Below are 109,543 nucleotides of genomic sequence, written 5' to 3' on the forward strand. Positions count from 1 at the left end.
GAAACCTAGGGTTAAAACCCGAAAATTATTTCCAACTCTGAAGAAAAAGACAAACTATGTGGTGCATTATCAAAATTTACAACTTTATACAGAACTTGGAATGAAAATAACTAAAATACATAGAGTATTAGGATTTCAACAAAATGCATGGCTTAAAACCTACATAGAATTCAACACCAACATGAAAAAACAGGCAAACAACGACTTTGAGAAGGCATAGTGAATGGATGATGAAGTAAAACTTTCTGCGGCGGCGGCGGCGGCGGCGGCGGCGGCGGCGGCGGCGGCGGCGGCGGCGGTGGTGGTAGTGGTGGTGGTGGTGGAGGTGGTGGTGGTGGTGGTGGTGGTGGTGGTGGTGGAGGTGATGGTGGAGGTGATGGTGGTGGGTGGTGGTGGTGGTGGTGGTGGTGGTGGTGGTGGTGGTGGTGGAGGTGGTAGTGGTGGCGGCGGCGGTGGATATGCATCATTGCTCAGCGGATATGGGTGACTAATTTTCCTAACACCTTTTTGCTAAAGGTGATATCAAGCTGATGTTCGGGGCTATATTACATCAAACAAGTGTTTATCCTTCGTCATATGTTGATATATATCATCAGTGTTGATGTTGTAGCATAGTGAGTCTGCGTCCGTAGATAAGAGTGTTGCTCTAGACCCATATTTATTCTTCAGGTAATAATGATGGAAATCGTACACAAGCGTCTTTGACAGATCGAGTATAGTGAATCCCACGTAGATCGGTCTGTTTAAGTATAATCGTTGTTTTTACATGTGAACAGCCACCAAGTCGTCGTTAAATATTTTGAAGGCATGTAATGTAGGTTTGCTGATTAATTTTCGGGCCTAAATGATTGATCATTCTTGAAATAAAAGCATTTATTAATAAATAAGTTTATCAAAAATGAATATAACTTAAGTACAGCCAAATAAAATAAAAGGTTGAAATAATCATTATTTGATAAGAACTACTTGACATGTTTACATTAATGGTCATTCACCCATGTACTTAATCACACCAGGTTATTGGGGTCAACAGAAACTGTTGAAGTGTCTTGTTTATCAGTCTGGCATTTTATAGTAAAAGGATTTCAGATGAAAAATGAATATGATCGAGGAAACAATAAAATTAGTTTTCAATGTATACTATATATCAAAATATATGATTATAACGGAGGGATGGTAGTTGGATATTAAACAATAGACGTATTTATATAACAGTATGTATCATAAACACATTAAAATTAACTACTGGATAAATGTCATCTTTGTACGAATAATACTATTCAATTCAATTAATATTATAATTTACTTATTTCAAAAGACTGCATAACGCGACAATGTTTATAATATTTTCAACATTGCGACTACATTTAAATCGGATTATTGACAAGTCTAAACTTGATTATGACACAGACAAGTTAACGAACACTTTCAGTGATTTAGCAAGTATATTATAAATTCCAATACTTAAAAAAAAGAAAATCACACCATTAATATAAGATATAATATTCTAATAAGTGTCAATAATATAACTATTTAATGATTTTAAAAGACAGACGCGATTTTTCAAAATGGCGGATTTATTGACAAGTATCAACATGTTAAAGGTCACTACGTACAATAATAGACAAGTTTAATCACGCATTCAATATTGATTTAATAATCAGAGATAAATAGCCGTAGGTGATTAAATAATACCAGAGACATTTAATACAATAATGATCTGTTAATAATAAGGTGGGGTTTTCCTGTGTATCTATTTATAGACTGGGAATTTTCATCAAATATAAAGAAAATATATATTTATACTTATTCAATAACGCCAATTAATTAGCCGTAATTAGTAACACTTTATAATGACCTTATCTTCCAAAGTAATTAATTTAATTAATTAGTGTCATAAAACTTAAATTGACGTCATAAAAATTAGCCTCACATCGGGAGGCTACCTCTCAGGAGGCTACCTTTTTCCCATAGGGTTAACATTAGTAAAAGGTCGCCAGAATGCCCACTTCCCCCACTACTATTAATGGCAATATTCGTTAACTCACGTATGCATCACAATCAATTTACTTTTATTACAACAATAGTTGCTAATATATATTCTAAATTAGATTGTCATCTATCTTGACATAGAAATTGTAAAGATGTGACGTAACTATTTACATCAAGAGGGAAAAAATCGGCAGCAACAAAACCGGTAATGGTTATACATGTTGAACTAGATTTTACAATTTTGGTAAAATGACGTTATTATATATTATCGTATTATCATTTTGTAAACACAAACGTGTCTAAGAAAAAGTTGTTCTTTCATAATATTTTGTAAGTTCACATCGACACAAAAAGCAATACCAAATAAAATCAAAGAGCTGAAAACTCTGAGGAAAAATGACGCCACTGTCTCTATATATATTTTTGAGAGAGGTAACCAAGCAGCTGCGCAAAATTTGCTCTGCCGAAAATTACGGAAATTAGTATTAAAACTACTAAACGAAGATTCAGAAAAGAGGCAGAGGCAGAAGGAATTTAAAGTAAGCATTTATCAATTGGATAGTTTTTTGTGACATTTTCCCCTATTTCTATCGGGTTAAATTAAAAGTAGTTTTTAAGCCGACAACGTCTCCATCGAACGCCGCCATTTTCTTATTGTTCAATCAAGTTTTCTTAGCAACACAAGACAATCTGCTTTAATTTTGCAAAAATCCCGCAATATTTAGTGTTATAACGTCAAAACAAAATGATGGAGTCAAGTGCTAGTAATCAGAATATGGAAGAATATATTGTTGAACTACTTACTAGAATTGATCACCGATTAAGTGTTATTGAAGGGAGGACGGATAAAATAGAAAGCATTGATAAAAAAACTTGGCGAGCTTACGAGTAAAGTAACAAGGATTGAAAAAGAAGTTGACGATTTAAAAAAGCGAACAAATACATTGGAGAAAGATGCAGGGGAATTTAAAAAAGAACTTACTGAAGCTACAAGAGATACTAATGAAATGAAAGATGCCTGTAACGCGGCTAACTAAGTAAATGTGTCAGATCTGCGGGAGAAAATTTTAGGTCAATGCAAAATAACCTTGTTTTTAGCGGAATTGAGGAGAAACCCGAGGAAGATACCAAAATCGTAATTCAGAACTTCATTTCGAATGAACTTTCAATTAAAAAAGATATACATTTTGGAAATATCCATAGGTTTGGAAGGGGTGACAAAAATAAGGGCAAACCAAAGTTTATTGTAGTGAAGTAATTTTCATATACCTTAATTAGTTTAACAATGCAACATGTCTCGTAAGCATATAATTGATATTCGTATATGTGTGCATGTGAAGTGAAGGTGACAACTGGCTGTTTTTAAAGACAAATGAATAGGTCAAGACTACCTGAATTTTACAAATAAATACCGTAGAAAGGCTTGTATATTTCTCACTGGTACATAGTCTGAATCCGGGTCCTTTCGCGCCCATTCACGTTTGCGCCCACTCATGTTCGCCCCTTTCACGTTCACACCCTACATGTTCGCACCCAATCTTTATTGGTTTTGTGTTTAATAAATCTGTAAGCAAGTGTTTTCTTATAAGTATAATTGTTGTCATTGTCTCAAAATAAAGTGAAACAGCATTTTTTTTTGTGTTGAATAAATCTTAATCATGTTTTGGATAGCCTATTGTTAAAAATAATAATAATCCTTTCTAAATAAAGTGGTATTTTGTCAACGTTTTATTTTGTGTTGAATAACTCTTAATCATGTTTTGGTTAGTGTATTGCTATAACTTTGTTGCATTGACTTGTTTCAAAATGAAGTGAGATTCTGACAGTCACTATGTTTTTTTCTGTGTGTTGAAAAAATCTTATCATGTTTTGGTTATAATAGTGAATTGCTATATTTTGGTTCCTATATTTTATTGTTTCGTTGTTTCAGATCGAAGGGACCAAGCTGTTAAAAACAATTATCTTTTCTGTTTTTCCTTTAAAATCTTCAATGTTTTACTCATACCAAGTTATAAATACATTCAGTATTTACACCAAAGCAATTTAAAACAACAATCATGATTTTGCAATTATTCAACTTGAATTTGAATTAAAATTGGGCGCGAATGAGTAGAGTGCGAACGGACCTTGGGTGCGAACGTGCGAGGTGCGAACGTGTAGGGTGCGAAAGTGTATTGGCCGCGAACAGACCTGATACCACATAGTCTGAACCCCCTTCTCCCACAAAATATTAAGTAAATAATCTTTTTGTTACTGTTATCAAAGGTCTAATGAAACTCAGGTAATTGCAAACAGTTGTCAAAGAATTCTAGTCAAACGGGCACCTGGTTAAATTGGCACCTGGACAAATCAGCACCTGGTTAAATCGACACCTGATATAGTCAATTCGTCACCCATGTTAAAATATATTTTAACAGTATTTTAAGCAAAAAGAGTAAAAATAAGAAAGGGGTTGCCAGAATTTTTTTCAGTTTTAAGCAAAAAGAGTTAAATACTAACTTTCACATTTTTGGGTGTTCATGTCGTTTTGTATATATTTATTTTTCTCAACTAAATGACTTTTTGGTGTATTTTTAATGATATATATATGAGTAGTCCAAATAATTATTACGTCTGGCAAGGCTTTTTTAATTTTATTCTGGGACACCTTCATATGACCGCAAGGCTATGTTATTTTTTTTCTGGGACGCCTTCCTACAAACGTCATAGGAAGGCGTCCCAGAAAGAAAAAAAATATCCTTGCCAGACGTCATAATTATTTGGACTAATACATGAGATATTGGATATTTTTAAGCATTATTATAACCAGTTGAGCATTTTACAGGATTGTTGGTTTAATGCTGTTTAAACCTTACTGAAAAAAACACCTTAAATTTGCTAATTATTTGGCATGAAAGTTTGATTTATTGAAAGGGACTCATAGTTTTCCATTTTATTTTAATAATATGCTAATTGTTAAAACAACAGTTGAGTAAGGGCTTCGTTGTTTGCCTTTATTCACAACAACATATTCACTTTGGTTTCGTTGTTTGCCTTTATTCACAACAACATATTCACTATGTACTTGGTAACAGTTATTAATTAATTGAATAGAAAATATTATAACAAATATTATTGGATGCCGAATTGACGTCAAATAGGTGCCGATTTGACTAGATGCCAATTTAACCAGGTGCCGACTTGACTTGTACGTTTCAATTCCTCTGCGACCGTTTGAGGTATTTTCTTGAGAAAACTTATTTTTCATCATCAAAGAGAAGAAGAAACTGCTTGAAAATGATTCTGGAACGCTTCATGGTTGTTAAATAAGATTAAATCACTCAAAAAACAATTTTGGAACTTGCGATGTTTAAACAGAAAGTTTCAAAAGCACGCGTAAAAGAAGAAATTAACCGGTGAGAGTGGAAATCCGTACATGACAGATATCACTAGAGTACGACTTTGAAAGTAAAACAGTTCCATCCTTTTGTAAAACAGTCTTTAATATATCTATCACAGTAATGTTTGAAGGGTCTTAAGCTTATTCAAACCATATAAGTCGGTATGAAACACCAAAACGGAATGAACAATAACCGATTACGTTTTGTAGTTTACAAATTCTAAACTGGTTCCCGTCAAACTACAACACTTTATTCGAGTGTAGTGGAATACAAGCAGAAACCAGTTAGTTTGTAAAATAGTAAATATAAAACCGAGTGTAAACTGGTTCCTGGCTGATTTCTACAAAATGATCATGCATAATGATAACACAAGCAGATTCCAGTTTGTATGGAAAATAGTAAATACGAAACCAAGCGCGGTAGGCAGAGAATTGTAATAAAGTTCAGGTCGCCAGTATTGGAACAATGACTGCGTCATTTTCCAAAAACCAATCGATACAAAGTAATGTTAAGACGATGAAGGCCTATCCAATGCTTGCCGGCAAAGATCGAAGGGTATATAATACATGAACATGTTAATAAACTTTTGAACTCCCACTAACATTTGAACGATTGTAATTTTTATAGTTTGTAGATAGAATTTCTATCAATCTAATTTTACATGGGCACAATCGTTAAAAAAATTTACTAAACTCTGAGGAAAATTCAAAAAGGAAAATCAAAAATCAAAAGGCAAAATCAAAAGTCCAAACACATCAAACGAATGGATAACAACTGTCATATTCCTGACTTGGTACAGACATTTTCTAATGTAGAAAATGGTGGATTGAACCTGGTTTTATAGCTAGCTTAACCTCTCACTTTTATGACAGTCGCATCAAATTCCATTACATTGTCAACGATGAATGAACAAAACAAACATACTCAAAGAGTAAAAATGTCAAAAATGAGGGCACAGCAGTCAATAATGTGTTATCATCTTTAAAATATCACTGTAAAAACAACAAATGTAACGAAGAAGTCGTTGAAAGTATGACGGCATGCATACATGTAGAGTCACGTAAAGTAGTTATAACAAAAACAGATTTAACAGTAAAAGTAATAATAATAAATGAAATAATTGTGGGGTTCAAAGTATGACGGGATACATAAGTATAGTTTCACGTCAAATGCATATCATAAAAAACAGACTTAACAGAAAAAGTAGTATAATGGAATAAAATAGTTTTGTCATTCATAGTATGTCAAGAACCATACGTAAAAGTAATTTTAGTAAATGAAATAATTTTGTCGTTCAAAGTATGATGTTTTAGATAACCACAGTCACTTCAAAAGAATATCTGAAAAAACTGACTTAACAGTACAAGTAATATTAATACAGACAAATAAAAGAATACTATAACACGTTATTAAGATGATAACCAACGTCAGTACGCAAAATCTATACTTCAAGACCATCTTGTATTATTTGTGAAGTTGATACGGAATATTTATCAACAAGTTCTGGGTATCTTCCGATGATTTTTTTTTTAGAAAAAGGATGAGACGTTCTTTGACATACCCCTGGTTCAACAACTTTCTGATCAGACACTGGTGACGTTTTACAAAGTCTGAATAGGAGCTGCAAACTCTTGAATACCTAATAAGTTGGGAAATGTATATTCCATATGCAGGTGAAGTTGGTATATTACTACTAAGATGGGGAAAATTGATAATTTCAAAGTTGAAATCGTCTCGTTTGTCATAGATTCTCAGTTGTTCCTCTGTGTAGTATGTTTTACCCTTTTGTTCCTTATTAACAAAATATGCCTTATGGTATCCCAAAGTGATAAATTTATAGCGTATGCTTCCATTTTTATAATGAAAAGCATTGTGGATTATTTCTTTTACACGGTTTTTCAATTTCACATGGGGAATGGTTGTATACAAGGTTGAAAAATCAAAAGTTTCAATAGAACTAATTTCAGAAAAGGACCGAGATTTAAAATTATCCAGAAGTTCTTTAGAGTTTTTCAGAATCCATATATGGTTAATACCACTACGTGAGTAAACAGTTTCACAGTACATCTGAAGACCCTCTTTAACTGCGGACAGAATTTTAGTCAATCTAAAAGAAAATTCTTTAGTAGAACAAGCAGATGAGCCAGAAATGTACCGTTGTTTGTACGGAATTTTGTGAAGTTTAGGTATCCAATACAAAGAAGGTAGGTCCTCCGATTTGTTGTTCAATGCGATGTTCATAGAAGCCATGAAGGACCTATGATTCACCAAAATCTCATCCTTGTCAAATGATATGTTTTTGTATGTGGGATTACCTGAGTGCTCATTTATTCCTAATTCTTTTATAAGACACTCGTAGTAATCCGATTTACAAACAAAGACAATATTATTTGAATCTTTGTCCGCAGGAACAACAACATACTTATCTTGAAGAGATGATAGACATTTCACAGCCTCTTTGTCACTGAAAATGGTCGATCATTCACACAGTTTTTCAACTTATAAATGCGACATTTTATCAGACCTGATTGTTTTGACCCATTCTGACAAAGTGTCCAGTTGAACTTCTTCTCGCTTAGCCCATGCTCTGGCGTAGTTCTCAATGGAATCCATAATTATTTTTGAAGTTATGGTTCCAATTGATGTGTTGGGGTTCTCTACACTTAGGACCACGAGAAATCACTTTTCAGAGATTTTCCTGTAATGCTTGTTTATAGTTAAATATTTTGGGTGCAATGGTTTTGGTGTAACTGTAGGATACAATAGGAACAGACTGATTTTGAAAATAAATAGGAATTTTAGATGTTACTTCCTTGTGATGTAGAACGTTGCTGATGTTGATTGCATCAATTCCTCTATTGGTAAAGTGAACAGGAAGGAATTTCCTCTTTTCCTCATGTAAAGGTTCCGATCTTACTGGTTTAAAGAGACGGAAAGGAGCTACATCACAAATTATACTGACAAGTCTGTATATTGGAGAAAATGTATTGGTGCCTCCTTTGTCAAGTGCATAATCTCTCAAACATTTTAGAAAATTAACCGGCAGTGAAAAAAGAATAGCTCTAATGTAATGTAACCCTAACGGATGATGTAGACGAGAAAGAAGGTCATCAAAGCTTCCAGAGGCCGATCTCGATTTGGAAGACTTTTTTACATTAGGCCGATGGTAACGTTTTTGTACATGACTACGTTGGTTTTGTAAGGTAGTATTAAATAAACTCATTACATTACCATCACTGCAGGCTGGACTTGACAAATTTCCTACTCCTTTGACATTATCATTGCAACCATATGGCATTGCAGTACCTAATTCTCTATCCAGAAATTTTCTCTATCTTTTCGGAAAGGAATACTAAGTACTGGACTATTTGTGTGGTGATAAATATTCCCGAAAAAAAATTGTGCAGTTTTTGATTATTATTTTGAAAATTATAATACATAGTAAATTATTCAGACAATTTTGATCATATTGACCTTTTTGTAGAGCTAACTTTTCTTAACAATTTTGCTGTTTACAGTTTATCTCGATCTATTGTAATAGTCAAGATAATGATCAAATATTGCAAAATAACCAATTACCAATTCAGGGGTAGCAACCTAACAACAGGTTGTCTAATGCGTGTTAAAATTAAAGGGGGAAAGATCTTGAACGGATAAAAATTTTGATCCCATGTAAGATTTGCTCTTATTGCTTTAGTTCAAGTGATACACGCCAAAAAAATACATTTTACCCCCATGTTCTATCTTAGCCATGGCCGCCATCTTGATTGATGGGCGGGATAATTGAATACATTTTTTAACTAGATAACCTAATGATGATTTAAGCATTTTGATTTAATATGTCCCATTAGTTTTAGAGTAGAAAATTTTTGTAAATTGAACGACGACGACAACGTCAAGTGATGAGATATGCTCACTTGGCCCTTGTAGGCTAGGTGAGCTAAAAGGAGATTCAATGCTCTTAATGCCAATGTTTCAGAGAGTTAAATTCTTGCTTAAGAGCTCATTTAGTTATTTTGTAGTCAATGAATATGCAAAATTGCTTCTACTGTTATTTCATAGTGTGAGTAAAACCCATTTTATTTCATTCATCACGTTACATTGATAACCAAATTATTATCTGTCAATATATCAATTTTAGAAACGGTAATGCCTTACGTAATTACTATTCAAATTTAATCGTATTAATGACTCGGACCATACGAGTATATACGCATATGATCATGACAATATGCGTATGGTCGGACCATATGCGTGTATATATGCATATGGTCCAAATACTCATATGGCAAGGAACAGCTACATTACTTATTGATTATCTTTTAATTATTCTGTTGTTAAACAATTATTGCCAACAGTTTGTTTGGTGATAAATACCAGTTTAAAAGTTCATACACGATTTTATTATAGAAGATATTTTTCAGTACAAATTTAAGACTAAATCTCTTTATATCTTTATATGAAAAGGTAATATGGTTGTCAATCATTGCTTGTACAATTTACACATTGAACAAAATTTGCAACAATTAAATTGTTTGGAATTCATATTTTTCCAATTGTGTCTTTTTGTTTTGTTCACATTATTCAAATTCATAAGTCGAAGACAGTCTAACAAAACCATGGCAAAAAACAATATAACCGAGACTTTCTACATGTATCCCTTTATTAAAATATACAACAAATTGGTATTAAAACTTAACGTTATAACATAATAACAATTAGTCTGAAAGACACTGACACTTTTTTAATCATTTTTTTTAACATCATGTCTTACAAGTTTGGACATAAAATGATATATCCATATAGTTACCATAAAATGATATATCCATATAGTTACGATAAAATAAATACAGACAAATCAATTTGAACATTTATGTCAATAAAACAAATTATCATAGGTTTGTAAATCTTCAAATGCAGCAACTGAAAAAAGTGTCTATATATATATATTATGACTATCGTACATTCCATGCAGGTGATCCACACTTGCACTTTAACAGCTTGACAGGTATGACAGTAGAGACATTGAAATAAGTTCCCAAGTCTTTATAATCATCACCATATAAGGCCATATAAAGTTAGGAATGAAAAAAAAACCATCTGAACACATCTTCAAAATTTCAATTACTTTGTTCCATATCAGAAATTGATTCTTAAACAGAATGGCAACAATAGTTAGGACATTCAGAAAAGTAATATGTTTATGATGTTATTCTTTAATTTTGCATGATGTTAGTGAATGTGATTCTAATCACATCATTTGAATGTGATCTGGGTATGCCTTAAATCCCGTATTGTAATCTCTTTTAATTTGTCTCTATATTAACAATTGTGATAAAATAGCAAATCTTGTCTCTCAATTAGAAGTTTCTACATCTACATGAGCAGCCTTTATATATGGAACTATAAATTAAGTCATAAAAATGTAAAACATACATGTATAGTTTAAATTTAAAGCCTTTTTTTGGCAAATAGTTTTCAAATTGTATACTAGAATATACAAATTTTGAATAGTTTTTTTGCACCTGAAAACCAGATGCTCCGCAGGGCGTAGCTTTATACGACCGCAGAGGTTGAACCCTGAACGGTTGGGGTAAGTATGGACACAACATTCAAGCTGGATTCAGCTCTAAATTTGGATTGTGATTAAATAGTTGACACAGCATAGGTTTCTGACACAGAATGAATGTGTTCTAATGAACTTAAAATTTTTGTTTTCTCTTAGAGCAATTCACTATGTTGTTGAATATTATTCCTCTCAAAAAAATGTTTGAAGAAATTTTCTTTTTATTTATGAAATTTCAAATGAGAATAATTGAACCCAATTTTTTTAATCACATCCCCCTTTCCCTTATTCCAAAACTAATCTCAATTAAAATTTCTAATGGAATTTACAACAATAACTACTCATTTAAATACATCATAAAATATTAAGATGTAAAAAAAACTGCTTGTTATCACTGGATGGTAAAGATTATTTTAATGTATCAGTTGGTAGTAAAAAGTGAACATACATTGTATATTGTATATAACAAAGATTTAAGTTGATTCTGGACAAAGAAAGATAACTCCAATTAAAAAAAAATCTTGCTATTGCACAATATTTTGCAATTAGATATTTCTTGCTTACTATTCTGGACAAAGAAAGATAACTCTAATTAAAAAAAGAATTTGCTATTTCACAATATTGTGCAATTAGATATTTCATCCCATTGTGCAATACTTTGCAATTGAAAAGACTTGCTATTGCACAATACTTAATATAATAATTTTAGATCCTGATTTGGACCAACTTGAAAACTGGGCCCATAATCAAAAATCTAAGTACATGTTTAGCATGTTTAGATTCAGCATATCAAAGAGGCCCAAGTATTCAATTTTTGTTAAAATCAAACTCAGTTTAATATTGGACCCTTTGGACTTTAATGTAGACCAATTTGAAAACAGGACCGAAAATGAAGAATCTACATACACAGTTAGATATGGCATATCAAAGAACCCCATTTATTCAATTTTTGATGAAATCAAACAAAGTTTAATTTTGGACCCCAATTTGGACCAACTTGAAAACTGGGCCAATAATCAAGAATCTAAGTACATTTTTAGATTCAGCATATCAAAGAACCCAACCAATTCATTTTTTGTCAAAATCAAACTAAGTTTAATTTTGGACCCTTTGGACCTTAATAAAGAACAATAAGAAAAGGGGACCAAAAGTTAAGAATCTACATACACAGTTAGATTCCGCATATCAAAGAACCCCAATTATTCAATTTTGATGAAATCAAACGAAGTTTAATTTTGGACCCTTTGGGCCCCTTATTCCTAAACTGTTGGGACCAAAACTCCCCAAATCAATACCAACCTTCCTTTTATTGTCATAAACCTTGTGTTTAAATTTCATAGATTTCTATTTACTAATACTAACGTTATGGTGCGAAAACCAAGTAAAATGCTTATTTGGGTCCCTTTTTGGCCCCTAATTCCTTAAAAGTTGGGACATAAACTCCCAAAATCAATACCAACCTTCCTTTTGTGGTCATAAACATTGTGTTTAAATTTCATTGATTTCTATTTACTTAAACTAAAGTTATTGTGCGAAAACCAAGAATAATGCTTATTTGGGCCCTTTTTTGGCCCGTAATTCCTAAACTGTTGAAACCAAAACTCCCAAAATCAATCCCAACCTTTCTTTTGTGGTCATAAACCTTGTGTCAAAATTTCATAGAATTCTATTTACATAAACTAAAGTTATAGTGCGAAAACCAAGAAAATGCTTATTTCGGCCCTTTTTGGCCCCTAATTCCTAAAATGTTGGGACCAAAACTCCCAAAATCAATACCAACCTTCCTTTTGTGGTCATAAACCTTGTGTTTAAATTTCATTGATTTCTATTTACTTAAACTAAAGTTAGAGTGCGAAAACTAAAAGTATTCGGACGACGACGACGACGACAAAGACGACCACGACGACCCAGACGATGACGCCAACGTGATAGCAATATACGACGAAAAAACCATATGGATGAATAAAATGTTATAATAATACCTTAGAAAGTATTTGTGACGGGATCATGTTACAAAATTATTCATCATGCAAACTGTGTTCTTCAAACTACTACTGGAAAACACTGACTTCAAACTATTATTTTCTGATTGTCTAATCATAATACATAAAATATCATGTTTTGGCACTGGGTGTTTATTTGACTAATTAATACATTTATCAAAAATTTTCTTATCTAGAGTCTTTTCTACAATCATGTATCATGTACTGCGAATTCATTCCACGAAAAATTGTATTCCACGAAAAATAAAGGAATCCACAGTATACATGTTAATGTGCAAACTTAAATGGATTTCATGACCAATATAGGCATTTGCTGAAATTCTTAAAAAATAAAATTTAAATTTAAACTTTCATTCACTAAAGAATCTTTTCTTTAATTAAAAATATTTTAGCATCTTTAAATCCTTGATTATAATATTGCACTAATACTTTATTTGATGGTGGAATCATAGCATGACTGAAGCGTATGAGATTGTTCTTGTTCACTTGGAATCCCTGATTGTTAACACTGACGTACCATTCTTTACCAAGTTTATCATTCGGTGATATGTCTTGTCGACCACAAAAAGGGGACACTTGAATTGTTCTTTCATTTTCAAACACCACCATATTGTCTGTCATACCTCCATCCATGTATTTCTGTCCGTCTATTTTGACTGGAAGTCTACTGGCATAGACAGGTATATGGCTACTGGCAAGTAAGCACTGAAATAAACAAACAAATAAATATAATCATGCCTTCAAAAGTATGTTCGGTTTTTATTTCACTGTTCAAGCTAATGGTCAACTTGTTTGCAGCTGCACTTTACAGGTTAATCAGTGTATTTGAACTTTTTTTTAAGTAACTTGGCAAATACAACCAGAGATTGTGACAAAATAGTATATAGATATAAGAAGATGTGGTATGAGTGCCAATGAGACAACTCTTCATCCAAGTAGCAATTGGATGAAACTAAAAGCTGTTTCTGTTAACAGAATCATAATGAGGTCAATTTGAACAAAATGCACATGTCATGATTATGTCACTACTTAAAATACAAAATACACAAATTTAACCAATAACAAATGGTTGTTAAATAAAACAGATAAACAAAACTGTTTAAATTTATATCTTATTATGTTGATCAAAAGGCCATTCAAAAATAGAAATTTAAAAAATTAAGACATTCTTAAGTCGTATGAAACAAGTGACTGGTGAAAAATAATGTTTATCCAATTTTTGAACCAATGTATGTTTATACCATAAACTTAGTCTCCTGTGCACGATTTTACCATTTCTTACGCTGAAATATCTTATAATCGTCAATGTTTTTTCTCTCTGTCTGTTATGAAGTGAAAATATGGCAGCTTCTTAATTGTTGTGATTTAAAGCTGTAGTTTATCGATTGTCATCTTATGGTAAACAATCAACAAAGAAGCATTGTGTATAATGTGTACAATCAGATAATAGTTTAATTCAATGACATATCATTGTGTATTGTGATCACCAGATTTTTACGAGAAAATAATTCAGGGAATTGCTTCTTGGAAGCAAGCAATTAACAAGAGGCTGTCACAATGACAGCAAACCGGATTAATTAGCATTTATTTGTGTCATGGCAATATCACAAGAACCATAACTGATGATTGTTGAAAGTGAAAATAGTCAATATCAAATCAGTATCAACATATTAAAATTTGAAAAGCTTAGATTGAATGGTTTGTGAGTAAATGCCACAAAGTGAATGGAAACACCATTTTATGATCTTTCAAGAACCATAACTCCTGAACGGTAAAGGTCAAAATCGTCATTATTGAACTTGACCTCCATTAAGTCATCAGTAACAATATATCAAAATTTGTGAAGCTTTGGTAGAACAGTTCATGCGTAAATGCACGGACATGACTGGAAACGCCATTTTACAATCTTTCAAGAACCATAACTCCTGAACGGTAAAAGTCCAAATCATCATTATTGAACTTGACCTCTATTTTGTCATCGGTAACAACATATTAAAATTTGGGAAGCTTTGGTAGAACGGTTCATGCGTAAATGCACGGACACTACTGGAAACACCATTTTTTAATCTTTCAAGAACCATAACTCCTGCACGGTAAAAGTCAAAATCGCCATTATTGAACTTGACCTTCATTTAGTTGTAAGTAACAACATATTAAAATTTTAAAAGCTTTGGTTGAACGGTTCATGAGTTAATGCACGGACAACATTTGATTGCCGCCCGCCAAGCAGCCCCAAATCAATAACCGACATTTTTGTCACAAAAATCCGGTTAAAATGGCCCACCCACCCGCCCGCCGAGCATCCCCAAATCAATAACCGACATTTTTGTCACAAAAATCCGGTTAAAAATGGTTCTTGTATTGGTTAGTGATATGTATAAATTCCCCAGAGCTTTATGTATAACTTACCTTTATAAGATGTTCCCTTGATGGATACTGATGGATAAGAACATTTTTCCTGGTTCTTGTATTGGTTAGTGATATGTATAAATTCCCCAGAGCTCTATGTATAACTTACCTTTATAAGATGTTCCCTTGAAGGATACTGATGGATAAGAACATTTTTCCTGGTTCTTGTATTGGTTAATGATATGTATAACTTACCTTTATAAGATATTCCCTTGATGGATACTGATGGATGAGAACATTTTTCCTGGTTCTTGTATTGGTTAATGATATGTATAACTTCCCTGAAGCTTTTTGATGTGCATCTTCAGGTAACATTGTATTTAAAAACGTTTTAATAGAGTCCAATAAATTATAACCAGGTGTCAAAGCTCCTAGTGGTTTTGACTTTACTTCCTTTGCTAATCCATAGGTAAAGGTTTTACATTCCTGCAATTAGTCAAATAAACATTTCAAAAAATACCTCTGAAATATGAATGAAAAATCAAAATGAAATTCATATTTGATTCAATCATTGGTTAAAATAATTCGCTTGGAATGAGTATAAATGTAGTAGTGATTCAGTTAGCGTTTATAGTATATGGATTTAAGCAAATATGTATGCACACCCATGAAACAGAAACACAATGAAATATATATATTAACAACAATATCAAAGTCATGGAGCACATTTTCATGATAACATACTTTGAACTGAAAAGTTGGTTATGTGAAAATAGTCTATTCAAAGAAATATAAAAATATTTGAACTAATACATTTTTTGCATTTATTACAATAGCTCCTTAGAATTCAAGTGCCTCTTATTTTTTATTTTTTTTAGAAAGTACAAGATTTGACCCTTAATTGCATTCATAAAATAATTTCCTCACAAATTAATGGCAACTAACAGCAAAATAATTTTAGTATAAATAGCTATATATTTAAGAAATAATTCATGGAAGCCATAGATTTGTTGGAAATTTACACATGGCCTGGGCCGTGATATTCGAATTTTATCCTGAGCGTTAGCAAGGGATAAAATTAACAAATATCACGGCCCAGGCCATGTGTAAATTTACAACAAATCTATGGCTTCCATGAATTATTTCGATTCTAATAGGACAAATAAGTTAATTTAAATACTGAAGCGAGGGTTGGTATGCCGTGTGTGGAGCTGTTCTTTATTACTCCTTGTTAGATAAAGCTCAAATATTCTCATACATCTTTAACTTGCATTAATTATTTCGTAAATAAACGCTAGAAAAAATATGTTTAATTCTCAAACCCTATATTTTCGATTTTTAATTTACATGTTTTCTCGTAAGCTACCGTCAAATCCAAAATTGACATTTCGTAAAGAAGGAGCTGCCATGTTGACTCGCTGAATCAAAGGCAATAGAATAGAAAACCTCAGGATTCCATTTTAATACAATATTATACGAACTTCGTTGGTTACAAAAAAGTTTTTATTTTCGTGATATTGACTAAATATTGTTTTTATACTGCAACTTAAATTAGTATATTGATATTTTTTTAAATCGTAACATAAATATCAAGCTTATTTGCATCCCTTAATGAACCCCTCATTGTAGAGAAAGTGTTCCATGATGAAATTGACATTGCACAAAATATACAGTGTTACTATATTTAGGAAATAAACAAAACTAGTTGCAATACATTAATTCTTTTTAGTATGCATCTGAATAAGAATAAAAGTTCTGTAATGTTTTTTGTTTAATTAAAATTAGTAATACAATAAATTTGGCAAAGCGTTTGCAATGTACCGTAGGTTCAAATACATGTGGATTTACGTGGGAGGTATATTGTAACATCCATTATTATGTATATCTCTGAGTCTGCGCTAAGTATAGATATATCGAGAGTTTTCACACAGTGTTGTTTACAAAGCGAAAGAAGCATGTCATATTAGAATTAAATATAACTTAACAAATTATTAAAAAATTAATGATTTACTACTATTACAGCCTGAAGAAACTCCGTCTTAAAATGTACTGGCATCTAACATACATGTACCTCTATTTTACTATCATCAATAACCAGGACAGAAGCAACTAATGCCCCAGCACTAGCACCTGCCACCTTCTGTATGCTTGATAGAAATGATGCACCATGCTGCTTCAGACATGCAGCTACTCCCAAGTGATAAATACCCAGGAATCCACATCCACATAAAGATAGATTCATCTCGTCTTCATAGTTACTGTTAAACATAGAAAACATACATGCATGAATAATCAATGATAATGGAGATACAATGTATTACCAATGTTATTTCATCATACATTTTAATTTGCATAAGGACAGTCTATTCAAAGATGTGTGTGATGGAAGTACACCACTAATTCATGGTCCCATTATATATAATTACTTTCTATGTTAAATTCCTCCATTTCAACCAGGCACACCTCTTTCATTTTAAGTTCAAATAAAGTGGCAATCATTGCATGTCAAAGTAACACTTTATGGTGTCTTCTACTGAAAAAATCAACATACCTTACATGGCATATAAGAAAGAACTGATTCCCGGAACTTCGGATGTACCAAAACAGGTACATTACTTCAGATCTGACAAACAGACCAAATGAACCCTCTTTTTAAAATTTGCTGCAGTTTTTTAAATATTTCAAATTAAAAGTCCAAAAGTGTTCTACAATGATCATCAGTCCTTCAGCTTTCATTTGATGCCAAAAATACCTAAATACCTTACATATTTTGAAAGTTACACTCATGCATAGGAACTATTTTGCGTTAACTATGTACTACTTTCTGGTATGTGCTTTCTGGCCGGGCCCAAATTATAATATTGTTCCCCCTTTTTTCTTCAAATTGGAAAAGAGCACTTTTTTTGGATAAACCATACTTATGTGGTTAAACATAGATTATTAAGAGCAATTTATATATCCCTCAGCTAGATAACTTGCTAAACTGGTTCATAGTTGCATGTACAGTAAGATTTTGGAATTCTTATATGAGTATATATACCATTTGCCTAGATTGTAAAAGGCTACCATAAGAAAAACAATAAAACTTAAAAAATCATAGGATTATTTGATCAAGAGCCTTTTTGTAACATACACAAGTCATAATATACATGTTTTATTGATTTCAATCACAAATAATGTTAAAATATGAACTTGGAGTCAAGTCTTAACTGCATGCATGTTGTATGACCATAAAAGGCTAAACTACCTTAGTATGCCAATTTAAGAGCTGAAATTTCCCTGAAACAAAATTGTTAACCAAAAAAAGATGACTGAGCATGATTACTAACATCAAATTTGACTTGTTTTCATTGGAATAGGTACAGCTTCTAAACATTGGATTTCTGATGATTCTCTGTAATAGGACGTACACCACTAATTCATGGTCCCATTATATATAATTACTTTCTATGTTAAATTCCTCCATTTCACCCAGGCACACCTCTTTTATTTTAAGTTCAAATAAAGTGGCAATTATTGCATGTCAAAGTAACACTTTATGGTGTCTTCTACTGAAAAAATCAACATACCTTACATGGCATATAAGAAAGAACTGGTTCCCGGAACTTCGGATGTACCAAAACAGGTACTTCAGATCTGACAAACAGACCAAATGTACCCTCTTTTTAAAATTTGCTGCAGTTTTTTAAATATTTCAAATTAAAAGTCCAAAAGTGTTCTACAATGATCACCAGACCTTCAGCTTTCATTTGATGCCAAAAATACCTAAATACCTTACATAATTTGAAAGTTACACTCATGCGTAGGAACTATTTTGCGTTAAATATGTACTACTTTCTGGTTTGTGCTTTCTGGCAGGGCCCGAATTAGTGGTGTTACACCTGATAAGGCTGATAACCCTTATAATTACTAGTGATTTTTAATCACCTATCAGTGTCATCAAAAGACCTACATATGTATTCATAGATGGACTTGTTTATGATGAGCAAATGAGTTAAACTTGCTCAGTCAAGTGAAATAAATCAAATAATACACAAAAGTGATAAATACCCAGGAATTCACAGCCACACAAAGAATACATTCATTTGTTTTAATAGTTACTGTTTAACATAGAAAATGTAAACATGTTTAATTGAGCTACACATGAGTGATAAATACCAAGGAATTTATATCACATAACCATGATAACATGCATAAGGATTAGAGTTACGGATCCCCTTGAAAATTATAATTTATAATTATAATTTGTCAGAATAATCAAGTAGCATGCTACGATTTATTTATTTTTATCATAAATCTGCATTTGAGTTATATGCAAATAAAGAAAGAGTTAGAAAGCACACTTCAACTTATGTCATGTACATGTATATAGATACATGTTGTAAAACTTTGGTCTATATCATGCAAAACAATCTAGTAGAATGCCATGGTGTACCCAATCATACATGTGCAGATTAATATTTAAATGCAAAAATATTTAACAACAAAAATGTGTGTACATTCATTACAGTTGACTTTCTGATATTGTTTTATATCTCACCTCCCCCTTCCCCAATTTAAATCTATTTTGTATTTACATTGTGTCCTAGATAACATTTATTTGTTCATGTATGTTTACTCTTACATTTAATTCTTAACATGTCCTTTGATTTAGTTGTCATTTCAATTGATTTTTATAGTGTATCTTTCTATGTTGTGGCGTGACATTATTTTTTCAGGTCGTTTGTTAATGTGGTTCATAAGTTATTTTCATTTCTTGTTTTTTATATAGATTAGTAATAAACTGTCTCTATCTGTTCCAGAGAATCTACCTTGCTTGAAAAATTGATGTCACACAACAATAACTTTTCCATTGTGACATCAAGATATTTTGTATTATGACGTCAACATTTTACGAGAACCTGTGTGATGGCCAGTACAAGTAATGTCAGACAAATAGGGATAAGGTGTATTGTTGAACCTTTGTACATATTACTTAATTTGACCTCATGATTTGTGACTTATTGACTCACTTTCATATATATACAGCTGGGACTATTATACTAATAGTAATTGTAAAATAGCGTACGGTAACATTAATTTTGTCATTAATACACCTAATAAGTTATAACTATTCATGCTATTTGTCTGCCATTACTGGACAACACACAGGTTCCCATAAAATATTGATGTTACAGTACAAAATATTTGACACGATACATGTGGAACGGAAAAGCGATTGTTGTGTGACGTCAATAGTTTGAGAGCTTGAGGTACATAATTTCTCAGGTCAGCCGTGAATAGACCTAAGGATCTGTCTCTTGTGTGGGAACATTCATCATTTCAGATTTCCTTTTCATCATTTGGCTATTTATTTATTTTATTTTTTTGTCCACACGGACACAAGAGACAGATTTTCGGTCTAAGCCGGGAATAGCGATAAGCTGTACATGTAAATTTGCACACTAGGGTAAAAATGTGTTACTGATTCTCCTCTTAGTGCTTTAAATTATATCTTATGAAACTGAAGAAACAGATTATTTGTACAAATGCCATGATTGTCTAATTGAGGAGGGGGTGGATCGCATCCCGTTGCTAGCGAAGATCAAGATCAGGTAAAAATAAATTTAAGCTTCATAGAGTCGGCGTAAACGTTAATGAGCTTTTAACCGATATTTGTAAGGTACGCTATAGAAGCGAAGCTCCTGCTAGAGGAGGAAGATAAAGACTAGGTAACAGGTAACAGGTAACAGGTAACAGGTAGGTATGAACACACATAATTTACCTTTTATTCTTTAGTTACACTAACATTGTGTGTGTTTTATGGATAGGGCTACAGAAAAACAGATGTTTACCTTTTGGAAAATAATATTTGTTGTGTTTCGGGAAATTTGAGTTATTTCCCCTGGATGTCGGATGCGGAGAAGTTATGTGATTTGTTCCGGATTTTTTTATGATGTGGGTGGGTGTGTTACCTTTCAAAAAATTTATCATCTGTTTCTTCCATTGTGTGATTTAAAATCTAAATTCATTGTCCCATTCAAAAATTGTCCTTTCTATGTCTTTGGTTTCGATCTGCTATTGTCTTTTGAGATGTTTTTAAAATGTTGTTAATGTTATGTGTTGGTATTTTTTAAGTGCTTGGTGATACAATCACGTGACTGGCTAATCCCGAAGACTTGTAGGCTGTAAGATTAGTATTAATTTATACTGAACATTACACCTGAGTTTAGCAGTTTCAGATGAAACAAACAATTAGATTTTTCTTGTTGTGCGATAGTTAAGCCCTAAATTCTAACAAATTTATTATTAAATAAATAGTTAAGAAAAAAACAAAAAACAAACAAGGATTTATCATAGCATCACCAGAGCATATAATCATGACAATTATATAATTATATCATAGAACTTTATAGTTCTCTGGTCTCACTATACAGATCTACACAGACATTGACAAAATATTTTGCTTTGTCCACAGATGTAATACCCAGATAGAAGCAATATAACATAAAGGGTACTAACTTGAAGAACTGTCATCAGATATTGCGACAATATTAACTTACAGACTGTTAGATATGAGATATGAAAAGTCACTGTAAGTCTGATATTTAAAGAGGGAAAAAAGTACAAGCCTTGAAGACCGGCAGGAAACAAAATAGGCTAAAATACATGCTGTTCAAATTAAATACAACACGATCTAATCGATATACGGATCGGCACCACAATATCGGACCCCAAACAATAGCCAGACCAGAGGTATTAAAAACCCAATTCTACCAAGAAAGGGCCACAACAGACGCTTTCGGACAATCCTTCTTTCCAAGGACCACCAGGGACTGGAATCAACTGCCAACATCAGCGACAGCAGCAGACACAGTCGAAGGATTCAGAGCCGCCCTGAAGGCATGCTCTGCTAAAGCCTAGACGAAACATCCTGTACATAATCACTCTTTAGAACATGTTACAACAGAAAAATTTCTAGGGTTACCATTAGCTCAAACCTTAAATAGGGAATACACACTAGCAGCATATGTAAGAAAGCTTATAGCACCATAGGCTTTCTAAAGAGGAACTTGAATATAAACTCAACAGCTATTAAAGAGCAAGCATATAAGTTCATATTAAGATCACCAATAGAATAGGCTTGCTCTTATTGTGATCCATACTTCCAAGAAGACATACAAAGCATGAAAAATATGAAAGGTGGGCTGCGCGTTTTGTTACCATCAAATACAGAAACACATAAAGCGTTGGTAACATGTTACAGCATCTTGAATGGCACAGCCTCTCTGACAGAAGAAAAGATTCAAGATCGTTAAAGCTTTACAAAATAGAACACAAAAAGGTTGCAATACCTAAAAAAAAAATAACTCACAAAAAAGAAAAACAAGACATTTAAATTCAAACAGCTTCCAAGTTCCATCCTGCAAAACACTGCACAGAAAAGATTCCATTTTTACCAATAACTATTATAACTGACTGGACCAAACTACCTGATAAGTGAACATTATAAATTGCACATCAGTACTTCTCTTTCAGAACTTCAATTTCAAAGCCTCAACATTAAGTTATTAACTCAACTATTACCTCAAACTTATTATACATAACATTTTTCATTTGTCCTCTATTTTTAATTTGTATATATAATACATCAGTTTATGCCATGTTGTAAGTTTTCTCCTTTGACATAATTTTCAATTTGTTGAAGGTGGTCACTATATGGTAGACGTAAAAGAAGAAGACCTCGATGCAGCACACAAACTTTGTCCTATAAAAGAGGGACGAAAGATAGCAGAGGGACAGTCAAACTCATAGATTGAAAAAAAAAACCGGACAACGCCATGGATAAAAATAAACTTTGAAGACAAACAGACAAATAATAGTATAGAAGACACAACATAGAAAACTAAAGACTAAGCAACACGAGCCCCACCAAAAACTGGGGGTCATCTCAGGTGCTATAATTTGGACGAGCTTACTGTTGGATATACTATTTGTGTAATGTATCACACAAACTTTGTCCTGTAAGGTTCTATAATTTGGACGAGCTTACTGTTGGATATACTATTTATGTATGATATCGGTTATTGGATAACCTAGTCACATTCTACCGTGTGACAGATTAACTTTAGTAATTCAATCAATTGAACATCAATATAATTCTTTATTATGTAAATTTTAATGTATCAATATTTATTCTATGTAATTTAAATGTCTAACTTAAAGTTTACCTTGTGACCTTAAAATCTATTTCCCCTGACAACCAGGTGTAACAAAATGGCGGATATCATTGATTTAATTTAACTGTTTGATATGTGCAGTTGGAATATTTAAATTAAATTTCTGAAAATCATTTTTGGAGGGATGTATGATAAGTTATGACAAACAAGAGCCCTCGATCGCAAAATGGAAAAAGACCTCGTTTAAAATTGTTAGACCTGAATTTTTCAGACAATGTGAATGAGGTTCTTTCTAATGGCAGACGACCTCATGGAGGTCTAAGAGGTAAGGATATTTTTAAGTGCAAGAACATATCTACGTTTGTGTCAAGTATTGATTGAGTAAAACAGAATCACGGTATCATTGTAAATAATTGTAAAAATACAAATAAAATACAAGTTAAATATTTTTATGCAACTGCAGAGTTGTATAAATAATTGAACATATGATAATAGGGGTGTTGTTATTATAGATTTTGCTTATCTCTGTGTGATAGTTTACTAAGATATATCACGTTTGTCGGGACACAAATTTATTCTAAAAAAATCATTTTGTGGTATTTTGAATTTTATTATACTTGTTTGATCGTATTGACTAATTATAGACAGATAGTTGCTTGCATAAATTTCATTTGACTTCTGGTTGATACAGTTGTCTCATTTGCAATCATACCACATCTCCTAATATATATACCATTACTTATATAACCATAAAAAGGAATACTGCTATTAGCATTTTACTTTATTACTGAACAATAACAGAAACATGAATTTGAAATAAAATCTAAAATCGTGTTAAGTATTGTTACATATATTTGCATACGTTTATGCACATTCACATTTCTTCAATCTGTATTTTAGCATTGCACATGGTCATGTTTTTTCTCTGACTGTTAAATTCGGCTTTACATTAAATCTAATGGATGTTGGATGTGTAATGATTGACACTTTAGTCTTATCGATACGCTATTTTTTATTGGTTGTTATTAGCTTTGATTCCTAATTATTAACTATTCGAGAATATACTACAGCGAGTTCAAGAAATTGGGATATATATTCTTGTTCATACTCTTAATTTTGGGTTTAACCTTTTTTTAATTTAATGTGAATGTTTTATACCTTTCCATAGAAAAATTATGTTGTTTTACTCATGGCAAGTACAAACTCGATAATAATTCGCCTTTGTGGATGTCACAATCGAAGAAGCGTGGATGCGAATGTGGCTACGATAATGTTAACATATCAGAGGTCATCCGTAACATAGATATTCCACAACAGTATAAAAAAGCGAATATATGACTTCTACTTTACCACTATGATCGCTTTGTTTAATAGCTTCGTTGTAATAATACTTTTAGTAAGGAACCCTATATCAATAAAAACTCCGTAATTGAGTCGAATTCAGGAAGTAGGCATCATAAAGTAAGGCAATTTCACTTCACTTGTAATTAATTAACAATTGTTGGCTGGAAAGTTCAAAATAGTTAAAGTACAAGGATATAAAGATCTACAAATTTTTCTGAGGGAAGTTGGCGGAAAATGAATAGTATTATCTTTCACTTTTTTTAATGTGGATAGAGGGCGTCATTTTCCAACAAGTAAACTAACTTCGTATAAATACATAACTCTAACGCTAATTCGTGCACTTCACAGTCAAACAGATATTTCTTTCAGCTGGATAGCCATTTATTTTATACTCAAGCTATCCATATGATGATTTGAAAACCTTCAGTTTAGGAACTACTACAATCAATTCTAAATATATCCGCTTTTTGTTTGTGTGCCAGAAATTCTAGAGATAAATCGTGTTGAGTCTTTATTCAGTGGCTTTTGAAATTAATAATAATATTAACGATTGTCCTTCAATATTCCAGTTTAATTTACACCGTCAGATTTCCAGATACGTAAGAATTTAATATTGTAATTTACATACAACACTATTTCACAGCTTACTGATCCTTATTAAGATGATGTCAGTCCCCTGGATTAATGAGAGATTAACGTTTAATGACAGATTAGAAGCCAGACAAAATCAAGATTATAGATCTAATATAATAACTTCATTTACACGGGTTTACAATGCAAGACTTGTTCCTGTATTTGACTAGAACCGATAACAAATTTCTGTAATTTAAATTAATATTTTCAAACCACCTCTGATAACATAGTGATTAATATTTTTTGAGTGTTATAACACTGATAATAAATTGCAAATATTGCTTATTTGTTATTGTTATAATAGCGTTGACCATGTCCACTTCCTATCATATTAAAATGGGCGGAAAGCTTCAAACATCAAGGGCCTCGGTCAAAGCTTTAAAGCCCCCCTCCCCCAGACACACACACAAAAATAAGAAATAAACAATCAAAACGATGCATTCAATTTTTAAGTAAAACGGAAATTACACCTTTAATTCTTGTAGTAAAGCAGAACTTATGCTCCTTGTTTTTATTAATTATTTTGAAGGTCATATTGCAGATTAACCTCCTTGTATATATTTAAGTATTATATACTCATTGGACTAAAATAAAAATATGCATTTTTATTACACATGATTTGAAATATTGCTCTTCAACATGATATAAACTAGGACAAATATAATAATGTTAGTGTAATAGTCCGGGCACACCCAGATATAAAATATATGTGTTTTTGATAAATTTTCAAATACTGAAAAACTTCGTTTGATTAACAAATTATTTTTAAGTTTTTTGTTTGCCCTCGTAACGAATTGTTGTGTTAGATACTCAACATCGTTTTGTATTAAGGTGTTACCCAAGAACAAAGAACAGACTTGAAAAAACTACACGATTGTAAAGCTTATACACTCCATCCTATTCATTCGGTCAAAATATATCTACGTATTATGTAATAATAAATAATTTGCATTTTAAATAGAATATGCGATCGAACATAATGACAGTGCTTGTCAAAATTCGATTTATAATGACATTGCTTGTCAAAATTCGATGGAAATCACTTACTATGTTGATATATGGTAATCTTTTAGTCGTTGTAAAAAAGCAAATTGAAAATCTATTCCACAAGAATACGTTTCTTCGTGACATTTGAGTGAAATTAAAATGCCTACGTATCTAGCGTTAACCGATTGTAGTATACCTTAGAAATGAAAGCGTACTCTTTTCTAATGATCTTCAAACATTAAAACTGCATTAATAATAAGTAGATATCAAGGTATTTGCGTTGGTTGTATAATTAATTTATATAATACTAATACAGTAACAAAATCACGTAGTGACACTGCTTTGTCTTTAGCAGAAATTATACGGTGGAAGGACTATTTTTTATTTTATCTACAAACATATTAAATATTTTTTCTAGGCAGCAAAAAACACCCACTCAGTCCCTACTCATTTAATAAAGACGACCAACATCATCAGCAGATCAAAGATTCTGTCGAGCGACAGACAGACGAAGATTTTATTGAGAGATATGGTTCTCCAGGATGGGTAGCTGAGGCAAACAGAGAAGTCAGCCACGGTGGTGAAAATCCTTTGTATATAAACAGACTACTTAGTCCTTGTAAGGTAAGTTCAATGTATTGGTTCAACGTTTGGTTGAAATGAGAGTATGAATATGTTAAGAGCAATTCTCTGTAATGACCAACCATTTTATAAAGGGGACACGGAACGCATGGTCACTGATTTTCCTGAAACTTACATAAACCATGTACTACTCTTAATTTTCATGACCACAAGGCCTGTGCGAGTTTGAAAAATATTAATATCGCTGAATCAATTTCGTGCGTCAAAAGCGAATTTTGGAATTTACATTAATCAGAAACCCTCAAAACAAAAACAGTTGAAAGCCAATGGTGTATAAATACATAGCAGCAAGAGTAGCTATCTGTCGCTTTATACACGACAACAGTTATATTTGACACTTCTTATTTGTTTACATTCTCGTAAAACATTTAGATCACAGCTGGTAAGAATACTTTACCCACTATATACATACTTGGAACCTATTGTGACTTTGATTTAAAAATATGATTGACATTGTTTTAAACATCTCTTATAACCTATAGATACTAATATTGAACTGACTATCGTCAATACAACTACAAAAGATTTAAACTAAGGCAAATAACTTCATAACGTACTCGACACTTGCTTTTGATAAATCATTCAACATACATCAATATAAAACAAATAAAACAAGTCAATATATCAGACTTCATATATTTACAATTTAACTTTATGACCCACAACAGCCTTTCGATTGCCCTTTGTCCAAGCATTCCGACATTGAACGTTGTCCGTTATATAGGTAAAAGTAGGCGAAAGTTTCAGAACAGCATGTGTAAAGTTATTAAGTTTGTTCGAACTTATGCATCGATTTTCATTCTGACAATCATGGATTATGTTAAATAAATGTCTGTTCTTGTTACGAGTCAAACTTTGATAAATTAATTATTACCTAAGTTTATGTTTCTGAATACCGATACTGTTTGCAAGCAGTGAAATTACTTCATTTTTAATTATTTGATTGCTTTATGCCGCTTTACCCTTTTTAACATACGTCTTTTGTAAAGGAAATCACATTTGATTGCGTTTCCAACTGAACATGGTGTGCTATCTTTATAAAATTGGTATGGTCTCTCTCGTATTCGAAATAGATTCAGACATTCAGTCAAGATCCAAAGAGGGTTACATAAAGGGCAAAACAAGTCAACTTGCTTTATCTTATTACTCAGCAGTAAATATTTCAATGGAAAATAACCTCTTTTTCATCATCTTTATATTTCACTTGTAGCATGACAATGAATCTAATTATACGGGATCAAGAGCAGTTACTCCAACGCCATCTGGTAGAATTCCCAATACACCAAAACGAGGCGGATCCCTTTACTATAGACAAACTACACCACATCAGTATTTATCAGCAACAGATCTTCCGATTCTTTCCTCTACCGAACCTATGCCGATACTCGGGAGACCAACAAGAACAACGTGAGTCAAATATACGTTTTAAATGATTCCTTGGATTTGTGTTTGCGATAAAAAAAAAAAAAAAAAAAAAAAAACAACGTCTAAGATAATGGTTCAGGATCTAGTGGTATTGTATTGCTGTCGATAACCCTCCTTTTGGTTCGCATTTATGTGTGTATGGTCCAATTAATATGATTAAAACTATAGCAAGTAATGTATTAGGTTAAGTTCTTTAACAGTAGGTACATATTTACAGTGAGCGATTTACTTTGGATAAGGATTAAGACGCAGATTCTTCTACATTTGAAAATACCTGTACCAAGTCAGGAAATATGACAGTTGTTTTCCATTCGTTTGATGTTCTTTTATCATTTGATTTAACCATTTGATTAGGGACTTTCCGATTTGAATTTTCTTCGGAGATCAGTAATTTTGTGAGTTTATTTGTCCTGACTTTGATTGGCAATGGTTAGCACGTCGAAAGTTTAACGGTGATTTGGCTTGACTTAGATTGGCAATGTTATCACGTCGAAAGTGTCACGGTGATTTGTCTTGACTTAGATTGGCAATGGTTATCACGTCGAAAGTTTAACGGTGATTTGTCTTGACTTAGATTGGCAATGGTTATCACGTCAAAAGTTTAACGGTGATTTGTCTTGACTTAGATTGGCAATGGTTAACACATCGAAAGTTTCCAGTTGAAAGTTAAACAATGGTTTGTCCCGACTTAGATTGGCAATGGTTATCACGTCGAAAGTTTAACGGTGATTTGTCTTGACTTAGATTGGCAATGGTTAACACATCGAAAGTTAAACGGTGATTTGTCTTGACTTAGATTGGCAATGGTTAACACATCGAAAGTTTAACGGTGATTTTTCTTGACTTAGATTGGCAATGGTTAACAACACATCGAAAGTTTCCAGTTGAAAGTTAAACAATGGTTTGTCCCGACTTAGATTGGCAATGGTTATCACGTCGAAAGTTTAACGGTGATTTGTCTTGACTTAGATTGGCAATGGTTAACACATCGAAAGTTAAACGGTGGTTTGTCTTGACTTAGATTGGCAATGGTTAACACATCGGAAGTTTAACGGTGATTTTTCTTGACTTAGATTGGCAATGGTTAACACATCGAAAGTTTCCAGTTGAAAGTTAAACAATGGTTTGTCCCGACTTAGATTGGCAATGGTTATCACGTCTAAAGTTCAACAGTGCTTTGACGTAGACGATTTTCTTTTAGAAATTAGCTTTTACATATCATGATTAACTATCAAATATCACGCATATATAGTTTGACAACTAAGTTGATGGGTTGTAAATACAAACTATTGCATTTAATATAATCTATATGATTTTCAGATAACTTGTAAGTAAAATAATTCATTGTACAAGGAGTATAGAGCGCACATAATGCACATGCAAATGTAAAGGTATAGCTTTAGCGGTGGCGTCACAGAATACATTTGACGTTACAAAACGACGTTGAGCATGCTAAGGATTTCTGTCAGACAGACAATATTTTGGTGTAAGCTTATTGCACGAATTATGCATGATAACGTATTATTTATTGGCCCTGTATAAATGAAGCATGGTTATTTTATGCATACATATATATATATTATTCACATTTATATTAAATGTCAAATGGATAATGGATGCATGATTTTTAAATTTCTTTAGTTATTTTGTAAAAAATATATATAAACTATCCCAAAACACATAGAACAAAACTTACAAAAAACTACACACTTCTTCCTAAAAGACTTCTGTAGGTCATCGATGTGTTAATTATAGAAAAATATTTGAAAGGGAAACTCCTTCATAATTGAAAATGTGTTAAGTTCTATTGAAAACAGAAAAAAAACTATTTCACCAAAGTGACCATATTTTAATCCATACCTATATAGCCTATTGTAGTTGAGATCAACCAGCGGAAATTTTTGTGGCAGATCTTTGTTTGTTTCTGTTTAGTTAATAACTTTTTATGCCCTGAATGCTTTTTAAGATTACACATATAACTACTCTTTTATACATTTTGGTACAATTTTGATGATATCAATAGTACCATATTTTATAACAATCAGGATGTAATCTACTGTAAGCATTTATTTCAAGATAGATAGATATATGTTATATTGTTGTTTGCCTCCAATCTATAGCTTCCAATACTCGTGCTTGTATTGATATTTGATGTCAAATTATTTGTCTATATTTATAATTGTAGTGTTATTTATTGTTAAGATACTTCTCTAAAGTCACACGATGTTTGATTTAGAAAATTTAATGATAGATTATTTGTCATTTCACGAATACCTACTTAGGTCTTTAAACATAGGGTGGAGGTTAGGTGTTGATGATTTATTCTTCAGTATTATATCACTCGCACTTGTTATTAGGGCTTTTCTAGTCAACATTTGAATTGCGTTTTCCATTGTACTTGTTTCTTTTATCCGTTTCAAAACTGTTTACAAAGATACACAAAGTTTTGGCAGACTAAATCACTATCAAAATTTTCACACAAGAATACTTATTTCAAGGCAAAACTTGTTTTGAAATCAATCTAAATTTTTTTTCAGCCGTAATGCATCCATGTCTAGATCAAATCAGGCCATCAGTCATGTCTTCATTTTTAAAACTTTTGTGGACAGTTTAACCCCATAAAAAAAATTGACAACATACATGTGTATATAACCATTCTGTATTCTGTATCAGTGCGGATTACTTTATGTAATTTTATGAAACTTGGTATGAAGATTTTTACACTTTGACACGACACCAATCAGTTGTAGTCTCGACAAGGATTCTATGGAACCCTACACGAATTGTTTTCTTTATTTCAGTCAAAGTTATATTTTCATCTCTTACTCCTATTAAACAAGTGATTTTATTCTCCCTAAGTTTATAACACATTGAGGATTGTAATTTATTGGTTATTGTGATTTATTAAAGTCATTTGTCTTCTTGTCTGCCTAACTATATACTGATAGTCTCGTTTAAATACTTCTGAAAAGTCATTGTTATATTCGACCTTGACAGTTAACGATTTTAGACTCTATGGTGATTTCTTTTCCTCGTAGCATTAATTAGAGGCTGAAGTATTTTTTCCAGAATTTATGTAAATGTTAAGTAACATGAAATATTTAAATATTTGGTGCAAGTTTCAGCGAATTAGTTTTTTTTGGAGGGTGTTATTTAATTTCATCTATTGTGATAGAAAACAAAAACGGAATATTTTACAACGAACGTAATCATAAGATAGAAATAAATGATAAAACAACCATCTTACAAAACATTAGCAACAGCAAACAGACAAACAGACAAACTCGTGATCCATCAGGTAACAGCAGTGCATTTTAAAACATTTTTACAGATTATTAAGGGCTCGACAAAGATGTAATTCAGCACCTATAAATGCCTACCAGAAAAGACGAGATGTTCCGATCAAACGTAAGTTGTTTAGAGGTAATGGCAGGAAACTGATGAAGTCTCAAGCTGATAAATATTCTTACAGTGATCGATTTAGTCACATGTGTGATAAGATGTTAACCAAAGGAACTTATACATAACTTCATAGCAGATTTGCATTCAATAAATAGCAGAAACATTTATACAAATTGAGTCATGGTATGAGCAACTTGCTTACATACTAGTACTTCTATCGATGTAGTCTACACTACAACATGTGCCAAGCATGTAATCTCTGTATAGAATTTTTTTAGAAAATCTTAAACATTGCTTGTTATTACTACAACATTAATTCTAGTGCCGTTGCAATTTCACGAGGAATATACTTATGTAGCTTATGATTGTTTTGTGTGTAAGGCTACAATTAAACATTTTTTTTACAGTACCATGTGGAAACCATGGAAACCATGGAAATCAGCCTTTGAGCAGAGAGTAAGTATCACGTGATATTATACATTTGACAAAAAACATGGAAGCCAAACTTTTAGTTGTGAGTAAATATTACGCGATATCATTTTGTTATCTGTTTAAAACCACGGAAGCCAGACTTTTAATAGAAAGTAAGAATCGCGTGCTATTTTTATGTACTGATTGAAATAGAAATTACTCATTCAAAAATAATTTGAATATCATATTTTTTATTTAACTGTGATTTAGTTATTTGAACTTATTCAATTATAGAAATGCATATATTTGTTTTCCATTTTTAGACCATCTACTATAAGTTTATCTGTTGAAGGAGAATCTAACCATGCCTTCTTGACCGGTGCAAGATATAACAGGTATTATGATGACACATTAATAAATATTCTAGATATTGTATGATCAATATTTAAAATAAACATATTGTAAAGCTGGTCGATAGTAACGTTCAGATAAAAAAATAGCACGACATAAATTTAAATATAACCAAGTTAATGACAAACTCTCTAGAAGAGCAATGACAGGATAACTGTGCGTCAATGATAGTCAAGCGTAACCTATCTTTAGTTGGGCGTATGACATTTGCGCCGATTTTGAACATTTTCATTCTTTCATTTGCGCCGATTTTATATTTGCTTCTTATTAGATTTACAGGTAAGTTAAAACTTATACATGTACTGTGCATTGGTCAAATCTGGTTATAATTGTTTTTCATCCATGTTTAAGTTAATTTTGATTCATATTGTTCTGAAACTTCGTTGTAACTTGATGGACATATTGCACACTGAAACGGACCGAAGAGTCAATTCTTTAATTATTGAGTGCCATACATATCGGAAGGTCAGTGTTCTGAAACATAACTTCATATCTTACTTACGTACCATAAAATCGTGTAAAGCCAGATTTACCACGGATTCTATTGTCAAAACACAGATCGAGCATAACCATGTGGCAAATGTCCGAAAGACAGATGCTAAAGAACTACGGATACGGTCAACAATGAAAAAAGTCTGGAGATGTATCTTGTAGGCCTTCTTCCACCTTCCAGTGGTGAGTAGGGGACAACAGTTATATACAAGTTGTGATTGACAATTCATTACATTTGTACAAGTGGTAAATGGAAGAGGTATATTATGATAAATGAAAAATAACATGGCTTGGATGGAGAGTTTTCTCATTGGCACTCATATCATATCTTCTCATATCTATTCACCTGTAATTTACCTGTAATAAAATCGGCGCAAATGAAAACAAAAATCGGCGCAAATGAAAGAAAAAATCAGCGCAAATGCAAAACGCCGCTTTAGTTATATGCTATAGGTTGCACTTCTGTAAATATAAACAATGCAAATCCCATAGTTACTCCTTTACAGCTACAACTGTGCCAGTTTGACTGTGAAGTTTCGTAAAAAAGAATTGTGTTTAAAGTCGTATGAAATGAGTGATTGGTGAAAAATATTTTTTATCCATTTCTTGAACCAATGATGGTTATATCATAGACTTAGTCTTCTGTGCACGATTTTATCCAATACTGTTCATTAATTGTCCTGTTTTAAAGCCGTAGTTTACCGATTGTCGCCTTATAGTAAACAATCAACAAAGAAGCATGCGTATTGAGCTCGTGTATAACATGTACAATCAGATAATAGTTTATTTAAATGACAGACCCATGCGTATTGCGATTACCAAATTTTACGAGTAGGATCACGCTAAGGTCACGTTGGATACGGAAAATATGGCAGCGAAGCAAAAAAAAAATCTTCAGATAAAAGTATATGCACATAAGTTTAATAATGACAACTATACATTGCGTTATAAAAAGCATATGCATATTTTTTTTTTATAATTTGCGGTTTCATATAACTTTAATTAATGGATGTGAAGAGTTTCAATATTTGTATTATAACAATTACTTTATCGGGCCCGTTTAATTGATTTAAAGAGTTTCAATATTTGAATTATAACACTGAATTTACCGGGCCCGTTTAATTGATTTGAAGAGTTTCAATATTTGAATTATAACAATTACTTTACAGGGCCCGTTTAATGGACGTGAAGAGTTTCAATGTGTATGGTGTGTACATGCCTCGTAGTAATCCACTTGACTGTTTTATGAGTGGCCCAGCAATGTCAAGATTACGAGAACGTAACGAAGAATCACCCGGTGCTCCACCTGGTAAGTATACACTTTCTGTGATATATCGTGACGGACGTCCGATTCTGGTTGACTCTAACACATAGAGTTTTTCGAAGTCCAGCCACACTCAGTTTAAACATATTTTATTGTCCAAAAACATTGACAATAGGATTAGACACAAGTTTTGCAACTTAGAACGTCTTCTCCATTACATACAAATAATAAATAACCGAACAAAAATGAAATACATAATAATAACATCATAAACAATATTAATATGAAGACATGAAATTAACGAGGATTCAAACGACATGGCTCATCTATTTCTAAAAGTCGAGTTGACCGTAAATTTTTTTGATAGACCTACCTGGTAGGTTGTATTAATCTTGGAATAAATATTCCCTCAAAAGGTAAGTTTTTACTGTCTTTTAAACAAATAAGTTAAATTGTTGTTGTCATCTGATGAATTATATACTAAAATCAAATTGATGATCCATGTCTTAGGAAAAAATGAACAATTTCATTCGAAGTCAACAAAAAGTAATAACATTGTTATTGGTATATATTTAGCCACACTCATACAACCAAATTGTGCCACACAAACTCATTTCGAACGCATGTTTCTGATTTATCACATGCCTTTAAAACTATAATCGTTAACAATTGCAGAAGACTTTTATTTAATTATTTTCTATCATTTTATTGAACAGAAAAACCGATTTATATTGTTTCAAAGCAATTGTAAATCAAATTTACGAACCATGATGGATTTTGAAGCCGACAGACGACTGACAGATCAGCTTCTACATTGACATCTTCCCCAAGTTCCTGTGATTCCGTACCACTATTTTTAAGTGGTTTATACATATCTCTGTATGTGTATTTCAGCGTGTTTATTTTTATACTGAATTAGTTTGTTTACATACATGTATGGTTGATCATGGTTGAACTGAAATAATATCTTCCTGTTTTTGTTTATGGACTTGGTATCGACTTTCTATACTTTTGTTGTAGTTTGAAGTGATTTCCTGGTGAATTGTTATTTCTGAAGGAGTGACACGAATGATGTCAGTGTGTTTAATTAATTTGTATATTTATATCCCACGCTATCAAGTAGCGGGATCCGTTTGTTCGTCATTCAGTCGGCCAGCCTCACTCTGTCATTTCACCAGTCAATTCAATTCAGGATGCTTACTCAAATAACGCATATCAGATTGCATCAGTTTCATATATTTTCACATATAAAGTGAGGTAGACCCCGATTGATCTGGATGTCCCCTTATTAAAGGTCACGGTCGAAGTTGAGTGCAATAAAGTGGTTTCGGATGTACAATCAAAAACTTTAAAACATTGGATTGCAACCTTAACTAGATAAATAGTCAAATATTATTAGCGAAAAATTACTAATGATTTTTAGGCTAATACATTAAAGGTCCAGGTCGTAGAAACGAAAAAAAAAGACCGCTGTTACTTTACAAAAGTGATTTCCCGATGTTAAATCAAATACTACATACGAACATAGATATAGTCATATATAAGGACAGGAAAACGCCTGTTTATTTTGAGATTTCTATGCGTTTTCATCCCTACAGATAAAAGACCGCTGTTACTTTACAAAAGTGATTTCCCGATGTTAAATCAAATACTACATACGAACATAGATATAGTCATATATAAGGACAGGAAAACGCCTGTTTATTTTGAGATTTCTATGCGTTTTCATCCCTACAGAATCGTTTTGAAAACAAATCTGGTTAACAATAAAGATATTTCACGTGAAAAGACAAAATAGCAATGGTGTGATACTCTTGGTTTGATAGAGCTTCATAGATTTAGTTTTGTTAATATACATTGAATTTACACGGGAAATGCATTTTTCGATTTAATAGTTATGGAATGCATTATTCGATTTAATAGTTATGGAATGCATTATTCGATTTAATAATTATGATTATTTGTATGCCCCATTTATGGGCATTATATTTTCTGGTCTGCGTGCGTTCGATTGTCCGTCCCTCTGTCACACTTCAATTAAATTTATTTGTTGAGATAGTTTTTGATGAAGTTGAAGTTGAATCAACTTGAAACGTAGTACACATGTTCCTTATGATATGTTTTTCTAATTCAATGCCAAATTAGAGTTTTTACCCCAATTTTACGCTCCATTGAACATAAAAAATGATAGTGCGGATGGGGCATCCGTGTACTTTGGACACATACTTGTTGTTATTTTAAATATCTTGCTTATAATGTAAATTTGAATGAAGAATATTATAATTTATAAATTTGAAATGTATTACTGATATAGGCATAGCATTATATGTGTGCATATTAAGTATAGCAAAACTAATATGTTGTAGTAAATTACAAAAGAATATATTTATTTTAGATACACCTCGATCTGATGATGACGACACAACAGACGAGAAAGAAACAAAACAAAAAAGACCAGCAACCGCGCCTTCTAAAAGGTTACTATCTTCCTCAACGCCATCTGGCGGTCGTCCCCGAAGTGCACGAGTTGATTCCATTGGTCCTTCCATAAATATAATGCAAGATGAAAGTGAGAACAAAGAAAATATTGCTGTTAACAACAATTTGGTTGAAAAACTAATATTTTTGCAAAATGGGTTGTTTATAACAGGTATCATTGTGAAAGTGCCGGTAGTATAGCTAGCTGCCTAATGCCTCGTGTATATATTAGTTAGAATGTCTTATAATGGTTGTTCATATTTCCTTGCTTTTACTGCGCTTGATTTATATATTTACTGATTGTTCTGTGTGCTGCTAACTTACAAATTATATCTTAATATATCACTTCCTATTTATTCTGATTGTGTGAAAATCCGACATGTATTATATAATTGCCTTCATGCATATGTTTGTTGTCGTTTTCAAGGTCATTTCAAACACGTCACGTATATATACCAACCTTAATGTATCAAACCAGTCAAACAATCGTTCTATGCAAACCCAGTATTGCTTTATTCAAACCTGACCATTCAAAAGCAGTCAAATGATAATGTTATTCAGACCTCAATTTTTCAAATCAGGCAAATAATTGCTTTGTTGCTTCAACGTTTCAAACCATTCAAATGATGGCTTTTTTCAAACCTCAATATTTCAAACCAGTTTTATATTTGCTTTATACAAAACTCTACATTCCAAAACAGTCAAATGATAGTTTTATTCAAACTTCTATGTTTCACATCGTTTCATTCGACACACGATATTTCAAACCCGTCAAATAATTGCTTTGTTCAAAAATCTATATCCGAAACCAGTTGAATGATCGCTTTATTCAAAACGTTATGTTGCAAACCAGCATTAAACCCCAATGTTTCAAACAAGTCAAATGATCGCTTTATATTCCTACGGAATAGATAACATTAGCTGTATTTGGCAAAACTTTTAGGAATTCTTGTCCTCAATGCTTTTTAACTTCGTACTTTATTTGGCCTTTTTAACATTTTTTTTTATTCGAGTGTCACTGATGAGTCTTTTGTAAACGAAACTCGCGTCTGGCGTAAATATGAAATTTCAAATTTTGGTATCTATGATGAGTTTTTTTATTCAAACCCCAATGTTTCAAACCAGTCAAATGATTGTTTTAATCAAATTTCTATGTTCCAAACATTTCAATGAAAGTTTTATTCATTTCAAATCTGAATGTTTCAAACCAGTCAAATTGTTGGGTTATTCAACAAACAACCAATCAAATAATTGCTTTATTCAAACCTTTAGTTTCAAACCAGTCAAAAGCTCGCTTTATTCGTATCTCAATGTTCAAACGAGTCAAATAATAGTTTAATTCAACTCGCAACGTTTTAAACCAGTCCAATAATTGCTTTATTTAAAACTCTATATTCCAAACCAGTCAAATGATCGTTTAATCAAACTTCTATTAAAACCAGTCAAATAATTGCTTTATTTAAAACTCTATATTCCAAACCAGTCAAATGATCGTTAAATCAAACTTCTATTAAAACCAGTCAAATAATTGCTTTATTTTAAACTCTATGTTCCAAACCAGTCAAATGGTCGTTTAATCAAACTTCTATTAAAACCAGTCAAATAATTGCTTTATTTAAAACTCTATATTCCAAACCAGTCAAATGATCGTTAAATCAAACTTCTATTAAAACCAGTCAAATAATTGCTTTATTTAAAACTCTATATTCCAAACCAGTCAAATGATCGTTAAATCAAACTTCTATTTAAACCAGTCAAATAATTGCTTTATTTTAAACTCTATGTTCCAAACCAGTCAAATGATCGTTAAATCAAACTTCTATTCAAACCAGTCAAATAATTGCTTTATTTAAAACTCTATATTCCAAACCAGTCAAATAATAGCTTTATTCAAATGTTTATGTTTCAAACCATTTTCCATTGCCCCTATTTTTTTACCAACCTGGGTGTTTCAAGTCATGCACATTGTACCTTTTTTACCAACCTGGTTGTTTCAAGTCATGCACATTGTACCTTTTTTACCAACCTGGGTGTTTCAAGTCATGCACATTGTACATGACAGAATGATTCAAACATCAATGGTTCAAACCTATTACATAAATAAACTGTTTAGTTGTGCTCTATTTTCCAAAATAATTAGATTTGAAAAAATATCTCGTTGATTCTGATTTATTTACGATAAATTGAAATTCTACAATTTTGATATATGATTTTAATTGCTAACTTGCAGACAGTTGTGTGAAAGAGGAAATCAAGAAAGTAGTGGTTATAAAAAACAATTTAAAATGTGTGTTTGCATTGCTTAACAGAAACTGTGTTTCATTATAACTCACAGCCACTAATTACTATAGACTGTTTTATATTTAATATGGTCTTTTGTTTCTGAAATAACTTTTTCAGTTTGAAATATTTTTTTCTGTGAAAAGTTATTTACTTCATCATGAAATTTGATTCTGATAGTTAATAAGTTTTTCTTGTTTTTCTTTATATTTTCTAAGACAAATCTTTTTGAAGGTGATTAATATGAAATGTTTGTTAATTTAAAGGTGTAAAGTGACTATTGATAATGCCAGTAAATAGTAAATATATAATTTTCGTACCTTAATATAATTGAAAAAAGTATAAGTACCAGTTAAACTTTATGAATGTAAAATTTGGGATACAATATTAACCTTTGATACTTGTTTACTTTGTAGGGAAAGGCGTCATCGTTACGCTAAAAGGATTTAAATCTCCTCCTCCACAGAAAAAAGAATCAATTCTTCCAAGTGTGACTGGCGTGTCTGTACCAACAATGAAATACAAGAAATCTCGTAATATCCCCGACGATTCTTCCATCATAAATCAACCTCCTCCAACGCCAGTAGGACAGTTATCAGTAAAAGATGAAACAGAACATCTTCAATCTCCTATACAGGAAGAGATTACTGCTCCTGCGCAAGATGTGACAAAAACATGTAACAAGGATACTGACCAATCAGATACTCAAACTAAAAACTTGGAAATGTCCGTTAAAATTATTCAACTTACAAGTGATCCAAATGAAACTGCAGTTGTCTATGATAAGGTAGAGAATGGCGATACAAACACATCAGCAACACTTCATCAAACATTTTCACAGGAGGAAAATAACGAAAGCAGTCTTGAAGGACAGAAAGTGGCTGATGAAGCTAAACCGAAAATAACGGAAGTACGTCAGGACGTAAAAGGCATTTCCGGAAATGGCATCACAATCGCAGAGACAAATGACACCAATACTAGTAATAATATAGAAAATCAAGTGAAAAGCACAACATTCATGACAGAAAAAGAGGATACTACTGAAGTTAAACATGTTTTAACCATTCCTAATGCTAAATTAGAACCAGAATAGTATATTTATTTCACATTTTTACCTCGATGATATGAAATGAACTTAATTCTTATCATTTCATTCTTGTTTATAGGAAAATAAGAGTTTGTATCATATATTCTGAAGGATTTCACCTTTTTCATATAATGAAGGGAAAATGTATACATGGTCAATCTGCGTGTACATAAAAAAATCCAGAAGAAACTAATCATTTAGCACCTCCAAAAACATTTCCTTTTTTTGAAAATTGGAAAAATAACTAAAACAATATAAGTCAATTTCTTAACATATAAAAGACTGAACAATGAATTTTAAACAAATTGTAGGAAATTTTGATATTTGTAATTTATTCATACAGAACACACTTCTGCACACCACTGTTGAATCAAGTGTTTATGTCAGATCTTTTCAATAAGTGTGACTTAAATTGGATATGCAGAGAGGGTCATCTTTGTATTTCGACCCTTTTCATGGTCGAGAACAAATAATGGTACAGAAAAAAATGTATTAAGAATGTCTTGATATTGTCGTATACCTACAGAATCGTTTTATCATACCTACTAAATATGCGTTAATGGCTTGTTTTGCTATAAATTCAGCAGCAGCTGCATTGCCAATACATCGTCCTTGACCTTATATTTTACATATGGGGTTGTGAAAACAAAACAGTAAGTTTATGATTCTTCTCTAACATGTATATTTTATATGTTTGTTGGTTACCTGCTTAGAAAGGTTTATACGACACATACATCAACCAAACACGCCAAAACTCAGTTTCTAGCAGTATTTATTTTTTTGTGCTTATATTGGAATGACTGAATGTTGTTCATTTGCTCAAAATCCCTATAGTTCATTCTGTGATAATTGATTTAACAATGTTGATTTAACTAATAAATTTGTTGAAAACTTGTATAGTTTATAACAACTACTTCACGCTTGAAGGTGGATTGCACATTATTAATTTACATATTAGGTTAAGTATACAGTCGACTGTAACAACGTATTACAGAATAAAAATAAGAATAAGAATATTTATTATTCCAAACAAGGGCCCTTGATGGGCAGCAAAACATGTACACATAAAGCAATACATCATGATTTGTAACAGAAAAACATTTTTTTTATATGCTAAAATGAAACATTAGAAAAAGTTCAGACAGATGTTATTATCTTCATTCTATAAAAAATCAAAAAAATCACATACATTTAATTCCTGGCAGGATCAGCACCATAAAATCATTACAATTATCATTGTTATTACATACATTAATTAACATTTTGTCTAAAATCTAAACATGTAATAAAATAGCTACCTAAATATTTAAGAACAGACAAATTTTCATTATTACATGATGACAAGGAAAGCACACGTAGGGCTCTTAACCGCACTGGTACAAGAACCGCGACGGTGGCATTGTAAGACATTTTATTGATAGCTACGCATTAGTGCATATATTTAAATTTTAATGTAGTTTTCTAATCATTTGTTCATGTTTTGTTTCTACCATTGTTCAATTTTAATGGAAACAAGTGATGACTTCTTGTATGCATTTGATAAACTATGTCAAAAAAGGGATTGATTTGGTAAAAATATATGGTCCAAGTAACCCTTTCAACTGAGCATGCCCCGACTTCTTCCGTCGAGTAATTTAGAACAGGTGTTTTTGTTCTTCTTGTAAAATGAAGATATATACTAGTTATCTCTCTTCGACTTTATTTTATTATGATTTTGAAAAGATCTGTTCAGACATTTCTACCGTCGTACTACATTGTTTCTATGATTTTGTAATAAAAAATTTATTATAAGACGGCGGATATTCACGTACAAGAACGCCAACCGACAATTAAAATGTTATGACTTTAGTATAACATTCACCTTTATATTGATACTTTGTATCAATACCATATTTCAAATCTGTTGTCCTTTGTTGTTTTAAAATAAGACAAGAATCCTTCATACTTTGTATAACGATGCCTTATGTTATGAAGTTATGTCAATTGTACTTGGCCTCATTTTCATTGTTCAGTGGATACTTGAAGAAAAAGGTAACATTATTTAGTATTTCTTTCTTATTATGAGTAATCGGATAACTATATTTGGTATGTGCTCACCTTGTAATGTCCCATGCCCGTCAGGCAGTTTTTATTTGACCTCTACCCTATTTCATGAATTATAGACGCGATTAAGTTAAGTAAGATAAATATTCACAAACCGTAGACATAGATAACCCAACATATCAATAATTCAAATATATTCACAGAGGCAGGACAAGGACTTGAGATAAAGAAAAGTAACAGTCGTATTGGATTTTATTGTGCTCTGATTGCGACTGTTACTTATTTTGATATTCGATTCGATTGTATTTCCCTCGTTTATCTCAGAAGTAGATCAAGGTTTGTCAGCAGCAGATAACGCTATAATACGATTTACACGGAGGCGACAATGATTATTCAAAACATAACTGTCAAATCAATATCTCTCTCACAAACTGGAAATGCAATGTCTGTTTCAAATTAATGGTTTGCAAATAAAAACATTGGAATAGTTGGGATTTCCATGTATGTTAATATCCGTTCTGTACAATCGATCACAATAACATAGTTGTATAGGACATGCTTTTATAAACTAAATAAAGTGTTTAAGATCTTTAGCGATGACGTTTCTTTAAGAGACGTTATTTATTACTTCCTGTATTGTAAAGGTTTAGCTAGTTATTAAACCAGGTTTTATCCACCATTTTCTACTTAGGGAAATGCATGTCCTAATGCAGGAATATGACAAGCTGTTTACCAACTGATTGATGTATTTGAGCTTTTGATTTAGGCATTTGTCAATAGACTTCCGTTTTGAATTTTCCTTGATGTTTGGTATTTTTGTCATTTTTGTCTATGCCTTATAAAGTATTTATCCTGTAAATAACTGTCTTGCTATTATACTAGTGTACAAGTAGTCTTATGCTACATTCCTGTAGATGACACATATCGCCTCCTATATGAATCAACGATAATATTACAATTAAAGTAATCATTTTCCATGCCTCGTTTGAACAATGCAGATGTATTTATAGTTCAAAAAGTAAAATCACAAAAATTCTGAACTCCGAGGAATTTTCTAAAAAGTATAGAAAACAAGTGAGGATTCTAACATTTCTGACCATTGCATAAAAAAGCCAATACGATAAATTTTTCGAGCCTAGCTTTTTTTCTGTTTCTGACGTTCGTTGATGTTGTTTGCACATTTATACTATAGATGTTGCTTTGTTTTGTACGAACGACTTAACTTGAAGGTAACACTAAATCAGAACAATTCAGGATTACTCGTGCACATATTCTTTCAAAGTCATAATTTTACAATTTCTTTGTCGAAACTGTTTAAAATTCTATTTGATTTTAGTGCCTTCAACACATCATTCAAATCAACAGTCAACGATACATGTTTGCGGGGATATACGCATATACTTATACCTATTGTACATATGGTTTCAGACAAGGACTAACTTAGGTAATGTATTCACCGTAGACCAAGACATATACTCCCAAACCTCTTCATAACACATATATCAAATACAGAAAACGACGTAAAAATATCTGCAAATCTGAGGTCATTAATGCAAAGTAGGCATAACATTTAAAGCTACGTGGTATATATATGTTGTAAAACGAGGTACTAAAATTCTGACAATTTTGTGTTTTTGAAAATGAAAATTTTTACGATTTTTTGGTTCGTTCTCATGTTGGTCTGTTTGCTCTGGTTTTGTTGGAGAGGGTATATATTCAGTCAGCGGATATACTTTATTAAACTGAGTTTTACAAATAATATAGATCTTCTGCATTCTTCAATAGAAATAATATTGACGTCTTTTAGATTAAGGCAATAGTAGTTTACCGATGTTCACATCACCTAAATCAAATAAGAAGAGATAAATCTAGGTCACCCACAAATACAGATGCAATATCACGAACTCCAAAAGAAGTGAGATCGGGTGATTCAATAGAATATCCATCTCCGTCTATGCATGTATCACAGCAATGGGAGTCTGTTAAATTGTCCCAATCGGGAATACGTCACAAAATCACAGATTAGACGATGTTTTTTTTGTATCTACAAATCTTATACTGTGAAGAAGTGTTGCTAGTTAATAAAGAGTCGCTTTATAAATTTGCAATAGTTACCGTAAAACTTATGTATTATTGATGTCAGTCGTTCTATCTCATTACGCTTCTAGGCCAATTTGTGTAAAAGGATCACATCCTCATAATTATTTAATATAATGTAACAATTCAATTAAGATGTGTCAAAGCCTACGAGCGGACGGAGGGTATATTACTGTTGATAATTCGGATATGGACCTTTGAGATTTGCACTAGCTCATCACAATTGGCTCAGATCTACTTTGAAGACATCCATTTGTACCAATATCGAGGATAATGTCAAGATATGAAACAGACAAGTTGGCCAGTTCATTAAAAAACCCAACTGGAACACAACGTGCACTAATCTTTGAAATATCTATTCAGCACTTTAAGGGGCGATAAAATATGGCAACCTGAACTTTCCTGCGAAAGATTTATCAAGAAACGCACTTAAAACATCAATCCAAACCGGCTATCGTCGTTCTTTATAAAGGTGTTTGTGAGGTTAATGTAAAGACAGAAGATTTATTTAAAAGAAGAGGACGAATTTTAGATTTTCTTTACCTCCTCTTTTGTAAAGGATGTAGTGTTATATATAAACAAAAGTCTCAGTTTTGCTGTCGATTTACAGGTTCTTTAGTCACTTCTATATATCCAATAACATTTAAGGCGTCGTACATTTTGAATGTGCATCTGAATGTATGAACGAAATGAATCGATTAATTCAAATCATTGTTTTAGTTTAAGTTTATTTTGCTCGCATTTTATCTGTTTTCTTCATTGGTCGTTATCTCAATACACCAGCAACCTTGACTACATAATTGGTCATCACCTCAATCCACCAACAAACTTGAGTTCTTCAAAGGTCATCATCACAATCCACTTACAACCATGCGTTCTTCACAGGTCGTTATCTCAATCCACCATCAACCTTGCGTTCTTCCTTGTTCGTCATCTCAATCCACCAGCAACCTTGTGTTTTTCATTGGTCATCATCTCAATCCACCAACAACCTTGAGTTCTTCATTGGTCGTTATCTCAATCCACCAGCAATCTAGCATTCTTCATTGGTCATCTTCTCAATCCACCAACCACTTTGCATTCTTCATTATTCATCATCTCAATCCACAAGCAACCTTGCGTTCTTCATTGGTCTTCATCTCAATCCACTAGCAACCTTGCGATTGCATAGGGCATCATCTCAATGCAGCGGCAACCTTTCGTTCTTCATTGGTCATCATCTCAATCCACCAGCAACCTTGTGTTCCTGCTAGGTCATTATCTCAATCCACCAGCACTCTTGCGTTCTTCATTGGTCATGATCTCAATCCACCAGCAACCTTGCGTTCTGCATTGGCCATTATCTCAATCCATCGGCAACTTTGCGTTCTTCATTGGTCGTCATCTCAATCCAACAGTAACTCTTCTTGTTCTTCATTATTCATCATTTCAATCCACCAACAAGCTTGCGTTCTTCATTGGTCATCTTTTCAATCCACCAGCAGCCATGAATTATCAATAGGTCTTTATCTCAATCCACCAGCAAATTTGTGTTCTTCACAGGTCATTATCTCAATCCACCAGCATTCTTGCGTTCTTCATTGGTCATCATCTCAATCGTCAAGCAACCTTGAGTACTTCATATGTCATTACCTCAATCCACCAGCAACCTTGCGTTCTTCTTTATTCATCATCTCAATCCACCAGCAACCTTGCGTTCTTCACTAGTCATCATCTCAATCCAACAGCAACCCTTCTCGTTCTTCATTATTCATCATTTTAATCCACCAACAAGCTTGCGTTCTTCATAAATCATCATCGTAATCCTCCAACAACCTTGAGTTCTTCATTGGTCATCTTCTCAATCCACCAGCAGCCATGAGTCCCTAATAGGTCATTATCTCAATCCACCAGCAATATTGCGTTCTTCATTGGTCCTCATCTCAACCCACCAGCAACCTTGCGTTCTTCATTGTCATTATATCGATCAACCAGCAACCTTGTGCTTTTCATAAATCATCATCTCGATCCTACAGCATCCTTCAGTTCTGCATTGGTAATCATCACAATCCACCAACAACCTTGAGTTTTTCATTTGTCTTCTTCTCAATTCACCAGCAACTTTGATTCTTCATTGGTTATCGTCTCAATACACTAGTTACATTGAGTTCTTCATTGGTCATCTTCTGAATCCACCAGCAACCTTGTGTTTTTCATAAATCATTATCTCAATCAACCAGAATTCTTGCGTTCTTCAATGGTCATCATCACAATCCAACAGCAACCCATCTTGTTCTTCATTGTTCATGATTTCAATCAACCAACAAGCTTGCGTTCTTCATAAATCATCATCTCGATCCTACAGCATCCTTCAGTTCTGCATTGGTAATCATCTTAATCCACCAACAACCTTGAGTTCTTCATTGGTCACCTTCTAAATCCACAAGCAACCTTGTGTTCTTCATATATCATTATCTCAATCAACCATAATTCTTGCGTTCTTCAATGGTCATCATCTCAATCCAACAGCAACCCTTTTCGTTCTTCATTGTCCATCATTTCAATCCACCAACAAGCTTGCGTTCTTCATAAATCAGCATCGCAATCCTCCAGCAACCTTGAGTTCTTCATTGGTCATCATCTCAATCCACCTGCAGCCTTGCGTTCTTCATTGGTCATCATCTCAATCCACCAGCAATCTTGAGTTCGTCAGTGGTCATCATCTCAATCCACTAGTATTCTTGCGTTCTTCATTCGGTTAACTTCGGCCTTATGACTAACACATCCTCCGAGTTTTGTTTTGTTTAGGAGCATCGGTCACTATTATGACATCGGGGCTTTATTTTTATCACACAAAATACCAATATTTATTGGTTTTGATTTTGAATTAGTGAGGATGAATTAATGTAACATCCTCATGAGGTTGAGTTAAGAAACTTGTATGCAACAGATTGCTGTAGTGTTCTCTGCCCATATTTTTAGTGGAAAATATTGCTTCTAAAGCTTATCTGGTGGAGTAAAACTGTTACATTAATATTATTTGGAAACTTTCTTACATTTACATAGAAAACTACGTTTTCCCTCATTTTTGGGTGTAGTATCACGGGTTCAAATATTAATGGCCCGTGGTAAGCAATAACAATTACAACCAACCTGTGCTTACTGAATTTTTATTCAGAAACGGCATTGGTTTTGAGCTCTTTAGAGGTATAAACAAATAAAATTAAACTCCCATTTAAGTTCTATAAAAAACTGACAAAACAAACATTGAACTTTATCAACCAACATAACTAATGGAAAACAACTGGCATATTCCCAAAAGAGTAAATTGCGATTCGATAATAGACACAGTTTCCACTGTAGGTGCTGTATATATTTGTTTTTGACTGTGGGTCCTATTGCGTCAAACCATCGGCATTAATATTGTCGTTACATCAATAGGCAATCACTAGTGCAAATTCTCAAATACGGAAATATGCAAATAAGAGATATTCTGTACTCAATATGGGGTGATTTGTTGTATTATTTGGTTATCTGGCTCTGAAGAATAGAATGGTAAAATTTTGTTTATAGAGAAATTTATTGTCATCAGGATGATTAGTATTAGCTCAGTCATCAATCATTCTTTTTGATAAGTTCTTACAGAGTACTATCGAGTCCGTACACAATATCAGAACCAATACAATTGCGATCTTCATGGATATGTATTGTAGCATTTGGTTATGAAGTTTCTCTGAAAAAAAGTAACAATAATCAGTTAACCACAGGCTAAATAGTTTTTATTATAACATTTAGACTAGAAACAATAAAACAAGTTGACATATAATACTTATTATGTCTGATTATTCTACACTGAGTCAATTTAATTTCGACTTACGAGTCAAAATATCCCTGTGGTATCTATTGCCTTTCTTTTAAGACGATTCTATGGAGACCTGGAGTTGTTTATTCCAAGACAACATCCGATTGACACTTTTTCATGAGCTAGCGTGTGTGCAAGTATTTTTTTTTATGAAATCTAAGGTTCGTCAGATGGAGGTCCAGCGAAGATTATACTTCCCTTCGCCAATGGCAATTGCAGGTTAAACAAATAATGTTTAAAAAAAAACCCTCTATTATGCTAAAACAATGGTACGAAATTATTCTATACTGGAGAACATGATGTATATTAATTTATGACGGAAGTTGTGATTAAAACTGAAAGAAGAAAAACAGTCAGTTTTTCACAGAACATAAGTATTTTCTAGTTGCATGTTTACGAAGCATTAATCAGTACTATTCTCATACTTTCCACGCCTTTGACCTGTTAATTGCATAGAGACTACAAATGAACATTAGACAAATAACTACGTTTGTTTAATTGTTTCTATGTTTGTCATTTTTAAATTAATAAGTTATTCTTAACTATACATATAATTAATATTCTGGTCTGATCATACTCTTAATAAACAAACGTCTCTATATATCGGGCAATGTCGTTTGAAAATCACGTTTGTTTATTAAGAGTATGATATAGTAATTTTTAATTACGAAGCATTAATCAGTACTATTCTCATACTTTCCACGCCTTTGACCTGTTAATTGCATAGAGACTACAAATGAACATTAGACAAATAACTACGTTTGTTTAATTGTTTCTATGTTTGTCATTTTTAAATTAATAAGTTATTCTTAACTATACATATAATTAATATTCTGGTCTGATCATACTCTTAATAAACAAACGTGATTTTCAAACGACATTGCCCGATATATATAGATGTTCTAGATTTTAAATGACAATGACTAGACAAGTTGTTGACTTGAGTTGTTATTCTATAAGCATATTTAAAGTGAACTGAACATATCAGAAACTACTAGTACCCTAGGTATTAAATAATAGTAAATAACCTTATTTCAAAAATCGACTGCAGGAACCGTTTTGCACAAAAAGTTGCATGTTAATTTGACTGGATGAATCATGTTTCTGACAACCACTGGGCTAATAAATATTCTGGTCTGATCATTCAAAAAATAAACAAACGTGAATTTCAACCGACATTGTCCAATATAGATGTTCTAGATTTTAAATGATAATGACTAGACAAAGTATGTCTATCAAAAGACTCAAAAGAGCTTAAATACTTCACCTGTATAAAATTGACGTATTGATATTCAGGGAACCGTTTTTTTCATTTTATTCAATCCCCCACGTTCTACAAATGGAAATGCCTGTACCAAGTTGGGAATATAACAGTTGTTTTCTATTCGTTAAATGTGTTTAAGCTTTTGATTTTACAATTTTATAAAGGACTTTTTGTTTTAAATTTCCATTTAGGTTCGTTTTGTTATTATTATTTAATTATGACATCTATTTCAAACTGGATTTGTAATATTTGTATTACGATCTGATGAAGTCACGCAGTGAATATGACGGATATTGTTCGCTGCCAACTTTATGTCTGAACCCGTCCTTTGTTTTACTGCTTTGCTGAATATGATGGATATTGTTCGCTGCAAACTTTATGTCTGAACCCGTCCTTTGTTTTGTAGCCTTGCTGAATATGATGGATATTTCTCGCTGCCAACTTTATGTCTGAACCCGTCCTTTGTTTTACCGCCTTTCAATTGGTTTGTAACTTTCTGATTTTAAATTTACCAGCTTGACAAGTGTCAATGTTGAGTAGAAATGGCTCTTCTTATTGTGTCTGTAGTTTTTTTGGGTGCATATTTGTCGAGTTTTTCAGTCAGTGATTGTAATGCTCATTATCTTCCGAATTATTTTCCTTACTAACTAACTCAAAATAAATAATCCTTAGGGGGATTTTATCTAGAAGACAGAAAAGAGTAACACATGAAAAGGTCTTCTCATTCTAGATTAAATGTATTCAGTAATAAATTCAGATAATTATTTTGGGAGAGTTGGAACAGGATAACAAATAACACAAATATTTTCAAGATCTTTATAAAGAGTTGTTGATCTTATTTTGTTAAAGGAGTCCGAAAGGAAGCTTGACATAATTAATAATCTTAAACAGGCATATATTTTCTATAGGCCACCATGTTTAAATCACCAGACGATAATGTCAATATCATGAGTGTGTTCCATTTTTCCTTGACGGTAATAAGCAAAACCATTACATCTATACTAAAAGAAACCTTTGACCCAAATCTGGTTAAAATTGGTCCAGTTTGGTGTTTGCCTACGGGCGTGGTCCAATGGTCGTAACACCATTCATGTTCTCTCTTCGTCGATTGCTGTATTACTTCGTTTGTTATTCCGGAGCATATAAAATCACACTCGATTTTCTGTTACAACGTATAAGGTTTGATTGTCCATTGAAACATTCCGCTTCTTTTTTTTTACTCCGAGGCTAAGTTATTTTTATTACTACCACTGGGTCGATGCCTCTGCTGGTGGACTATTAGTCCCCGAGGGTATCACCAGCCCAGTAGCCAGACTGAGTACTTCGGTACTGGCATGAAAATACAGATTTTTTGTGTTATTAAAATTTGCTGTTACAAAATATTACAAATTATTATAAATTAGGAATGTATCTACCTCATGCAAAGCTCTGATTCCGTTCACGGATTTGACTATACTTTTTGGACCTTTTGAATTATAGCTCTTCATCTTTTATATAAGTTTGGATTTCAAATATTTTGGCCACAAGCATCACTGAAGAGAAATGTATTGTCGAAATGCGCATCTGGTGCAAGAAAACTGGTACCATTCATTTTATTGACGATTTTCGTCTAAGAATGACAATCGAGTATATTATGTTAATAAAAAAGCATTTGATTTGGTGTTTAAAGTCATAAATCCATTATTAAGAAATTACAAATCAAGGTTAACACAAAACCCGAGTGTATTACATACCAAGCAAGCAAGCAAGCATGGATATGCCGACAGGTTTAACCGTATTTGGCACAACTTTTTGGAATCTTGGATCATCAATGCTCTTCAACTTTGTACTTGTTTGGCTTTATAAATATTTTGATATGAGCGTCACTGATGAGTCTTATGTAGACGGAACGCGCGTCTGGCGTACTAAATCATAATCCTGGTACCTTTGATAACTATTTACACCACTGGGTCGATGGCACTGCTGGTGGACGTTTCGTCCCCGAGGGTATCAACAGCCCAGTAGTCAACACTTCGGTGCTGACATGAATATCAACAATGTGGTCATTTTTATAAATTTCCTGTTTACAAAACTTTGAATTTTTCGAAAAAATAAGGATTTTCTTATTCCAGGCATAGATTACCTTAGCCGTATTCGGCACAACTTTTTGGAATTTTGGATCCTTATTGCTCTTCAACTTTGTACTTGTTTGGCTTTATAAATATTTTGATATGAGCGTCACTGACGAGTCTTATGTAGACGAAACGCGCGTCTGGCGTACTTAATTATAATCCTGGTACCTTTGATAACTATTTACACCACTGGGTCGATGCCACTGCTGGTGGACTTTCGTCCCCGAGGGTATCACCGGCCCAGTAGTAAACACTTCGGTGCTGACATGAATATTAACAATATGGTCATTTTTATAAATTTCCTGTTTACAAAACTTTGAATTGTTCGAAAAACTAAGGATTTTCTTATCCCAGGCATAGATTACCTTAGCCGTATTTGGCACAACTTTTTGGAATTTTGGATCCTCAATGCTCTTCAACTTTGTACTTGTTTGGCTTTATAAATATTTTGATATGACCGTCACTGATGAGTCTTTTGTAGACGAAACGCGCGTCTGGCGTACTAAATTATAATCCTGGTACCTTTGATAACTATTAACATCTGTTTGAAATTGAAAATAAGTTGATATGATTATTAATAATTTAACTATCCAGTAGTCCAAAGAACCATTATAGGTCGCTCGGTCGGCAACAGTCAGAAAAATTCATACAGTATGATAAACAGTCACTTTTCGCCTGGCAAATGTAGTCAGTTTAAAAGTAACAATAAGGAATAGAACACAATCGAACATTCTGATAAAGCACGATTATTTACCCGCGAACTATTAATCCTCTTCTAGGATAAGGCGACTGACAGGAAAGTATGAATGTTGCATTCTTGTTGACATTGAAGGCTTCTGATACGTCAAACACAATAAAGGCACGTTACATTCGTTAAGTATATGGATGGTCTAAATAAAATAATGACATGTTTACTGATAAAGTTTGAGCAATGCATTAAAGCATTTATCCTTTTGTCATGTTTGTGGGTCTAAGAGATATTTCTAAGATGTCTAAAATGTTTACACATATAAATAAAGTCATCATAGATACCAGGACTAAATTAAGTATATACGCAAGACGCGCGTTTCGTCTACAAAAGACTCAATGTTAGCATATCTATTTTGATTAACATTATGTTTGTATCAGGGGGTTCAATAAAACTCTTATAAATTCATATCGCTTTATTGTTAGTGAGCAACAACCAAAACGAAGTTGTCACAACGAAAACCAAAGTTTCTAAATACCCAATGTCAATCGTAGTTCTATGAAATTCCATCTTATAATCAGGTTTAATCCACCATGTTCTACTTTAGAAAATGTCTGCACAAAGTCATAAATATGACCGTTTGATATGTTTGAGGTTTTGATTTTGCCATTAGATTAGAGATTTTTATCAAAAGAAAAAAGAATGCGTCTGAGGACTGAATTCCCCTAATTAAAATTTGCAATTTTCCTAGTTAAAAGAGAGTGTAATTCTAAAACGATCAATGAAGCTGAACACAAATTCGAACACAGTATGCGTTTTTGACGTGTTTTGTTATTTGATTTTGCCATGTGATTATGGACTTTCCGAATTGATTTTCCTTTGAGTTCAGTATTTTCGTGATTTTACTTTTTGCTGTTTATAGCATTTTTTAACGGGTTCCATCGAAGAAACCTTTTTCAAAGTGTGGAAATTAATTGGGACAGAAGGACTGAAGTAAAGAAAGATGGAAGGATGACCACGGCACATGGGTATCACTTGAGATTGGCTGGGGTATATAAAAAGTGAGAAAAAAACATCCACTAATAAGGCAAAATTAAAAATAATAAACTTAATTACAGAAACAAATTTATTTCATATGAACAATAAGTAACAAACAAATGCACCATCTGAAAACATCACAATACTGATGAAGCTATCTATCATATGTCATTATCAACACTTTCCTCACAGAGGACTTTATACTCTAACCAAGTATTCTCTTGAAATAAATTTTACTGTATATCGATAAGACAAATCTCACAGTGTTTTAAAATCTTTTTTCCATCTTTGTGTAACGAACACAATATCTCTTACAAACGTAGTTTGCTTTCTATTTTTAGTGTGACATGTCACATGGATATTTAAAACTTAATGAGATGATTTATAATAATAAAAACACATCTAGGAATTGATTTATTTAACCCGTCCATGTAAATATGGATTTTCATTTTACATAAATTTGTAAATATATACAACTGTTGAGTAATGTTATGAAATTTGATAATTTTAATGACTGTTTTTGTCGTTTATTATAGTGCAGAACCTTTCCTAATTTACGCAGATCTATTTAACATCAATCAAGAGTGTTAGGTAGTAAAATGATACGAACCGACACATTTACATTTGTGACAATGTATCATTTCCCAAGCATTTAATACTGAATATAATTATGGTTTTTTTTTCAAATTTCCAAATCGAAAAAAAATAATTTACAGCTATATAATATCTTTTTGAAAAAAAAAATTTTGACAGCTATATAATATCTCTGTGAAATATATATTCCACAGCAAATTGTTATATTTATAATAACCTGTATCTAATCTATGAATATCTTTGATACTAAACTTTGATACTTGGTTAATATAAATACACATCAGACATGAGTCATTCCTAACAAACACTTAACACTTATTTTATGACTTACGGCCATCAAAAGTGCAGAAATCAACAAAGAAGAAAGCAATTGAAGGGGTTACAGAAAATACTGAAAATGTAGTATTAATCAATACATATTAAATCTGTATTAAAGCATAAAGGAATAATTCTCTGAACAGAAAGGGGAACCGATTCCAGACATGAAAGTCTAGAGACTATAACGATTTAGTTAACAAAGTTTTTTCTTAATAGGATACAGGAAGTATACCTTTTTTTGGCCATCAACATGAAATCTGTTTTTAAACTTTTGAAATAAGACACAAAATAAGATTTTATAGGCTAAAATATAGCTGATAAACAAAACATATGTTATGTATGTTTATTTTGCAGGAAACTAATCAATATATTCTATTTGGGATTATTTCAGATGTTTGACATCGTTTATTCAGACAACAGGATAGAATGCATAAGCTTATATTGCCTATATGTCATATCTACTGTATATATAGAGCAGACCATAACACATATTTCTATCATACTTTCTAAACAAATCTTTAACAACCTTTTCACATCAACTATCATACATGCTCCTACATTCATGTACTAACGTATAATAAAAATTATATAACATAAACAAACAACACATCATTTTGGCAAACTTACTATTTAACATGTTTGGAACAACTATAAATTGACTATATTCTATGTGATTTTACAAAATAAAAAACTATAACAACAATTTTCTCGTCCAGCGAGTATTAATAACAAATTTGTTTGCTACTTCTGTTAAAAACTTTGTATTCTAATGTACTTATATCTATACAACATATTGTAATCTATTACAGCTAAAGCTCATTGTTCCATTACTGATGGATAAGTCTTTTTGTTTAATTGTGAGATTTTTTAAATCTTTACGTTTTCCGCATGTTTCTATAAACGTTAATATGGCTTTGTTATATAATATGAATACGATTGATTTGTTAATCTATATGAATTATAATTCATCACATTTCAATACTTATATTGGACAACAACCTCATCCGGTCTCAGAACTGTTCTATTACCGATCATCATACACAAAGAATCTAACTTACAAAGTTACAATACTAATTAACACAGTCTTTCCACATCAGACTATAATGATATAAACCCCTAAGTAAACACCTTCGTGATAGTTCGTCTTCACTTAAGTTTGACGTTACGGCTCAGCCTCATTACAGCATTGATAAATGACTTCATGGATCAATATTCTAAACACGTTTAGAAAGGTTATTACATCAATACATTTTTAAATGCTACGAATGATAAATTATATGGCATCAATACTGACATTTAATGTCATATGTAATGTTTATGTTAAAATGCAGACGTCACTTCTTCTTTAATGGCTTCCCTGAGAAAAACTGTCTTTTGGCATTACGCCAACCCGTGCAGAACAATTGTTATTAATGAGAATGTGTTTACTTGATATTCCTGACTATCATAAAAACAATATTTGTTCTTTAATACTGGATAATGATTTTTCTAAAGGATACATTTAATAATAACGGTCATTTTCTTTTCAAGAAAACTTAAAAATCGTAATGATAGGAACGTGACGGTTTATGTTTAGGACTCTTTAACATTGAGCTTGATTCACCCCCAAAATCATATATTTTCTCTAGTTTTCTTTTATCTTTCTCTGTTACTTTTTTCTTCTCTTTTTTGTCTTCAGCTGTATTACTCTGAACGATTGCCATCTTTCCTTTATCATGTTTTTCTGAAATCTTTTTCTTTTCAGATCTTGAGAACACCAGGTTAAGGTCATTTATTTGCAGCAGACGACAATTACCTTCACACACAGAATGAAGTCGTTCATAACAATATGTCAATTCTGATACGGACTGTATTGCTTCTTTAGCATCTTCAATTATCACAGATTTAATTGTTTTGTCTTTCATTAAATCACCAGTTTTCATATGCAGTAACTCTGTAACGTCCTTCAGAAGAACAACGTTTTGTCTGAAGATAAAAAGGACAAAAATAAAATACACTAATAAGTACATAAAAGCCAACCAATTATAGGTTTTAGTATGTTTAAAAAGTGTCGAATTGTCAAAATTTTTATATTTCAAACAATTATTTATATAAGCAAATTGGGAAAAATCAGTTAACGCAATGTCTACATAAAGGCAAACCATTTTAGTGTCTATTGTTGAACATTTTTCTTGCATTTTGTTTTTAGAATAAACAAGCAAGTAAAATTTGGACAATAAAACAATTTACAAATATATATTAACGTTTAGATAGTTGTATTTCTTCATCAGATTATTGTGTCTTTTACTTCTCCAAATCACGTTACAAAAATTATTAAATGAGATTTACAGACCTAGTTCCCGCTAGTATCGATCGAATTGAAGAACGTAAATAAAATACCACAGACATTGTGTAATTAAATGTTTGGCAGAATGCCAAGATATTTGTACTTTTATCAGATACACGACGTGCAAAAACGTAAATCTAATATCAATCTAAATATGCTAATTGGATCATACATAATACGTTCATTTTCATCGGCGGAATGACAACTGATTTGATTTAGAAAAACATTAACATACTGTTTATTTAAGTTCAAATTATGAACGTTGGAGCTTTCTTTTCTTATTTAGATGGTGTTACACTAACTATCATTTAGTTTTGCGCAATCGTATAAAGAAATATAGAGATAACATTTTCCGTCAAAAATTCTAGTTTATCTTCTTCTCCAGATTAGGAAATATAAAGTAATGCAACAGTACTTTACCGATGTTTGAATATCGTTAATCGTTTAAATCAAAGTAAAAAACTGAAATTGCATCAACTCAAAAAGGAGCAAGATACAAGGATGTATCGATATGTCAAGCGTATAAAAGCGTAGATCCTCAGTCAAGTGAATTTAGTCAAAAATGTCACACCCGGGAGTGGTTCCACACGAAAACGTAACGCAATGATGGACAGCGCTGAAATTTCTCTCTACATGCTTTTTAAAAATACCACAATATACAATTAAAACTATATACACGATGGTAGCTGAATTAATTTGAAAGAAAATGCTCCCTATGCCCTTTTTATTTCAGATGGCAATCACGGGAATGCACACGATAAATAGAAAAGTCAATAACAAAAGTGTACATAATATCAACACTATATAAAATAAAGAATTGCCTATGTAGATTTATGAAATTTGTCACAGCTTACAGTTTAGTGCATTTCTGCCCAAAGTTAATAAATACCATTTATATTATTAACACTTTAACATGTTATCACCTCATTAGAAAATAAAACTGATGTATATTACAGGTATCAGTTTCATCTCGTCCATCGATTTCCTTGTCAAGGTTTGTTTACTTTAATAAAACATTAAAATAAGGACTATCTATCTGTCACTACAGCATTGACGTTGTCGAATATTTTTGTTGGGATCTCGTAACCGGAAAGTACTTCCAAAACTATTAAAAAATGTCCTTGAACTTCCTTTGAAAGTCCTACATCAATTATAAACCTATCAGCTGTTGTTCTAATATCCCGGTATGATACAAAAATCAATGGACGGATTAACTTATTTTTCTTTTAACTCTATACTACGACATGAGTTGTATTCTAAACTCATGCTAATTTCCAAGTGCTATTAGGTTGGGTTTTTCAACGACAATTATCTTTGCCGCACTCAATGCTTTTAAAATAAAATTAAGATTTCGTGTTAAATTGAAATGGTATTAGAAGTTAACCAAAGGTGCTTCCGAATAAAATTTATATATAACAAAGGTATAGCGTTTTATCATGTGATGACAAGTATTCATTTATATAAACACGTAAACGTGATTTGCATGTCTGCTTAACATTAACCGTGCAGTCAACAAATAAAGTTAATACAATTTATTATATTGTGTTTCTTGAATAACGTTTAAAAGGAAGGGATAATAAACGCTTCTGTATAAATGCATATCCTTTGCTGGAGGTTTAGCTAGCCATTGGACCAGTATCAACCCACAATTTGCTCTAAAAATGTCCGGTACCAAGTCAGAAATATGGCATTTGTTATCCAATAGTTCGTTTCTATGTTTGTTGTCGTTTGTTTTTGCTGCACTTCAGTGTTCCTGTTGTTCTTTTGTTTTCAACTTAAAGCTGATGTGTTTCCCTCGGTATTAGTTTGTAGCCCAGATTTGTCTTAATCTATTTATGACTGTTCGAACACCGGTAAACTACTGTTGCCTTTATTTAAGGTTACACGAGGAACTTGACATACCCTATATATTATTTTGATACCCGTAATTGTGTTGAACGTTGTGTGGTGTGTTATAGATTAAACTGAAACGTGTGTGTACCTTTACCTTACCCCGTGTTATCAGGGACTTAAATGGAAAAAGTATATGAGTTCATGAGAGTATTTTACACTCACCTTTCATTTGAGATCGGATGAATAATTGAAATTTCTTGGAATAAAGGAGTATCGCTCTCCATAAAGATAGCTTCATCGCATTCTGGATCGGAGGGGATATCGTTAAAAATACCATCTTCTATCATCGCTGAAATAAGTACAAAGACATGAAAACACGATATACTAGACTTAGTGTAGAATAGACAGGAAGACTGACAACCGTAGAAGAATAGATTGTACTACTTAAAGCACCCATATGTTCTAATTTCTAATTTTAATTCTCTAGAGTGTATGTACACAAGTGTAATAATACTGAACTAATCTATTGGTCATCACTTTATAATGGCCTAAGTTGGAATATGTTAATTCTCTAGAGTGTATGTACACAAATGTAATAATACTGAACTAATCTATTGGTCATCACTTTATAATGGCCTCTCTAGAGTGTATGTACACAAATGTAATAATACTGAACTAATCTATTGGTCATCACTTTATAATGGCCTTAGTTGGAATATGTTGATATGAAAACTTGTTAGTCCAAATTTAATTTAAAAGACAAGGACAAATAAAAAGCATTTCTTTTCACATTGAATCATTTGTGATATGACTTTTAAAAAAGTTGATATTAAACTATATCTTGCAAATAATCAAAATGCACATCCCCATATACAAAATAATGAATACATGTAGTTTCCTCCTGAATATGGCTTGTCATTTAGTACCGAATGGTATGGCATGCACGTATCATGCAATCACTCTTGTTTGTTTTGGAGTTTTGTGTTGCAACAATCTTCAGTTTTCTAAATATGTTTTCCAGAATATTGTTTGTTTTTTTGTGTCTTTTGAAAATATCTTACCATTATCTTGAAAGGCGCCAAACTCCCACACAGACAAATCAGATTCGTCATTAAAACCATTGATATCGCCTAAATAACCTAATGAAGTAAAGAAATAAAGACTATAACGCCAAATCTGGATGTTTTTCTTTCAAAAAGATGTGTATAAAGTTTTGTCTCAATTATTTTAATATTTCTTATCTTTTTTTTTTTTAAATTAATTAAGTTTCAAACAGTCGACATTGATTTCCGTTTGATAAATCAATTAAACTACAAAAGACACTTAAAATCTGGATTATGTAAAGTTATAACGCCTGTTGAACTAATATTTATATGTACAATGTAATACTAGTAATTGGTTCTCATATTTGTCTTTGTAAAACGTTTAAATCGACTATAATTGTTATCTTAAATATCTTCCAAATTTGATGAAAGTTCCATTTTCCATTTCGTTTAAAGTAATTTTAGCCTGACATGCATAATACATAATACGAACCTTGAATGAGAGATTTCATTTTCTTGGAATGTGATATTTTGAGGGGAGTTTTACCACCATACGTTGATAAAGTTGGATCTGCACCAAATGACAGAAGAAGTCTAACCAATGGAACAAAGTCATTATCAACAGCATCATGAATTGGCCTGAAATTGTTAAAACAATTAATTATCAAGCAAAAATAACACTTAATCTGGTTGATAACAATTGATGCATTCATTCAAACCAACATGGACCAAGATTTCCTGATCGATTAAAAGTTTCTGATAAAGAAATAATCATAAAACCCAACCATAACGGGGAGTACATCGAATCATCGCAGTTGTATTTCCATGATTTCTATACTCTAAAGCAGGAGAAAAAAAAGTCCTAAAATAAGCATAATCATGGACTAAGGGAATATATAATAAAATTATCTCAAATTTGCTCATTCTTGAAAACGAAATGTTGAAGTTTTAAACATCCTCTAAAACGTTAAGAATGAGGCGGGGTCAAGCATGGTGTGAGCGCTTGACCATCGAATAACACGGACCGCGTATTACAGCACATCATGAAAAGAACAATATGTAAGAGTCTACTGAATATGGCTCGATGTCCGATTGGCACGAAGCACAAAAACATCAAGCAACAAGACAAACAAGATACAACTCCGAACTTCGAGTATTCGCTGCTACTGGAATCTGATTCAACGCCAACTACAACTTGTAAATAAATAATGTTCTCCGAGACTAAAATATCAACTAGAAAACATCAATCGGATGTTGTGTATAGACGTGAAAACATGCTGAGAGAAAAATGACCTTGTGTAATGCCAAAATACAGAACATCATATTGTTATCAAATACATTTTAGTTTGTGTTTCAATAATTTAAAAAAAATCTTTTGTTTTACCGACAAAAACAATATTCAAAGAGCTAGAAGGAAAACTTTCAAGATTACGTCTATTTAAATGATTCATGGGTTGATGTAAATCAAATAAAATATTAAAACTCAAGTTCAAACATTGAACTTCTATCAATTACCTACATAATTAATAAGATTGAGAGGCTAAATGTGTCATGTATCATCATTATTATCTTTTATCTTTGTATTTTGCATTTTAACTGTATCGGTAATGATTCTTGGTTTGTATTTACGGTAATTTCTATTTAGAACAAAGGTGGTCAATATTCACCAGCGCATGACATGACAACATTAGAAATGAAATCCAGCACATCAAATAATGACTATAAATAGGTATAATATCGTGTGAAAACATTTCCTGATATCTTAATAGTCGATTCGAATTCCTCTGGATCCAAACAACTGATGAACGACTTTGGCCCTATAGCTGATATCGACTAATACACTCACTTCGTACATAAGTGTACGTTTAAACGTGAATATATGATACGATTAAATACACTGAATGACCTAATTGAAGTGGATATCTTGGGCTGCCGGGAGACGTGTCAGACAGTACAAATAGCTAATAGTAGTAACGATTATTAATTATACAATATTTGTGTATTCAAATGCACGACTATTCAGGAAATGACTATCGACACTGTCGCCCATACCTTGGTTCTAATATTATTTGTTTCAAAGCTATTGTATTTGCACATATCATTAAATGGAAATAACACGCCGGAAGCATTTTTATGTATAATTTAGAATGATACTTAATTTTGGAAAACATTCTATTTCTACTTCACATTGACAAATCCTCGTTTAGGAAGAGCTTTATTAAAACAATATATCTTTAATATCATTAGATTCAATATTGACGAATCAGAACGGTTTAGAACAATTAACCAGACCAATTACGAAGTTCAAGTGCATCACGTACACTTGTAATGATAGCATACCATTTTAAAAAGCATATATATCATTAGCGTGTTTACAAACCTTATTCCATCTTGAGAAGCACAATTAACAATGGCACCATATGAGAGTAACATACGGGCAATCACCATGTTCCCGCTCACACAGCTTTCATGGAGAGGGGTATAACCCGCATTATCTCGGACATTCACGTCGACAATACCAGTCTGCAGATAGGACAATGCCACATCCTGAAATACAACATTAATAATTCTGCAGAAACTATATAAAGTTATTACCCGGAAACCAAATATCGTCAGACAACGAAGTTGACACTGACGACAACGACGACATGATAGCAATATACGACCCCAATCTTTTCAATGCTCGTATTAAAAGTAGACTGGCGTTACACATGTTCCTAATACGGTATAGTCAAAATGGCGAGGAAAAATGACAACCAAATATATATTATAACGTCACATGAACGCGATTTATCTTAATTCAAACAATTGCTCATGAGATCTGTATATGGAAAGTTGCAGAAATGTCTCTAGCATTACTAAGGAGGGGCTAAAAATTGATGAATGACTGATTTTAATAGCCACTGTATACCTAAAATTCATGAACTGTTGGACCTAAAAATATCATTCAACAACATTCGCAAAATAAACCTCATCGCAGCAACTGAAAAATGAAAGTAATTAAAGCTGATGCATATACTGTTAGAAAGTGTTTGTGACAAAGACGCATGAAACATCAGCCTCAAAACTTTTTTTTCAATAAAAAGTACTTCCCTTAAAATCAACTAGTCTTGATATTATTTGAACAATGTACACTTTCCTAAGTCACTTGATTACGAGTGGGAGCCGTTTGGTTTGCTTAAAACTTAAATACATGGATTACTAAATATCAATAATACACCAAAAGACTTCTCAGTTAACTCATATATCATGTATATGGTACAATGATCATAGACACATTTAATAATTCATTTAACATGCTATATTGCGTTTTGTATAATTATCATCATTCTTCAACTAATAATGTAACATTATTAGATAACTTGGAACCCAGTTTGGACCAATAGCTGATAGAATGAATTACTTGATAGCTTTAGAATAGTTTAAACTAAAATCCAGTTTAACTCGGTCATGTGTACTATATATGTTAACCAATGAAGCAGGAAATGCAATTTGTATATTTCTGCATGATTAGTTCTAATTTACAATGACTTCCTTGTGTTGATTATTTGTCCTCTAATGACCTTTATGCCTTACCTACACAGCGATCAATACAAGCTATAAGATACAGTCACAGATAATAAACAAGATTAATCAATAATCCTAAGACATTATAACATATTAATTTCATAGGAAAATGAACAATTCTGGCAGGGCAAACTGGTGTATATCTAACAAAGGAAAAACTATACAGTGCGATTCAATTAACTGAAACCAAGTGTGAACAATCTAGTTCTATTGAAAGAGAACGTGATGCGAACTTAAATAAGACACGACTTTGAGCGAATATACATTTAAAGGAGAATGAGGCTGTTTCTCAAAGTTCTAACTAATTTGGTATTTCAGACAAAGATAGAAAAGTACAGTGGAACTAAGTGCAAATATTGTTTTAAAGTACATTGCAAAAAAAACAAAAAACAAACAACAAGACGAATTCAAAATGGAAAATTCTTTTATATTAAATAGCAAAGTTCAAACACATTAAACGACTGGAAAACAACTGTCATAATCCTAACTTGATACAGACATTTTCTTATGTAAAATACGGGAAGTTAACAAAATTATTTAAAAAGGCAAACTGCAACACATCAAAATCCTTGTATTTATCTAATACGAAACGAAAATAAAAATAAGAATCACCCATGGAAAAAAGTATTCATCAATACATGTTAAAATCTACCATTAGAACAATAAGATTTAAAGGGAAATGAAGGCCATCATGTTTTGACAAAAGTGTTAATGCTGTATATTTATGTTTAAATTTCAGTAATATACTGAAAGTTTTATAAAAAGGTAACCAAATGAATGACGGGGCGTCGGACATAATAAGGATAAAACAACAAAATTACCGAATTACTGGGAAAATTCAAATCGGATACTTTTTTTTTTTTTTTTTTTTTTTTTATCAAAATCGAAAACTTAAACAAACTAAACAAAACGGACTCGGAATCTTCAGTGTTTCTGTTGTTCAATTGTTTCCTCTTATAGTAGATAAAAATCTCTAGGTTTTATTTTGTAATCCGTTTTTTTATCTCAATCAATTGATGACTTTTGAACAGCGGTTTGCTACTTTTGTCTTTATTGGTACAGACATTTACTTTTGTAGTATACCTGGTTTTATAGTTAGTTAAATTTCTCACTTGTATGACAATCAGATAAAATTTCATTATATTGACACCAATGTGTGAACAGCAAACAGACATACTAGATAATAATGTCAAAAGTAGGGGTACAACAGTCATTTTGTCATAAACGTTATCACTATAAGACGTAAAAATTGTCCAGCAAAGGAAAACAATATACAGAATCATTCAAGACATTTCCTTTGCTGAGAAATGACATGCCGGCCAAAAAATAGTCCATAAGTTTTACCTTTTTCGAGCGTACATGTATACATTTTCCAATAGAATTGTATGTGCAACAAATTAAAATCCTTGTATTTATCTTATACGAAACGAAAATAAAAATAAGAATCTTTGATTGAAAAAAGTATTTATCAATACATGTTAAAATCTACCATTAGAACAATAAGATTTAAAAGGAAATGAAGGCCATCATGGTTTGACAAAAGTGTTAATATGTTTAAATTTCAGTAATATACTGAAAGATTAATAAAAGGGTAACCAAATGAATGACGGGGTGTCAGACAAAATAAGGGTAAAACAACATAATTACCGAATTACTTGAAAAATTCAAATGGGAAAATGTTTTTTTTTTTTTTTTATCAAAATCGAAAACTCAAACAAATTTAAAAAAACCCCATTCAAACAAAGAAAACAAATGTCATATTCCGGACTCGGAATCTTCAGTATTTCTGTTGTTAAACTGAGTCCTCTTATAGTAGATAAATATCGCTAGGTTTAAGTTTGTAACCCGTTTTTGATCTCAATCGATTGATGACTTTTGATCAGCGATTTGCTACTGTTGTCTTTATTGGTACAGACATTTACTTTTGTAAAAAATGTTAGATTAGGCCTAGTTTTATTGCTAGTAAAACTTCTTACTTGTATGACAATCGCATAAAATTCCATTGTAATAACAACAATGTGTGAATTGCAAACAGACATAATTTTATAGTAGATAATAATGTCAAAAATGGAGGTACAACCGTCAACATTTTGTCAAAATCTTAATCACTATAAAACGAACAAATAGAGAATCGTTTAAGACATCTTCTTTGCTGAGAAATGACATGCTGGCAATACACAAATTGTTCATATGTTATACCTTTTTCTAGCGTACATGTATACATTATCACATATAATTGTATGTCAATACAGACACCCATTGAAACCCCATTAAATCTCATGTGCAAACGTCAGAATCGTGCAAGCGCACTTAGCAATTGTTTCCTCTTATAGTAGATAAAAATCTCTAGGTTTTATTTTGTAATCCGTTTTTTTTATCTCAATCAATTGATGACTTTTGAACAGCGGTTTGCTACTTTTGTCTTTATTGGTACAGACATTTACTTTTGTAGTAGACCTGGTTTTATAGTTAGTTAAATTTCTCACTTGTATGACAATCAGATAAAATTTCATTATATTGACACCAATGTGTGAACAGCAAACAGACTTACTAGATAATAATGTCAAAATTAGGGGTACAACAGTCATTTTGTCATAAACGTTATCACTATAAGTCGTAAAAATTGTCCAGCAAATGAAAACAATATACAGAATCATTCAAGACATTTCCTTTGCTAAGAAATGACATGCCGGCCAAAAAATAGTCCATAAGTTTTACCTTTTTCGAGCGTACATGTATACATTTTCCAATAGAATTGTATGTGCAACAAATTAAAATCCTTGTATTTATCTTATACGAAACGAAAATAAAAATAAGAATCTTTGATTGAAAAAAGTATTTATCAATATATGTTAAAATCTACCATTAGAACAATAAGATTTAAAAGGAAATGAAGGCCATCATGGTTTGACAAAAGTGTTAATATGTTTAAATTTCAGTAATATACTGAAAGATTAATAAAAGGGTAACCAAATGAATGACGGGGTGTCAGACAAAATAAGGGTAAAACAACATAATTACCGAATTACTTGAAAAATTCAAATGGGAAAATGTTTTTTTTTTTTTTTATCAAAATCGAAAACTCAAACAAATTTAAAAAAAAAACCATTCAAACAAAGAAAACAAATGTCATATTCGCCGGACTCGGAATCTTCAGTATTTCTGTTGTTAAACTGAGTCCTCTTATAGTAGATAAATATCGCTAGGTTTAAGTTTGTAACCCGTTTTTGATCTAAATCGATTGATGACTTTTGATCAGCGATTAGCTACTGTTGTCTTTATTGGTACAGACATTTACTTTTGTAAAAAATGTTAGATTAGGCCTAGTTTTATTGCTAGTAAAACTTCTTACTTGTATGACAATCGCATAAAATTCCATTGTAATAACAACAATGTGTGAATTGCAAACAGACATAATTTTATAGTAGATAATAATGTCAAAAATGGAGGTACAACCGTCAACATTTTGTCAAAATCTTAATCACTATAAAACGAACAAATAGAGAATCGTTTAAGACATCTTCTTTGCTGAGAAATGACATGCTGGCAATACACAAATTGTTCATATGTTATACCTTTTTCTAGCGTACATGTATACATTATCACATATAATTGTATGTCAATACAGACACCCATTGTAACCCCATTAAATCTCATGTGCAAACGTCAGAATCGTGCAAGCGCACTTAGCAATTGTTTCCTCTTATAGTAGATAAAAATCTCTAGGTTTTATTTTGTAATCCGTTTTTTTTATCTCAATCAATTGATGACTTTTGAACAGCGGTTTGCTACTTTTGTCTTTATTGGTACAGACATTTACTTTTGTAGTAGACCTGGTTTTATAGTTAGTTAAATTTCTCACTTGTATGACAATCAGATAAAATTTCATTATATTGACACCAATGTGTGAACAGCAAACAGACTTACTAGATAATAATGTCAAAATTAGGGGTACAACAGTCATTTTGTCATAAACGTTATCACTATAAGTCGTAAAAATTGTCCAGCAAAGGAAAACAATATACAGAATCATTCAAGACATTTCCTTTGCTGAGAAATGACATGCCGGCCAAAAAATAGTCCATAAGTTTTACCTTTTTCGAGCGTACATGTATACATTTTCCAATAGAATTGTATGTGCAACAAATTAAAATCCTTGTATTTATCTTATACGAAACGAAAATAAAAATAAGAATCTTTGATTGAAAAAAGTATTTATCAATACATGTTAAAATCTACCATTAGAACAATAAGATTTAAAAGGAAATGAAGGCCATCATGGTTTGACAAAAGTGTTAATATGTTTAAATTTCAGTAATATACTGAAAGATTAATAAAAGGGTAACCAAATGAATGACGGGGTGTCAGACAAAATAAGGGTAAAACAACATAATTACCGAATTACTTGAAAAATTCAAATGGGAAAATGTTTTTTTTTTTTTTTTATCAAAATCGAAAACTCAAACAAATTTAAAAAAAAAACCATTCAAACAAAGAAAACAAATGTCATATTCCGGACTCGGAATCTTCAGTATTTCTGTTGTTAAACTGAGTCCTCTTATAGTAGATAAATATCGCTAGGTTTAAGTTTGTAACCCGTTTTTGAGCTAAATCGATTGATGACTTTTGATCAGCGATTTGCTACTGTTGTCTTTATTGGTACAGACATTTACTTTTGTAAAAAATGTTAGATTAGGCCTAGTTTTATTGCTAGTAAAACTTCTTACTTGTATGACAATCGCATAAAATTCCATTGTAATAACAACAATGTGTGAATTGCAAACAGACATAATTTTATAGTAGATAATAATGTCAAAAATGGAGGTACAACCGTCAACATTTTGTCAAAATCTTAATCACTATAAAACGAACAAATAGAGAATCGTTTAAGACATCTTCTTTGCTGAGAAATGACATGCTGGCAATACACAAATTGTTCATATGTTATACCTTTTTCTAGCGTACATGTATACATTATCACATATAATTGTATGTCAATACAGACACCCATTGAAACCCCATTAAATCTCATGTGCAAACGTCAGAATCGTGCAAGCGCACTTAGCAATTGTTTCCTCTTATAGTAGATAAAAATCTCTAGGTTTTATTTTGTAATCCGTTTTTTTTATCTCAATCAATTGATGACTTTTGAACAGCGGTTTGCTACTTTTGTCTTTATTGGTACAGACATTTACTTTTGTAGTAGACCTGGTTTTATAGTTAGTTAAATTTCTCACTTGTATGACAATCAGATAAAATTTCATTATATTGACACCAATGTGTGAACAGCAAACAGACTTACTAGATAATAATGTCAAAATTAGGGGTACAACAGTCATTTTGTCATAAACGTTATCACTATAAGTCGTAAAAATTGTCCAGCAAAGGAAAACAATATACAGAATCATTCAAGACATTTCCTTTGCTGAGAAATGACATGCCGGCCAAAAAATAGTCCATAAGTTTTACCTTTTTCGAGCGTACATGTATACATTTTCCAATAGAATTGTATGTGCAACAAATTAAAATCCTTGTATTTATCTTATACGAAACGAAAATAAAAATAAGAATCTTTGATTGAAAAAAGTATTTATCAATACATGTTAAAATCTACCATTAGAACAATAAGATTTAAAAGGAAATGAAGGCCATCATGGTTTGACAAAAGTGTTAATATGTTTAAATTTCAGTAATATACTGAAAGATTAATAAAAGGGTAACCAAATGAATGACGGGGTGTCAGACAAAATAAGGGTAAAACAACATAATTACCGAATTACTTGAAAAATTCAAATGGGAAAATGTTTTTTTTTTTTTTTATCAAAATCGAAAACTCAAACAAATTTAAAAAAAAAAACATTCAAACAAAGAAAACAAATGTCATATTCCGGACCCGGAATCTTCAGTATTTCTGTCCTCTTATAGTAGATAAATATCGCTAGGTTTAAGTTTGTAACCCGTTTTTGATCTCAATCGATTGATGACTTTTGATCAGCGATTTGCTACTGTTGTCTTTATTGGTACAGACATTTACTTTTGTAAAAAATGTTAGATTAGGCCTAGTTTTATTGCTAGTAAAACTTCTTACTTGTATGACAATCGCATAAAATTCCATTGTAATAACAGCAATGTGTGAATTGCAAACAGACATAATTTTATAGTAGATAATAATGTCAAAAATGGAGGTACAACCGTCAACATTTTGTCAAAATCTTAATCACTATAAAACGAACAAATAGAGAATCGTTTAAGACATCTTCTTTGCTGAGAAATGACATGCTGGCAATACACAAATTGTTCATATGTTATACCTTTTTCTAGCGTACATGTATACATTATCACATATAATTGTATGTCAATACAGACACCCATTGTAACCCCATTAAATCTCATGTGCAAACGTCAGAATCGTGCAAGCGCACTTAGCAATTGTTTCTTCTTATAGTAGATAAAAATCTCTAGGTTTTATTTTGTAATCCGTTTTTTTTATCTCAATCAATTGATGACTTTTGAACAGCGGTTTGCTACTTTTGTCTTTATTGGTACAGACATTTACTTTTGTAGTAGACCTGGTTTTATAGTTAGTTAAATTTCTCACTTGTATGACAATCAGATAAAATTTCATTATATTGACACCAATGTGTGAACAGCAAACAGACTTACTAGATAATAATGTCAAAATTAGGGGTACAACAGTCATTTTGTCATAAACGTTATCACTATAAGTCGTAAAAATTGTCCAGCAAATGAAAACAATATACAGAATCATTCAAGACATTTCCTTTGCTGAGAAATGACATGCCGGCCAAAAAATAGTCCATAAGTTTTACCTTTTTCGAGCGTACATGTATACATTTTCCAATAGAATTGTATGTGCAACAAATTAAAATCCTTGTATTTATCTTATACGAAACGAAAATAAAAATAAGAATCTTTGATTGAAAAAAGTATTTATCAATACATGTTAAAATCTACCATTAGAACAATAAGATTTAAAAGGAAATGAAGGCCATCATGGTTTGACAAAAGTGTTAATATGTTTAAATTTCAGTAATATACTGAAAGATTAATAAAAGGGTAACCAAATGAATGACGGGGTGTCAGACAAAATAAGGGTAAAACAACATAATTACCGAATTACTTGAAAAATTCAAATGGGAAAATGTTTTTTTTTTTTTTTATCAAAATCGAAAACTCAAACAAATTTAAAAAAAAAACCATTCAAACAAAGAAAACAAATGTCATATTCCGGACCCGGAATCTTCAGTATTTCTGTCCTCTTATAGTAGATAAATATCGCTAGGTTTAAGTTTGTAACCCGTTTTTGAGCTAAATCGATTGATGACTTTTGATCAGCGATTTGCTACTGTTGTCTTTATTGGTACAGACATTTACTTTTGTAAAAAATGTTAGATTAGGCCTAGTTTTATTGCTAGTAAAACTTCTTACTTGTATGACAATCGCATAAAATTCCATTGTAATAACAACAATGTGTGAATTGCAAACAGACATAATTTTATAGTAGATAATAATGTCAAAAATGGAGGTACAACCGTCAACATTTTGTCAAAATCTTAATCACTATAAAACGAACAAATAGAGAATCGTTTAAGACATCTTCTTTGCTGAGAAATGACATGCTGGCAATACACAAATTGTTCATATGTTATACCTTTTTCTAGCGTACATGTATACATTATCACATATAATTGTATGTCAATACAGACACCCATTGAAACCCCATTAAATCTCATGTGCAAACGTCAGAATCGTGCAAGCGCACTTAGCAAAACAATGGATTTTAAAGAACTAATACTACAAAAAGCTTTTATTACGGTAATCTGATTTGAGATTTTATATTTAGTAGACTGTAAATAAACAGAAACAAAATCAATGGATAATAAATGTTAAGTGAGTATTACTAAGTACTTCATGTCTGCATTATAAACAGCAGCTTAATGACTGTCACAGTGCATTAAAGGAAAGATTACTAACTACATTACACATTACTATTAACTTACTTCTTTTTTATAATGTTTATAGAATATATATTGCGAAAGCAAATATTTTTAGACGAGTTGTATTTAATATTATATATATTGTGTGCATCATTTATATACATATTACAATAAACAAGATGAGTGCACACACTCACGTGTCTCGTTTGATTTACTGATAAAGATTGCATATATATTCAGATCTTTAACAAGTATCACATAAACTTTACATTATCAATAATCTTTTCAAATTAGGTCAAAGTCAGCTGAACAGCAAAACGGTTTTTTTTTGGTCACCTTACATTCCTTGCACCAAACATGGTTAACTGATTGCTTATAATGTCATAATTAAACAATATCCACGTAACATGAAAATTAGGTCATGCTCAGATACACCATGCCAGAAGGACATGTACTTTGATTTAAGGTGGTATGGGTGTCTTTCGCCATCTTGGATTGTAAAAAACAGAGAATCTAAGGTCCATATTTTCTATCAAATTAGCAAAATTTGATGCAAGAATGCAGATATTTCATGTGTTTTTACATTTAAAAGATCCAATTTATAAGAATATAACTTATAAATATAAATATATGTACAAGTGTAGATTATTTTTGGTTGTTTTTAAATATTTTGAAATTGTCATTTTAAGGGGAGGTAACTCTAAAACAGTGCATTTTCTGTTGGATTGTTTATGAAATTTTCCTACTTTGTATTTTAGCCGGAAAAAAACGCACGGTGACCCTATCTTTTCTTTTGATATTATCAAAGCATTGTTTGAAAGCTATATTTTCCTAATTTATCTTACAATTCTATCATTTCGTTTAGTTTCTATTCACAAAATGGTGTTTTTTCCTGTATAATCCATACAAAATGTGTCATTTTGTCGCGACCCGTAGCTTGAAAAAATGCACGGTGACCCATAATTTTATAATATTTTTTAACATGTATCAATAGATACTACATTTTGGCAAAGTATGAACAAATCCTATCATTTTTATTTTAGACTCCCATACCACCTTAAGATAATCATTCCATCAACAAAATAATGTTGACGTATAATTAATAGCATATGAGAAACGGACTGAGCCATGGAAACCAACATTGAAGAAAGGAACAATGGAAATGAGGTTTCTGTCAGTAACATATACACATGATGCCTATTCCATACCCTATATAAAGTTGACCTATTGGTTATATTGCCTGAGAAACTTCCTGGACCAATAAAATATTTCCATGATTATCTGATTACAAGTTTCATTAGATGTATGTTTATGGCAAGCATTCTACAAACAAGGAAGTTACAACTGAATCGATAACTTCATAGAAACAATATTTATATATCACTAGGTTACTTCCTAGAAAAATATTTTTCATATGTTTTGGACTTTAAAACATAACCTTTACGCCTTAATTTAAAACTGAATTAAGAATAAAATGGCAATCATTTTTAATAAATATATATATAACATCGCCTCATTTTTATAACTTCAAGTCGTTGAACTGTATTTGAAACTAAAATATAGAATTACACAAAACTTTTAGGACGAATGATGACTATTTATCCCAAAAGTAATATAACAAAAATACCGAATTTCAAGGAAAAACTGGAAACAGATAGTCCTTTATCAGATTTCAAAATCAAGCGCTCAAACACATCAAACGAAGGAATTACAATTTTCATATTCATAACTCTTTACAGAAATTTTCTTGTGTAGAAGAGTGACAAAAATGTACTGAACCTCAATTAAAACAAAAAAAAAGGTACGAAAAAGATATTTTGAAACAACAACAATGATACAGCAATAAAACAACATATATGACTACACGACACCATGCAGTCTTGGTGAAATCAAAGAGAGACAACATGGTAACAAACGGAAGAAGAAGAAAAAAAACCTTTATAATGAAAACATGCACATACGACTTCATAGTCAAGTCTTTTTCTCCGATATCAAAGAAAACAGACGTGGACCTTCACATAAAGAAAGCAATAAAACTCAATAAACAAACAATCATTCTTGAACAAAGAAGTTCAATAGAAAACAAAGAGGGCCAAGTTGGAACAAAGCAGGTTATTGTGGAACAGAAAATTCAATGTTGAACAAAAAATATCAATGTGAACCAAAAGAGTCAATGTGTAATATTCCTAGGAAAAAATTGACATTCAACATGTAACTTGGATACTTATATGTTTGGAATATTGTTCAAAAGGACAATCCAGGGACGCAATTGTTCTTTAGAATGTAACTTTGATGCTAAATTCTAGCAGAATAACCGGGATCGAAGAATAAACAAATCTTGACAAAAACAAACACTTAGAAATTCCGATGAGGAAAAGCGACAATACCTGAAAATCGTTCATCCAGGAATCAAGAAACAAATCATGCATGATAGCTGTTTGACCAGAAATCATAAAAAAAATAACATTTCTGGTGGTTATTCAACCAGAAATGTCTGAACATATAACATGCACGATAGCTATAAAACCAGCAATCCTGAAAACACAACATGCATACAAATCAAACAAGAAAATATTTCAAATTTCGATAAAAACAGAACATAAAACTGTAATCCTGGTTATAAAATGACAAACAAAAAAATAATATAAACAATTGTTTTTAAAGATAAGTGAATATAAATATAAGCCTTACCTCATGTCCCATTCTAGCAGCACGGTGAAGTATAGTTTCCCCTGTATCCTTACAAACACTTAGTTTCTTAACTTCCGGAAGAGATGGTATAAATGGCACTGGGGCAGGAAGATCAACAGGATCAGTTGCATCAAAATCATACTGGGAATAGTCTGCTGAATGAATCTAAAACAATAGTGTATGTCAACTTAAAATTACGTATTTGTCGAAAGTAAATATATTGTTTGTTTAGAGCTTACACTTACAATTGTCAGGGGAATCTATCGTTTGTTTAGAAAAAACTTGGAATGGTTAGTTATATCTATCGTTTGTTTGGAGATGACACCTGGAACAATGAGGAATGTCTATCGTTTGTTTAGAGAAATTTGGAATGGTTAGTTAAATCTATCGTTTGTTTGGAGAAAGTTAACCATGGTCAGGAAAATATATGGTATGCAGGGCAATGACACTTAGAATGATCTTGATGATGAAAAAGGACTAATGATTGTTTGGGAAAATTTGAATGGTCAGGTAAATCAACTGTTTGATAACAGGTACATGTAATGGTGAGGTAAATCTGTTGGGTGTTTTGAGATGGTACTTTTAATGGTCAGGTAAATCTATGGTTTACTAGTATTTGAAGATGAAAGTTGGAATGGTCAAATAAATAAATAAAATATGACACAATTATTGATCAGAACATTGAAGGTTTTATACATTGTATATTCTTGAATCTTTACACCATGCACTGAAACCAAATAAATACCCTACAATTTAGAGTACACTAAGTTTTTTTATTTTTGCATCATTGATTTGTAATTTAAATACTTGAGAAGAAATATAAGTTTAAAAAGTAATATTTCCTTTTTATTATTGATGTAAGGGAAATATGCCAAACAAAATAGTATAAAAATGTACGTAGTAAGGTTTTAAAGAAAACTTACATCCATACACGGCATTTGGGAACCACTGAACCCTTGAGAACATCCAGCATCATCGACGATCTGTGTTTGCATTCTCAATCTAGATGGTGCAGATACTGTCTTCTTTAAACCATATCTCATTGTTCCTCTTTTTCTCATCCTGCGTCGGAACCGCCTTTGTTCTTGTGGTTTAAACAATATTTTCATGCTAACACCTTTGCTTTTGCCATTTCGCAGCGTTGTGCTGGTATTTTTTACCTCCCATGTTCCGCTATTATCAGTTTCCACCGTAGAAGGTGTGGCCTCTTCATTGTTCTGTTCATGAAGTGTTGTTTCGGCTTGCTCTGTTGTAGGTGGTACAACTTTCTTGGCTTTTGCTTTCATACTTATTCTTTTATTAAATCTCTGTACACGTTGTCGATGACGAAATGCCTTGCGTTTTTCTTCCCTTCGCAGTTCTTTTTCATATGCTGCATTTCTGTGATACCCTCGTCTTACAGCTGTCAACATAAATAAATATTCTAAATGTTGAACAATGGACACTGTATACACCATAGTGTTCTTTATGTTTTGTAGTTGTGTTTTTTTTACATTTTTCGTTGTGTTTTTATTGGATTTTGTAGTTTTGTTTTATCGATTTTATACAACAGGACACTGGAAAAAAATCTTTTTTTTATAGAAACATATTCTGACTTTATCACCTCAATACAATATTAAAAAAACATTTTTTAACCCGAAGAAACCCAAACAAATCCCTACTTTTAATTCAATAAACATGATAAAAAGGTAATCTGATATTTTTCTATTTTTTATGCTTATATTTATTAAAATCCTACAGTGTACACTACAAAACGAGTACTTCGATCAGACATGGTTAGGAGCAAGCAAGCATTTTATTTGTGTTGTAACTGTATATCACTCAGTACCTGATTTTCGTCTTGTTCGTGATTCTAAAACTTGTGGCTTGAAGTCAATAAATCCTCTACTATGTTTTGAGATCTGCAATCTTCTACGAATTCGCCTCCTATGCATGGACCCTAATATGAACAAGTATGACATGTAGTTACAAATATTCCAATATCAATTAATAATGCATGCAATAAAATAGAACCTAACTTGAACATGTTGAATAAATTTGCTGTTCATTTAAAATTTTCTGAAAATATTGACAAAAAAATATTTCAGATTTTTAATCAAATAGTTTTGTTCTGGTTTATACATGACTTTAAGTTTTGTTTTCAAATTCAAATTCAAATTTAATCAGTTGTAGGAACATACAAATTTAATAGAACAAATTTATATTAAAAATGCCAGACAGATAGTCTTTTATGTTTCTTACCTGACATAGATCCAGGGACATTTCTCACTCTTGCCTTTCTACTGATTTCATCAGCCTATTAAAAATACATTTATTCAGACTTTTGTGTTTTGTTTTTTAAAAAGTACGTTAAATTTCAAGAATAGAAAATTAACTTTATTATAAATTTCAACACAAAAATGATTCCTTATGAAAACACCCGCAGGTCAAAAGCTAAGAGGTGGGCAGTGAATTTGAAGTATAAGTGTTTGTTTAATAAGTTGAACCAATAATGCATACTGCACATTGTTAATAACTAGACTAAGGAATAACTTTACTTCTAACTTGCGAATGAAAGTGTGAGATAAAGTGCCGCATCAAATGCTCTAGCCCATTTACCTCTTTGGAGACATAAACTTGTTATTGCCATCTTTTAGTATTTGTCAGAAGGCTCTTCCGGCTCCACTCGTGAAAATCTTGTATTTGCTATTTTATAACATAGTAATCGTTGCTCGGGTAAACACATCTTCGCTAGCCAAGGGTCCCGATCCACTCTGTCTAGCGAAGATGGGGTAAACATGATATATGTGTTTCAAAATAAGTTCTTAACATTAATAGTAAGACTTTTTGAAACTTTGTTCATTTTATTTGTGTAACTTAACAACTTAAATATCAACAAAAAGATACTTAAACGATTCATGTCTTATCAAAGTAAAAATACATACCTTCCTTTTAGTGTTTGATATAATTCTGAACTTTCTTAGGGTCTGTTTAATGTGTTGTTTTGGATTAAGCCTCTGCAATAAGAGTAATGACATTTGTAGGTAAAATAGACATAACAGAAATACTTCACTATAATACCATGTACATGAAGAAAAGATTGTCAAACTAAAGTCATTTTGTATAACACGCGAATAAAAACAAGACATGCTGTAAAAATGCAAAAAATCTACAGTTTTACTAATTCATATTTTTTTGGTGGACAAATAGAACACCTATCTTAATCTTTTTAAAGAAAATCCTTTAAATTATGATATAATTTTTTTCTGTTATGATTTTGTTTGTTTTTCATGTATAATGACTGTTCTTCAATGTTCTAACTTACTTCTAAATGTGTGAACAAACATTAATTATATATCTAATGTCTAGTTTAAATAAATAATGCTGATAGTGCAATGCATTAAACAGGATAGAAACCTTGTATATATACGTGCGTATTGTTTATGTGTACCTTTTTAACGGCTTTACTCTCGCTATGGTCTTTTGGTTCCCTTATTGGCATTTCAATAGCACTTTCCTTTCCAACATTTTTGTGGTCTGTTGTTTTCAGACACTTGTTCTGACCTTGCGTTTTAATCAAACATTTACTCTGAACAGGTTCTTTCATTGGGCAATTGATGTTGTTTCGCGTTCTCGTTGGACAATTGCCTTCTTCTGAACACTCAGCTGTCTTCTCTTTTCGTTTTGCCTTGTTAGTTTGAAGGGCTGAAGTTGGCTTGGTTGCCTTGTATTTTGGATTTCCTCTTTTAAACATAATCTCTTCCTTGGACTTAATATGAGACGATTCCTTAATACTTAATTCTGAAATGTCATTTTGATTCGTAACTACTGTTTCTACACGGAAAACCTGTATAGGTTGCGGCGTTGGAATTGACACAAACTGTTTAATGTCCGGATTTGTTGTGCCTTTCTCTGACAAAGGAATGATTTTATCTTTTGGAGAATTGCATCTTCCGTGCACCATTGGTGCAACATTTGCAACAGGGATTCTTTTGTATGGTAGTTTTGGTCTTTGAGGAAAACTTGAATGTGGCTGTATTGAATAATCCTGTTTTTCATTGTGATTAGATAATTTCACAGAAGAATGTTTCAGTTGCATTTTCCTGTTCGGAGATACTTTGTTTTGCTTTCGACGATTTCCTTGAGAAGCAGCTATATCTAGCGTTGGAGGTTCTCCCATCAACGGAGACACTTTCGGTGCTGGTAACTTTTGTTGCGGACTTAAAGTCGGCATTTTAGGAGATTCAGGAGAAATAAAAGTAGTGCTTCTTGTCGGCTCAGGAGGTTGTTTTGATGATTGTTCAGGTGGATGTATAGACATGATAGATTGTTTTTCAGATGGATGTATAGATGGCTGTTCAGATAAATGTATCGGAGGTGGTGGCTTTTGTTCTTCTAGAATGTGTTTCATTGATTCGTCGTTTCTAAAAGCATTCATGATTATATCTTTTTTGGAAAACGGTTTCTGTCTATTTTCTGATTTAATCTCAGCAGTCTTTGGAATTGCTATTTCTAAAGGACCAGTAAATCCTGTTTCTGAAGAAACAGTTTTCGCACAACCATCAGTGTTTTTTGTTTCATTTTTACAAAACGTGAGATCATTATTAGGCAATTTACTTTTTGGAATTTCATTCATCTCTTCAAACGTGTTTTTTTCTGCACATGCTAAAGTACCAAAACCATGCTTTAACTGATCTGGATTCCATAATCGTGGTCTGTTTTTATTGATTGTTTTGCTTTGAATGTCGTTTACTGCTGAGCCACTTGTTCCCATAATTATCGAACGACTTTGATTAGAACGCTGCATAACCGACGTTGTCTGAAGAATGTCAATACCTGGAGAAGAGGTCAGTTTGGACTGCGGTTGAATGGACGGTGATTTTATATTTGAGATCATACTAGGAGAATTTGAAATATATCCACTTGGCGAATTTGAAACGTACCCACATCTTGGTGAAGATGACGGGGTATAACTTGTACTAGATACACGACTGCTTTTCATGTCAGCATTTCTGCGAATCTGTAGAGTATCACGTGACATACCAGGACTATTGGCTGATGGATCACGTGATAATGGATTCATATAGTCCGAAGGCGACTGTAAAACGTTCGTACTATCTGGACTGCAACATTCCTGTGGATGCTTAAAATGCAACCCACTTGACAATACACTCGGTCGACTTTGATTACCCTGAAACGAAGGCGACCTTGAGGATATAGAACTACCACTAGGAGAATATGTCGCAACAGCTGCAGTATTATGACGGACAAAACCATATGGATCATGTTGAGAGCGATTACCTAAATATTTCGATGAATTTAATGATGAAGTTGAATTGGAATTGGAAACGTTCTTTTGAACCTGAGACAGCAATTGATAATTGTTTGTTTCACTATTTTTACTTGCTGGTGAAATACCACGATTTTGAGATACAACTTCTTGCCTCTGTGCATAATACTGCGAATGTTCCCTGTACATATTGTGTTGACTTTCTCTTTGATTATTTCCAGAGTAATTTGAAAATTTTTGAGCATCCTGGATTTGTGAATTACTGGCCCTACGAACTGAGCTACCATAATGATGAGGAGACACTTTAGACATTTCATCAGGATATATTTGATTACAAGACGTCACATATTGACGACTAAGTGTTTGACTTGGATACCGCTGACGGACGTCAGTTTGATCGGGAATAAACATTTTTGGTTGAACTGTTTGTATATTTTGCACATTTTTAGCAGAGCTAAAACTGTGTTTTACATGCGTTGAATCAATATTTTGCATATGCTGTCGTGACGTAGTATGATAGTCTCGTTTATGACGCACACTTTCGGGATGCATGAGATCTACTGTAGGAGTATACTGTTGGCACGCTTGATTTGGCATACCCATGTTGTCAGCCATCGCTTGCTGAACTAGCAGTTGTCGATCACGTGATCGGTCATGTGATCTATCATGTGATCTACTCTGAGAAGGCAAGCACATTTTTTTGCCAATTTGTCCATACTGATAACAATGAAGTGTTGAATCTGCACATCGCTTACGTGTTTTTAACGACAAGTCTAAAGGACTTTCTACCTGTCTTGTATGTGAAACTGTTGTTTTATTAAATGTGGATAAATCCAGAGGATGTCCGTTAGCAACAGCATTCTCCAGACTGTCATCACTCATGTCGTCACTGTCGAGCGGTGGCATGGGATTTGGAGGAGGGGGTGCAACTTTTGGTTGCCATACCTTCCCCCGAGCTACGCCAGGTGGATTCTGTGCTATCCATTGTTCTTGTATATTTGTAACAGTCGGTGTCCATTTTTGTCCATTCCAATCACACGATAATCCTGGCTGTATGTTATTGTTCATCTGAAATGAAACATGAGAAATAAGCGTTGTGTTGAATATGTTGTATATATTCAAATTCGAGTCATAATAAAACAAGATGTCGGACGAAAGGATATTAAAAGAACTTATAATAAACATCTTAAGTACAACAAGTTTTCTTTCAACTATTGACAAAACAAACGCTCACATCGTATGTTAAGTCGTTTCAGCTATTAACTGTATACGAATTTATCAGAAACGAAATTCATTTGTACTCCCATTTTAAGGAGAATGCACACGCTGAAATATATCGCAATCTTAACTGACCATTAAATAGCATAAACTTAGCATATTTAAAGATCCATTACATTAAGGTCAAGTTTATGTACATCCTTTAAGACATTTTTGTAATCTTACAATTATTCCATACACCAACTATAGTTTTGTATTGTTTGTGGTAACTGAAAAACAAATTTAAACACTAAATCTTGACATTGACTGTTAATTGTGAAAATAAGGGCCAGGTCAGACGATACCTCCCAGACATATATGCACCTTACAATAATTCCACTCGCCAAATATAGTTGACCTCTTGATTATCTTATTTGATAACAAGAATGTGTCCAAAGTACACGGATGCCCCACTCGCATAATCATTTTCCATGTGCAATGGACCGTGAAATTGGTTAAAATAAATCTTAATTGGCTGTAAAATTAGAAGGCTCATATCATAAGGAACATTTGCACTAAGTTTCAGGTGAATTGGACTTCAGCTTAATTAAAAACTACCTTGACCAAAATCTTTAACCTGAAACTTGCACTATCATTTTCTATGTACAGTGGACCGTGAAATTGGGGTCAAAGTCTAATTTGGCTTTCAAGTTAGAAATATTATATCATAAGGAACATGTGTACTAAATTTTAAGTTGATTCGACTTCAGCTTCATCAAAAACTACCTTGACCAAAAACTTTAACCTGAACATGCTGAAGCGGGACGAACGGACAGACGAACGAACAGACCAGAAAACAAAATGCTAGCATAACCAAATAATGCCCCTCTTCTATCGTAGGTGGGGCATAGAAAAGGACGAAAACACACAAACTTAACATTGACAAATGAACCATAAAATGAGGTCAAGGTCAGATGAAACTGACATGTAAACCTTATAAGAATAACATACTTTAAAATATGATCGAAACCTGTTGCATATAGTCACGATAGAACTTGAAGAACAGACCAAAATCATACACACTTTACATTAACCAATGAACCATGAAAATGAAGTCAAGGTCAGATGATACTTGCAAACTAAAACGTACCATTTGCAAACAGTCCATACACTACATATGATTGTCCTTCTGCTTAAGTAATTGAGCAACGTACCAAATCAAGTAACTTAAACCTTGATCACTGATCCATGAAATGAGGTCGAGATCAGGGAAACACTGTCTGACAGACATCAAGACATTGCAAGGAACCCACATACCAAATATGGTTATCCTACATGTCCTATGACTTATAATTAGTGAGAAATTCACGAAAACAAACCCAAGCATTTACTGAACCATGAAAATGGGATCAAGGATCATGACATATGACCGACGGTTACTTCATAACATAAGGTATGAAGCATGCAGGTCTTCTAGCTTCTAAAAGCTACATGCAATGAATTTACGCCGGCGCCGGATAGTAATTTTTTAAATTACTATGTTGAAAACTATTGTCGACATTTCATATAATTGATTTCGTTCGTCGAAAACTCAACTATGTTAGGCTTATTCGCGTTGAGAATGTGTATTTATTTTTTTACTTACACCTCACATGAATTGAGCGAGTGCTGATACAAGGGAAGAGCAGAATACGTTTAAAAGTTGGGTGCACAGAACTTCAGCAGATCATTCCCCATATAATAGAGCATACGGAAATTGTGTAATGAGTCATTTAAAATTCGAAAACGAGACGTGTTACAATGTTCTTAAAGTTTATCTCCGAAAAAATCAATAGCAGAATGTCTGAGTGAAATAGGACAAACATTTTCTAAAAATCCAATTGTTGTTAGATCTGACCGTTTATGATGTTTACGTGTAGAGATCCTACATGGTGGAATGTAACACTTACATTATAAACAAGTTTTCCTACAGTGATATGATAAGACATGCAATTTACTGCAGATACTTTCATAAACATTTACGTAAAGGTAAATAAAACATGTATTAACGTGTAGTAATTTATCTCACGTGGCATACGTCGTCCTTCCAATGTTACATAATTATCATATCTGACGATTACTGAGTTACATTTATTATATATCATATATGTTGAGTTGCATTTAAAAGATTGTTAAAACCTTTACTATAGCAACTATTTCCCAAAGTCCATCTATGACTACAACATGTACATGTTATCATCATGATCATTGGAAAGACTTAGACCATTCTACGAAAAATCCCTAATTCATTACAAAAACATATAATGCAGAATAAAAGATCCATCATATTTTTCATCTTCATTAATACATCTTTACACTCTGTCATTATGCGACCGAGAAAGGCGTTAGGTTTACCATTATCAGGGACGCACACACCGAAATATTTAAACGCCATTGGTGTATAAAAACGTGGAAAAGTTCAAAGCCAGGGGCGGATGCAGGAATTTTCGAAAGGGGGGAGTGCTAACCCAGGGCAAAGGGGGGTGCAAAACATATGTCCCGATACAAATGCATTGATCGGCAAAAATAAAGGGGGGGTGCGCACCCCCGGAACAACCCCCCCTCTGGATCCGCCACTAAAAGCTATATGACTAAATGGGACCTACGTAAATAGCCACATCATTCTACGTCAACTTTTCTGGAAGGAGTTGGAAACCTTAGTTTCTAAAATAATTTATGAACGGATATTTTTACATAATACTCATGTTACAAATCGTGTAAGTACCAAAGCACTGGTTACTGAGCTGATGATAATCTAGTTAACATTAAAGCGACGGTTTAATAGACTCAAAACAGCAAAATGACACAAAACAACAACATGACACAAAATACTGCACAACACAAGTTCAAAAACAACGATAAATATATTGAATAACACAATGCTCGTAAATACCCGATATATTAGTTATGCTTATCTCAAGCCAGGAGTCTGCAATCAAGTACTTATTATTGGTTGCTGCTGTCTGTTGTATCTAATGGTCGTTTATTGTTTTAGCGTAAGTAAGGTCGTTGTTTGTTTTGTTTAAAACGACTCACTTTTTTTTATCTGAGAGCTTTTAATAGCTGACTATAAATACTTTTAAGGTTTTTGCTCATAATTGACAAAAAGATGTAATTGCTGACAACTGTGTGCTTTGGTCTCTGTTGTCTTAATAATGGACAACCATATAATAACTAAAACTGAATTCAAAACTGAAACAACTTATTAATCTGATAAGTAAGGTAAACTCTTAACATAATCGGTCGCCGTACTTATGTTATAATACAATATATCATACTAAGTAGTACAACAGGAAACGCAATCTCCAAACCTCATTATATATCATTAAAAACAATTAACAACAAAAATTACAATATGAACGTTTAAACTGTTATATCGAGCTATTTATTTGAAATGTCATATAACAAGATAACCAGGGAACGAATCGTGAAATTACATAGGCAAATGACGTCTTCATGTGGGGCGTTTATTTGCCTACTCATATATATATATATATATATATATACCAGTATATCAAAATAATAAAAATCCAACGTACTTTGGACTTGTGATTTTTTTCTCCCATCAACGTATACAATTTTTTTTAATTTTTTTTCATTATCCGTAAATAAATAAGTTATAAACAAAGTCCATACATCCCTGTAATTATGCCGAGTTACAACCCGGATATAAAAATGATCCAGTTGTAGGATTATGTCTTTTTCCAAATAACAACGTAATTTAGAACTACATGTATAGCCATTATATTCTACCACGCGTGCCATTTGTCGCATTTGTAATGTTGTACTAACCATAATATTTTACCACACTGTGTCAAAAATAAGCAGAACAGAACAAAACTTAAACTTGATCTGTAACTGTACATGGATACCAAAAATCAGCCCAAAGTCTGAAGGCGTTTATAAAAAAAAATGCATATAATGTTGGTTTTTTTTGCGGAATGACGGAATGACAGACAATGGTAAACCAACGTAGCCCCGACACTGTGTTGCGCGGCCATAAAAAAGAAACTACGGAATTGTTAACAATCGTCTCCGGAAAAGCGCCGAAAGATGATAAAGAAAATACGGATACTAACAATTGTCTACAGAAAATGGTGCCAGTAGACGAAACATTAATTACGGAATCATGTTGATAATCATCTTCGGCGCAATAAACAAAACATAAATACAACTACAGAATAGTTAACAATCGCCTCTAGAAAAGCGCCAAAAGACGATTAAGAAACTACGGAAAAGTTTAAAATAGTTTCAGAAAGACTACGGTATACAGTGACTAGTCTATAACGAAAATATGTTTAAAACTTAATACCGATTGGAACATTCCATCACGGAATTATGATTATCTTACAAGAAATCGAGAGAACAATAAAAAATAAAACATAAACAATGACTCTCAAATTGCAGTAATAATACAGTCATATAAATAACCTTACAAGTCAACCATTCGATTACTATTTTGATTTTATTCTGCGAATTTTTGCATGATTTTCAATAGAATAGAATGAATTTCATATATATACGTTCATAGGGATTGGAAAACTTTGATGGAAAGAGTACGGTCAACCTACACTGTGCTGTGAGGAAATTACAATAAGACGATTAAAGTGTCAGTCAATTCATAAAAATAACTTTGTAATTTAGATAAGAGAATATGTATAAGAGTCGTATAAATTTAATGTAATAGTGTATCATGATGAATGGTTGTACACCCTTTCGATAGCGTACGTGATATATACTACAAACAAGAGAATGTATCTATATAATATCAATTAGGTCGTTATACCAAAGAGGTAAAGTACAAAATGTACGAACCACTAAAGTAGCTATTACACACTTACAAACAAAAATACACACTTACAACCCAAAGATACACACTTACCTTCAATGCTCAGATAAAGTAATTTGAAACAAACATGTTGAGAATGAAATCGATTTGCCACACTAATGTTTAACTCGAGTAGATACAGTCTGTTGACGTCATTAAAGGGCAGTGCACTACACACACACATAAACTTCCTTATATAAGAAATGATGCTTTAATAAACGCCTTTCTTTTACTGTGTACCAACAGAGCAATAAAAACAAAAAAATATTCGGTGAAAAACAGTAACTATATGATATAAGATCTGATAGTTTAGTAGAGGTAGGTGCTACATATATAATTCACAAATATATGTACGTGCTAATCGATTGAAACAAAACAAAAAATCTATAAGTATTGAAAAAAGCTTCAGTTTAACACTATCGTGACTATGGCGCACACTCACGATTTGGTTTTATTTCGTAGCCGATTTTTAAAATCGTGATGATCCTTGATTACTTGTTCGATTGCAGAGTCATGCTATAATTTAAGAGTAAGTATAGAAGTGACTGATTAGACAATCGATTTGTAGATTCAATTTAGTTCCAATGCATGACACGTTTACCACTGTAAGTATTATAGTTTAAGATATAGCTTACAATTAAGAAAGAGTACAGAAGAATCAGAGCAAGGAAAATTGACGAAGAAATATTCTAATCATAATCAACTGAAATCAAGAGACTGACGAACATGGACAAACTTTCAGAACTAACAGTACTAATTAAAAAAAGTTTTTAAACCGAGGTACTAAATATATTATTTGGATACCCCAATGGTTGACGAGGTTTGAACAATGCATGTGTTCATATTTGTACTTTGTCCGTCTGACCATACAATCCCTAGGGTATGAGTGTTAATTTGGTAACGCAGGATGTATAAATCAGAAGCAACATGAGATCGGAGATACATTTTTAAAAGGGACGTAAAATTCGATGTTCCTTGTATTATCATGATTATATGTAATTTGGAAAATAAAACTGATCTTACATTGTATCATCTAAAAAATGTGTCAACACTCTTTGGGCGTTAAACTATCTGTGAAGTCCGTAGGCGGCCTTTTGAAATGCAAATATTTTCTAAAATGATTACTTCAGTTTTACTAAACGATGGTTAAAAGTGTCAATTTTGGAAGCGGAAACTCCCTATAAAGGAAATATTGATAGCAAACACCAACTCGGAAAGTGGCACTGTTGAACTGGAGTTACATGAAAAGGAAGTTTTCTTTATCGGAAAATTTAATAACAATATGGGTTGTTTATTAGAGAACGAACCTAAACAACACAACAAAAGTAACAACAAAATGACACCTCATTATACCAAAACGAAAACTTCAGCTCTATATCAAAACGTTCCTTAAAAGTGCCAATTTTTGAACGGGTAACTCCCTATAAAGGAAATGCTGATAGCAAACGCCAGCTCGGAAAGTGGTTCTGATGGACTTGAGTTAAATAAAAAAAAACACATCACTAATCGGAAAATTTAATGTAATTCAAAAGGGATGCGGGGTATATTTCTATGAGAACGAACCTAAACAACACAACAAATTAACAACAAAATGACACATCAATGCTGTCAACAATATCAAAGATTAAGGTTATGTTTAATGTTAACACTTCATGTGTCCCCTATAGTTTAAACAAAAGTCTGTCAAGGACAACAACAGCATCATGTACACGTATACCAGTCACACGAATTCTCACTTATTTATTCCAAGCAGCTCAAGTTTTACGGATTTTATGTTCACACAATATTTCATAATTATTTTTTTCGTAGCATTTATCGACAAAAAGAAGAAACCGATTTATTATGCATGCAAACATATGGAATAAAATAAATGGATAGTTTAGTTCGCATACAAAATTATATTTAATCAATTAAGTTTGCCGTGCTTAATACATTCCAACAAGTTTCATTGTTCTTCACGGTTTCATACAACTCGAAACTATTATTCGGTAAAACAACGACTACGTGGTGCTGTTACAAACTTCCATATCATTCGTATACTAGGAATTATTTTAAAATATGTACCACGCGATCGACAAATCCATCTCCCATAGTTAAGTCGATATTTATTACTTTTACTTTAACAATGTACCTGCATGATTGGAGCTATTTCAGATTTTTATTTTAATACCTCTATTCTCAATTACGATCTAGTTTAATTGTTCAGTTGGTTTCATCTTGTAACCTTGCGATACAATTATAATATATAAGTCATATATTGCAGGCGTAACTACTCAGTCATACCATAGATGTAAAATACCTGAGAAAAATACCCATCTATGGGTATTACATATATGGTCATACTCACTCGTCTGCAGTTACGTTATTGTACGCGTAGAGAAAATGGCTGGGTAATTACGAGTGGAATTGTTGATTTGAGATGGATTGATGATGGTGGCAGTTTAAAGGCCAGTGGCTAATTCAATACTATAAATAAGCAGGACGAGAACGTGTTAATGATATTTGAATATAATTCGTTCTTTGTACTAGACCATGCAGACCAACAGGATGAGCCGGATTATTACCGTGCTACATTTGTAGCTCACACAATAACTGTGCGCAGCTAGGAAAACATTACACTCTAACCGGACGGTCACAGGGTGGACGATTATTTGCTGTTACTTCTAAATGTTGAGCGTTTCTAGCCCAAAATCAGCAAATACCAACATTCAAGTGTTTGGTTTGATCAAGAAGGCCAAGTTATATGACCTCCTTGGTTTGATCAATCCGGGGATCGAAGCCTTAACACCCTGCTCTCGAGACAATCACGCTACCGAATGAATATCGATATGAACAGAATTTAAGTGATTTTGATATGCAGCAAATCGAGGACATTCCCGTACACTTGCTGATGTAATTTAACACCTTTCATTCCCCCTCCTGAATCCGCCACGGGTCCACTGTAAATTCCCCTGTACACAAAGCTTATCTAGATTATTTCTTTATAGGATGATTGCGCTTAGAGGTGTGTTCTCCGTCACTTTAATCTCATTAAACAATACAGTGGCCAAGGTTGCTTTGAAAGGTAAATAAGTACATCTTTACTTCTACTTAGTACATACAGATAAGCCAACAAAACGTGATATCGTATACAGCAATGTGAATCTAATTGTGACAGTACAAGACTGATCAAATTGTTCACAATGGCCCTTATATCATGTATATCTACTGGTGCCGATATCAAGACTCGTAATACATGCATACTTTATATTTATATTGATTCAATCGAGGGTTAACTAAAATAACTCCGATATACATAGATATATATGGTAATTAATTTCAATCCGAACCATTGCACAAACAATTAAAACGGGAACATCCGTTCGGCTGCAGTGGGATGTATACATATTCAGCTACGTCCGGTAAGATCGAGGACTGACCGTGCAAAGGCTGTATAGCCAGTCAAGGTCGTTAAAAACTTTCATTTGTTGTTGTTTTATCGAAGACATAAACGTGTTTGTCTCGTTTAGGGAGAATGACACGCTCTGTGGAACGATTTTTTCAACTTTCTCCTTGGTCTGTATCTTACATACCAGCGAGTCTAAAACTCTTAATCCGGGTCACACACTTGGCTAAACCTAGATTTAACTAGTTGATTCTTGTATACGTTATGCAAATAACTATTTAACAGTCACATCAGATCATCTTTATCAACGTATATTGGCCCAGGATTCTGCGGATTGCGGAAAGTAGGCCGATGAGTATATTGGCCCAGGACATCGTGAATGTAAATTGTTCATATGGGGTTTACGGCAATGAGACAGAAACCTAATTTCACGAATGAAAAACACCATCAAGACCTATATGGTCAGTAGTTCCATCAACAATACAATATGTCAAACTCTAAATCGCTCCAAGTTTAAAAATTTGTGAATAAATCAACCTTTTTGTCTCGCTATCAACATGATCAATAACAATGTATTTCACACAGAAACATGTGATTATCATGATTGTGGACTTTCCGAATTGATTTTCCTCTAAGTTCAGTATTTTTGAGATTTTACTTTTTTCAAACAGAAAGCGATTTTGTCAATTTTAGACATGAAAAATAAAACGATTTTGTTCATATAGTTTATATTCACGCGGCTAGTTAAATGTCCAATTGCAGTTTTAGCACCGTTCGGTTACTTCAGTCCATAAACATATGGCCCGGAGTGTAATGTCATATTTGTTAATAAAAAACCTAATAAGTGAGATGCATAAAGCAGTAAATTAAGGAAGCGTGACACCATTTGTCTACATGACCTACACATTGGCGATTTCCTATCGTAAAACAATTAATCCCTTCATTGTGAATTAATGTAGACATAATTGTCTATCGTCAGACTGCAGGTTGCATTTCTGTAAATATTGACAATGTAATTATCCTTAGGAAATCCTTTGACTATGAAGTTTTGCAAAAAATCCTATCTTAAAATGGAAAGTTCATACGAATGACTATTTCTTTCAAAGGTCAAAATATAGGGCTGCGTGGCATATTTATATGCACAGAACTTCTTAGAGTTTAAACTAACACCAAATTTCTTAACTACCCTACCTAAACCGTAGAATTACCACAGATTTCAATATAAACAATATGCATAATTATGTATATTCCTGGTAACATTCGCAAGTTAAGTCTAAAAGAAATAATAACTGGGATACAGTTTGTAAACAAAATAATTATCTATGAATATTCTGTATCGTCCCAAAAGAGGTGTGGTTGGAGAAACAGCTGTATTTACAAAGTGCAACCTGTAAGTTTGTAAAAACTAAATCAAATATAAATTGACATTTCAGAGTAAAAGACCTTTAAGTAAAATATGACATTATCTGTGTTATTAGATAATGTGGTATATAGTCAAATATCAAAATATTGATTCCGACTAAACACAATTATCGCGGAACAATAAAAATCAAATTATTCATCGAGTCGCATTTGGTATCTTTTTGAATAGATACAAGCACTATTGAATTGATATATACTGCTAGCACTTTATATCTGTATCATGTTTCTAATCACTAGAAATATCTCTAAGCACATGGTTTATCTAAGCAGTTGGTATATATTTAAGAACCCGGTATATATAAGCACTTGGTATATTTAAGCACTTGGTGTACGAAAGCACTTAGTATATCTAAACACTTGGTATATCTAAACACTTGGTACATCTAAGCACTTGGTATATCTAAGCATTTGGTGTACGAAAGCACTTAGTATATCTAAACACTTGGTGTATCTAAGCACTTGGTATATCTAAACACTTGGTGAAAGAAAGCACGTAGTATATCTAAACACTTGATATATCTAAGCACTTGGTATATCTAAACACTTGTTACATCTAAGCACTTGGTATATCTAATCACTTGGTGTATCTAAGCACTTGGTGTACGAAGTCACTTGTTATATCTAAACACTTGGTATATCTAAATACTTGGTATATCTAAGCACTTGGTATATCTAAACACTTGGTATATCTAAAGCACTGGGTATATCTAAACACTTGGTGTACGATACAACACAAGTTTATTTACATATATGAAGATTAATAAAGGAGATTTCATCGGCGTACATTACACGGATTTATCAAAGGCAATAGTCCATATAGAAGCGATATGACAAGCTTTTTAACCGCATCGTGTCTACACACATTTTGATTCAAAATAAACTCATAATAGATACAAGGATTAAAATTTTGTATTTGCGCCAGACGCGCGTTTCATCTCCCCGTGTCCATTAGACAACATAATGTCGGTCACTTAAAATGTTTGTCGTTATTTTCCTTTTGAACACTTACGATTTTGAGTATCCGCTTTGGTATTGTTCGCCTCTCTTTTACCTGTTTATTATAGTTATATGAATGATGACTAAAAAAAAATTCTCTTTCCTCTTTTTGTTAACATGTTATATAATTCAAACTTCTGCATGAGAACACTGTCGCCCTGTCAGTGTTTAACCATTTTTCACTCGAGTGGGTAATTGTAATAACATTACATTTGAACGTGAAGATTTCTACATGAGTGGATAATTGCAATAACATAACATTTTTGAACGTAAAAACCTTTTTAAAAAATGAATAAAGGTACGTAAAAGTACGTTTATTTTCTCTTGTAATAATACGCCACGACAGTTATAAACAAGTTCTGTATCGATTTTTAAAATCAGATGTGCAATATTTTCGCCCTTACCTTTTCACGATTCATATATGTACGATATATATAGGACATTACCTTTGCTCGACGAAGTTAGTACACTGACCTAGACACGGACAATGACCTACTTCTCTCGTAAATTAATTTGCTATGCCTACGTCGATATTGATCTTGTGTCAGGGAGAAAGTTAATTTTCTTGTCAGTTAAATTTGTTTATTGTAGCTATATTGAATCCCGATAATACACGGATCTTGGCACATTGACTGATAGTATACTGGCACCCTGACTAGTTTTATATTGGCACCCTGGCTGGTTGTATCAGATGTTTTTATATTGTTTGAATTTACTTCCGCAAATAACGATTTGTTCGCATTTGACTTGGACAGGAAAATGGGACACTCGTGTTATCTAAATGATCAGTGACAAAACAATTCTCGCCTTTAATTCATTTACCTAACTACGTGCGTTTTAGAGTACATGTACACTTATCATGTTTATTTAATATCACAATCTCTTACAAACGATGTCGCCTGGTGGTTTTGTAAAGCTTAGTCTCGAAATGAAATATTTGATTATGACATACCCTGATTCTTTATAACTCAACATTACAGTCAATTTTGTTATACAAGAACTGAATATTTCTGCATTTGGGATATGTATTACAAAATAATTCTCATAAATTATATACACGTGTCATTATTTATGTGAAAATCATTAAATTCTGTACATGTATATACATATTTGTGTAATTACATATAAACGACAAAGATTAAAACTTACTGTACAATATGACGTTGATAAGTTGTTTATTATGCACTATACATTATGATCAAATACACGTGTCTAGATTTAATCCTTGAACAAATACACAAAGGACGTACACATCCAGCCGACATTTTTGTTACGGTTGTAAACACAAATCCCAAAGTTAACTGTTCCGCATGGCATTACATTTCACGCTGAGCCGTGTTTCAATTTCGTAAATAACTGTTTTATATCACGATTATGACATACTGGGTGCAAGAATGTCGGTTAAAGACACAGATATCGATTAGAAAATACAACGAAGTATCCACTTCTATTTATACTGACAGAAAAACGTCATTGGAAAGATTGGCTGAACGGGAGATCTCTTTAAATAATTGCTATTACGCAGTATATTACACGCGATTAAATTACACTTATATTTATGGACTAGGAGATATTAATAACGTAGATTATCACTGTACGAATTATGATGTAACAAATCATAAACGGTATTTAAACCTGATTGTAATAGATTTTTAATGTACGCATGTATCGGCCTTTTTTATATACTTATCTGAATATATAAACGTGTGCGTATTTTACAGTATAAACATAAATGATTACAACAATGTTAGTGTCAAAAGACCCCGAAGGACAGATATTGTCTGGAACATAAGTGTGTTTAATTGTTTTCGTTTTTGTGTCGGAATAAATTGCTAACTTCGCGAAAATTAATATTAAAAATCCAATCAGATTAAAACTATTTTAAATCTCCTTCTTTTCCCTGTTAACCGGAAGATAAATATTCCGTTTTACTCAAATCACTGACAAATAATACACGATAGCGAGCACGATAGTCTTGAAGTATAATAGTAATGTTCTTTTATTTGTCTTTGTGAATAATTGCTTTGACTGTAAAGTCTATTTCTGGTAATATCTATTTGACGTGGCTCGGTACTTATGCATCCCGTTCATTTTGCTTTTCTTTTTTGACACATTTCTATGTTTAATAGTTATTAAGATTATAAAACAATGATGACGGCTTTTGTCCTAACTCTATATTTAACTTTTTGAACTATTATGTCTGTTTGTTTTGTTCACACGTTGTTGTCAATATAAAGGAATTTTAAGCGACTGTCACACAAGTGAGAAGAAAAAGCTAGCTTTAAAACGAAGTTGAATCCATCATTGTCTACATAAGAAAATGCCTGTATTAAGTCAGGAATATGACAGTTGTTATCAATTCGTTTGGTGTTTTGAGCTTTTGATTTTGCCATTATCTTAGGTTTACAATAATCTTCAGAGTTTTAATAGACACGCAACGTACGATGTATAATACGGGTTAGGCTTAGGATTTCACATTTATTGTAATTTATCGAAGTTTCGTAATGATAACTTAAAAGATGTATCAAAATGCGAAAACAATACTTGTTTTCATTTTGTAACTCGAATGATCCCCAATAACACCGATTTTACGCGCGTGGAAAAGTAACCCCGCAACACACAAAAACGTTGTCACGTGTCATGCTATTGTCCTCTTTGGTTAAACTTTTTTTTAAATATAAAAAAGAAGATGTGGTATGATTACCAATGAGACAACTGTCCACAAGAGACCAAAATGACACAGACATTTACAACTATAGGTCACTGTACGGCCTTCAACAATGAGCAAAGCCCGTACTCCATAGTCAGCTATAAAAGGCCGATAAGACAATGTAAAACGAAACAACTAACGGCCTTATTTACATTAAAAAAAAATGAACGAAAAACAAATATGTAACACACAAACAACCACTGAACTACAGGCTCCTGACTTGGGACAGGCGCATACATGAATAATGTGGCGGGGTTAACATATGAGAAAGAGCAGTTGATGCATATACAAATTATGCATGTGTATGATTATGAGATCGTACTAAACTGGACGCGTTTGACTGGGACTAAAAGTTCACTTAGTAAAGTGGACATGCCGAAAAAGATAAAGGAGGTATCTTAAAATCTAATTGAAATAGATTATTCCGAAATATAATATATCACTTTCTTCCGTATAAGACTAGATACAAAAAAGTGTTTTGTTTTGTATCTTACATCGATCTTTTAATGTTGTCCCTTCAACATGCTCAGTAGATAAACATAACAAATTATCTTTGAATATTACATATCTCATCAAAAAGAGGCGTGGTTTGTGAAACTGCTATAGAAATGCACTTTTTCTCAACATTCATCAAGTTACTGTTTTTTTTATTATTTGAATTGGTGTTAATTTTTCATAGGAGAAATATATTTCCTGTATTCAAATATACACGTATACTTTACATTGTTGAAAAGCAATGCAATAAAGAATAAATAAATAATATTGGTTACAGTTTAGATATCTTTAGATGCAATTGTGTTTATTGTTGGAACAATTTACTTATATTAATCTAAATCATTGACTGTAACTTGATTATTATGACACTATGTAGGCCCTGTTTTAATACCCCCACTATGCACACCTTTAGTTATACACATTTGATTTTTTTCTGTATTTAGATGTATATAGCTATATGCCGTATAAAGAATATGAATGCTGTTTAAATTTCAATATTGTATGTTTGTAATGATTGTCATGCTTGTCATGGTAACAATCAAATATTTGGATTTTACACCAATAAAATAATTTGATTTGATTTGATTTGATTTGGATAACAATCGGCTGTATTATTGTGATCCAGTATTGTGTGGTATAATTACATGTAGGTACACTCAAATATAGTATGTCTATATATATTTTAGCCATCTAACATACTGTTGATGTCAAGAATTGTGTATGTAGTTTTGTCATAATTGAGTTGTGTAATAAAGTGTCTGTTCAATTGTGTAATACAAGTATTTGGAAGTATATTTCAGTGTGTTTTGATGTTTTTGGTTAACTTAGCTATTTCCAGGTTGATGAGGTCAATGCACCAAGAAACAGTCTAAATAATATTTGTTAAACGTGTAGGAATCAAGGTGAAATGAATACGCAGATTAAACCACCGGAAATGTGTTATCTGTGACGGAAATTTAGAAATGATCCTTGTAAACTTATCGCTCCTTTAAATAAACTTATTCTAAAAGGTTACCAATTCAACACTGTAATAAAAGATCATTGCATATTGTTTTTATTGGTATTAATATTACTTTTGTCAACAGTAAATTAAAAGCAAACTACATATTTCTAGTATAATTATGTTTAATACATATCCATATTCCTGTCGAATGATACCTGTATCTTAGCATTGCACAGCATCTGACTGTTTATGACGTCTTTACACTAAATCCATTGGATGTTGGATGTGTACGGATTGATAATTTAGTCTTAGATACATGCATTTTTCATAATTTGTTAGTGGCTTTGAAATAGCGATCAGTTAACTGCGAGTACTTTCAGATCTGTTTCTAGTGTCTGTTTGTTGTTGGGATGAACAAGTACCCGGCCGCGTCCACTTGCATTATTGTCCATCTTATGAGTTAAGGGCATACGATACAGTTACAGGGAAGGTAATGACGTTGCTAACGTAATTTGTTTTTTTCGCGTCGTCAAACTGTGACATATCGGGAAAAGATGCATTTTTCGACTGATTTTTATCATTCAAACTGATTTAATTTGAAAACGAGTTCATGGAAACGTCACGCACGATGTTCCTACAACCCCTATGATTTAAAACAGAATCTTTGAAATTTCCTCCTCAAAACAAAATAAAATGTTAATTAACGCTAACCACTATAAAAACTAATTCAGTATATGTTTTCCTTTATGTTCTTATAGCTCTTGGTCATATGCTTAGTAATATCTAGTATATTTGAGGAGTAAAACAACAAAGCTATATGAAAAAAACGGATGTCCAACGTTACATTTTTGAACAACTGTGTTATCTCTTATGTATAGTGATCCTATTTCTTATTCTCTGATCTTCCCAAAACATGGCAGAAGCTACGAAGTGTGTCAGTTCTTGGTTAAATTGAAGCCGTTCTTTTGTCGAATTTTGTTTGACTCGGTGACTCCATATTAAGCTGGGATAAGAAAAGTGTCCAATGACGTTTTTCGTTGACTTAACGGCTAAAAGGTAGTTTTATAAGTAGACATAGCTAAAAATGTCTAACAAATGTGAGATAATTATAACATCTGCCGAAAGAACAAACATTTTCCTCATTGTTCGTGAGTTTAAAAATAGTAGATACTATAAAACCATCTCTACACAGTCGTTTTTCAAGCGGTAGCCATTTTGTCCAAGTTGATATTTCATTTGTCCAAGCAATTAATGCGGGTTTGTTACCTGATATTTCAATAAGTATTTTATAATTTACCAAAGCAAAATTTAGATACACAAAAAGAACATAAAGTCTAGATTCTTTTTTTAATAACTGCATGTTTGGGTCTTACAGGAATAAAATGCTACGAAACATAACAAAACGGTAGCCATTTTGTCCCAACGTCGAAAAACCTCGAAAAAACAAACAAACGCTTTTTTTTTCGACGTTACATGTGCAAAATTTGTTCCATTGCATATTCCCGATACTTAAAACGAATCGTTTGGTGAAATTTAAAAAATAATTGCTGGTTGTCGAAAAAACCCACGGTGCATGTTGTGCATGAAACGGAGGTAACTGAAAGACTTATCGGAAACAGCGACAAAACAGTTTCATTGAATTGATGCAACCCCGTTTACTACGGACTATTCAGGAGAAGATTAGTACATTTTGAAAGAAAGCAACTTCAAATGACTGGAAAAATATTTTCAAGATCGGGTTATGATAATTTATTTAATGGTTGTATTGCGACAAGTTATGTGTCAAGCAATTTTTTAATACAGATCAATTCAAATTAATCAAGGGTAAATATTTTTTTATTTACGTGCAGAGTGTCGGATATATAAATATATATTTGTATAAGGGTTGAATCAAGATATGAAAAATGTACATGACATATGATATTCACCATGCAATCTTAGCAGTCTGCGAGTGAAGTTTTGTTATAATTCATTTATTGAAAACCGTTTACTTCTGTCCCATTTTCCCTTCCTTCAAGTTCATTACTTACGACAATACAACATTTTAAGGTTAATTATGGGTAAAAATTATTAAATCGATTTCCACAACTTGATATAAATAAATTCATGGTAAATAGACATCACAAGTTTAATAGAGACAGATTTAGAATCAACCAACTACAGGAAAAAAGCAAATGAAACTTGCAAATTGAATAAACGTGCGTCAAAAGTTTCAGAAAACTCTCTTTGACGTCGTGGTGGTGTAACGTCTTGTTGTAGTAACATCGTGCACAACGTTGGACCCCTATTTTTCAAAACGGCATTTTGTTTCATCTTTCAGGGAGATTATGTGACCCAAATTTTATAAAACTGTAAAGAATTTTGTAAATTTTGATAAACATGCAGTAAAAAATGACGTTTTTTCCTCAATTCATGAATATTTGATAAATATGAGTTACTTCTGAATAAAAAAAATGCATATTTTTTAGGATATTTATAAAATACAGAAATTACCGATTATTTAACAAAAAACAATTTGTGTTTATCTTTTATAACAAAAAAGTTATGTCTTTCTTTCGAAAAAGAAATTACGGCCACAAATCTGAATTTCGAGCAAATATACAAAATTTCGACCTCATTTTACTCAAAAAGTAGCACATGAAGGTATATTTTTTATTACATATTTGATTTGATCAGGTAAAAAATAGCCTATATGCAAATTTTCATGAACTTGTAAATACAGGTTCAAAACTGTATCGTATGCCCTTAAGGGCATACGATACAGTTACAGGGAAGGTAATGACGTTGCTAACGTAATTTGTTATTTTCGCGACGTCAATAGTTATCAAAGGTAACAGGATTATAACTGTGACATATCGGGAAAAGATGCATTTTTCGACTGATTTTTATCATTCAAACTGATTTAATTTGAAAACGAGTTCATGGACCGCTATTTTTCAAAACGGCATTTGGTTTCATTTTGCAGGGAGATAACGTGACCTAAATTTTATAAAACTGTAAATAGAGGATTTTTTTTAATTCTGATAAACATGCAATAACAAACTACGTTTTTTCCTCAATTCATGAACATTTGATAAATATGAGTTATGTCTTTCTTTCGAAAAAGAAATTACGGCCACAAATCTGAATTTTGAGCAAATATACAAAATTTCGACCAAATTTTACTCAAAAAGTAGCACATGAAGTTATATTTTTTATTACATATTTGATTTATTCAGGTAAAAAATAGCCTAAATGCAAATTTTCATGAACTTGTAAATACAGGATCAAAACTGTATCGTATGCCCTTAAGCCTTTTCAATTGATTTTTATAGTTGTTCTTATGATATACTGTTATACAACTGTCCCTTTATAGGGGAGTGTTGGGATCCCGCTATCATGTTAAACCCCGCCACATTATGTATGTATGTGCCTGTCCCAAGTCAGGAGCCTGTAATTCAGTGGTCGTTTGTTAATATGTTACATATATGGTTTTCGTTCATTTTTCTAAATAAAAAGTATGCCGTTAGTTTTCTCATTTGAACCGTTTTGCATTGTGATTTCGGGGCCTTTTATAGCGGACTATGCGGTATGGGCTTACTTAGCTCATTGTTGAAGGTCGTACGGTGACCTATAATTGTTAATTTCTGAGTCATTGTGGAGAGTTGTTTCATTGGCAATCATACCACATCTTCTTTTTTATTTTTAGAAGATAACAAAAATCTGGCATAATTCTGTATAACAAAAGTAAAAACACAAAAATACTAAACTCCGAGGAAAATTCAAAAAGGAAAATCAAAAATCAAAAGTCCAAACACATCAAACGAATGGATAACAACTGTCATATTCCTGACTTGGTACAGGCAACATTAATTTATAATTATTAATTTAACAACATTAATTTATAAAAATTAATGGTTTATAAATTTTGATTTACATACTGATAGGAATTTTACATTGTTTAGCGCTATACCAACAGGTTCAATACACTATTTTCTATATTTGAAAATGCCTGTACCAAGTCAAGAATATGAAAATTGTTGTCCATTAGTTTGATGTGTTTTATCACTTGATTTTGCCATTTGATTTATACGGACTTTCCGTTTTGAATTCTCCTCGGAGTTCAGTATTTTTGGTGATTTTACTTTTAAAATATATGCAAGTGCTTTATCTAAAGTTTTCAGCTATACGATCTCCTTGTTTTTTTAATTCTAGGGCAAACTAAATGTAAAAGGTGTGATATACCTTTACAGGTTAATTACACTCATACATTAATCATTTATCGTTACATGATGTGCCTTCAGTTCAGTATTCTGCACCTTCTTTAACAAAATTTCTACTAGTGCATAATTAATGTAGTTAGCATTAGTGTTATTTATTTGTGTTTTAGTAAAATCCCTCCCATTAATATGTTACTGTTCATTGGATTAAGGATTATTGTGTCAGTAAACCCGGTTCATTGTAGATTTATCTTGTTTTATTAAACCGCGGATACTTATATATTTGTTTGGTTTTAGTAAACCGGTAATAGCTTATTTGAGTGATTACGTCATTGCCATCATTACTACTCCTATAACCATGTCAGAAATGACACCAAATATATAGTTAGCAGTATTGTGCTTCCAGGCTACAATTTACCAGAAAAACAATTTAAAATTGCATTCGGTAAGTGTACATACTTCGAGCACATTTGCGCCTAGTTGATGAATAAAATTGAGAATGGAAATGGAGAATGTGTCAAAGAGACAACAACCCGACCATAGAAAAAAACAACAGCAGAAGGTCACCAACAGGTCTTCAATGTAGCGAGAAATGTCCGCATCCGGAGGCGTCCTTCAGCTGACCCCTAAACAAATATATACTCAGTGAAAATGAACGCCATACTAATTTCCAAATTGTACACAAGAAACTAATATTAAAATAATAAAAGATTAACAAAGGCCAGATGCTCCTGACTGGGGACAGTCGAAAAAATGCGGCGAGGTTAAACATGTTTATGAGATCTCAACCCTCCCCCTATACCTCTAGCCAATGTAGAAAAGAAAACGCATAACAATATGCACATTAAAATTCAGTTCAAGAGAAGACCGAGTCTGATGTCAGAAGATGTAACCAAAGAAAATTAACAAAATGACAATACACAAATAACAACAGACTAGTAGCAGTTATAACAACAGACTAGTAGCAGTTATTACTGACATGCCAGCTCCAGGCTTCAACTTAACTGATTGAAAGATTATAATTTCATTATATGAATATCAGGCACAATCCTTCCCGTTAAAGGTTTAGTTTAACGTTGCGTCGTTTGTTTCCTGTTTTTTTTTTAGTGTAGATTCACATTGCGATAAGACGTGTCACGGTACTTGTCTATCCCAAATTTATGTATTTGGTTTTGATGTTATATTTGTTATTCTCGTGGGATTTTGTTTGATGCTTGGTCCGTTTTAGTGTGTGTTACATTGAAGTGTTGTGTCGTTGTTCTCAACTTATATCTAATGCGTTTCCCTCGGTTTTAGTTTGTTACCCCGATTTTGTTTTTTGTCCATGGATTTATGAGTTTTGAACAGCGTTATACTACTGTTGCCTTTATTTAGTATCATACCATCATAACATATATGAGTAGAAAACAACCCGTGTCATGCCACCAACTGGTTTTCAAATAAATGTGTTTAGTTCCGATGCAAAGACCCTATAAGTGAATCAATATTAACGCCAAAATATGCAATCTTTAATGACCTGACAACAGTATCGTAACTATATCCATTCTTAATAAGTCTATTTAAAGTTTTTTTTAGTTTATCAGGTGAATACTGACATGTTTGTGCTTTATAAGAATATTTCCATAAAAAAATGGATGCGAAATACTTGAATGTATAAGAAGTCTGTATGTTGAACTATATTTACGAATGATGTCCTCATACCGAGGATACAATTTAGTAAATGTTTTGACTAGTTTGTGATATCGAAAACGCTGGTGTAATTTTTTTTCAGTAATACATAAATTTCTCTGGTTAAAATCTAAAACATTGTTATATACACGAGCGAATAGTATGTACAGGTTATAATATTAAATTTTTTTAGGTATTGTTGGTACCCCATGCCATTGTATTTGCCTTGATATGTACTGTACTGCTCTGTACCATACTGTATGTAAATTTTTGTTTTGGATCGTCTTGCATATACACATACATGACAGCTTTTAGCAATTATGTAACAACATTAAGATGTAGCCAGTACAAAAAGGTCATACGCAGACAAGCGTACACATGGAAATTAATGAATCCACTGTGTGGCATATGAGTAGGTATTATTTCAAGCTTGACATTGTTCTTTGACTATCGCTTTGGACTGCAAGCTTTTAGATGTCATTTGGTTATAATGTCGCATTTACGCAACATATCCTACATTCATATTAAGTTTAAAATGGCAAATACTAAAAAAACGGTGTTGTTGACAAAATTCTATGATTTAAGCATACTATTGAACTTTGACAAGTGGTATGGTTGCAAATGAGACATCTTTTCACATGAGTCCAAATGACTAAAGGTCTTTCAGACATAAATATATACCTTTTTCGTATATGGGAAGACAAGTTCGAATGAAGGAAACAAGTATATGTTATGTATATATTTATTATTCCCAGCCTTTGCACAAGGAATAGCAAAGACTTCTACAACAATATTTAATCGTTACGTAGTGGTTTTAATGTTATAAAGAGATCGTTACTGTTATATAGAGGACACACAAGTACTTTAATCGACAATATATACCAACACAAATTCGTATAAGGTTAACTAAAGTACTTGTGTTTCCTCTATATAACAGTGACGGTTTAATCATAACATTAAATCCACTACGTAACGATTGGATTTATTGTTGCAGTAGTCTTTGCTATTCCCAAGACTGAGATGAATTATAGATTGAATATATATGGGTTATAATTAGTTGTCGTGTACACGAGATAGTGTTGTTAGTTCATCATTGAGATGATGTATCTCGAGCTTAAGATATTCGACAAAACTCAAGATACTTCGACTCTGTGTGTCATATTCATGATCATCTGTTACATAGATATTTCCATTAGATCAACCAAATTATTATTGCATCCCTTAAACTGTCCAGGGAATTACTTCTTTTCTTTCATTGAGATTCCTAAGTGGTTCAGTTTTCCCTCAATGTACAACCTTTTAGGATCACATCCGATGTAAAAATTGGGAGATTGGATGTATATAACAAATATTTGTATTGTGCTACGTTAACACAATGTATATGTATAACGGAAACTATTTTGTAATGAAACAAGAATACCGAAAGAACTTCAAAACGAACTAGCTCCAACAATCACATTCTTGTTTAATATTTCTATGTTTCTGCGAAAAACACCAACATACTGGAAACACGCATTTGATTGTCAAATTGACACAAGAAAGGACTACGCCACTAACCAACAAACTACAGTCCTGTCTCACTAACCTGCAAGCTAATGGAGCATTTCGTGGTATCGAACATTATGACAAAACTAGAAATTAATAAAATAATATCCGCATTTTAATGCTTTTCAACTTTGCTCTTGTTTTGTTTTACAACTACTTTGATCTGTGCGTCACTGATGAGTCTTGTATAGACGAAACGCGTGTTGGCGTATTAAATTATAATTCTGGTACTTTTGATAACTGTTTACACCACTGGGTCGATGACACTGATGGTGGACGTTTCGTCCCCGAGGGTATCACACGCCCAGTAGTCAGCACTTCACTGTTGACATGAAAATCAATTATACGGTCAATTTTATAAATTTTCTGTTACAAAACTTTGAAAATTTCGAAAACCTTAGAATTTTCTCGACCCAGGAATAGATTACCTAAGACGTATTTGGCACAACTTTTTGGAATTTTCGGTTCTCAATGCTTTTCAACTTTAAACTTGTTTGGCTTTATGACTATTTTGATCTGAGCGTCATTGATACGTCATATATAGACGTAACGTACGCGCGTCTGGTGAAATTAATTATAATCCAAGTACCTTTGATAACCGTTAACATGGCTTTAAAAGTAAGAGAATGTGCGAGACAAAAATTGTAGGCCTGATACATGATCTAACATGTACAATGGACAGTAAAACTCAAGCAGATATGAAATTCCTGGATTTTGCAAAAGTCAGTCATCCGCGCCTGCTACACAAACCGGGGATAACAGGGGAAATCACAAATGAATTAAAGCATTTTTAGACAACAGAACTCAGTCAGTTGGATTGGAAATAGGTATTCGGATAAAGTGGGCGTCACATCTGGATACCCCAAGGTAGTGTACTTGGCCCTGTCGTTTTCGTAATCTTTATCAATGACATCACTAATAACATTTAATCAATTATCTGCGTGTTTGCTGATGATTGCACCATCTACCGACCGATTAGAGTCATAAAAGTTCAAGCTATCTTACAATAAAGATCAGATAACACATAATATGGGGACAGGAATGAAAAATGGAATTTAACGTCAGCCAATGTAACGTGACGCACATAACACGATATAAAAACCACATAACAGAGCCATATTACATGCTTGGTCAACAACTAGAGGTAGTCACAGACACAAAATATTTTTGGATTACCATCAAAGATGACCTAATCTATTAACCACTTTGAAGCCTATGAAAATAAAGCAAAAGGGATGCTCACCAGAAACATCAAGAAATGGAACACAGCAAGCACAAATCAATGCTGTCAACGCACTAGTAATACCAATAATGAGGTCCCTATACGCAAGAGAATAAATACAAAATAAAGCAGTAAGAGAGTAGAGCATCTCGCTACATTTTTAACTACTACAGTAACGATTCAAGTGTCACTATTATGATGAGCAAGATTAACTGGATACCTCTGTACCAACGAAGAGTAAGCCTCATATTGTGTTTATTTTACAAAATTGTAAATGGACTAGTATCAATTCCAACAGAAACTTACCTGATTCTTTTAAACAGAACGCACTATAATACTATGACATACAATATTTTCAAGACACAACTACTTCACATTCTCATTCTTTTCAGTGAATTTTATTTTGTAAAACCTTCATATTTGATTTATCGATGTTTTTCTTTTGTTTCACGATATTGCTATAAGCTATGATTTATACCATAAAGACAAAATATTAGCCTGTTAATACTATTGATTTTCGAAGTATTTGTACTCTTGTCTAGGAAAAATAACGCATATTATATTTTCATTTTCCGGCATTTCATCTAATATATTATTTCATTTAGCATGTTAAATGTCACGTTAGAACGCAATTTATCCATTAGTTTATTTCTCTGCTGTTTATAGGGAAAACGGTACTATTTATTCTGCCATAGGCGACAATACTAACATTTTCTAAATTTACCAGTTTTTATAATAAAAACCTGGACAAAACAGTTATGTGTGGTGTTACAACTTTATTATTGTATTCTAAAAATTAAAGCCAAATAGTATCATGACCAATTTCCAACGGAGCTAGTTTATGTTATCCATGCCCACCGTCATTGTGCACCAAATTTTTGAAATTTTGTAAGCCTTTTCGAATAATTCTCTAGAAAATATTTCAATAGGTTTTAAAATTTATTTTATAAATTTACACACTGCAGTTATTCATAGATAAATAAAAAAATATATTGTACCCTACATCCAATCACAGCGCTCCTAATTTGACTTCCTTCACCTGTCTTGGGTACACAAAAGGCCAACCTAATGCTGGGAAAATTAAATACTACCGTTTTCCCTATAAGAGATAAGCATGTTTACCACATTTAATGCACAAATCCCAATGTTTTGATATTGTACTTCCGACTAAGAATACCGTTAAACATATGTCTTCCAATTTATTCATTTATTCATCAAATACTAGTTTGGTCTCTAATTGTTTTTTGTTAAATAATCGGTAATTTCTGTATTTAATAATAATCCTAAAAAATTATGCATTTTTTATTCAGAAATAACTCATATTTATCAATTGTTCATGAATTGAGGAAAATACGTCATTTTTTGCTGCATGTTTATCAAAATTAAAAAAAAATCCTCTATTTACAGTATTATAAAATTTGGGTCACATAATCTCCCTGCCAAATGAAACAAATTGCTGTTTTGATAAATAGGGGTCCATGAACTCGTTTTGAAATTAAATCAGTTTGAATGATAAAAATCAGTCGAGAAATGCATCTTTTCCCGATATGTCACAGTTTGACGTCGCGAAAATAACATTTTACGTTAGCAACGTCATTACCTCCCCTGTAATTGTATCGTATGCCCTTAATTACCCCTTCGTCCTTCACTTTTTAATGAGTGTCAATCTTAGAAATCATTAATCTGTGACATCTTCAACCTTTAGCCTTATTTGGCTAAACCTTTTGGAATTTTCGGTTCTCAATGCTTTTTAACTTCTAACTTATTTGGCTTTATAACTATTTTGATCTGAGCGTCATTGATACGTCTTGTGTAGACGTAACGTGCGTCTGACGTTAAGAATTATAATCCAAGTACCTTTGATAACCGTTAACATGGCTTTATAAGTAAGAGATTGTGCAAGAAAAAAATGTAGGCCTGATACATGATCGAACATGTGCAATGGACAGTAAAACTCAAGCAGATATGAAATTCCTGGATTTGGCAAAATCATTTTTATGAAGTCAGCCATACGCGCCTTCTACACAACTATAAAACTGGGATAAGAGGGGAAAATGACAAATAAATCAAAGCATTTTAGACAACAGAACTCAGTCAGTTGGATTGGAAATAGGTATTCGGATAAAGTGGGCGTCACATCTAGATACCCCAAGGTAGTGTACTTGGCCCTGTCGTTTTCGTAATCATTATCAATGACATCACTGATAACACTTAATTAATTATCTGCGTGTTTGCTGATGATTGCACCATCTACCGTCATAGAGTCATAAAAGATCAAGCCATCTTACAATAAAGATAAGATATTACATATAATATGGGGACAGAAATGAAAAAGGGAATTTAACGTCAGCCAATGTAACGTGACGCACATAACACGATCTGTAAACCCCATCACAGAGCCCTATTTCATGATTGGGAAACAACTAGAGGTAGTCACAGACACAAAATACTTTTGGATTACCATCATAGATTATCTAAGCTATTAACAATAAGAATGAGATCCTTATAAGCAAGAGAGATGAGCAGCTCGCTACATTTTTAACGACTACAGTAACGAATCAAGTGTCACTATTATGATGAGCAAGATAACTGGATAACTCTATACCAACGAACAGCAAGCATCATATTATGCTTATTTTACAAAATTGTAAATGGACTAGTATCAATTCCAACAGAAACTTACCTGATTCTATTAAACAGAACGCACTATAATACTATGTCATACAATATTTTCAAGACATAACTACTTCACATTCTCATTCTTCCCAGTAAATTTTATTTTGTAAAATCTTCATATTTGATATACTGATGTTTTTCCTGTGTTTCATATTGCTATAAGCTATGATTTATACCATATAGACAAAATATTAGCCTGTTAATACTATCGATTTTCGAAGCATTTGTAGTCTTGTCTAGAAAAAATAACGCATATTATATTTTCATTTTCCGGCATTTCATCTAATATATTATTTCATTTAGCATGTTAAAAGTCACGTAAGAACGCAATTTATCCGTTATAGTTTATTTTCTCTGCTGTTTTTTTAAGAGATAATCATGTTTACCACATTAAGTGCACAAATCCCAATGTTTTGATATTGTACTTCCGACTAAGAATACCGTTAAAAAATATGTCTTCCAATTTATTCATTTATTCATCAATGTTACTAGTTTGGTGTCTATTTGTAAATGAACAATAATATGTCTATGCTTGTATGTGCGCGTTTTATTTATGTCAGTGCATGTATGAATTATATTTTGTATTTATTTGGTTGAGCGCCTACCATCTACATTTGTATTATCCGTGATCGAGTTCTAAGGAAAGTAAAATGATGTTTCACAGTATGACGTTCCGGTTAGCTTTCTATACGGTACGAGTTTTGCTCATTGTTGATGGCACTGCTGTGACCTGTAATTGATTACCCCTTCGTCCTTTACTTTTTAATGAGTGTCAATCTTACAAATCGTTAACATGTGACATCTTCAATCATTGAAATATTAATCTTTGACATCCTCAATCTGTGATATCCACAATCTTTCATTTTCAAAATCTTTGATATCCACAATCTTCGACATTCTCAATTTTTGATACCATCAATCTGTGATATCCACAATTTTTGACATCCCCATTCTGTGACATCTTTAATCTTTAACATCGTCAACTTTTAATATCCGAATCTTAGACATCCCAGCTATTTAACATCCTCAATCTTTGATATCCCCAATTCTTGACATTCTCAATCTTTTACATTCTCAATTTTTGACATCCCCAATCTTAGACATTCCCAATCTTTAACAGCCTCAATCTTTGATATTCTCAATACTTTATATCCTCAATCTTTGATATTCTCAATACTTTATATCCTCAATCTTTGATATTCTCAATACTTTAGATCCTCAATCTTTGATATTCTTAATCTTTGACGTCCCATATCTTTGGTATTTTCAGTTTTTGACATCTTCAATCTTTTACATCATCAATCCTTGGTATTTTCAGTTTTTGACATCCCCAATCCCGTATTTAGCACAACGTTTTGGAATTTTGGATCAGCAATGCTCTTCAACTATGTACTTGTTTGGCTTTATAAATATTTTGATATGAGCGTCACTGATGAGTTTTGTGTAGACGAAACGCGCGTCTGGCGTACTAAATTATAATCCTGGTACCTTTGACTACTATTTGATAGCCTCAATCTGTGATTTCCCAAACCGTTGATATACTCAATTGTTTTACATCCTCAATCTTTGAAATCTCCAATCTTTTAGTTTAAACATATTTATTTATAGTGGATTGGGAAACAAATTTTGCAACTTATATTTATCCTTTTCCACTTTGCGGGTGCGAGTGCTGCCTTGTAGCGGCATTAGCCTACTCTTTTTCGAAATCTACAAGGGTGTCTTTAACGTGCAAGAGATATGGCGCTCTCTTAACACGGGTCAGCCATTTATCGTCCCCTTCCGACTAGCATCGTTTCCTCAAGACCATACTCGCAAATGGTGTCAAGGGAGAGCCGAAAATTGAGTTCCTGAAATGTTCATCCCGAACGGGAATCGAACCAGGAACCTTTGTGATAGTAGTCCGATGCACTAACCACTACACTATTGCTCTCTTCAATCTTTTATATCCTCTATCTTTGACAACCACAATCCTCGGAATTTTCAATCTTTGATATCCCCATTGTTTGACGTCCGAAATCTTTGATATCTTCAATCTTTTATATCTTCAAATTTTGATATTCTCATTTATTTTACATCCTGTATCTTTGACATGTTTAATCTCTGATATCCTCGATCTCTGTTATTCTCAATATTTGATGTCCAACTATTAAACATATTAAATTTGAACATCGTCAATCTATGACATCCTCAATCTTCGACATTTTCATTTTACATTTTCCTAATCTTGAACATCCTCAACCTTTGATTTTCTCAATCGTTGACTTCTTTAACCTATGGTATCCCCAATCTTTGACATCTTTAATCTATGGTATCCTCAATCATAGACTTATTTAATCTCCGATATCCTCATTCTTTAATATTCTCAATCTGTGTTGTCGTCCCTGTTTAACATACTAGATCATGAACGTCGTCAATCTATGACATCCACACTCTTTAACATTTATAATCTTTGACATATTTAAATATTTGACTTCCGCAATCTTTAATATCCCCAAAATTTGATATTAATAATCTATGACATTGTCAATATTTTATATCCTCAATCTATGATGCCGTTAATTAAATTAAATTTAATTAAACATTTATAATCTTTGACATATTTGAATAGTTGACTTCCGCATTCTTTGATATCCCCAATATTTGATATCCTCAATCTTTGATGCCGTTAATATTAAACATTTATAATCTTTAATATCCCCAAATTTGATATTAATAATCTATGACATTGTCAATATTTTATATCCTCAATCTATGATGCCGTTAATTAAATTAAATTTAATTAAACATTTATAATCTTTGACATATTTGAATAGTTGACTTCCGCATTCTTTGATATCCCCAATATTTGATATCCTCAATCTTTGATGCCGTTAATATTAAACATTTATAATCTTTGACATATTTGAATAGTTGACTTCCGCATTTTTTGATATCCCCAATATTTGATATCCTCAATCTATGATGCCGTTAATATTAAACATTTATAATCTTTGACATATTTGAATAGTTGACTTCCGCATTCTTTGATATCCCCAATATTTGATATTCTCAATCTTTGACATCTGTAATCTCTGGTATCCTCAATCTTTAATACTCCCAATCTGTGTTGTCGTCATTTTTTAACATACTAGATCGTGAACATCGTCAATCTATGACATCCACAATATTTAACATTTATAATCTTTGACACATTCAAATATTTGTCATCCGCAATCTTTAATATCCACAAACT

General features: G+C 32.3%; 3 protein-coding genes across 9 annotated transcripts; 1 reads left to right on the top strand and 2 right to left on the bottom strand.

Moving 5' to 3' along the window:
* Window positions 1-13,126: 13,126 nt before the first annotated feature.
* LOC134712677 (patatin-like phospholipase domain-containing protein 4) lies at window positions 13,127-35,474 on the bottom strand. Of its 5 annotated transcripts, none has more exons than XM_063574441.1 (4): window positions 35,393-35,474; window positions 17,362-17,548; window positions 15,546-15,776; window positions 13,127-13,646 (listed from the first exon to the last, which is right to left on the bottom strand). In XM_063574441.1, the coding sequence occupies exons 2-4, from the start codon at window positions 17,530-17,532 to the stop codon at window positions 13,299-13,301; spliced, it is 750 nt and encodes a 249-aa protein (XP_063430511.1). In that variant the 5' UTR covers window positions 17,533-17,548; window positions 35,393-35,474; the 3' UTR covers window positions 13,127-13,298. The 5 variants fall into 5 exon arrangements, with proteins under 5 accessions (XP_063430511.1, XP_063430507.1, XP_063430508.1 ...); XM_063574437.1 differs by lacking the exon at window positions 35,393-35,474 and adding an exon at window positions 35,227-35,384; XM_063574438.1 differs by lacking the exon at window positions 35,393-35,474 and adding an exon at window positions 21,245-21,421.
* On the top strand, window positions 23,494-41,200 carry LOC134712676 (uncharacterized). 2 transcript variants are annotated; one of them, XM_063574434.1, is made up of 9 exons: window positions 23,494-23,774; window positions 26,832-27,037; window positions 28,266-28,462; window positions 31,812-31,888; window positions 32,290-32,338; window positions 32,617-32,688; window positions 34,366-34,505; window positions 36,856-37,110; window positions 39,635-41,200. In XM_063574434.1, the coding sequence occupies exons 1-9, from the start codon at window positions 23,648-23,650 to the stop codon at window positions 40,309-40,311; spliced, it is 1,800 nt and encodes a 599-aa protein (XP_063430504.1). In that variant the 5' UTR covers window positions 23,494-23,647; the 3' UTR covers window positions 40,312-41,200. The 2 variants fall into 2 exon arrangements, with proteins under 2 accessions (XP_063430504.1, XP_063430506.1); XM_063574436.1 differs by having other exon boundaries at window positions 36,856-37,029.
* A 12,257-nt stretch (window positions 41,201-53,457) lies between these two features.
* On the bottom strand, window positions 53,458-92,440 carry LOC134712678 (uncharacterized). Of its 2 annotated transcripts, none has more exons than XM_063574442.1 (12): window positions 92,003-92,440; window positions 77,148-80,054; window positions 76,642-76,713; window positions 75,959-76,013; window positions 75,546-75,656; window positions 74,641-75,119; window positions 73,718-73,882; window positions 61,882-62,048; window positions 59,995-60,140; window positions 59,520-59,597; window positions 58,681-58,807; window positions 53,458-56,264 (listed from the first exon to the last, which is right to left on the bottom strand). In XM_063574442.1, exons 2-12 carry the CDS (start codon window positions 80,052-80,054, stop codon window positions 55,835-55,837), a joined length of 4,737 nt encoding a protein of 1,578 aa, XP_063430512.1. In that variant the 5' UTR covers window positions 92,003-92,440; the 3' UTR covers window positions 53,458-55,834. The 2 variants fall into 2 exon arrangements, with proteins under 2 accessions (XP_063430512.1, XP_063430513.1); XM_063574443.1 differs by lacking the exon at window positions 92,003-92,440 and adding an exon at window positions 85,105-85,382.
* Between the last annotated feature and the right edge of the window lie 17,103 nt (window positions 92,441-109,543).

Source organism: Mytilus trossulus, chromosome 3 (assembly GCF_036588685.1).
Source record: "Mytilus trossulus isolate FHL-02 chromosome 3, PNRI_Mtr1.1.1.hap1, whole genome shotgun sequence".
Lineage (NCBI taxonomy): Eukaryota > Metazoa > Mollusca > Bivalvia > Mytilida > Mytilidae > Mytilus > Mytilus trossulus.

What these genes read in the sequence shown, in the direction of transcription:
- LOC134712677 (XM_063574437.1), bottom strand. Translation starts at nt 35,333, where the DNA reads ATGTATAAACCACTTAAAAATAGTGGTACGGAATCACAGGAACTTGGG. An exon ending in TTGATGATAGTAAAATAGAG is followed by an intron (nt 15,777 to 17,361) that starts GTACATGTATGT and finishes GACTAATTGCAG; the next exon opens with GAATGTAAAACCTTTACCTA. An exon ending in CAAGGGAATATCTTATAAAG is followed by an intron (nt 13,647 to 15,545) that starts GTAAGTTATACA and finishes TGTTTATTTCAG; the next exon opens with TGCTTACTTGCCAGTAGCCA.
- LOC134712678 (XM_063574442.1), bottom strand. Translation starts at nt 80,054, where the DNA reads ATGAACAATAACATACAGCCAGGATTATCGTGTGATTGGAATGGACAA. An exon ending in TATCAAACACTAAAAGGAAG is followed by an intron (nt 76,014 to 76,641) that starts GTATGTATTTTT and finishes TATTTTTAATAG; the next exon opens with GCTGATGAAATCAGTAGAAA. An exon ending in AATGAAATCTCTCATTCAAG is followed by an intron (nt 59,598 to 59,994) that starts GTTCGTATTATG and finishes TTACTTCATTAG; the next exon opens with GTTATTTAGGCGATATCAAT.
- LOC134712676 (XM_063574434.1), top strand. Translation starts at nt 23,648, where the DNA reads ATGACAAACAAGAGCCCTCGATCGCAAAATGGAAAAAGACCTCGTTTA. An exon ending in ACCTCATGGAGGTCTAAGAG is followed by an intron (nt 23,775 to 26,831) that starts GTAAGGATATTT and finishes TATTTTTTCTAG; the next exon opens with GCAGCAAAAAACACCCACTC. An exon ending in AAATGGGTTGTTTATAACAG is followed by an intron (nt 37,111 to 39,634) that starts GTATCATTGTGA and finishes TTTACTTTGTAG; the next exon opens with GGAAAGGCGTCATCGTTACG.